Raw genomic sequence first — 120,289 nt, forward strand, 5'->3', positions numbered from 1 at the left:
ATTGACAGAAAAAAGGGGGCGGGGTATACCACAACCCTCGCCGCCCATTGGCCAGCTCCGAGTCACGTTGCCAGTTTGGAATGCAAATGAAACGAGTGGCCGGGCCCCGCCCCCTGCTCCGCGGGTCTGACGCAGCAGCAGCAGCAGCAGCTGAGCGCCTCCGGACGCTGATGGTTGTAGAAGCGCCGGAGAAACGGTGAGGGAGCGCGGCCAGCGAGAGGAGCGAGCCCCCGCGGGGACCCACGACTAACGGTGAGGCGACGGAGAAACTCACCGCTCGGTTACGGCGGTGGGCACCCGGGGGGGGAGTTGGGGGGGAGGCACGGCGCGTGTGTGTGCATGTGCATGTATGTGTGAGTGTGTGTGTGTGTGTGTGTGTCGGAACGCGTGAGGGGAGAGAAACGGTCGCACAAGCTAACGTCTCCTCCGGGGGGCCCCCCCCAGCCCCGGGCAGCGGGGGGGGAGGCTCCGGCTCCGGCTCGCTCACGCCACTCTAACGGCCCGAGTTGAGTGCGCGGAGCCTCGTGTTGGTTAACAGAGAAAAAAAGAACAGAAAAAAAAACAAACATGGTGGCGGATGAAGTGTGGCTAACAGCGCGAGCTAATGTTGTGGTTGGAATCCGCGGGGCAGCTCCGGCTGAACGTGACCGTGAGAGCGGATGAACTTTTCTGACCTCAGCCTCCCCCCCCACCCCACCCCCGGTTTCAGCTCAACTTTAGCCAGGTGCTCGCTGGAGGAACTTGGGAGCGTTTAGGTCGTGACCTTGGGGGGGGGGGAGGGATCACGAACCAGATGTTTTTACTTTTTTTGACAACTCTTGGATGGTGCTCACTTGTTTACTGTGGCCATGGCCGTCCAGAGTGACCCCTGTGTGGGCAAAGTAGTGCCACAGTCAGAACCCCCCCCCACCCTGTGTTCAGCCAGTGTGTGTGTGTGTTGGTATGTCAGTCGACTTTAGTCTTGTTTTGTAAACCGATTAACCGTTTCTGTCTTGTTTTCCAAGCAGTAGTGACAGTGTCAGCTCCTCAATTGAAGATGATTTGTTGTTGTTCTCTGTCTTCGATTATAAACATCTGTAGGTTTGTAAGCATCAATGCTTCAAGGATTTGCCAATTTATTTATTAGGCTAATTAAATAATCTGTGCCAGCAATTATTTTTATAAGTAATTCATTAAAATGGTTAAAGGGATAGTTCACCCAAAAATGTAAATTCACTCATTATCTCCTCACCACTAAGCCGATGGAGGGGTGAGGTGAAGTGTTCGAGTCCACAAAGCACTTTTGGAGTTTCAGGGGTAAACAGCGTTGCAGCCAAATCCAATAACGGTGACCAATTCTTCAAATGTATAAAACAACAACAACAAAAGAATACGTCCATACTGCTCGTGTGGTGTCATCCAAGTGTCCGTAAGCACCGACATTCAAAAACCACTTGAAACGAGGTAGTTCTGCTAAAAACATGGTGTAAACGACCTCGTTTTAAGTTGAATATGAGGGCCGGGACACCACATGATCAGTATGGAGGAATGTTATGTTGTTTTATACATTTGAAGAATTGGTCAACGTTATTGGATTTGGCTGCAACACTGTTTACCCCTAAAACTCCAACTATTGTCAGACAAAAGTCAAAACAGCACTTTGCTCGGCCACAACATACCTGTCAAGTGATGCGTATAAAACATCCTGGGCCAGATGTAATGGTGTGTAGATTATACATGAGAATCTAAAACGAATATTTACTACTTTCCAACTCTGAGAAAATATGATTGCTTTTCCACTATCTGACATTTTATTGACCATATAATTGGTTAAGATAATCAGCTGTTATCCTCCTCTTTGGTTAGTTGTATCTGGAAGTGTTTATTCTATAAAAGATCATAAAAAAGTGAGAATGCATGTTTATGCTCATGTGGAAAATGATTGAGTAACTGCATAACAAATTTCTTTTGATATTGAGGAACATGTTGACTATTTGAAAGTTTCAGCCCTGGCTCGCACCACAGGCACCAAGTGTCTTCTTTTCTTTTGAGGTTGCCCAAAATGCAAATTCTCACAAAAGGATTGGGTCAGTCAGTTCACCAGTGAAAAAAAACACACCCATAAAAAGCATTAGACGGACACTGTTTACCCTTCGCACACACTGTATGTCCCCCAATTAGGTAACTTTTTATATTTTAATGTCATGTTGAATGATTGATTAATCCAAATAAACATAGAATAATGTCTCTAATATTATTTTTTGCGAAAGTTAATGCATTTCTACACTATACTTTTCATAGTGACACCATGATGAATTATTCCACCTTGCTGCTCTGTATTAAAGGTACCAACAATTAATGGAGGGCCCTTGTTGTTCCACCATAAGCCAGCAAAGGATGTAGTAGCTGGATGGATGTCGGACAGACGTTCATGTGTTGTTACCTGTCATGCCTCGGATTCTGGAACCCTGACATGCAATCTAAAAGCAAACACGGGAACTCTTATATGCTGGCTTTTCTTGTTTCAGTGTAAGCAAGCAAAGATGACTTAATGGCGGCTCTTCTTAACACCAATATCGTGGGATGTCTGTTTAAAAGCAGCAACACACTGGGTGAAAAATAACATAGATTTTCTTATGCTCTTCTGGGGTTAATTTCAGGTTGACGCTTGTTTTAGGAGCGTCGTGAATTGGTGTCTGTTGAGAGTTATGTAAGTGTTATGAATAGGCTGATTTAAATCTGATGAGAGAGTTACAGCCACACATCATTCAAATATTTAGTTTAGACAGGTGATCATTTACATGTGAGATGGCCCCACTGCCCCCCCTCCAATCTCTACCCACTTTGTATTAACTGGCCTCCTGCATGGCCATCTATTAGACTCGATCATGATCAGCATCAGAGCTGCTTTACTCTTTACTTTAAAATTAACTCGGCAGTAATAGTTTTGTTTTTTCTTGTGCTGACTCAGCATACCAGGATACATTTTTGTTGGCAGGATACTCACCAGCTGTGCTCCCAGCTGTTCGAGGTGCCAGTTTCAGTCCCAGCAACAGCCAGCATTTCCACAGTCACACACAGGTTGTCAGTAGGCATGCATCATATCAGGAAATAATTGATTCAAAGAGAAAAGTTGTCAAGGTCAGGTTTGCTTGATTATGTTATGTTATATTTTAAGATGGTCTATTTCTGTTAAATTGTGACAACTTTGTTTTAATGGGTCAAATCAACATCCAGTTTGTGCTCTGATAAATCATTTTGATGACTGAAGGGAGCAGAAGTTACTCTTTAATGAATCAATTTTGTTGTAAGGAGAATCTATGTTTACTACCCTGGTTCAGTTTACAGTTCACTGTTTGCACTTGGTACTTTTAGCCTAAAGTCATTCTAAATAAACTTAAAAACCTAATGTTTGCATCAAGACATACTGCAAGGTCCCATTTCAGTTGTGTTCACAATTAAAGCCTTGAATAGGAAAACTGACATAGCCTCCCAATGCTCACAAGTTAGTCTTGTTTTTCTACATGATCTGCTATGTTGGTTGTTGGTTGTCTTTGATTCAAAAACTGGTGTTGGCAAAGATTGCTCTCCATTATTTGGTCATCTGTTAATAACTTAATGCCGCCACACAGACAACTTTTTTTTCACGGACTCTTGATCAATGTTTGGTCAAGTAGAGCGAGTTAAAAATGTTAAAATCATTACAAATCGGGTTCATCTAAAAGCAGGGTTTTTTATGTATCTGCACCAAGCAGCTTAATTACGAGCAAATCAAGACGGTACAGTAGGAGTCTACTGAGTAGAGGTTTAGCAGTATTACATTAACTATAAAATGCATGGATTAAACTATCCACTTATTAATATTGACAAGTGTCCAGCTGTCCCTATTATTCCACATCTCTGAAACTTAACATCATTTCAAATGCTTTGAATGTTGAGATAATCTCAAGAGAACAGCACATAATACAACATGTCAAATCAGGTCAAAGACCACTCTGCCCCAGTGATGACCTGTGAATGCATAGAAAAGAGGCTTATTGTTGATTATGTTGACTTTTGCACTTAGTGTTACAGTCTAACAATGATTTCCAAATAACAATGATTTCAATCAGGATTTGCTATTATCATAAAATGAAATAACAATTGTATTGCACATTTGATCTAGTCTATAAAAAAGTAATAAATAAATGTATATTTGCTTATATAACCATTAATCTTTCTGAGTCTCAAGTGACCCACTGAAGTGTATTTGTTTAACTTTTGATGCCTGGTTCACTGGTGGAATTGATGTACATTTTAAGATCTTTTTCCGAGAGGCCATGAAGCACTGTGTTTCTCTGTGCTGCTGCTCATCTCAGCTCATACCTGACCTATTTTTTTTTTTCTGTTGGGCCGATCGACTCCTGAGAGCGTTGCCTCAGAGACTGCTTTGAAAGAACAGTGCGAATTGAAGTGTGCTGCTAATCTGCGAGCTTTGCCAGAACAATTTAACCGTGGTATTTTTAGATCAGATGGAGGATATTTCATTTTGTCTGTCATCCCACTGCCCCTCTCTTTGCCTGTGCTTTTCTGTCCACTTCTCCCATATTTATTTTGAGAGTTGTTAAGCGTCCGGGCAATTTTTAGTTTCCTTGGAGCAATGTGCACCTAGAGGGCGAGGGTCTTACTAAATGGAGCTGAACAGAAAAAGACCAAAGGCCTCTCAGGAGAGTCAAATGAAAGTGTTTTGTATTTTCACAGCGTGAGGCTACATGTGCCGGAATGGCACACGCTTAGCACACTTAACCTGGAAAGCAGCCAGAGTGTCTTTGTACCGGTCTACTCAGCTGTAGTAGGCGAGGTCCATCTGAGCCAGATAGCTCAATTTACGGCTAGCTGAACAATCTTGTCCTGGGATCAGTGGATATCTATGTCTTACACACTCTAACAAAGGCACTGCCCTGCTTGTTATGTTTGGACAAGACCCATTGACCATCATCTGCCTCTGGGGATGACCCCCCCCCCAGCATTTCAGGAGAAGTGCTGCTTTTTAGAGCATAGGATGTGGAAACTGACTTTTACACTAGCGATTCATAAACAAGCTCTTCTTTTATTAGGAATTAGGGGAGGGCAAATGACATATCCCTTTGACTGTCAAGATTCTAGGGATGTCACGAAATGTAGAAACTCGTGAAGACACCAGTCTTACTGACTACACCAAAACTTTTGGTTGGCTCAATACCAGATGAGTGCTTAATTTGATCTTAAATGTTTTGCTGCTAGACTCATCAACCTTTCACTTATAGAAACACTGTGCATGGTTGTCTTTTTTTAAATGCTGATATATTGATGCACAATGGTGGGGGGAGGGGGGTGGCAGGAAATGTTTAGGAAAATATCTGGAGCCACTTACAGCCCAAAAATTTTAGGAAAATGTCACTTCAGTGCATGTCGGAAAGCATCTTTACAGTATCTTCATTTTCTGGGAAAAAAACATTTCAACGAGCTTGAGTGCTCTGTCCATAGAGATTTATGAGTCTGGCTGGCGAATACTATCCAATGAGCCCTCCCCCCAAAAAATAAGTGAAGACAGACATAGAAAGTATCTAATTAATTTATTCAGCTCCATAAGGGCTGAATCAACGAGGGCTGTTTCTGTACAATTCGTTCTTTTGGAACTCGTTATGCCACAGATGCATCTTTTTGTTTCATTTCAGACTTTTCAGATGAATTATAATGAGTAGGGAGAAGTTTACTGATGTATTTTCAAGCTAACTACGAGTTCATGGGCCGGCAGGGTCTTTTGATAAAGAAATCTAAAAGGAAAGCTCCTATGGTGCTTAAATCATTTATTATTACTCTCCTCCCCAGAAGAGCTTGTTAGGCATCAGTCTTCTTTGGGAAAAAAATGTTGACTTTAACTGTCCTCAAGCCTCTTGCTAGATCACCCCTGACCCCCCACTTCACTGGGACCACTCTGTTTATTCTTGTACCTCAAAGCAGTTTGGGGTCCAATGCCTTTAGATCTTGACATCCAACATCAAGCAGCTCATACCAAACAAATCAGCCCCATCTCTGTCCCCCTCCTCTGCCGCACACATGCTCTGCTCGCCAAGTGCGAGACTCGAGGCTTGCATGTCTGGCTCCACCGCCAGCTAATCTATATGCTAATGACAAGATAATAATCAATGAGGTTCACGCATGGTTGGCCCCAATCAATACCACATTGCACCAGCAAACCATTCAAATGGCTAGATTTCATACATGTAGACAGTTGGGTGGCGTGTTAATGTGGTGGGGCAGACCATAAGTATGCTATTATCCTCTGGTCTTATCTTCCATATTCCACGTAAATGCATTCATTTGTCATTAAGGAGAGGTTTGAATTCAAATGCAAAGCTATCCCATTTCACATTTATGAGGGATTTGCAATTTTCCCCTTCTATTGTTTTGCATTTCATTTTCACAACTGCTTTAATTGGTGGTTTGTCACTGTTGTGCTGTGAATTGGCGGAAATATGTCTCATAGGTTCCCATTTACTTTTAATGGTTCCCGTTTAAGCAGGGGTTCAGCAGGTTTATGGTACGTTTTGCTAAAGGTATAGTCTACCATTACCTCACATAGGTGGCAGTTACTTGGTAATGGCTGTCTTGGTGAATCAATTATTTTTCCTCAAACCTCAATGTCAGTAATGTCTCAAAATTGATTCTGATTACTGGCCTGCTAGTTAGATGGTGGGTTAGATGTTCACTTGTAGGTTATTTGTGGAAATTGTGCTTTGTGGAAATGGTTTAAAACCTTCAGTCTCCAAATTTGAGGCACTGAAATGAAAATTGAGCCTTCAATTTTCAGCTGTCCAGACCAAGAGTAGGCAAAATAAAGGATATGCCATCTCAGCGCTGTCATTTTAATGAAATGCCTCATTACCTTAGGTGTGTGGCTTTTCATAAAAAAAATAATTAAGGTGATGATTACAGTCCACCTTATGTTAGAGGGTCTATGTATCCTAAAAAAATGTCGGGCACCAGCAGAGGGGGAGGGGAGAGACGGAGTAAAATCATTACCATCATCTTCATTAGAGAGCATCCTGTTGTCCAATCAGCACGCTGCTCTGCACGGGGAATCCATAGGCACCCCGTTGGCTGTCGCTAGGATACCACATAATCAGGAGGCAGGCCGCGGCCTGGTTGGTGGAGTGGGGTGTTGATGCTGGGACGACGAGCTCGCTGTGTGTTGGGGGTAGAAAAGCGGGGCCGGGGATTTGGATACAGCACAGGAACACACTCGCACACGCTCACTCAGTCACTCAGTCAGCCAACCAGCCAGCCACTCAGTTTGGCAGACAAAGAAGAGCAACATCCTGCAGGAGGACAGCACACTCCCGGGGGATGGGGCATCATACCCCTGCATCGCGTTGGGGGGGCCGGAGGAGGTAGGAGCACCAGGGTTAGGGGGCTTTGTCTCAGCAGCAGCAGAGTACCCCATCCACACACAGGCATACATTTCTCTTAGGATCTCTTAGCTGCTAGCTGTTAAAGCCATTATCACACATCAATCGATTGGGGCAGCTGACAAATGTTTTCTTGTGGTAAATTTTGATGTGGCTCATCAGAGTTTTCCTTAATGTGAACACTGATTGAGGCTCCTGCACTTTCCTCACTGTGATCTTAGCTCTGGAGAGACAGCCAGTCTGTCTGACAGACTCTTAACAGCTCTCATCTTCCTGCAGGCTATGCAAATCCTCTAGACACGAACCTGACAGCCGGTTCCTGCGGTCCTGCAGCGCCGGCATGAGTCGATCAATATGTCCTCTTGAGAGGGATGTAAAGGGCTGAAATTGTGTTGTTATGGTTTTGACCGGGTGCTGGTGCTGCTTTGATGTGCTCTCATACACATTGGCTCTGCCACTTCTCATGGGTACCAGGTTTTCCCTGGTATCGGCTCAAAGCTTGATGTAGGGTTAAAAACCTGTGTGTGTGTGTGTGTGTGTGTGTGTGTGTGTGTGTGTGTGTGTGTGTGTGTGTGTGTGTGTGTGTGTGTGTGTGTGTGTGTGTGTGTGTGTGTGTGTGTGTGTGTGTGTGTGTGTGTGTGTGTGTGTGTGTGTGTGTGTGTGTATGGGGGTGGGGGGTTCTCCATCATACCCCGTTCACTGATGGATGAGTGACTCCTCTCAGAATGACTGGGGCTGAACTGAAGGCATTATTACCGGAGGGGATTCCCTCTCATCTACACACGCGGGGAGGCAATGGGAAGCAGACTGGGATGTAGGCTAATGAATACATACAGGCAGGCAGGCTTTGGCAGCAGCTGTGCTTTGTTTACAACCACAAACCCACTATTTCCTTATCTGGATATCCGCTTTTTCATAGAAACAAATATGTGGAAGGGAAATTTTCAAGTCATGACAAGCACTCATTGTTTTCTTGTGTTGGGATTTTTTTTAATTTATTTTTGTATTGTTGCGAAATAGATATATAGTAAATAGTATTTCCTGGTACTCATTCCTTATAATCTTGCTTCAATAATTCTAAAACGTCCTGTTTTGCATTTTGTATCATTTTCTTAATTGATATATTAATATTTACTCTAATTTAATTAAAATTAGTGTTTTCTGTTAAGAATCATTTAACGTTTTCATTTCGAGGTCATTTAGTTCATTCGGTGCCTGATTTGTTTACTTAGACATTTTAAAGCTGTTTAGGTTCTTTCAAGCTGCCATTTTAAGGAAAAGCATATGGTTTAGTGAGATTGCAGTTTGTTTCCAAGTCTGCTTTGTGGCATAAGTGGGCCATCGAGCTGTGCTTTGGCCCCTAATCCGCTCAAAAGAATAATGAGGAGGAGGAAATAGCTTAAGAGTTGCGGCATGGCAGCAGCATTGCTCCTTATTTAATTACTTCCATCACACCCTCTCTCTTTACTCCAGCCCATTTAAAACCCTCCACATACTCACCCAACCCTCGACCTTCACATGCGCTCTTTCCCCTCCAGCCATCCCCCCCCCCGATAACTTCATGTGTACACCTCTAACCTCAGGGCTAGAAATTCCATCCTCCCCGTTTTGGCCTTTCTTTTCAGCGCCGTTACCTCAGCTGTCACGCTGTTTGAATTCTCCTCCCCACACTCTCATTAATCCCTCCTTCTTCTCTACACCACCAGCATCTCAATCTGTTTCATAACTTATTATTCTTATCTTTTTTGTGAGAGCTCAGCTTCATCAAAGACTTCGGAAGTTGCCTCATATCCTTTTCACAACTTTATCTTTGCTTCTTTCTCCTCCTATACGCTTCTTCTCACTTCTCATGTTGAGCTACTCTCCGTCTCATCTGCTCTGAGAGCTCTGGACCTTGTTTCTCCCGTGCTAATGGATAGCGGAGCACCAGGGGACCAACCCTTAAAAAGGCTTTTATGGAAGGGCCTTAAATCATTGTGCTTTTTTTGTCCATGACCATGATTGACAAGAGCAAACGGATGTAGAAGTAGAGATGGCCTTTGTGATTAATGTTGTTTTATATAAACAAATTACTCTTTTGCTAAACAAATAGACTGGACTCTTAATTAGAGGATTTTGAGTAATCGTTAGGCCTATAATGTTTGGTCTGTTTTTGATATGGTTGTATTTGTAACAGCCTCTTTTGCCTTCGCATTGAGCTTTGATCAAATATGCATGTTCTCGTTTAGGTTAAAAGCTCCAGTGCTTGAGATACAGTTCAGTAATAATGTTTACTGCTGCTCTGCCGTTTTAAGCTGAATTTACTGGATATCATTAGATTCCCAAATTGCATTTTTGTGGGCTACTCTAACCGGCCTCGCTCTGCCTTGCCCCACTTTTTGTTTTTGAGAATGAAGTCAGACTCAAAGAGTAAAGTTTCTGAGTTAGTGTCTGTCATCTTAGGCTACTAGAGGAGTAGTTTATTACTGGCTCCTAAATTTAGATGTAGTTTCAGTTTTTGTCCTGTCATGCATTAAAACAACAGACTTCAGAGGAAGTAGTCGTTTCCCAGTTGAGGCTCAGGTCGAACTGCAGATTTGTGGAATGCCCCTCTTAACCTCGCTGTAGTGTTCACAGCTGTGTTCACATCTGCAGTCACATGGATTATACTGGGAATATAAGAGGTTTAAGTGTTGTGGCAAAGCTGGTTGAGGTGTCCGGGCAGACAGCACATCCATGAAGGTGTCAGGGCTGTCACCGAATTTCTGTAATTTAAGTTTGTTTAGTTTAGTTTTAGATTAAATGCATAAATATACCATGATAAATTATAGTAAAGAGCAGATTGTAAATAAAGGCTTTCAGTAATTACAATAAATATTTTTCTTTATTGATATTCCCAGAAACTGTATATTGAGCTGTTTTGCTCACTATGAGTTTAACCTTGCTTAATGTTTTGATGGAACTTAGTGCGGTGCATTTGGTTGAAGAACATTTTGGCAGGTCATATAACTGCTTATTAAAATTTGCTTAAGATGGAAAAATACTTGAAGGAACAAACTTATCTGTAGTCATGAATACATACATTTTCACTGCTCACATTTCATTAACTGATGTAATTAATTTCTTACTTGACATTTAATGTGTCACATTTTCCTTCAGTTGAGTGGTTCTTGAAATGTCGTGCACAGGGGAATTTTAGCTTCAGTTGTGTTGTGACTGAAAACAATTAATTAGGTTTGGTATAGAGAAGGAAAATAGTGTGTCCTTTTTCTCATTCCCCTCTGTCTCTCTCTCTCTCTCTTCCAGGCACAGGAGAGCCATTCAGAAGAGCCGGGGGTCAAAGGTGAGAAGAGCAGAGGGCACCATGGAGAGTGAGCCGGGGGCCCCTGCCTCCACGGCTAGCAACACCGGGACCGCTACTTCCTCCATCACCAGTTCCTCCACCACCACAGCTGCCAGCAGCAGTAGTAATACCTCCAACACTACTGCTACTACTTCTACCACTTCCGCCAGTAGTAGTATTAATAATAGCAACAGTATTAGTAACACTACCAGTAGTTCCAGTAGTAGTATGACAACAGGAAGACAGACAGTGCCTCAGATATCTGTGTACAGTGGGATACCTGACCGACAAACAGTGCAGGTGAGCTTGGCTTGAATAAAAATGTCTACAATTGGATATTGCATGTGTGTGTGTGTGTGTGTGTGTGTTTTATACAAACTCAGGCGGCATTCACATTGAGATGCACATAAAGAAGCACACTTTCCTCTGCTCTACTGCCCTCTGTTGGTGCACAAAAAACTTCCAATAGAAGTCTGTGCATTTCCTCATCAGAGCAGTTGATGAAATACGAGGCACTTCTCTCTCTGATCAATATACTGATGACGGCAGCTCAAACAAACCATCACAACACAGGATTTGTTCAAGTTGAAGGAAGGAATGCGTTCAATCCTTTAGTGCTCTTGACCCTTTGACCCTGGGATAAACCTCTGCAGAGGATTACTCTCCCTGAATAAGGTCCTCTCAACTTTTAGGGCTGATGCTTTGACAGCAGGGTTTTTGTATCATCTCACCCTCCTTTCCTTGTGCTCACCCTGCTGACAGTTAGAGGGCAAACCCTATTGACAGCAAAAAGCCTGCAGAGCTTAAGGGACTGCTGGTCATCTATGGTCAATGAGAGCTGAATGCATGTATGTGTTGCATCCCTGCTAATTGTACCCTCCTTCCAAGAGATGTGGGTCTGTATGGTCCACTGTCACCACAGACCACAGGTCAACATCCTTTCTGGTTGCTTGGCAACCAGGCAGAGGGCACTTCCAGAGGTGAAGGGTGAGGATTTATTCCCAGTGGTTTAGCTTTGTTAAACTTTGGTCAAAGAATTGTTGAGACTTTTGTTGCTGACTGTGATTGAGATTTTATGTGTGTTTGCAGCAAATACAAATTTTACACATTTTGAAACACTCCAATTGTGTTCATCTTGTCAGTCTCACACAATTACTGCAAATACACAGTGCACAATCTAATCCACAGTACAATCACAATGCATTCTGATTCAATACAGTGGTTTTCAACCATTTGTCAGTAGCTTGTTATGGTAGTGACATTAGTGCAGCAACAAATTCTGATTTTAATTATTAATTTATCTACTGATGTTTACAATTAATCATTAATTTAACTATAAATCATCAGGAAAATAATAACAAATATTAAACATAAATTCCCATTTTAAAGCTCTATGTGACAAAGGTGATGCTTAAAAGTGACCTATGTTTGTGGTGATCAATGAATTGATTGAATTGGCCAATTGTTAAATCTGTTTTGTGAAAATATATACAATAAATAAAAAACTTATGATTTATATTTTCCGAATTATCCCATAGAGTTATGTCTCATAATCAAACGCATGCAGTAATAAACTGGCCCCTCATCCTAACCCTGAGGAGGATACCCTTTTCACTTAATTGCAGCTGACAGGGTATCATGTCTCAGTCCTTAGTTAGGTTTTGCTTTTCCAAGTTTGGGCACATTCCCTTTAAATAAAAAAGCACCTTGCCTCAGAACCCTTTTTGTCTGTAGTTAAAAGCTGTATTTCTTACGAATGCCAGCTGACTGTCCCTCGCAGTAATTTAACTTCATGCTCTCTCTGCTTTGACATTTGTGGGGCCACCGGCAGATTTTATGATATTGTTGCATGTTTTATAGACTGCAGATACAACGTTATGATTTCACACAGTGTTGTACACAGCTGTGTTTGTGGGTAGTGGGAAATAGCTGGAAGCAGGCGTGTGATTTAGGAATGTAGGAAAGAGGTAACACACACACACACACACACACACAAATGTATACTTGTCACACAGTGTTTTAGATTCTGACGGCTGCATTGTTATTTCATGCAGGGCTCAGGAGGTGGAGAGGGTTGTCCACTAACCAGAAGGTCGGTGGTTCAATCCTCGCCTCGAGTCAGCATTCCAAAGTGTCATTAGGCAAGATACTGAACCCCAAATTGCCCCCGACGGCTTTACTGACAGTCTATGAATGGTGTGTGACAGAAAAAGCTCTGTATACAGAAGTATGTGTGAATGTGCTTTGAGTGGCCGATGAGACTGGAATAGCTGCTCTATGAATGCAGTTCATTTTCCTATTCATGCAGGATTTGGGACAGATGTTTGTGTATCAGTGTAGCTGAATGTCTGTCTTTTTTCGTTTTCTGTTTCTTGGCCCCCCTTTTTGTGCAGAGTGCATTACTCAAACATCTTTGTTTGTCTGTCTTCATATTCAGGTGTTTCAACAGGCGCCACACAGACAGCCCAGCACAGCAGCACAGTACCTGCAGCAGATGTACGCTGCCCAGCAGCAGCATCTGAGGCTGCAAACTGCTGCCCTCCAGCAACAGCACAGCCTCAGCACCGCTCAGCTCCAGAGCCTGGCCGCTTTACAGCAAGTCAGTAACTGACCGTGAACAAGTCATTTATGTTGGAGAGATAATCCTTAATGTTGTTGTTGACTTGGTGCAAGATATGTTTCAGGAATCGGTGTCTCACTCATTTACACCTATTTCCTGCTCTCATGTTGTAATAGGCCAGCATTGCAGCTGGACGGCAAAGCTCTTTACAGAACGGCACTTCATCTCAGCAAACAGGATCTACTCAGGCTACGGTAAGTGCACTTCTGAGTGTTGGGTCTGTCCTCTAAGAGCCTCTTAAGTTTAACTTATAGTTGTTCATTAGATTATCAAGAAACTAAGTTGATTTAGCACCAAGATACTTAAAGCAATATGGGCACCTGACTGCAGCAGCTCTGTGCATTGTGCTGTTTTGCTATTAAATTAAGTTGTGAAATGTTCTGGGTCCAATGAGTCCTTGAAATTTTGTGTATTTGACAAAAAGCACAGAACACCTTTTTGAAAATAGCAAAAATTGACATTCTATTGATATTCATACTTATAAAGACTCTTAGTGTTATTATAATAATTTGTGATGGTTGACTATTTTGTGTTGAGGTAATTGCTGAAAAGTCTTAGAAGTTCTTGAATTTGGTGTGAAAGAAAGTGTGGAAACCCTGGTACTGGTGTGATGATATACATATCTGTACATGTACAGAGGTGTGTACACTAATTATCCTGCTCATCTTCTCCCCCATTAGATCAACCTGACCACGTCCCCGGCGGCAGCTCAGCTGATCAGCCGGGCCCAGAGCATTAGTTCCACCCCCACCAGTATTTCCCAGCAGGCTGTTCTGCTGGGCAGCTCCTCCGGCCCCACACTCACGGCCAGCCAGGCACAGATGTACCTGCGAGCCCAGATGGTGAGACCTGGGGCGTAGCCACTGGCCCATTTACATAAGCGTCCATATATGCATAAACACACACACACACACATACCACTTGAATAAATAAGAATACTCCGGCTCAGATTAATTTCTCTGCAGAATAGGTGTGTGTTTTGGCATCGGCATGAATGTTATGCATGCATCTTCTGCCACAGTAATTGGTGCTTTATGTTCATCTTGCCACCAGAGTAGGTGGTCAGGATGATCTCTCCAGCCCCAGAGGGCTCATTACAAACATAGAGGAGAATTCCTTGAATATGTATGAATGCTCAGAAATCCCTTCTCGTGACCTACAGCCAAGGTCACATGTGTTACCTTGGCTGTAGGTTAAGATCCTGTTGTTTTTGAAGAATTGCTGAATGAATTCAAAGTCTTCACTTCACTCCACTGGTCTATTTTGGTGCAGCTGGTTGTCGGTAACTTGTTTGTTTCAATTTGCTGTAAATAATGCAGCTGCCAGTACAAACAGACTGTTCCTGCCTCCTCATTATAACCAAGTACACAGCATTATAGGATGTCTTTGATCATTGTGAAAGGCAGCAAAACACATTTGTCAGGTTAGATTGTCATAGCTTTTATTTATGGTGCAGGATTCCTGGGTTAAATTATTGCAGTAATTAATGTTAAATTAGAGATTTTCATTTATTTTCGTTTTTCCACACATTCACCATTTGATGTTCAAAACAGTGGAGGTATTTTATTACTTCAGTACATTCCGTTTAAAGACACTTTTTTCATAAAGAAATGTGTATTCATGTGCTGTGGCTTTTTAACCATTAATCTTAAACTATTGTAGATAAAAGAACAATCAAATCCATAAATCTTGTTTTGTTTTTTTCATTCAGTTCTCTTTTTGTCTTTTCCCTTCAGGCCCAGCAGAATAACCTGGTGCAGGTGGCCAGGAGCCTCAGCCGGGCCGTCCCTCTGTCCTCTCAGCTGATCTTCACCCCAACAGGCACCGTGACGGCTGTCCAGTCAGACGGCTCCTCACAGGCTTCCTCACAGGTATGGGATTTTTTTGTTCCTCTTTATTGTCACCAAAATTATAATTACTCTCTTAAATGTAGTGTTTATGTCCTCAACTGGAACCCGCTTGTAAATATAATCTTATATGCAGAGGTGAGCATCATAGTGGAGAATGTGAAATGGAAGTTTTAAATATTTTAACACATTTAACAGATCGAATGTATTGCACTATTGTAGTATTGTTTTTTTCTTTTAACACTATCATTATTCTGGAAGACTAATAAAATCTATTCCTTTAACCTAATATGAAAGTTGTATCCATGTTTCTACCCAGAATCAGGTCCAGAACCTCGCCATCCGTGGCCAGCAGGGGGCGGCCACGTCTTCCTCTCAGACTCAGACCATGCAGGCTCTCAGTCTGAAGCAGAGCCCTGTGCCCATCCAGCCCACCCCGCTCATCAAGAATCCTAACCAGGGCATGCAGGTCGCTGCAGGAGGGAGGACCAGCTCCTTAGACAGCTCCTCTGAGGGAGGGAAGAAGGGCGAGAGCGCAGCAGTCACAGAAGTCCGAGCCATTAACATGAGCCGCAGTGTTACGGCTGTTAGTGCTCAGCCTCTCATTGCCCCAGGTAAGAAAATCTTGTAATCCCATTACCTGAAAAGTTCAAATACTGGTAGAGTATGTACAATGGAGGCCTTGTAGCCATGAAGCAGATAACAATCACAGCTAAACCAAAAGGGCCCAGACCTCTGCAGAAAAATGGAACAGTTTTTAAGGAGTAAAAATAATAATAATAAATAGTACTGATATGGATATTAAAGTTGACACATTTGCTAGTTACAGCAGCCAAACTATGAAGATTTACTCCCTTTTATATCTTAAAAGATAGTAAAACAGACAAAACAAACAACATGAAGACATCTCTTTGGCCTGGAGGAAATTGCAATAGGCATTTTTCACTTTTCATTTCTAATTTTATAGCTCGGTCAAGTAACCCATAAAGACCTCCGGCGCCTGAATAAAAATGCACTCTACAACTTAAGCATTATTTTAAACAATCGCTCACAGATCTGACAGAATTGTCAACGGTGACAAAAACTCTCTGTCTCTAAAGCAGAAAGAGGCATGAAATGAAAAAACATTTGTTGGCTTAAACATTTGGATTTCATCATTAATTATTGCCGTTTCTTTTAACTTCATGAATATTTTTTACACACTCACACACCTAATTTGTCTGCGGTACGCCAATTCTATGAGTGTCCCAAATCAAAAAGAAACACTGATAGCTTGGTCAACTTCCTTAAAATTTGTTACACATTTATAAATCAGGTATTTCACAACATACTTTTGAAATCCTGAATATCGATAGGTTGATCAAACAAGCTGTAATCAATAGCTTGTCTCAAAATTCCCCATAAGCCAGCCCAGGTTCAGTACATCCCCTGTCAGTATTTGTCTGTGTCTCTGACGGATAGTCCACACTGGCTACACAGTAAATGATGGGTATGTTAAATTTAAACCAGCTGCCTTTTTAGAAGGTCCATGTTATTTCTGTACATACAACTACACTCAGTGTTCCATAGGAAGGTTTTTTTTGTGGGCAGATAGATTTAGCTGCCAGATTGTGTTCCAGCTGCTGCCTGCTTCTTCTTTTTTTACAACACATGTACATTTTAAACCTTTAAATAGACGTGAGGCTTCAAGCCACTGACGGATATACAGTAGAAACGTGCTCTCGTGTTTATAGTAAGCTCAGATGAGAAGACGTGTTTTTACTCTTTGCACTTTTAATAGCTTTCTCCTGGCCTGGGAGTGTGACATGTCGGGGCCTGCATCACAAACCCATTCATTCAGTAAAGGGGTGAAACCAGGCGTATTAAAGACAGTGTGTTGGGTTGCGTCTGAAACAGTGGGGCTGCTGAACTAGAAGCTGTGAAAGGCACAATGCCACGCAAGAGTCCCTCTAAACCACTTACTGTGTAATTGGAAGTTGGCAGCTGTTATTTTTTTCTCTTCCCTTGCAGTGTGAATTGTGTGGATATGCCAGCACTACAAGCTGATTAAGTCAAATTAAGTCCCGAGTGTCTGTAGGATAAGTCCCTTCAGATGCATTATCTCATCTTCCACAGGGTCCTGATAAGACACAAAATACTTTACAGTGTGGATGCTTCGTGAGCTTAAAATTATGAAGTATGAATGTACTGTATGTGGAGTGTACATGAGTGTAAACCTTATTTACACTGGAATACGCTGTTAATGCATGCCGCTGTTTTTGTTTGCCTATTCATATGCGTGTGTGCGTGCCTGTGTGTTTTTTGGAGCATGTGTCTGGAAAAGTGGCGGGGGTGGGGATTATCCGAATGTGTCGGTGCACAACTGCGTCTTGCTTTGTTGCAGTAATGGATTCACATAAAATGAAAGGGAGGATGGAAGCAGAAAGTCTGGCTGCACACTGAAAAAAATTAACATGAGTTGCCATAGCAGCAGCCCATGAGGGACAGGTGTGCACACGCGATGCTGGGGAGTTAATACACTGTGGATCAGGAAGAGCAGAAGCAACACGGCTGTCTGATGGATCCAACTTGACTGTGACTGGGTCATTATGCACTTTTACTGAAATCACCGAAAATGTGTCTCTGCAGGCCCATCACTGTCTATAGTAAATAAAACTGTGTCTTGTTCCAGCTAATGGAAGTCTGTTGTGGTTAGTGCTGGGTGATAAGTTCACACCCCGTCTCTAACCTTGGCTTTAATGACTGTAGATATAATTAGTAATCTAATTAATTAGTCTTTTAATGTTGTTACTTTTCAATGGTATTTATGTGCTTATTACTGCTGAAAAGAGCCTTTAGTGATTGTAGTAGTTTGTTATATTACTTTTGCTTTCTACCCTAAATTGGTTGTGTCAAGCTCAAATTGATTGGGTCAATTGTGGACTAAGACATTAAGAAGATCATCCTTTTTCAGTCCCACTATGGTATAACTTGCCGTGTAACAGCAGCAAAGGTAAAGTAATAAATAAGTAAGGATAGTTATAATGATGTGATGCGTAAAGATATAAGATGTGATACAGTAATTAAATTACTCCGACAGACTTGACATATTTTATTTTGCTAATTCTGTGCTTTTTCTTTTTCTCCAATGTCGTATTACTTCTTTGACTCAAGTTAAGTCTCTTCTTCTGCCTGAAGACATAATCAAACTGATAAACAGATTATATGCTGGTGAATAATTAAGGAGGCTCTTAACTTTTCATAACAAACCTTATATTAACCATATCAGTAAACAAAATATAACATCAAAACTAGTTAGTCAACTTCATCTTTTCTTTATTTGTGTTCAACGTGACTCAACAGAGACAAGTCTGGCCCGAGCTGAGACAGCAACAAAGAGGAGGTGTGATTAACGTGCTTGCTATTTTTGGTTGTCATCTCGCTATCCAATACACGACAGTTCATTTTGGAGCAATGTTTCTGTTAACAGTGAAGACTTCACAAACATTAAGAGTCTGTTGCTTTTCCTCCAATAATAGGAATTGGGCTGAATACCAACGTTTGGCCATCTGGCTTGTTGCAGTCGGTGTTTGATCACCTCCTCTTGGCAGAAACGAGCCACCTTACTATAAAAACCACAGCAGGGAACCCCCAAAAGTACCATGCTCACAGATTAAAGAGCAGGTCTGAACACGATGCCTGTGTCTTGGCAAAATTATGCAGCTTCTAGCAACGGCATCGGTTGCCAGTTTAACTTGAATATGTTGACAAAAAGAAAACCTGGAAAGACAAAACACCAAGTGCTGAAGTAACCCTTTAAGACAAAATGAAAACCCAGCCTTCAAATGTATGTACAACCTTTTCACCGAGCATATAATTGAACCTGTTTTGTCCTTGTCTGTAGTCTTTTGAAATATCCCCTCCTGTTATTTCATTTTATTCAAGGATTGAAAGGACCAGGATTGTGCAGAATACCAATGAAGTTCAACATTGGTTTTCTACCTGCTTTTATTTCTGTCTATTCTTCAGGCTCTGAACTTTTACTTCAGTTATTTGTAAAATAGGTTTTTATTTAGGAGGACCTGGCTGTTATGTTTCCATTATTCTGTCAGTGCAAGTCTCCTATTTGATTATGTATCTGATGAATTGTGTTGAAGTGAGGAGAGATGGCCTGAGGCTATTGTTTAAGGCTGGAATGTGCCTTTCTGAAATTAAGTCAAAGCAGCAGCCAGTGAGAACGTGGAACCTCAGGGATTTTCCAGGGCCTGGTGCTATGAACTCATTAGAAAGCGTATACTGTCCTCAACCTCAGAGCATTGCACAACTCTGCACCAATAGATATATATATATGCATGTTTAAGTGGGCTGGGAGGCCAAGCTGCAGATTGTATGATTGCATGTGTGTATATATATGTGTGTGGGTGTGGGGGCCCTGAGTCATTCCTGTCCTTAATCCCAAGACCTTGAGGGGGAAGAGCAGTTAAAATGAATTCCCCTGTCTTCCTCCTCCAAGACTTTTCTCTGTTCCTCATTAGGGGCTTGAGAAAGTTGTCAGGATTCATGGGATAGGCTTGTTGTATCCGGTGTGCACGGATTCAGAATTCCCCCGCATTTGCACAGACTGGAGCTGGGGAATGTAGAAACTGCCCAGTTCCTTTGTGGGCGCTGCAATTCAATTAGAAAACAAATATCGTTGTATTTTGACCCTTGACAGTTTGCCTTCGTTTGTTATTATAATTTTAGGGCCATATTTTCAACAAGATTATAATGATCTATTCAATAATTCTAGTCTTTTGTCTGTTCGTGGCTCGCATAGCTGGAGAACCGTTCATCTTATTGGCTCCTCACTTGACATGTGTATTGTTAAGACTTGCAGAGGTGACTGTGTTGGTCTGTTGGTCCAGACTGAAACATCTCAGCAACCATTGGATGAATTGTTAGCACATTTTTGACAAACATTCAAAATAGACAATCCCACTAGACTCCTCTCTACTTTGTTCTCACTGAAAATGGTGAACATGGTCAACATGAAATATTCAAACCTCATTTATGCTCAGCAGCCTCACAGAACTGTTGACATGATTTTGGACTCTTAGTCTCTGTCAGCACGCACAAGCCGACCAAACTTCATCGGATGATAAAGACCATGTAAAACAGTTAAAAGTTCTATTTGTCATCTCGGGCCATAACTGCTTATTTTCAGTGTTGATGAATTACAGAAAATTACTGAAGTATTAAATTACCAGAATTGTTGCTGATTATTTATTTAATTTATCAATCAACTAATTGTTTCAGCTATAGGCTCATCAAACTAACATTTCCAAAGTCAAGAATTTATGTGTATACCCACCCAGCTCTGAACACTGTAAATATTGTCTTCTGCGTACGCCATAGCTAACCCAATTTTCTGTTGGTGGGTTCCACTGTGTCTCGCCACGTGAAAAAGAAAACCGTTTTCAGCAGATCCTGGAGCGTTTAAGGGACTAATGACATGCAAACTCCGCTGGATTGAAACATCTACATTTTCCGCAGCAGGGCACAGACTGCGGTTAGTCTCTCGCAGGGAAACTTTGAAACCAGATGGAGCCTATCCCACACAAAACATCATGAAAAGAACAGGAGGAGGAGGAGGAGGGAGAGGATCATGGGGATTTCAGACAAATGCTGATGTACTTGGCAGTTTTCCATGCTTGGATTTATTGCAGAGGGGTTCATTAACATTACTAAACACACCTCCATGTTCATGCGGCTCATATAGCAGAAGCTACCGTATAGTTCTTCTCTGCAGGGGCCACTCATTTCTTGTTTGGATTTCAGTAACATGTCTGAGTCTGTTAGTTCTTATTGCCTCCTGGTACAGTCGTTGGAGAGGGAGGAAGCAGCAGACTGAGTGACTGGGACCCACTGACTCAACATTACCTCTATACAGACTGTGTCATAGACTGCTGGCTCCTCATGTTCGTTTCTGAGGCATTTCTAATGTTTGAGTAGCCTCGGGCTACTTCGCCAGAACACTCGCCCACTCACACATGCTCCCACAATGCAAGATTGATGTTCTGTGTCGTGGGCTCCAGGGCAGGTTATGAGCTCAGGATGTCTCTTTACCCACAACACCACTGACAGGTGATGACAGGCTGTTTTGTAACGATTTGTGAGTAATGTTCAGTCCAAAACTGTAACTGCCGCGACAATGCACCTTTCAACCAGCCCTCAATATTAGCTCCTGTCATCAGGAAGGTGAAGAGACGCCCACAAAACAGCAGACATCTCCATTTGTCATTAATTCTGAGCCTGTGACTCTGATAGACACTAGGTTCTCATGGTCTGTAGCAAGTCACAGTTCAATGCAGTAAAGATATTTCTAAACTACTTTACAGAAAACAATTATATGTGATCAAATTGCGTATCAACTTTTAAACATCAGGCCTGAAACGTTCCTTTCTTATTGATTAATCTGACAATTAGTATATGCCTTTCAACATTTGAAAACAATTTTCTGTGAACCCAGGGGGATGTCTTCAAGTTGTTTTGTCTGACCAACAGTCCAAAACCTTTTTTTTTTTAGAAAGCGGAACATATTCACGTTGTGAGAAGATAGGAAAGATGATGTTTGGCACAGTCATTACTATAATTATTCACGATTGACTTAGATTAACAAGATTACATAATAATCTGCCCTTAACCAACAGCATCTCTAGCTCTCTTTCTTGATTTATTTATTTGTTGATGCAATGCACTTATGGCAAGTGAGGCTTGAAGGCTTCAGTAATTTAGAATCAAGGAAACGCTTGTGTATGGTGGAGGCAGCAGTTCGGTGACTGAATAACTTCTATATATTGTAAGTGTCACAGTCTTTTTCGTTCCAGCGTACACCCAGATTCAGCCGCAGTCCCTGGTTCAGCAGCACAAGCAGCAGCAGCAGCAGCAGTTTGTCGTCCATCAGAGTCCAGGTTCCCAGAAGACGACGGGTCAGCTGCTGCAGACGGCCTCCATTCAGCCGTCGCAGCACCCGGTCCCTGTGCTGCCCAAACCTGCTCCACACCAGCCCTCCATGCCCAGCCAGCAGGCGACCATCTTCCACTCCACCATCAGCCCCCACACCCTCCACTCCTCCCTCAGCCACGCCAAAGCTCAGCCCGTCCAGCTCACTGCCATCAACCTTCAAATACAGCCAACAGTGAGCACACTTGAAATATGATCTTTAAGGAAAAAGCTCTTGTAACTGTAGCTTAATCAAAAGCAAAATTATTTTGTTGATTAATTTGCTTTGTTTAAAACCTTCAAATTTTAATGCAGACTAATGAAAGTAAATTCTCTAAAACAGACATTTGTATATACAGCTGAGATTCAATCCGTCTCTCACAGTAATTTACCAAACATCATCCATTCTACTTGTTTCCACGCTTGCAAAATGGATGTGATTCATGGGTTTGTCCTCCATTTGTTTCTAATGATGCATGGCTCTGTGTTCTACTTCACATCCTGACTTTTTGTGTCGTTCCCAATCTTGAATTTAATATTTTTAAAGTGGTAACCAGAAAAACAAAAACTACTGTTCCAACAACACCCACAGTATCGATGTCAATTCCAAGACACACATGTGAATAAGGGATCTTCTGAATTCCTGCTGTAAAATTTTCCCACTGGTTTGATGTTTTCCAGACCTAATGGTTTTCAGTTTTTGAGTCACTAACATTAAAAGCACTTATGGCCCCTGATGTGTCTTTCTCACGTTTTTTCCCCTCTGGCTTTTTTTCCTAATGCCAATTGAAGGCTTCTCGGCTGCTTCAGGACAGTAAAGACAAGCCCACCTCACTGGTGGTCAGAGAGACGTGTCCGACCCCCTCCGCACAACAACCGCAGCACCAACCGCAGCACCAACAGCACCAACCGCAGCACCAACCGCAACTACAGCACCAACCGCACCAACCGCAACTACAGCACCAACCGCACCTACAGCAGCAACAACCACAACAACAACTGCAGCAGCAACAGCAGCAACAACAGCAACAACTGCAACAACAACTGCTGCAACAACAACTGCAGCAGCAACAACAACAACAACAACAACAACAACAGCAGCAACCTGCACCTTTACCATCACAACCTGCCAAGCCTGTAGAGCAGCCCAAGGTCGATACCGTTACACCAGCTGTTCAGCAACAAGGTAATGATTCAGCATGATTTTCTAAGCTGCCAAATGACTCCCTGTGGAACACCTAAATGTTTTGGTTAATAAACTCTTCAAATAATTAGCCACTGGGACAATAAGTCTGGTAGCAGTTTAAAAACTGCGTTAGCCACAACTTGTCACCTTGACATGGAATCTATAACGATATCGCTGCTCTCATGGATTTGGTCAACTCTTGAAATCTTCAGTGAATAGGAAAATCAATGCTGATGTTTATGAACTGGATTTAAGCACTTGTTGTTTTAACTTTTTTATACTGATAATGGAATAATTATGCATAAAGAGTTACTTCAAAATGTTAGTGGGCACTTTTTTGGCAAACACCAGACAATCTCCTGCTGCGTTTTTCATATGTAAAAGATGAACTCCAGAAAATGTCTGGAAAATTGGGACTGGACTGTGGACTTTGTCTTTTTATATTTTAGTTCTGAACTCCAAAACTGTCTTCTTCTTCTTCTTGTGCACATTTTGTCGGCCAGATGATTTGGATAAAATGGAAAAAAAAGTTCTTTATAAGACATTTGACTTCATCGTCATCAGTTTTGCACTTTAATACTAAGACTGCAAGAGGATGATCGTGCAGCAGCTAAAGTCCTCTCGCTGAGCACATACTGAGTACTTGTGTCTCGTAAACGTTGTCGAAGATCAGTCTCTATAGTGATATTTCTCTTAACTGGTTGAAAAAATAGTACTAATGCTGTGTTCCTTGTAAAATGAAACATTCTGTAAACCACAAATTGCTGTTTATGGGCAATGAGTTGGGTGTGATGTGTGGAACACTTCTCAGCAGCAGAGCAGGAAACTATTTTGGTAATCCACTGTCTGCAGGGGCTGATGACAGCAAATCTACAAAGTTTCTGTTGGTTTGTGTTTTTACTGTAGAAAAATGTGACGTTGAAAGAGTGAGCCTCTAGAGAAAAAGTTGGTTGGTTGAGTTGGTCAAACGTCAACTGCGCTGTATGCTAACAGACATTCAGAGAAACTGTCGCTTCTCTGTAAATTCAGATGTTTGCTCCGGGAGTGACAGCTGTCAGAATGGCTCCGTTCACACAAATTAGCGTGACCCACTGAGACACAAAATATATAATATATAAAAATATAAAAAACAGCTGCAGTAAACTTTGTGAACCAGAAGTTGTTTTGCCTGTTTCATTGATGTTTCCACCTCTGAAGTGTTGTTTATTAATGCAAAGTGTCCAGAACTTACTACACCTCTGGTGGCTGGCTGCAGTACATGTTGTACACCCCACCTCCCCCATGTTCGTGGGTGGGACATGGATCAGATAAAGATGTCAACATACACATCAAATACATTTTTCTCAAATATGGTTTCTGTCAATTTAGGTTGTTCTTAATCACACTGTTTGTTCATATGGTCATTTTTCCAGTAAGTTTGGCTTTAATTTGTTAAGGACTGAAACGTCATGATTGACAGCTAAGACTGACTTCTGATTGGTCGAGCGCCTGTCTTGGCGAGACCTCGATATAGCAACTCTTCACCACAATTGCTACTGCACAGTAGCGCCCACATCCTGGATATTTTGGCTTCATTTATGTCCACCGGGAGGAAGTGGAGATTCGTCGACAGTCCGTTGATGACGGCAATACACATAACAGAAGACTTGGTGGAAGTCATGTGGTATGTGTCAGGGAAAAAGCCATTAAATTTTGGTGCAGATCCAGGATTTTTTTTCACTTTCTTAAACATTGTGAGATCATTTTCATTGATTTCTCAGAGAATGATGTGTGAATCTTTAAGGGGAAATTTCGGAGACATATTTAGGGGATTATTATGGTCCGGATCTAAATGAAAATCCAGATCTAGTGGATTAAAATGTGGCTTTATGAAGGGACTATTGAGCCTTGGCTACTCTAGTTGTAATTGTCATAAAAATCTGGATGTTTGGACTCGGGCATAAAGAATATCAGAGACCCCCCTGTGTGGGCCCCAGATGTCTGTGCTACGCCCCTGCAGTAGTGTCTTAGTTGGTCTGGCTCTTTGATGAGTGGTCATAGGTGAACTGGTTCTAGTGGCTGGGACATTAAGATTGATGGTTGGAACATGTGGTCCTGCAGCAGCAGCCTGTGGAGGCTCCGAGCTGCTGTGGGAGGAAACAGGAGGCGGATCCCGGGTCCAAGCGGCGCTGCAGCGTGAAAACCCCCGATCAGACCCAAACAGCAGCAGGTCGCTGTGTGTGTGTCCGTGGGAGCGGTGGTACAGAGACCAGCTCAGAGCAACCCGCACGTGTTCACCGGCTGAACGCAGAGGAAGTTGATGGGGTAAGGAAACTGTTCTCACTCTGCGCTGCAGGCTCTTCAGAGGACAAAGCGTGGCGGCTGTTTACTTTCGCTTTGTGGTTGTTGTCGACATGTGACGACGGATCCATGATGCGTTCACGGACCGACAGTGGGTCACTCACACATGGACAATGTGTTGTTGTGGATATGGCCAATCTAGTGTCTGCGTGTTAAATAGTTGGCTCGCATGGTTTAACGTGACGTTTAGTTTAGTACCCGATGCTTCAATGTGTGAGTATAAGAAGACAAATCACTTCTTATACAATGAATTAACAACTTAGTTCCTCGTCAAAGGTTTCCAGACATTTTACCAGTTTAATTATTATGGTTGACTGTTAGAATCAAATTATAAAGGTGAGTTAACCAGCATGTAACTTTCTCCAGTGAATAGATCATCAAATCAAACAGGGATATTCTCCATCTCGTCCTATGTTCTGATATTACCTGTTTTTAATTTAGGATCACAAATAATAATATATTTAATGCATTTTTAATGATTAATCTGCTGATTGTTTCCTTGATTAATTGTATGATCTAAAATGTGCAAAACAATACCCTTAAAATGGTCATTACAGATTCCTGACTCCCCAGGTGATGATCTTTAAATGTCATGTTTTGCCCAACAAACAGTTTAAACCCCAAATTATAGTCCGGTTATGATCCTGTGAGGAAAACTGCCAATACTCACATTTGAAAAACTGAAATGATATGATGTTTGGATTTGTTTAGTGTTGAGCAATTAACCTAAAATGTATCAAAACTGACATTTATAATCTCTAAATGACTTAAATCGTTCATTAATCATAATTAAGGTAAAAGTTTGAAATAATGGTCATATGGATTTATCGTATTGTTTTGTTGTTCAAAGAATAACTGACAATTTATCAAAAGGCTGGTAATTACACTTTTTAATTAGTTATTGATTGATTGCCAACAAACAGTCTTTATGTCATAGTCACATATATAAACATCAAATGTTTGGATTTGTGACATCTGGCTTTTTGTTTTAAAAATGACAGAAATGATAAATTGTCTAATTATCCCTGATGTCATTTCAAACTGACCTCAGCCGTGACTGTTCTTCAGAAAGGACATGCTCTTGAATATTAACCGCACAGTGTTGTATTTGTGTCTCGGTCAGGAGGGGGCTCGACCAAGAAGCCGTCCGCTGCACCTGCGACTCCACCTCCAGCCATGACCTCAGGAAATGAGAGCGAGGCGCCCTGCGTGACGGGCAGCGCGCCGCACAACGGGGAGAACAAACCGCCCCAGGCCATCGTCAAGCCCCAGGTCCTCACACATGTCATCGAAGGCTTCGTCATCCAAGAAGGCGCCGAGCCGTTCCCAGTCTTGGTAAGTACCTGATCTCCGTTCTACCAGCAGGGAAACGTGAAAAACAACCTGAAGCCACCGCGTGTCTTCAGTGTACATGCCTGCAGGGAGCTGTCAGCAGGCAAACACGGGCCTGTTACCGCTGGTAGCTCGCAGCTTGTGTTTGATTCAGTCATTAATTATAGTCAGGTAAGAACTCTGAAGATGGATGACGGTGTTTGTATAATGAGCTTCATCACAGTCTCTCAGCTACTTTACCTTAAGGCATTGAAATCCTTCTTTATTCCTCGTCGTCTCCCTTGAATATGATGTTATTTTTTATACATTGTAACTGTAGAACTGTTGACTTTTGCGTCATCGCATCTTTTTAATAGCTAAAAAAACAACAAAGTTAAACTAAACATTTTGTTCAGGTGCAGCGTAATGTTTACTGTGAGTTCTAGACTTTGGGCTCACTGCCTCCTCCTGGACATTGCATGTAAATGCTCACTCTAAACATAAAGAGCCAAACAAACAGATATAATGTACTTTGTATTTAGCAGGAAAGATCATAGCATCTGTATTTTAAAGGAAGTTATAGGACCACTAAACAGAAGTTTGGTGGTTTGATCTCCGGCTCCTCCAGTCTGCATGTCAAAGTGTCCTTGGGAAAGATACTGGACCCTCGTGGAGCCCCTGATGTCTCTACCTGCAGTGTATGAATGAATGGTGTGTGGTAGGAAACGAGCTTGGAGTTTGTACCATTGTATTCACAGTTGTAAATATTTTCTACACCAGGTGGAGCGTCTGCCCATTCTCATCGACAGCCCAAAGAAGCTGGATCATCAGCTCTCCTCCGACCCCGACAAAACTCCAGTCAGCAACGCAGCGAACACCGACTCCGAGCCGGAGGACATGAACCAGCCAGGTGAGCCAAAGAGAATCCGACAAGTACACCGGTGTGTGTGTGCATATCAGTTTATGAGCGTGCTGAAGAAACTCGGCGTGCTCTGACCTTGACAATTTTATTTGCAGTACTTTTAAGGTTGATAAATGTTCAAAATTACACTGCATCGGCAGCCCACCCATCTGTTCTTAACTCAATGTAGTTAAATGCCTGGTGGTACAGAGTCGACAAAGATCATGAGCCTCTGAGATGAATGATGATGGTGCTGTACCCACTGCTCCTCTTTGTGTCTCAGTGTAATCTCATGCTTCTGCTTCTCTTCACCTAACTGCTGCGTGGCTCTTGTCTATTCATGTGTGTCTCATGGTTATATATCGTTTCCACCTCCACAGACAAAGAACCAGAGCCGAAGCTGACGTGTGAATACTGCGGCTGGGTCGACTTTGCCTACACCTTCAAGGCCTCGAAAAGATTCTGCTCCATGGTTTGTGCAAAGAGGCAAGTCACCCTTTTTTTATATTTTGCTATTATTTAAACAATCAGCTGCTCCTTCTGTAAATGAAAACTGTAATGAGTCTTTGTGAACAGGTACAATGTGGGCTGCACGAAGCGGATAGGCCTTTTCCGTCCAGAGAGGAGTAAACCAACCAACCGCTGGCGACGGAGATCTCAGGGTCGTTCCAGTGTAGAGGCCAAGAAGCAGGTACAGAAAAACACCATAACTATCACAGCTAAATATATAAACTTGACCTAATAATAACCAGAACCCTAAATATAACTTGCTGCCTTCAAAAAGAAGTTTGAAAACCGGAGGGACCCCATGTTTGGTCCTGACAAAGTTCGTATCCCATCTAAAGTCCCGACCAGGATCTATAACAACTGTGTGTACACACACACACACACACACACACACACACACACACTCAACTCACACTCACACACTCAGTCCTTCCGCGCTGTAAAACTTCCTCATCAACACTTTACCTCCATTACATACTGCCTCTCCTGCACATTTTGTACCCTGCACTTTTCACGCCTGGTGCCTTTTAATGAATTGAATCTTCATTTGTGCCGGTGCCTGATCATCTCCCTCTGGCTTTAAAGGGTCATTAAGTGCTTTACGATCCTTGTCAACCTTTATTGGCGACCATCAAAAACGGGAAACTGTCGGCTAAGATTTTCTGCCTCGTGCGCATGTTATTTAATATTTTTTTTAGCTCTTTGACGGTACATCTACTTCTATCAGCTCTTCCCTTACCCTTAAAATACCAAAGTCTGTAACATTACACTATTTATTGCTGGAAAATATTTATTTGGCTAAAGGACAATCTTTTCAAGCCAAAATATTTCGAGTTATATAATGTCTCAAGGGGTCGGTCTAGAATATCCAGTTTGGGGGGGGGCTTTTGTCTCACGTTTGGACCAATCGGTGAGTTTTATAAGCGCCAGACAAATGAATCATTGAGGCTTTGGTATCAGTCACTCCTATCAACTCCCTGCAGGTATATAGCAGTCATGTACAGTATAAATCTTACTTATTACCCTTTAATCTTTGCTGTGACTAACACTATGTCCCGGGAGTGTTTTACTGATGAGCCGTTAACTTTCTCTAAATGTAGAACCCTGAAGTCAAACCTGAATGTTTCCCTTTTCAGAAGCTGTCCCCGTCGCCGCAGCAGACACAGGGCGGCTCTGTGTCCTCGCCTCATCCCTCGCAACCCAGTCAGGAGGAGTCCAGCCCGTGCTCGGACATGTCCAGCTACGAGGAGCCAGCGTCTCCCCTGTCGGCAGCCAGCTCGGGACCCCTGGCTCCGACCCCGGCCCCGGCTCAGGTCCCCGTTCGCCGGCAGCAGAGCAGGGCCTCGGACCAGGAGGGCGGCGCTGGGAGAGATGCACCCTCACTCTGTCAGCGGTTCTTGCCCAACGACCCCACCAGGTGGAATGTGGAGGAAGTTTATGAGTTCATTTGTTCACTGCCAGGTCAGTTTTGCGGGAAGTGCATCCAAAAAGATTTACATTCAGAATCAATCACATGTGTATTTTTGCTTATGAATCCTGTTTGACTGTGATTGACACTCGTCTGTTTTTCTTCCTCCTCTTCACGCAGGTTGTCAGGAGATCGCGGACGAGTTTCGGTCTCAGGAGATCGATGGACAGGCCCTGCTCCTGTTAAAGGAAGACCACCTCATGAGCACCATGAACATTAAACTGGGGCCTGCACTCAAGATCTTTGCACGCATCAACATGCTTAAAGACTCGTAGCAGTAAAGTGTGTGTATTGATCTCAGTGCATCTTCTGTGTGTGTGTGTGTGTGTGTGTGTGTGTGTGTGTGAGGGAGTGTGTGTGTGTGTACCTTGGCACAGGGCAGAGGATGTGTCACTGTAGCACTGACGGCACAGAGCACTGACTGCACTGTGACCTTGCCTTCTCTCCACGACTGGATTTGTGCTCTTGATTCAGAATCTCACTCTAACTGGACCCGACTCCACAAACTGCTCATGTTTAACAACCATGTGACCGTTGAAACTGGAACCGATGGTGTTTTCACCACGAGCACTTCAACACCACATCTATTTACGATGCATTAATATCTCGGACCAAAACTAACCCTTCCTCGGGCACGTCTCCCCCCTCCCTCTGTGTTCTCAGCAAGATGTCGCCTGCATTTAAACACACTACCGGAAGCACAACAAAGAAACAGCCAAAAAAACACAGTTTAGCTGCAGCCACGGTGACAGTTGTGCCAAATTATACAGGGTGGATTCTTATATACATGAGTATATGAATATACTTGATGTGGCTGATATCTGATCCAGATACAGCTCAAGGCAGGGTTGGAAAATGGTTTCTGAAACACCTTTTATCTTATTTGTTGACATTCTCTTCATGTCCTGATATCCATCAACAAACGAAGTTCTCTTCAACAAAAAATAAATGACGTCACCCCTCACAGAATTATAAAAAACACAACCAATAATTCATTCAATGCCGAATGAAATGATCGGCTGCTGTACCTGTTTGCACTGCATGGCCCCGAGTCAAGTTGGCTAGTGAGTCTCAGAAAAGTCGACTTGTAGCAGCTGTCAGACAGTTTGCTTTGATGAGAGGTGGCTGATGGGAGGAGGTGGGATGTATCAGTTCCACATTTTCAAAGTGCCGCCTGCTCTTGTTAGTTTTTCCAGACGTACCAACCCTAGCTTTAATGCAAGTGCAAATGATGCTGAACACTTCCAACAGACTTCAGGTGGTGCGGCTCACACTGGGATCAGATTTCAGCCTGGTATATAAATGCCACCAGGAGATGAGGCTCGACATAGAACAAAGAACATTGAGGTTTATGGTCAGCACCCGAAACCCAGAGGGGCCGGGGGGGCCAGGTTGTTTGGGAGGAAAAAGCCAGTTGATGGATCACCCAACTAAACCTCTTCCTGTTATCTCAAGCTGCCCATTACAAAGCTTCAGATGACTCGTTCTGCTTTCACGTGCCTTGCTGTGCATTAGCGTTCTAAGATCCGATCCCAATGCAGGCGGAATTAAGATAAGAGAAGCACTTACTGATACCAGGAGTGGACGAAGGCAGCGGCTAACAGGTCTTTATCAAATGTCTTTAACCTGATAACACGTCTGAACACAGATCACATGATAAAAGCAGGTGTAAATAGGGCAGTTAAACCCAGTGGAGACAATAAGCCTGGAAGAACAAGAGGTGATGAAGTGTACGACAAACGGTTCAGTTGTGTGTGGGTTGGGTCACACTGCAACAGTCATTGATGAATTGCGGCATTAAGACGCAGGAGTGAAATCTGGATTTATCGTGATGTTATTAGACATGTTATTCGTACAGTTTTGTAAGAGTGCGAATGAGGGAGAAGACTCTGGGCCTGATCTACTAAAGGTTTGCGCGTGTAAAAACGTGTTGATTTCACCCGCAAAAAAACATCCAAGCTGATCTACTAACGCACTGAGGATTGCGTGCAGAATAACAGGCGCTGTCCATTTAGTCCGCACAGATGGCTCTGCAGTTATTGTGGTGAGGAGGAGACGGCAGGAAGAAGACGGAGAGAACAGGTTTTTTTCTGCTCGTGTTAGCATGTTTGGATTGACAGAAGCAAAATAAATCCCTCTCTTGCCAGGGCACTGATGGGCATCAACAGATGTGCGCTACAATGGCCCGAGTGTCGCGCCTGAGCGCTCGTGCCATATTGGTCAGAGGCATCTCTTCCACTGCCCCCTTCTGATGTCCTGCCATCTTCTCTTAATTTCATTGGTGGCTCTTTTTGTTTTACCCACAGCATTTACTTTCTCGCAGATACTCTCCCATGTCATTTCTTTGAGTTATATTAATATTTCTTTGCTGTAGCTCATTTAAATACTACTGCCTCTACCATGTTTGCACCTGTTATCATTTGCGCAATTATCTTTAGTAGATCACCAGCAAAACGCCCACAAACCAAACGTGCAATCTGTTACAATGCACACGCGACTTGGCACTCTTTATTTGGATCTTAGTAGGTCAGGCCCGCTGTTTGTTAGTTTGCTCATTCTGATTCAGTAGGTGCCCCTTTGCCTCTTTCTCAGCAGCACTCCCACTGTTCTGGAATATAAAGCTTGATGCAGAGAATCGATTCAAGCAGCTTCTTTTGTGACGATCGATTTTTCTCTCATGAGGAATTTGCAAGTTTTCTCCCGTAGAATTCAAAGTGCTTACAAATGTTTGTCATAGGACACTAAGTTATCTAAAAAAACTAATCGTTGTGCTGCGTCCTGCACATCCCTGCTTTTGGCACTTATTTTCTTTTTCATTTGCTTTACAGTTATGAGTCGCATCTGTGATTCAAACGAGTTTATTTGTACATAGCAGCTCAAGTGAGGAAAGAGACTGTAACTTAGTGTGAAACTGACATTTTTTTCTAAGTTATCCTTGTTATTTTAAAACAGAAATCTATTGGTGTTTTAATATTTTGAAATATGCAAATATATAAATATGGCCCCGGAGTTGTTTTTTAATGCTTTTATTTTCTTTTTCTAATGAGAATATGATCATATCTATTTGTGTTCTGTGGCTGTGATGGAAGGTCAACTTTTTTAGATAATGCTTTGTTTAATGCCCGTATTTATCAAGATGGTTTGTTACACAACATTTTGCAATTATAAATCATTTGCAGTACATTTCTGTCTTGGGAAATTTTTTGAGTGTGAATGTAGAAAAAAACAAATGTTTGGTTTTTCTTCTTTGCGGTTTTATAGTTGCTTATGTTGATCTACAGTTTATACAAACAAGGACAAATTATTATTATTCTAAAGTATAAGTCCCACACATCTAGGTAAACCAGAGTTTTCCGATTTGAGCCATCAAATCTTGAATGTTTTTATCATTGATCAGACAAAAAAAGTAGTTTGGAATACGTAATAGTATTTAAATGAGATGTACTTGAATTTGGTCACTTACAGGGAGATTTAAGTGTCACTGCATCAAAACAAAGTTCTAAAACTTATTAAAACTACAATAACATTCTAGTAATAAAAAATCAGACCAGAAACAAAAATAGTTTCTAAGTAGAGCACATATCTCCACCGAGGTCCAACAGTTCTGTTAAGTCCAATCAAGCTGCACAAAATTACACACACTTAAACACATCAGTTCCCTAAATGTGTCTCATTTTATTTTTTTCATCATCAATTATTATGAATCTCTGAGAAATAATTGAAAATTTCCAATCTCCCAATGTAAAAGAAAGTGCAAAAAAAATTCCTGGTTTTGCCTCTTTGTCCAAACCGAGTTCAGTCGAAATCGGTGTCATAGTTTACCTGCTGACAAACAAGCAAACCAACAAACAAGCAAACCAAAGGACTGCTTGTGTATTCATTCTGATCGTTCCGAGGTGCAGTATCAAACCTGCAGAGACACATGTGGTACATATATTTGTTGTGGTTGGTGTCAGAAGGAACCAGGACTTTTTCCAGCTGTTTGTTTCATTGACACAAACACAGCAGCAGTTTTCTCTCCACTGAACCACAGAAGAAGAACAAGCAGGAACAAACAGGTTCAAATAAAACCTGAAACTTGAAAGTATCCCATAGACTGTATATAAAGTAAAAAAAATACATCTAAAACACAGTCTATGACGCATTCAGGTTATATAGGCGATACTAAGATTAGGGCAATATCAATTATCATCACAATGTAATGAAACGTACGACAATATTTAAAGGCACAACCTTCGCTCAGACTTTAAACTTAAAGTAAATGATAATGAGGCATCGATCGTGATGCTTATATTTTGTTCCTTAAATATATGATTTAGAAAATGTACAACTTTCAAAATTAGAAGTAGACTAAAGATTATATTTCATTATTGATTGATTGTTTAGTTTTTAAAACATCAGACTTGTGGAATCATGTCCAATCACAGGACTCACAACACCAATGTTTACTTTTGTCTGACCAACCGTCCAAAGACTTCCACTTTACTGAATGTGATACTATTCACATAAAATCTTCACTAAATACAACCTGACAGCAAAAAGGATTTTAAGTCACAGTTACTTAGAGCTTGAAATGGCACCATCAAAAGTTTTCTTTTGTCCCACAGACAGTAAACACCTCGTGACTATTCTGTTTGTTGTTACTTAAAACAAAGAAAAGCAGCAAACTGTCACATTTTGAAAAGATCAAAGTCAATTCATTGATCATTTTAGTAATTTTTCAAAGCTTTAATTGATTTTCTGTTCATCAAAATCATCGATCGTTCCACTGATCGTTATCGCTCTAAACAACTGAATTGCTCAACGACCAGTTTCATTAAGTTGTGTCTTATTTGTGATTCACTGTTTGAAAGGTTTAGACTTTCGCTGAAAAGGCAAATCAAAGAAGCAAGGCGGCTGACGACCTTCCCCGGCTGGATAAGCGTGACTCTCCTGCAGGTATGCAGCTTTATTATAGCACTTATTGTTTTTAAGGCACGTTCAGGGAGCATTACTGATTGAATTATAACCACGGTGGCAGTTTTAATTATCTGTGGGTGTGTGTCCTGTCTGTGGTGTCAGAGAGACTGCCCACCGCCTCATTATCCAGACTGATGGAGCTGAAGAATCGTTTATCCAACATGAGCCTCGCACACGAGATGGTGATGAACCTGAGCTGCTGCTTCGAATTCCAGGAGACTCCCACGGACAGGCAAGGCAAACTCCACCTCAGTCACGTGACCCTGGCTACTCTTGTTTTTAAAAATCAATCTGGGAGTTCAGGCTCTTCTTACCGGTGTTCCTTCCAAACGTGCTCCTCTCTGTAGTTTGGCGGGCGGAGTGAAGGATGTCTGTCAGCGGGCGTTTTGGGACGTCCTCCATGAGCAGCTGAACTCAGATCCTCCCAACTACTCTCATGCTGTCCGTAAATCCACAACTGAATTAAATTCCCTCAACAAAAGAAATTAGGTTTCAGAAAGTCTAATCCTAATTTCCTTTAAAGTCCAGAAGTCTTGAATACATTTTGCTGTATAATGTGTTTTTATATACTTGTGGGCTATTTGTGTATTAAGTAAACGTGAGGTTGTTGTAATATTGGGTCGTGTTTGCAGGAGGCTGCTTAATTATCATTTTTTACAGTGACTAAAAGTTCATCGATTTATGGGCATGCTTCAATTTCAGCAAAAACAAAATAGACAACTTTTCATGAAGAGAAAAAACAACACAATCAGTGTGTTAAACTCTGACTGAAACACAACCAAATGGAGGATATTACCCATGATCCCCGGCTTCCTGAACCAGAAGAGCTGCGGCTTTGACGAGTAAACCAAACTCTGTTTAGAATTCTTCATATTTTAAAAGTTTTCTATCTGAATATTAGAAAAGAAACGTAGTTTTAAAGACTTTTTAACTGATCTACAGTTCAGCATTACTCTTTCATTTACTGGACCTATTTCCTGTTATTTAACCTGTGACTATCAGTCACACACTCCTCACACACAAAGCAAGAAAAGACCGTGAGAATAAAAGCATCAAATTAATTTTTAAGTTCCTATTTAAGGGTCAAACTATTTCATAGTTTAAACTAATTTATTTATTTATTTTGACTGGTTAATCAATTTTCTGACACCAGGAACTATTATTACACAGGAGATATAATTGTACATAAAACATTAAGAAAATGATATGATCAGTGATAAACATAATATTATACAATCTTATCATCACTACTGGCTTTGCATCGTTTGTCAATTGTGGTTTGTTAAATTTTATTTTAAGCAGCACAGTAATGGAAGGTCCTAAAAAATGATAAAGCAAAAGCATTAAATATTGGCAGAAGCCCAACGTTGCCTCTTCGAAATCGAAATATTAAAATATTAAATGACAAAAATCCTCATCTTTAACCACAACCAATCTCTAAATTAAAATGCTGCTTATTCTGCGTGATCAGTGTTTTTCTATCTGAGCAGTTCAGATAAAATACTGTCGCAGCAGTTCCCAAACGTACTGACCTGAGGAACAGCTTGTGGTTTATGTCACCTGTTGAATTCACTGACTGGTGAATGGAGCTGGAGCAGAGACACATGGACGGTTTTTATTTCGACAGCTGCAGTGAAAATGATGCCATAAAATCTTTCTTATGTGCAGCTATAAAGCTTATAGTTAGAGCTGGTCCAGGCTTGTCTTAGACCTGCTCTTAGTTCTGCTGCTGTAGATCTAGAAGGTCGGGGGACACATGACAGACGGAGCTTCTCTTTCCAGCTTCTCCTTCCTCTTCTCAATCGTTATCACATCAAAGTAATTCATATCCCATCAATACATGTTACTGACTTGACTTCTTCCCCGGAGTCCCTTTGCCTTATCGTCCGCAGATCCAGGGCCGCGGCTGCGGCCACATCGTGGATTAGGATCTGTGGATCGCGTATCAGAGATCGTAATGGTGGATCCAGTATGGCGGATTCTGCATCGTGCTGGCTGATCGTGATAATAAAGGCGGATCCTTTATCGTGTTGGCATCAGATACTGGTAGTGGACCACGACCGAGGTGGCAGCTGATGATGGATCCTAATGGCGGCAGTGGACAATGACTGTGGACTATAGTGGCATCCGATCTTGGTGGTGGATCATCTTGGTGATGTTCTCCTTTACACTTGACATCTATTGCACTTCTGTCCGTCCTGGGAGAGGGATCCTCACATGTGGCTCTCTCTGAGGTTTCTACGTTCTTTACCTGTTAAAAGGGTGTTTTAGTAGTTTTTCCTTACTCTTGTTGAGGGTTAAGAACAGAGGATGTCACACCATGTTAAGGCCCTATGAGACAAATTGTGATTTGTGAATATGGGCTATACAAATAAAATTTGATTGATTGATTGAGCTTCTGATAATATGTTTTTTATTATTAGATAAAACTTCTTTGTAATAATCCAGAGGACACATGCTCACATTCACCTTGACGGATAAACTGAAAGTTTCTGTGCAAACTGCACATGTTTCCCATTAGAACCTCCTGCTGATGCTGCTGCCCCGACACGTCAGACTGACATCTCAGATCGACGAGTCTCTGGACACGGAGCTGATCAAGAGGGCGGCCGATCACGGAGTGCTGGACTTCCACGGGCTGATGCTTTACATCATTGAGACCATGGCGTCTATGTGTGCTCTGGTTCGAATCCCAGAGATGCAGGCACTGAGGGACCTGAAGGACCCTGTGGAGCTGCTGAGGTGACGCTCGGATTAAAACCATTTTGGCAGAATAAGCTTAAAGGAGACACATGATGCTTTTTCGGTTTCTCTTTCCTCTCGCGTGTTTTATAGGTATTTTATATGAAAGTTCGGCAAAGTTGGAAAGATCAAAGTGTAAAGGGAGCTCAGTAGTCCAGCAGAAAACACTGCTCCTGAAACATTGTGTGTCAGTTGTCCGGCAGATATCTCAATGGCTGACATTGGCATAATGAACTTCCAGCAGTAACTTTACCGGGAGGCGGGTCTTAAAGAGAAAGGCGCTAAAACCAAGTGTTTCAGACTGAGGCTGCAAAGAGGAGCTGCAGCACTGGACAGGAGAGATGTGTTTTTTCTCCACATTAGGGCATGTGAACCTTTTCAAATGATAACACAAGTTAAAATTATGAATCTGAACATGAGCATCATCTGTTTCCTTTAAGCCTGAAGATCACTGAACCCAGATGAACCTTATCAGACTTGTGTCTTGTAATAATCCCTTTGCATGTCAGTTCATCTTTGGATAAGGTCTCATGCATCTACTTTATATTTCCACTACTGATAGCGTTTACTTTGTGGGTTAAAAACCGTGTTGTTCTGTTGTCTCTTCCTCTAGTGCTGCACAAATAGAGTTTGCTTGTCTGCATGCTGGTGTAGTTTTGAGATAACACCTTCCAATAACGTTCACCCAAACACGACCCTGCTCCCTCGCTCTCCCCTCAGGAACATCCTCCGCGTCTTGGGGCTGATGATGAGCGACGACCTCAACTTCACCATCCAGTATCACCATCTCCTGCTGCAGCACGCGCAGTACGAGAGGGGCAAGTTCCAGGAGATCCTGGACAGGATGTCCGGTGAGTGTGAAGGACGTCCCTCTGGGGGGCGTTTAGACCTCTGTTCCCCCCCGGCTGCTGCGATGCGAGTGATAGATGCTAAAGGTGACTTTGTGAGCGTGGGATTCATGATCATTGGACGGCCAATCGCTGATGAACTGTGGCTGTTTTGGCTCCGATAATATTCTGTGCCAGTACAGCTGTGTAATCACAGTCGCTGGCAAAGTGACAAGCTGACAAAGTCATGTTGGCTCAACTGCTAAATATCCTTCATGACAAACTGTTAGTCGCCTGTTCCTGACTCCGTCCTCCAAGATATATATCGTCAGCAAATCCATTACTTTGGCTGATAAGTGAAATATTGGCGTATTAAAACAATTATTTTATAATCAAGTGTTTTATTGTTACTTGATTAACTGTTTCGGTCTTTAAAAAACATTTTAAAATGATCCCAGAGCCTGAGGTGAGCAAACATTCACATTGTGAAAAGCTGGAACCAGAGTTTTTCAGTGATATTTGTCCAAAAAAAAGGGCTGAAACATAATGAAATAACATTGTAATCTTTCTTCGGTTCGACTTATTTATTAATAAAGTAATAATTTCAGCTCTTAAGAAGAACAATATTCAATCATTTCCTTCGGGGGAGGCAACTGTCTCCAGACGGAGCAGAAACTCTTTGTTGCTCAGACACTTTCAATATTTTCTGTTCATGAAAACAAAGAAAACATTGATTTTACGTCTGTGTTGTTCAAATAGAAACAAACCAGAGCCTCATTTCCACCTTTAGCAAAATCTCAGAGATGCTCCAGGCCTTTCTACACGGGAGTGATTCTGTGACTCTGCAGTGTATTCATCTTCTTTATCATATGAACATTTATTGACAGTATTTATGTCTTTTTTAATAGATGTTCTGGTTGATACCATCGCTTGGCTTCAGGTTTTCTCGGTCCCGATGGCCACGTCAGCATCGCCCCCCCATCCTCAACCGGGCCTACATGCGTCTGCTCTGCTGGGAGCCGCAGGACCAGAAAGATCCTGAGGTCAGCGGCAGCCTCACACACCAGGCCTTTTTTTACTTGAATTATGATTTATTGATTATTCAGGGAGTATTAAGTCTTTCTTGACTCATATCACATCATCCCACCAAGTTTGGCGGTAATCTGTTTTACAGTTTTTACATATTCCTTTTTCTTATCAACCCAGATTGTTTTCATCTAGATAAAGTTATTTATTTTCTAATGCAGAGGCTAATTTTGCTTGAAATTCCCTCGTGATTAACCACATGCGACCCCGACACAGATCGTGCTGCTGGACAAAGGTTGCCTGGACGCTGTGGCCCTCAGGCTCCAGAAGCTGGTCCTGGAGGCGTCGGTGCTGCTGCTGACCAAAGCTCAGACCGGGGAAGCGGTTTTCCTTCTGAAGGGGTTTGCTGGTGAACTGAAGCAGACCACCGCTGCCTTGCTGGAGGACAGTCACGCCAGGTAAGAGGGGGACACGCTGATGCATGTACCGGCTGTCAAGAATAACGGGTAGCGTACGAGTAGGAAATCCAACGGAGGTGACAGGAGGCAGGAGGCCTGTCAGAACGGATCCAGCTAACCTCATTCTTTCTGTTCAAGAGAAGCCCGGGTCATGATTAGTGGATAGATGTGGAACAGCAGCTTGTGATACCAAAGGCCTGTTCACACTCAGAGCTGAGCTGCAGTAAAACTGTAGCACAGGCCATTTCTTCCTTAATCACCTTTATTAAAATGTAATTTTATTCAATCTAAACCTCCTGAGAGACCAAGATGTTATTAAGACCCAAATTTATTGACCTGTGCGAGTCCCAGAACTCTCAGCATTGCTTGTGAATTGCCTGTGACCTAATACACATCTAACGAAGCCTGCGGGTAATGTGTCTGCTTCTGGCTGCTGTAGGGACGAGGACCTGAAGGGGGCGCTTTTGGGGCTCGGGGAGAAACTTGTGCTGCAGGTGAACGACGCTGCGAGGAGCCAGGGGAGAGCGGCGCTGCCTCAGGACAACCAGGATCTGCTGAAGGGACAAATATGTGACCTGTTTAAACACAACAACCGCGTCCACACAGTCGTAGGTCAGAGCACGAGACACTGATCAGTAAGTAGCTGCAGCACCAATGGGGGGAATGCGATAACTCCTTATTTTATATTTACATTTCCATGTATTTATAGCTGGATATTAGTGGTGGTTATTTTTTAATTTCATTTCAGGAGTATTTGGGAAATGTTTTACAGATGATAGAGAATACGAACCCCTCAAAGCTCATTAAACATTTTCATTAGGAATGAATCCGACCATTAAAGGAGACATTATTATTCTGCTCATATTCAGGGTCATAATTTTAATTTCATTAAGACTTAATGTAAAAAGGTTTACAGGCTCTAATAGAAGTCACATGACTTTCCTCAGACTGTCCATCGCTGCAGCTGTTTGCTAATGATGAACAAATGTTTGTATATTTGCAACCATATGTTACATTGAAGCTTAAAGTCCTCACGTGTTAGGAGCTGGTACCAGGAGATGTTCAGCACTTTTACCTTAAAATGTATTAAATTTGATAAATTGTAAATATTGTAAATGCTCATATGTTATATAAGTGTTAATTGTTTGATCCCATGTTGAAAACTTTATTCAGGTAACCTCTGGTTGGTGGTTGTCATGCGTTCACTTTATATTTAGAAAATTCTGACATTTCAGGTTGATAGAAAAAAAACCTTCAGGGCTAAAACTACATTTTATATAGTTTTAATATCTTGGTCTGTTCTGATTTTTATTCAACAAAAGAAACATGTATTATAATGTCATTTAGCATCGGTTATCTCTGCTGCTGCTGCTGCAGAGAACTGACTCTCTCTCTCTCTCTCTCTCTCTCTCTCTCTCTCTCTCTCTCTCTCTCTCTCTCTCTCTCTCTCTCTCTCTCTCTCTCTCTCTCTCTCTCTCTCTCCCTCTCCATCAAACACAGGAAAAAGGATGAAGGGCTTCCTCTGGGCCTTGCTGCAGGCCGGTCCTGCCAAAGTGAGTCTTGACTTGCCCGCCCCCCTGGGCCTGGTGAGAGCCGAGCTCGCTGAGCTGTCGACGGTGTTTAGGAAAATCGTCCACTTCAACAAAGCGGCCTTTGGTCCCTACTTTGCACCGATCCTCCGGAAACTGCTGTTCCCACCAGGAGCGGCCGAGGCCGGAGAGACCTCGAGCCGAGTGTGACCTGAAGTGACCTGAGCTCGTGGCTTTGATGTTAATACAGAGAACGACGATGTTACAGGGAGAATCAGTTGAGAGATGTCGAAGCAACACAGTTTAATAAGTTCTCTTGGGTTCACTCTTGGGGTTTTCAAGCCTCCTCACCTTCAGCATGAGGAGCAGTACACATATGCATACAATTTTGTTATTTTGTGTGTTGCTTCCATATAAGAAAAAGTCATAAAATGCCAAAAAGTATAGTATTATATTTTGTTAAAACTATAACATTTAGAAAAAAAAAACTAAGAATAGGTCAAGTACTGAATTATTACTATGAGAGGGTGGTACAGTTTGGTGGGTGATTGTGTTCATAGGGTTTTTCGGGGCTATACCAATAAAATGTTATTGGTTGATTTTATTAGGTTTCACCTCTTTCACTGTCAACAGGAAAAACAAAGTACCAAGAAATATGTTCACAATTTGTTAATAATAATAAAGATGTTTGTGTAAGTTACCAAAGACACGATGCACTCTTTTCTTTTTCTTCTGATCTCTGTTGATTTTCTTAAAATCACAAACCAAACACAGACTTGATATTAGTGTGTTATTATTAAACAGCTGCTTATTTGTGCTTAAATCACAAATTGAATACTTTTCAATTTCTTCAGGCAGCCGGTTGATCAGTGCACGTGACGTCCAAACAAATGAAAATGCAGGTATCTTTAAGTTTAACAGTTTATTCCTGCAAGATCGGATGTGTTGTCCCTGAAGGTCACGGACAGGATGTTCATGTGATCGATTATACAACATAAGAAAGTTTCAAAGGGTGAAAAGTTGAACACTATTCAAGCGAGTCACATGAGGACATTTTTCATATTGTACAGAAATAAATACACTGGTTACCTGCCACAGTAAACAAAGCATTCGTGTTCTCTGCAGAATCTTTAGAGGAGTTGTATTAATTTGTGTTAAACCACTCTTGGGATCTGGAACCTTCTTGGAGCTTGAACATTTAAATGCATGGAAACTTAAAAACAGAAACATACGGTCTTTAACACTTCTTTTGGTTTTAAAGGTAATTCCAGGATCCTCAAATACGTTTCTAACAACATGAATAAAACAATGAATTAGTCTGCAACACCATAAAAAGATTAAACCCAATTATTACTCCAGATTGGCAGAAATATCGTATCTCCACATTTACTACGGCACGACAGAAAAACACCAATGCAGTATTTTGTTATAAAAATATAATAAGTGGAAATTATATAATACGCTCTGTCTTTCATAGAAATTAAGTAATGCTGCATTTTGTTTCGTTGGACCTTTGGAAGTTATTTGAAAATCACTTTTTTTTCATCCACTAAGTTCGAGGAGTTTGTGACGATACAGAAAATACGATACAGAATCAGACGTGTTGCTCCGAGACTTAAACACACGCAAATTTAGGCTGATGGTTTAAATTAGAAGTCGCACACACCTCACTAACCTCTGGGAAACATTGAAGGTTGTAATCGTTCAATAATTAGCAGGTTGTAATAGTTGTCTCTTTATTGTTAAACGGCTGGTTTCACGTTCTCTTTTCTGTCTTTTCTCACTCAACCAGTAAAAACAAAAAGTCATGCCGACAACAGACGTGAGAGGGATTCTTTTTGTCATTGTCTTATTTAATTTCATTAATATAATATTGCTTTGAAATTTGAGACAGAATCACATTTCCATTGAGCCACACTCTGTCCACAAACATGGGCAAAGCATCGGATGCTGGTACAGTTTTCTTTTTTCTCGTCTCTACATTTCTGTTACAGTTCCCTTCACCCCCTGCTGTGACTATCTCCCATAGACCTGAATCAATAGAAATGCTCATTAACGGTCTATATCATTAATGGTCTACGGTGCTCTAAAACATTACAGTACCTACATGATGAGATCAGAGAGTCACACGGAGGCCAGGAATTAGTCTTGACCTTTCTGGCTGACCTTTCCTGGAGACGGGAGGGACACACCTGGTCCCACTCGGCCGCTGATGTGGGACAACGGCTTGCGTCTCGTCCGTGTCGTGTTGGGATTCATATCGTGTGGTGTGTGTGGGTGTGGGGGGGGGGTCAGTGCAGGAGCAGGGGGGGATATTCAGAGTGGGATCTAAATGTCAGAGCAGCGCTGGTCGGCCCTGCATGTTTTTCGTAAGGCTTTACCTCTCATTTCCTCTCTCTCTCTCTACCTCCCTCTCTTTTCTTTCCACTGCTCTGCCCACTAAACTCAATGCACGCAGACACACTCACAGCGGCCGCTCCCCTTCAACTCACAGCTTGGTATCCGGAAACTTGAACGCTGGGGCGAGCTACACAAGGAAAACACCAATGTTAAAAGAGACTGGTACATGCACAGCCATTATCATGCCACCAAAACTTGCTGTAAATAGCTGCTGCTCATTAAAGTGTAATGCTTTTTTATATTATGCATCCATACTGGAGCAGGTTGTCTTGGTGACGCACAAAATGGGAGAACATACGTGACAGAAAATCTGTAGTTGGGGAAGGGATGACGACAGTGGAGGAGGGATGAGGATGATTTGTGTGTGAGGAGGGGGAACATAAAAAGCAGATGAGTGAGAGGAGACGAGACACTGCTACGGTACAAACGACGACTGCTCAGGCCAAGTGCATCGAGGGAGGACAGAACACACACAGAGAGGAGACACTGCCAACATGCATCGTCAGTGGAAGCTAACAGTGAACAGTCAGAACAATGGCGGCAATGGCGACGCAGCCACGGCACCGCCGCACACGAGACCGGTTACATCTTTTTTAACAGTCTCCAGCAGACACACACACCGGAGAGGAGCTCGAAAAAAAGAAACCTCGCATCTCCCGCAGCAGCACACAAACAAGGACGGTGGCCGGTGATGTAACAGTAACAGTCCCAAACTCCCATGAGGACACACAGAGAAACAAGGCACACAAGCACGCACAGCAGGTAGCGCACACAGAGTGGGGGGGAGGGGGGGGGGGGGCCCACAGATATGCGTCGACTCCACAACGAGCATTTCTGAGTCACAGTGCAGCAGAAGGAAGATTCTTCAAAATAGAAATCAAAAAAAATAAAAAAGATTGTGTCACGTCCTCAGCATCACAAATCTATTCGACACCACACCAGATTCATTTTTTTCTTAAAAACTTGGCTCCTTTTTTAATGTCGTGGAATTGAATCGTTATTTTTATTTTTTTTCCCACTGCCGTTTATTTTCAAGTGACATACTTTTGCGTGTTCTGCTTTATTCTAAATCGGTGCGAAAAACCAGCATGGATACCGCTAATGATAAGATGCTATGTTTGGGGGGAAATGTGCAAAATTGTGCTCGGGGCTGGTTGATAATACACTCCAGTTAAACTGAGGATGTTTTTTGTTTTCCGATTGCCATAATTGTGAGATGCAGAAGCAAAGTCAGTACACTCCATTATGCTTGTGTTGTGTCTTTTCCCTTTGCCTCTGGTTGTCTTAATGTCAGGATCTCCTCCACGACCCCGTCTTCTAATCGCTCACTCCCAAAGTAGTTCAGTCAAATTTCCCCCGTCTATCAAAAAGGTATCACAAAATGCACAGATTTTTTTCCTATTTGCATCGTAAGAAAAAAAAAAGAAGGTATTAAAAGGGATAGTGCCACGTTCTTCGTTTTTTTTTTTTTTTGGAACACAGTGTTTTCTTTTAAATTGACAACAAGAAGAAGAAGATGCCGTGATTTGCAGTCTCTCTCGGTGCTACCGTGACTGCTGAGAGGCACAGGGCAGAACGAGACCAGAGCGGAAAGACTCATCTGGACCAAACTGTACCAGCGAAACAACAACGTCATCCCAGCCAGTCGGAGTCAGTTCAACACAACAGCAGGAAATCAGACGCGTTGTCTCTTTTCTCTTTTTTTTTAAAGTCTCGTAGAAGCAGGGGCGGGGCGTGCAGCTGTTGGGTGGTGGTGCTCAGGGAGGTCAAGGGGCAGGAGGTGGTCGGGGCTTTAGTTGATTATAGATAACCCGATAAATCAAGTAAGGCTGTTGTCCTCGGGATAGTGTAGGAAAGTTGTCCTCCAATGTGTGTGTGTGTGTGTTTGTGTGTGTGTGTGTGTTTGTGAGGGTTCAGTTCTCAGTCCGTTTGAGTTCAGACATCAGCGATAGATTCCGTCGTGTTGTTGTTATCATGAGTATTGTACAAATGTGTAGAAAGGAAAAAAAAAAAGGTTGTTTGCTGCATGTAGCTGCTTTTTTTGGGGCTTTTTTTTGTCTTTCACTGATTATTTGTTCCGTCTTGCATTCCCATGCTAGCAAAGCAGCCTCCTCATGAGTGCCTCACAGTGGTAGATGCCTGGTAAGACAGGACAGGCTACAGATGGAGAAAGAAAAAAAAAATAATCATGTCTTGAGGCAAAACACCCAAATAAACAAGTAAAATTATCGACAAAAGTCAGTAAATTAAAAATAAAAAGTTATGCTGAAAATGTTTTTTATAATATTTTACACATTGGAAGTTTAAATCTTTAGTCTGCGAGTAAAAGGAAAACGATTAAATGCTTTCTTGCTGAGAAATAGATGCAAACACTGATAACACTCTCACGTCTGTGACATAAATATTAAACTATAGCTAGCAGCCGGCTAAGTTAGCTTCGTACAAAAGCTGAACACAGGTGAGAACTCCCCCTCTGAAAATCACACTGTATCTCTATTGTATAAAATAAATCTTAAAGATTACGAGTAAAAGTGACAAATCACCATTTTACAGGAGGTCAGTTCACAAAATGGTTTGAAACAGGCAGAACTCAGTAAAGTTCCTCTGCCCAGACACTGCTCACACTCATAGATACCAGGTCCCTAAACATGTCTGATTTCATCAAGATCCACGAATTATTCTCTGAGAAATTAACGAAATTATTGAAAAACACCCTATTTTGCAATTTTAAAGAAATTGAAAATGTTTTTCCTGGATCCGTCCACTTCCGTACCAAAATATAATGGGTTCCTCCCTGACCCATATCGCATCCTTCCACCAGGTTTCGTGGAAATCTGTTCAGTTGTATGTGTGTAGTTTTGCACATAAACGAACAAACAGGGGTCAGGGGGGAAAACATAACCTCCTTGGTGGAGGTAAAAATAAAAATGCAAACTTCGGGCGCTATCAGGGGCCTGCACACAAAGTAGCAGGAAATACTTTGGCACATAAAGAAGTTATTTGTCATCTTTACACTTTGAATTTGATACGGATTAAAGAAATGAGATGGACGGACGAGTGGACGAAGCCAGAGAAGCTGTTTCCTCACGCTTCCTTTACACTGAGCTGCTGCCTGTAGCTTTATATTTGCTGTACGGACTTGAGAGCACCATCGATATTCTCATTAACTCTCTGGAAGAAAGCAAACAAGCTTGAGCCATTGACAGACTCGCTCCTTTGGTGTGACATAAAACTTTTTACTTTGTATTTATTCAATATTAAAACTTAAGCTTGCTGGAAACTCTCAAACTTGCTAATGAGGAGTCTAGATGCAAAATAAAAAATATCAAGCTGTTTGCGAATCAATATGAATAAAAAAAAAAAAAAAGAGGAAGAAATATAAAGATGCAACCTCTGGGAGGTATCGGGGATTTGGAGGCAGATGCAAGCTGTCAGGAGGAGGAGGATGAGGAGGAAGAGGCAGTTTGGTTGAGAGAGCAGGGCCACTGTAAAATGAGATCAGTCCGAGATCCTCCGTTCCAGGGCTCCGCCATTGGCTGCAGCAGCAACAGGCGAGGAGGCTGCCGGGGGGGTAGTCGGAAAGGGGGGGGAGGCACGGGAGAGTTTGTCATGGCGGGCGGGAGGTTGGTGATGAAGGTCGCTGGGCAGGGCAAAGGAGGGTGCAGGAGTAGGCAGCCCTGAGGGGTTGCTATACCATCACAGTGAGAAGGCACGGGGCTCGCATGTACGTATGTGTGAGTGCAAGAGAGAGAGAGAGAGAGAGAGAGATGAAAAAGTGGATGCAGGGTAAGAGGAAAGTGTGTGGGGGGGCAGAGGGGGCAGCTGTGGACGGGTGGGGGTCGGCCTCAGAATATGGTGGTCTCGTACTTGGTGCTGACGGGGCGCCTGTTGGAGTCGCGCTGGTCCAAGAGCCAGGTGGTGCTGCCCAGGACTGCATGTCTGCGTCCATCTCCAGGGGTCGATCTGCCGGAGGAGGGGGAGGAAGGGAGGGAGGAGGGACGAGAGGAGGGCGTGAGACGGGCGGAGCAGTGGCGGCCATTTCTCGCCAACACTGGCGAGTCCTCAGCTCTCTCTCTCTCTCTCTCTCTCTCTCTCTCTCTCACACACACACACAAAACGTGCATGTGGATTCAGAGGCACAGTCCGGTGATCGTTGTTATCGATCACAGACAAGGTCGAGGTTCGTCAATCCACAACATGGATGATGTCTGACAGGAAATACACTCAGCAGGAAACCCAAGGCTACGACCCTCGTGTTAAAATGCTGCGTCTAAAAGCAGCACGTGCTCTACACCAGTGGCTTCTGTCATAACATGAGCAGTCACTTTACTTAGAATTACAATGTCAAAAAACCTAGAATGTTATAGTTTACACCTTCAGTTCAACATGTAGGTAGATACAGTATTCAGCAAATGATCCAACAAAGTCCACTTCAACTTCTTTTTTTATCACCACTATGGAATAAACCCCCTCACTGGCCAACAGTCCTCGTAACGACAAGGTTAAACACATCGAGAAAAAAAACCTTTTCTCCTTATTGTCTTGAACTAACTGCATCTTAAGGTGTGAAAATGAGATGATGAAGATGAGAGATGGGGAAAGTAAAGGCATGAGGAGAACGTTCATGGCTGAGGGTTTTTAAGATCCACAAGACGAGAGGGGGGGGGGCAGAAAGTGCAGCGCGGCACCCGCAGACACCGGGGGGGAACGTAATAAAAGAGGGGAGGGGAGTGGTGTGGAAGCAGATGTGTGATGATTCAAAGGTTAAATAGAGGAAAGGAAAGAGAAGGACCTGGACTCCAGGGCTAACAGAGTGCAACGGGAGGAAGGAAGGACGGTGGGTAGTACACGTGTGACAGTGACAGCAGCGGCATTCGAGCAGAGGGGCACCCTGGGAGGCAGGAGGACCAAGAAGACAAGAACAAAGACATGTTAAAGAAAACGAGAGAGAAGAGCGGGACAGAGCATTGTAAAGGCACCGGATGTTTTTAGTGACAGCGGTAGGAGAAGTTGTTTTTATTCACAGGAAAATGATTCAACTTCACATGTTGTAATTAACCATCGCTGATTGTCCAAATTATCACTTGGCAACCGTGACTAGGCACGGCAGGTGTGTGAAGCTTTGGTTTTCTCAACATGTAAAGATTGTTTTTCTTTAAACTTTTCAAAAATCTAAAAGCACAAGAAGTGAAGTGTGAGGAATGAATTATCTGCCCTAACGTTAGCTGTGATCATTAGCATGTAGACTGTTTATAAAGATGGACGACATGGAAAGTGAAGCCAAATCATTTTCATACACCCCCACCTCCTCCATGTTAGTGAATTGGACCAAATTAGGAAGTAAAAGTAGACGTTAATTATGGGTTTAATTAGTTATTTGATGCTAGAAACACCGGCCAAAATCTTCTTTAATTTTTGTACAATAGGAGGAAGTGGAGACGTCTCCTACATTTTTATATACAGTCTATTCCCCTCAGCAGTGAGTCCTTTATAAAGTTACAAGTTACATTTTCATGCACTTTCTGGGAACATGCAAGAGAGCAGACTAATCTCCATCAAACCTACGAATACCAGAGATTTATGAACATCACATTTGTCGAAGACATATTTAATTCGGTTTCATCATAACAACCATTTCTCTTGTAACGTTAAAACATACGTACATATAAACAAGTAGCAGGTAAACAGTGTTATTTAAGAATAAATATCCTGCTTAAAATAAATACACTAGGTTTAATAAGCTTTGCTATAACAAAGCTTTTTCTTTATTTCCATGCTGACTTTATCCTCTCTGTCTTTTAGCGCAATAAACTATATAATAAACTACGAATTTTAGGAACTTCTTAGTGTCGTTTAAATCTCTTCATAAAACCTTATTATTTATCGTAAAGCTTTTATGAAGGTTTGACGTAGGCTATGTTTTATTTTCGTGTACAATTTTCATTTTCTTCTCCTCTGTTTTATGAGCCGAACATCTTTCTCTTGCTTAAAAATGATAAAATGATCCACCGTCATTTCAGCAGGCAAAACTGACTTCTAGTCAAATTGTTGTTTCAAATATTACTCAATCATCTTGAGTTAGGAAATCTCCTGTAATCATCACTGTATATGGATGAACTGTATTTGATAAAAAAAAGCCAGGATTCAAAGTTTAACAGGTGTAGTGACTGTAAGTGAGGCGGGTGGAGCTTCGCCAACTGTTTGTCTGCAACACTTTCTGTCTAAACTAAGCAGATTTGGGTGCATTCGTCGAAGCGGTAATGAGCACGGAAACCTAACAAGCAGCCGCACTCATTATGCAGCTCTGTGATTACTCCATATTTTATCCTCACAGGCAGGTAGTAAACCAAAGTGATTTGTGTCCCTGCATGAGCATGTGGTCCGGGCAGCGTCGGAGCTCCCGGCTGTGCAGCTACTCTCGGGTGACAGTGATCACCGGAGGCTCATTATATGCAGCCTGAGAGGTCAATGCATCAGTGCGCGGCGCGGAGGTCTACGTGAGCGTTTACGCAACACAGTCAATCAATGGCGAGGAAGCAGCGGATGGGTCCAACCGGCGCGGCGGAGCCCTGAGAGAAGTCCCACAGGAAATCATACACCCGCCTGCGCGCAACAAATAAAACTATTCATTCATCATGTTTCGCATATATGCACAAAAGGCAAACCCCCCCCCCCCCGATCGGAGTGAGTCACTGAGTTGGGGGTTGGGCGAGAGGAAATTGGAAGTAAAGTAGTGAGTCATCACTTTCTCCCACACACACGCACACACAGTGAAGCCTCCTCTGTAGGTGGCCCACTGGTTATTCACAGGAAGAAGTCGGTCACGAGGTCCGTGCACGTTTCGTGACTTGCGATCGCACACACTCACAGATACACACTTTCATCGTGCTCCGGTGTTTGTGAGGTGGTACTCACTGCTGATCTCCGCATGCTGCTCCACGACTGGGACGCAGGACGGGTGGTTTTGGTCTCGATGACCTCTGAGACATGAGATGAAGGGGGGACGTACTGTCTCGCCCTGGACTGGATCGCCATCTGATAGGCCACCTCGAAGGCCTGTCCCAGCGTCAGGATGATCTCGTAGGTCTGTGTCTGTGTGAACAAACCAAACATGAGTCCTTCTACTTCAGCTGGTGCGGACACAACGTCCTCACAGTGGTTGTTTTTAAGTTTTAATAGGTTTTTTAATTGATTCACAGTGTATTTGCAACTAATTTGATTGGATCCTTAAACGACCTCCATATTAAACCTCTGCTTAATAATTAGTTGTTGGAAAAGCAACAAGTGGCTTTAATCATCAAAGTTTACCATATTTATAATTCTAATCACTTCTGATGCATTCAATATTTTATATATTTTACATTTCAATAACTAGAAATACCATAATTATGAATCACACAAAAAAACAATCATAGCGTAGCACAGAAAAGCTTTTCTCCTCAAATCGTTGGGATAATTACAAAAATTATCCCACAGCTCATTTTCAGAGAAAAGCAAAACACTGTTTTTTGTTGACTTGTGTTAAATACAAATGAGTGACGCATTAAACTTATAATCTGGTCTTGTGAAAACTCAAATCAAATCATTACTGCTCAGTTAAAACAGTTTCCCTGCAGGTAAACGTGGCTCTGCAGTCGCCCGTCGGTCACAGATGATTTACTGTAATCAACCTTTACAGAAGCCGAGACACAAATTACAACATAATCGGTGCCTGTACGTGGAAATGCCAAGCGTAGCGGGAGTGGAACTTCAATTAAGCCATTTGACGAGCCAATCAAAGGAAATGATGTCCATCGGATGCAGCATGCAGTTCTGACCGCAGGATTCCTGACATCCCACAAAGGACACCTGGTTTTTAGACTCAATAATGAGTTTATAAAAAGCTCATGTCTGAAGGACTTTAAAGAACCAGAGGCGAGTTCGGAGAGTGTGAACATTCGCAGAGGCTAACGTCCTATCCCGTCATGTTAAAGGAAGGGGAAAGAATCCTGGATCAGCAACATCATAGACTGTTTATAAAGATGGACGACATGACAGCTGCCCAAAAGTGAAGCCAAGTTGTTTTGATCGTTTCCTAGTGGCTGACTGCAGTTTAGGTCAAAAACTCTCCCTCCTCCATGTTAGTGGATGGGACATGGACCAAATTAAAACGTCCAAATACGTTTTTCTCCAATATGGTGTGTGTCACTGTAGGTAGTTCTTACCACACAGATGAACAAGTGCAGATTATTACGATAAGTTTGGTTCTAATTTGTTATTTGATGCTTTAAAAAACGGGGTGAAATGAGACTGACTTTGATAGCATGGCTCCATCCCCTCGTTCGCTACTCTGGTTCAAACTAACATCACCGTGCATGATTGCATCGATTATATTCTGGCTTCACTTCTGAATAGTGCGAGGAAGTGGAGACGCAGCGTCCATCTTTACAAACACTCTTTGCTTCAGGCTGATGTTTCTAACAGTGTTGACGTGTTTGCCTCACCACTTCCACGGTGCTGAAGACATGACAGAAGTGGTGGCCACTCTTCAGATCCTTGGTGATGTAAGCAAAAGTGCAGAGGTCGTCTGGGTCCTGGGCGGCGCAGGAGATGTTCCTGATCTCGTGCTCTGCGACGATGGACTGATGGAGAGACGGCAAAGGAAGTGGAGGGGAGTGACTGGAAATCAGCTGCTAATGGAGGCTGAACCTGGGGTGTGTGAGTTGTACAGATCAATAAACACAGAGACACACACACACACATACTGTCCCTTTACCTTCGTGGCTGCATCGATGAACTTGACCCCTCGGTAGGTGATGGACAGGATGACAACTGGACCCTTTCTAGAGTCTTTTGATTTCTGTAAGGGACACAATAAAAAGAAAAAGTACATGTCGTGCAAACTATTGACTGTAAATAAAGCTGGACAGCTCCTCAAAAGTGAAGCCAAATCATCTTCATCACCCCCATGTTATAAACCTTGCCTCCTCCATGTTATTGGATGGGACATAGACCAAACTAGTCTTAGATCTTTGATGCTATAAAAAATTATATAGCCTATGACACACAATGGTTCCTGCACTTCAAATTGATTGTGACGAATGGTGATTGTCAGCTAAAATCATCACTGTAAACATTTACTGTCTTTTATTAACATTCATAGTCAACAAAATGGTTTCAGTAGATTCTTAGTTATTTCCAGTGATATTCACCCTAATTTTGGCGCAGGCGTCTTGTGTGGACTCGATCCCTCGTAGATCCCTGATGATCATTGATCCTAGGTACTAGGAGAAAGAATCGAAACCACACCAGTGTTGGGTCAAACTGCTTGATGGTAAAAAAGTGTGTTATATATAGATTCATTGTGAATAGTGAAATGTAAAGAGAGTAAAACGTGACTCACCGTGGCCTCGTACCCGCAGGACTCCAGGATGAGTTTCTCGGGCTGGTGATGCCAGGCGGACACCGTGGCGTAGGTCGCAGACTGGCTCGGCGGCCGGAGGTTTATACGAGAGTCTTTGTGCCGCTCGCTCTGTCTGTCCTGCAGAGATGGAAAAAACACTGTTTGGTGATCGCAATGAAAAGAGGAAACTAAAACTAAACCTGTGACAAGAAACAAACAAATTCCTCCCGACGACCCATAGAGTATCCACATCATTTTGATCGCAACCTGGTGGCTGCCTGCAGTGTAGGTCATAAACTCTGCCTCCTCCATGTTAGTAGATTGGACATGGACCAAACTAAATAGTACACGTGAATCTTTTCTCAAAGATGGTTTCTCTCAATTTACGTAGTTCTTATCACACTGATGTTTCAGGTTTTGATTTTACTAGTAAGTTTGGTTTTTATTCATTATTTGATGCTATGAAAACAGGGCAAAACATCATGATTGACAGCTGAGACCGACGCACGATTTGGTCAAGACACCACGATCACGACTGCGCGGACTCTGGCGCACATTACGTCCAAAGTCAAGATGGCAGCACCCATTTCCAGGATATTTTGGCCTAATTTGGGTGCAGTGGGAGGAAGTGGAGACGTTTCATCTATTTATACATATACAGTCTATCGTCAGGACACAGATCCTCATCTTAAGACTTTAAAGAAAGACTGTATTCTGCATTATATTAGAACTGAACAACAGATCAAATCTGTCACGACGTCTGACTGCCGCACATTAGCACGAGGCAAAGTGAAGTGCACCTGGTCAGCACTTTAATAAAAATCATTTTCTATCTGCTTCTACAAACATAAATATTCATGCCCTGGGTTTGGCCTTGAGGTCAACGTACGCCGTGCTCAGCTCTTTCATAAATCACTTGTCAGAGTAAAATACAATGAGTACAATAATCCACTAAGCATTTTGAATTGAAGTATTGATTTTACATATATGGACCCTGGTGAGTGCCGTCGTGCAACTTTTCCCCTGCAGACGCTGCTCGGTGTTTTGTGTTCGGCCGAAGTGAAGCAGGAACCGGGCGACTGTTTGTGCGAGTGACCTTTAGAAAATGGTAGATTCTGATCACTGAGATACTCTGAGTTCATTCTCCAAGGCCCAGCATCACAGGCGAGCTGAGGGAATTCAGGGAGGCACATGAGAACTGAACTCACGTCAGGGAGAGAAGAATCGAGTGGATTAGTTCTTATGTTTAGTTGTTTGTTTTCATTATATTAAACCTTCTTTAAATTAAAGGCAGCTCTTGATTTCACTCTGGGATAAAATCCCCTAAGTGAAGCCAAATAACTCAGTGCTTCTAGTAGAAGTCATTTAATTGGAAAAGTAATAATACAATAATAATATTATCCAAATTAATGATTTGATGCCTTTTTGAAATCAAAGACTAACAAGTCATAAATAAATGATGTTTTGAAGTCTTTTATCTGATGTAATGCAAAACATAAGTTTAACTTCTAAACATCTAAAATATATGTGATAGAATATATTTGTTTTAACCATAAGAGACACTGTGGAGCTTCCTAATATTACTTTCCCCTTTTAAACAGAAGTTACTTAAGTTATAAAACTTATTGTGGGAAATCAATTAAATTGATAAGATATCCGACAGGAATGTGGCTTTTTGGCTGCTGAAGTAAATTAAATGTCAGACAAACCAAAATAATTCTTTTAAAATATATTGTTTTTAAACTCACTGCTCATTGATTCCCAACATTGACCACAACGGTCTAATAATTCATCCTCCAATATAAAAGAGACAGAACAAACAATACAGCCAAATCTATGACTAATTCATATTGTCTCAATTTATATTTTGTTAAATTACTCAACAGTCAGTTTCTCCTATTTCAATTTTCCTAATCACATTCTAATGTTGTGGTTCTTTGGCTCTGACCGATGAGATTTAACTCAACCAGGAAGTTCGTTTTGCATCCAGATCAGCTCAGTGTCTCAGTGTCTCAGCGTCCTCCTCCATGTTCCTCCTAATCGCTCACTCAGAGTGAATGAGAACGAGTTTCTTGTTGTCGATAAAGGTGAAATGAGGAACTCACTACAGAGCGCGGCCTCTCGCTGTACGACCGCAGAGACACACTACAGTCCTGGTCCGCTCCTCTCCGCCGGCGGTCCGACTCGGTCAGCGGCAGGAGCATGTCCATGGAGCGACTGGTGTAGGGGTCCATCTGACTGAGGGGGGACGTGGTCTGGGACAGGAGGTCATGAAACTGCCACACAAACACACACACAAAAGACGACAAACACAGCACAGATGAATGAGCTGACAGCGCTGTGTGCGCAGGCCGGTTTCCCCTGATCTACATCCAAGCTTAATCCTCGACAAAAGAGCCTCCTCCGTGGAGAGTCTCCATTCTTTCCAGCCCAGTTTAATCTGCCTGGGAAATCAGCCCTGAGTGTTTAACCGTTGTGAGCATAATGATATTGAAGAATCTCGTTCCAAAATTAGATTTCCGCCTCAGAAAGGAGAGGATCCATTTTCTCACAGAATGATGTTGGCGTAGAGACACAGATTTCCACGTGACGCTGGTTTAACCTCCATCTTAAGCTCTGTTCTGATTGTTGTCCAATAAGAGAGGCAGCATCCATCTCTGTGCAAGTACTTTTTTTTCTCTTGAAAGCATTTTATGGTGTAAAGCATCTCGCAGCAGCGTCACTGACTCTAAATATGGGTCACACTGAGGGCATCTGCACAACTACCCTTTTATCTAATTGGCCATCTTGAGCATATCCAGTGTATTAAGTGAATTAGCGCTGACGGTATGTTTCTGCAGTGTAGTGGTGATAAAGCGGCTCGAACACTGCTGCAGTCTGAATCACACTCTGAGCTTCAGATAGAAACACGCTACTGAGACTGTGACGTCTTCTTGTGCTTCACAGAGAGAGAGAAGATATCAAACCTGTGTCGTCTAATGAACACCGGGGTTCACAGAGTTAAACCGTTTTACTACAACACGCAACAAAATGTTATGATTATCCACCGAGGCCCTGAAGTGCAAGTCATCTCAAAACACATCGAGTAATAAGACGACTCAGCGACATCTGTTGTTTTGATTTCTCACGTTTCACCAGTCATGTAAACAAACCAGTGTATGAAAAATATCATTGAAAACCAGCTGTGCATCTTATTTCTAATGAAACTATTCATCAATCATTGTTAATGTAACCTGGATTTAGAGCTGAAACTTGTGATCATCTATATGATCGATAACAATGTGAGCACAGATAGAAAGAAAGAAAGAAAGAAAGAAAGAAAGAAAGAAAGAAAGAAAGAAAGAGAAAGATAGAGCAAAAGAAAGAAAGAGAGAAACAGAAAGAAAGATAGAGAGAAAGAAAAAATTGAAATATAGAGAGAAACATCGAAAAGAATACAGAAATATAGAGAGAAAGAAATAAAGATAGAAAGAAAGAAAGAAAGAGAGAAACAGAAAGAAAGATAGAGAGAAACAGAAAGAAAGATAGAGAGAAACAGAAAGAAAGATAGAGAGAAACATAGACAGATAGATGGAAACATAGAAAAAAGAAAGAAAGATTGAGAAAAAGAAAGAAAGAAAAGGGAGAGAAACATAGAATAAAAGAAAGAAAGAAAGAAAGAAAGAAAGAAAGAAAGAAAGAAAGAAAAGAAAGAAAAGAAACAATATATTGGTCTGAATAATGTCAGAAAACTGAAACACTTAGTTTTTTTAAGATTTTCAATTAAATTTTGTTCATCACAAAGAAAAGCAGTAAAATCTCACATCTGGAGCCGGAAACGTTTTTCCACATATTCTAAAAAGTGACAAAAACACTTACGTCTGATTAACTAGATGAACTAATACATTAAATGACTCATCATTGCAGCTCTAGTTTGGATGAGCAATTCAAAGATAACCTATTTATTCAAGGTCTGCATGTGAAGTTCACACCACATCGGATCTGAGCGATTAGAGCTCACAACACAGATCATGACAGGTCACCAGTCTCACCATGATGGGGGACAGACGACGGGACTTGCTGGGAGCTTCTTCGTAGGGTCTCTCTGCCAGTGAGGCGATGATCCTCTTCCTGTGGCCCAGGGCGCCGATTTTAATCACCTAGAAGCAAACACGACTCCGTCAATATGTCACCAAGAAGAATTTATCTCCTCTAAGCAAATACGTGTTTATCCAAAAACAAAACACAGAGTAGATGTCTCCTCCCTGGCAGCCGTCCACCGGCCGAGCGAATGACTCTTGTCAATAATTCAGCCTCAATCTGTTTTTGCCATAAGCCCAAAGTGCAGCAGCGTCTCCTTCCAGGGACACTGCATAACTCACACAACGTTCCTCATCGAACAACACAGGAGGAAGTGCGGATTTATGGGATGATGGCAGGTAAAATGCAAATAAGAGAAGAGATTTGCTGAAAACTAGGAGGCAGGATGTTTAGATGTACGTTTTTTAATTCACAGTATTTCAGCTGCTGCCACACACGGATCCCGGGTGTCTGTGTCTGAACCTTTTTGTAAATGTCTTTTCAAAGTGGTGTGGCAAGGGGAAAAGAAAACACACATAGGTTAATTTTATGCAGTGAGAGCTCATTATCTCAATACTGTATTTGCATAATTGGCTTTTAACGTCCGTACTCATCCAGTCAAGGTGGATGTCGAGTGATTGATGTCACATTTGCAATTACGCTGCTTGGTACAAAATATTCTATAACCGGCTCGTGTGGTTCTTTGTCTGAAGGCTTCGATTATTTATGCAGTGAGAGTCGCAGGCAGAGGAGGCAACTGGTTCGTGCTCTGGATTTTCCGTTGGTGCCGGGTTTTTTAAAAAATTTTCACTTATTCTCGTGCACAGAATCCCAGCGAGACCAGTATGTGCTGGAGGTGCGCGGCATAAGATCATTTAAATTGTAATAAAGAGCGTTGGGATTGTACGGCAGTGTAAACCAGCTCGTACATCATCTTGACGCTTGGTACTGTTTGTTGAAAGATGCTGAGGAGGAAGTAGGAAGTGTATTGTGAGAAGTGAGTCCTGCCAAGATGCTGGGAGGCCGTTCTGCTGCTCTGCACACGGGCGGTAACGTGCCCTGCGCTCACACCCAGCTCGCTGTGCTGCATCGCAGTCTGCTGGACCCCATCCCTCAAACACTGCATATACAGCACAGTGCGTTTGGCTGCCGCTCTCCTGCAGCTGCTGATGCAACTGCAGCTGGTTTCAGTCTCTGCATCGATCAAGCCAGACACACCAGGGACTGAAGGGGAAACATACTGAGAAACATGCTCAGGTCACGTGTTTGCATCGTCTGGCTGCCTGTCGTCACTCCAACAAGCTGCTTCCTACTTGACAGGTGGTCTCCACTGAAACTAACGGGGGAATTCAAGAGAAGCTGACAAGTTCAGACTCCAGTGTTATGTTGAGTCAATAATTATCACAACATAAGTGTCATCGATGGCAATATTACGGTGGAGTATTCGGGCCATGTTGAAGAAAAATAAATTTGGAGATTTCGAGAATAAAGTGATCATTTTAGACACTGTGTCATGTTAGAGGGGGAATATTAAAAGACCAATTCGTCACCTGTGTAAAAATGAGGAAAGTGGAACATCTTGTGAAGTTACACATTAGTTTAAAGTATCAGGACTTTGAAAAGATTGGGAAAGAAACTGTCTGATCTGAAGAAAGAAAACCACGGAGTTGAAGGAAATTGTGTCCTGAGAATATGATTGGCAGCTGTCGACTGCGAGGTCGTCTTTAGTCTGTGAACTATTCAGAGGGTTTCAGAGTTTCAAAATGAGATTGGAAAAGTCGTGATATTACGAGTTGCTTCTATATCACGACTTTCACCTTAAAATAAATAATAATGTGACATTTATCGTGATAATTATTGATATTGTCTGATATATATTGATATAATTTAACTTATGACCCAGCCCTGAGGTGAATGAAGTCAAATAAATCAATCCAGCCATTATCTATACCGCAAATCGCCTGAGGGTGACCGCGGGTCTGGAGCCAGTCCCAGCTGACATTGCGGGGGCGGGTACAACCTGGACAGGTCGCCAGCCAATCACAGGGCTGATGTAAAGAGACAAACAACCATCTATGGGCAGTCTGCATGTCTCTGGACTGTGGGAGGAAGCCACTCAGACACGGGGAGAACATACAAACTCCACACAGACAGACCCTGGTCAGCTCTCCGGTTCAAACCCAGAAACTTCTTGCTGTGAGTCGACTTATATAAAATACAGATTTCTATAAAGAAGCTCAGTAGCTGTCATCAATTTTAACTTGAGACTCATACAAACAAAACAGTGTCGACTTACAACAGCATCACGACAGGCTTTCGACAAGTTCAACCAAAGTTTTATTTTTCTCTCTGAGGTTGAAAAACAATTTGGCGTTTCAAAAGAAATTAATGATTAGAGAAAATGTAGCCGAGGATAATATGATTTTTTCATCTTCTCTGTCGTGTTATCCGTCAGATTTATCCTCCGCCGCTGTCGTCTAAACACAAACACTGACAAACTAACTCGACACAAGTTCAACTGATGAATTACATTTAATAACTACTCAATGTTATTTCCACAATGATTCAACCAAATTCCCTGTTATCACTCAGCACAATGCCTTTGACTTTACATGAGATCGGTTCTGTTTCCACTAATCACTGTGTTTCTGCCACAGATCCACAAGGAAACCAGTTTGTCAGAGGGGTTGAGACCATCAGCACTCGTGAGTCTTTGTCAAGACATCACACACTGAACAATGATCGGCTCAACCATCATCTGGAAGAGCCCAGAATGAGAAGAATATGATCAGTGATTCGAGTCGTTGAATTCTTACATTGACGATCTCCAGCTCCCACAGGTTCTTCACACACTCCAGCGTGCGGTAGCCGCTTGAAAGGAAGTTGGGCAGATATTCATGCAGACCAAGGCCGTCCAGCCAGGAGGCGAGAGACGTGCTGCCATCACAGCCCAGAGCTTTTACCTGCAGAGTGGAGGAGGACACGTGGAACACAGTGAGGACTGTACCTTAAAAAACATGGTGGTTTTCCAGTTGTACTAACATGCAATTAACAATTCCTATAAGCAGGTATGGACACAGGAGTCCTTCCCTGGACCTCAGGATGCTCTGACACGTCTTTGAGGTTTTATGCATTGTTATAAACCTGATAGAAAAATTCATGGTTCCCAGAGTATAAATCCTACTGACTTCCTCTCGTGCCACCAGCAGTTTGGCAGTTTTTGTTTTTCGTTAAATATGTTGACAAGTACTGGACGGATTTGGAACTGGAAATTTGCTCCAGATATTCAAATCACATAGAGGATAGAATCACTTCGGTGATCTCTGAACATTAAACTTATTTTACATCAGGTATCAAGTCCAACCCCCCCTGCTAGGTGACCCGGTTCTCTCCATGAGGAATTTGTACACCCCCCCTTCATACCTGTGTGGTTGACTGGCAACACCAAACTGTTTGTAGTTGTGATTATGGGGTGGAATCGTTGTCTGTCTCTATATGTCGGCCCTGGCAACGTGTCCAGGGTGCACCTATAAGATTAGCCTCCTTTCAACCCTCAAGGATGAGCAGTATCATTAATAGATGGATAGAAACTATAAATGTTTTCCATCTATCCATCCATCCATCCATCCATCCATCCATCCATCTATCCATGCATTATCTATACCACTTATCGGGGAGCTGGAGTCAATCCCTGCTGACGTTGGGTGAGAGGCGGAGTGCACCCGACATAAGTCACCAGGTCTGACAGAGATTTATTTCACATTTCTCCATGGGGGAGGTATGTGCTGTACTGAGTGTTATTCTAGTTGATTGACTTGTTTGCACCTAAATCCATAGTATCTGAGGTAAAAGGCCAGTTTTTCCATTTCAACGTCTTTTGCTATTTAATCTCCGATGAAGCAGAAATCAAGTGATCATTGTGTCAATGCACGATTACGAAAAACGTATTCTCTCTTTGTATTTGTTTGCGTCTTTGCTATTTTTCAGTCACGTTCCTCTCTCGGTGCCGAGGTCACGAACCTTGGGCAAGTTGCGCGCCGCGTGGAGGATCTTCTTTCTGTGTCCTGGGTCGGTGATCCCAACGTCTCTGAGGTCCTGGTCCTCCATCACGTTACCTCCCTGCATGTGCACAAACACAAGAGACAAAGTGCAAATAAACACACACAGGCGCACGCACAGGCGCACGCACAGCCACACGCTAACACATCATCACATACAATCAAGCACACGCAGATGCATGCACAGACACAAGGTACAACACGGACATACAGCAGCACAATACAAGCTAGTACATCAGTTGTTTAGTGCACGATAAATCTCACACACACACACAAACTCTATATTTGCATATAAAAGACACAGCACTGACAAATGGCGATGAGATCATAGGTCAATACAAGTGTCATGACATATTGTACAATGACAGCTTCCAGGGAGAACACAAACACACAAACACACACACACACACACACACACACACATCTCTGACACAAGCAGGGACAGCAGAGTGGGAGGACAATGAAGTCAAATGAATTGTGCATGCCAAGAGTAATCAATCTGATCTGGTGCGACTCAAAGAGAACAAAGCCTTCGTGGCTGCAGCAGCTTCCTCACAGTCACTTCGCTGCTGTGTCTCATTGAGGAGAAACTCCACCGTCCAACAAGGAATACAAATATTTCACTATAGTTCGAAACAATTCCTCAATTAAGGAAACAGAAAGAACAATAATCGTGTTTCCTCTCCGTCTAATCTGGAGCAGATTCTCGTCTGTCTCGTGTTTCTGTTCGTGTTCTCGGCTCCAGTTGCTTTGTCATCTTCAGTCAAGTTTACAGGCGCGAGTAAAAGACACAAGGAGAACCTTGAATATGTGGAGCTAAGCGTTTTTCCCCAGTGGAGTGCTGCAGATTAAATCTTCCTGGCCAAGAATGTTAAAATGTTCTGTAGTCTTTACTCAGTGTGCTCTCGCTGGATTGGCTTCAGAGCACAATGCAGCAGTGTTCGCGGGGCCTGTATCAGGGCGCAGTGGAGAGATTACTCACTGATCACTAGAATAAAAGGTCAAAATGAAGCTGGGAGGACCGAAATAGATTCCCCTCACTTCTATTAACACAGTTTGAAGTTCGACGACGCCTCGGGAGACTCCGCAAACTTATTATTTCATGCTGCATTGGAAACATGTGACGGAAATGTATGGTTGAGTTCCTTACATAGTTTATGAGCTCTGGTAGTTTGATCTGATCGGATACGACTTGCAGACGCAGCCATGGTAGAAGTCCTTCATCTCGCTAAATGCACTCGGTTAATGTAACAGTGAATTGGAATTTCCGTGCCCCAGAGAGGAGATGTTTTGAAAATTCTAATTTTGTCACGGTTTCACGAGTCGGCAGCCGCAACGGTAATCTGGCAAAGAAAAGATAAAAATACCTATTTCACGTGCTACAATATGTACGTTCACTACCACATCATCACGTTTGAGTGAGCGGGGGCTGGGGGGAGTCTGATGCAAAATTAATGCAGCAGGGATGTAAATGCATGATGGAGCATTTCTTAGATGTTTTGCAGTCGACGACTTGGCTCGTCGCCACATTAGTTTGGTCGTCGGTGCAACAAAGCGTGACGCCGAGAGAGAAAAAACAAAGACCAGAAATCATTTTGAATCTTTGACTGTAAACGAAACGTGTAGGCCGCCAAGGCCACGAGAACGAAAAAGCCACGGGCGGCCCAATTCCGGCAGCATGCAGAGACGCGCAAAATGATAATCATCGTGTAAAAATTATGAGAATGGGCACACAGCTCTTCATAATTTATGATCCCTCAAAAGCTGCATCTCAGAGCAATCGTCGCATGCAAGGGAGCCGACTCGTGTGAGCGCCCGCTCTCTGCTCGGGTAGACGGGCCAGAGGAAAGTTTCCAAAGCAGCGCTGTAGATCTTCAGCTGGTGACAGCGGCGGTTCAGTCGAGCCAGTACGAGATCTCTGCCACTGCAGAATTAAATGGTGGATAGTTCTCATCCTCCTCTGGACGAGGAGGTGAAGAATCGAATTAGTGTTTACGCTGTTTTTATTTGCTTTAATGTGCATCTAAGACTCACGCACACATCTTCTTCTGCCTTTCCTTGTGTCGTTTTTATTACATAAACGCACTCAAACATGACACTGACTGGGAGACGAGCCACAGTACACCGCCCTCTACTGGCTCAGCCGTCTATTCTTTGCAGCGAATCCCACAAATAAGTTCTTGTGCTGGAGTTCGGTCAGATTGATCACATCTGAAGTGAGCGTGACAGAATCTAAAAGGGCACAATATTAAACATTCACAATGTCTGCCTGACTACTCTGACCTTTCCCTTTTGTTTGCAACCTCCACAATCCTTGTAAATATCCAAGGGTAATTTGCCCTGTGAGCCTCATGATTTATCTCCTTGATCCATCAAGTCCGGCTGACACATTAGCCGTGGCATGAAAATGAGCATCAGAATGCCAAATGACCCGCAGTCCTCATCACGCCGCTGCCCCGCAAATCCTCTTCAACATACAGTAGAATCTCAGAGCCGAATTGTACTGACAGGAAGGATGATTTGTTTGCTCTTAGATAACTATTCGCTAGTGTCGGCCAATACAACTGCGTGTATGCATAAAGTAAGATCATAAAAATGTGTCAGGCAGTAAAGACTTCAGGTCCATTTAGAGATATGTATATTCTTTAAATCTTTCTTTCTTTTTTTTTATGTGGGTCTTCACTTTTGTTTTATATGTGTCATATCAGAAGAAGATGTATGTTTTAGTAAATTTGGTTTGTCTTGTAATCTCAAAAGGAATGAACCAAATGCATTGACGTGATGCAGGAATAAAACATATATGCGTGTTTGTCTATTTGGTTTGTTGTTGTGAACTATGTTATAAAGCTTTATAGGATTTTTCTCATCAATTTAATTAGTAAGTACTTTTTTCTAACACATTTAATTAACTTTAGGTTAAAGAAACAATCTCATTTGCTCTGATTATAAACAATTTCCCATTTTCGTTATCTATGGCACAATATAATAAAAGAAAGTGAATGTTTTTGTATCCAGGTGAACTGGTGGTCAAAGCACAGACCATTTACTATGAAAGGTAAAGGATGATGGGTTCAGTTTTAGCTCAGGTCCTTTGTTGAGTAACTTTCTTCACCTCCCTCTCTCCTTGTTTCCTTCACCTATGTAATGCCAACTTATGAATAAAGGCATAATATATACTTTGCTTTATTCTGGAGAATTTATTTTTAATTCGTCATATCTAAAATTAAGCTTCAAAGCATTTTTACAGTTAATAATAAAGCAAAAAACATGAACAAAGAACTTGACCATGAAATTTAGAACACAGGAACTTTTCTGTTCTCTGGTGAAAACACTATTGTTGCTATCTGTGTTACTGTGCCGCAGCATTTTATTACCTAATGCTGGATATATACACAACAATAGTAATAACCTAACATCTGCTTGTGAGTCTCCCTGGATCAATCCAGTTCTAATCCATATCACAAACTGTTGCCTCTTTACTACGTCTACACACTATGACTGTGTATTTTACTTCTTCACGCTTGGCGTCACCTCATAACCAAATCACAGACTAAAGATGTTTACCTGTTCAGCCCAGTAGGAGTGATCACATGCTCGTGAGGCCGTCCATCATGTATTTATCTCATTCTTCAACCAGCACGCCTCAACTGAACCACTTAGTGAATTCAACATCCTTCCCTCGGAGCTCACTGCCCTCACTTAACTGAGCTCAGCTGTGACAAACCGGTGTAACATATAGCCCATAGTGCTAACGCAGCGCTGCGGTCTGACAAATGTCCGAGTGCGCCCTTTGGGGGCGAGTTATTTACAGTGTGCAGCACATGTTTTTTTTCAGAGTAACATGTCTGCGGGATTGGAAACATAATGGTGTTTTCAACAATCACCGTCCAACGCAGTATCGGGTTGCCACGCAATGTTCTTGTCGGGAAACATGATAACGCTTTTAGTCGTTATCGCACACAAGCTTTGAGCTGCAGTTAAATGAAGTTATCAATATGTAATCTGACCGGGGGAGTTTAAAAAATGAAAAAACATTTGTGCAAACTGTGTCGATGACTTCCAGAGGCAGTAATCTTTACAGTCCCCGTATGGGTTTGGATAATGCACTTACTTCTGACATAATAAATCTGTCACCAAAATAAACGTCTGCATGCCAACGTGTGGTCAGAATCCAAACACAATGATTACACGGGATATAAATATCGTGTTAAAAACATGCTGCTGCAACGGAATCACACATTGTGCAGTTTGTGCAAGATTGTCTCAAAAAGCAGCACGAGCAGAGCACAAAGCATGATGGGTAGCAGATTAAGGGAGATTTGGCGAGCAACCATGCAAAGTCTATTTAGAATAGACTACAGTGTGTTAAGATAAGGGATTGTTTGTGTAGTGTAAGCCTTAAGATTAGGGTTAGGGTTAGGGTTAGGGTTAGCTGAATGTCTCTAGCTCAAGTCAAGTATCTGTAAAGCAGAGAATCCAGTATAAGGGAAGGAGATGACTGTAATAACTGGTACAGTAGATGAGATAGCATGATTGGGAATGCTGGGAAAAAAAGTTAATGGGTTTCGGTTGTCATTTGTCTTGCCATTGATGACAGCCCATGTTCTTTAAAGGGATTCAGTGAGGGGTCATAAATCTTAGCAGGGTCATGCATCGCACAGAGGTGAAGGGGAGTTATGAGGGGGGGAAGAGGGGGGAGGAAGACAAGGGGTTCAAGGGTGAGTGTGACATAGGGAGGGAGAGGGGGGTTGGGGGGGTTGGAGGAAGTGAGAGACGAGCAGAGCGGTGACATAAAAAGACAAACGCAGCAACGTTGACAGGGGCAGAGGCAGAGTGATGTAGAGTGGACCCGACCCCTGTGGATGACGTGCCGCAGGTGACTCACCATGAATCGCAGGTCGTCAAAGCCATTGACCAGGAACTTGCTCTCGTACTGCGGCAGCCCCACGTGCTCCAGCCACTCTCCCACCGGCTGGTCCAGGGCTCTACCGCAGGCCCCATCTGCCGAGAGAGGGAAGCGCTTCAGCAGTGAGAAGCCGTTCAGCCGGTAGCAGCGGCACTCAGAGGACGACACATGGCATTGCCACATCATCCTCGGCCAGCAGAGGCAGAGCCGAGTGCAGCAGCACAAGGTGGGGTGGGGGGGAGACAGGGTCCAGGCCGGGGGTGAGGGGGCTCCCACGGTACAGGCGGGGGCCCGGCTAAACTCAAACACGGGAGGAGGATGGGAAGTGCTGCGGGGCCCAGCTCAAGCCCTGCAGGGGGACTGACTAGGCTAATACACACACTCGGCTGTTACTGTGACTGACTGGAGATGTCAGGCGAGGGTGGAGGTAGTGCAGGGGAGGAAGCCCATCTGAAGCTTGGTACTGTTAGTTATGTTGGACTGAGCCACTACGGCATCTTCCAACAAACAGGGTTCACTAAACATTCCTTTAGTGAGCAGATGAGCGAGAGTAAGAACAAGTGTCTGGCTAGTCCAAAAACATGACAATACTGAACACCGCAAGTCAGGGAGGGGGGGGTAAAAATATTAGGCTGAGGGAAAATGGAAATTATTTATCACTACATCAGACATTTTCATACATCACACATTATTTACTCTGCTTAAAACTATCCCCCGTCATTTTCTCTAAAATCACTCCATCAGGGTGTAACACAGAAATATTTCAGTTCCCCCAAAATGAATTTGTCAGGGTTTTCACCACATACTTGTAAAGCTCTGGCTGAGTCCCATGGCTTCATTGGTCAACCTCTTTGAGAGCTAGGACACGGCTCATACAATGAAGGTAGCAGCATTCTATAAAGTACTGTTGAGGTACTCGTGTTATTTATCGTCAAGGGACAGCATTTGTTTTAAATCATGTTTACTCCACAGTCACTAGAGTCAGGTAGACATATTGTAAATCCTGCAACCGAGACAGAGAGAAACGTTGGCTTTGGGATTTCCACAGTGTGTCGATTCCAAACTCCTCAATTCATGGTCAAATCCAAGTATAGATTCCTTGATAAAGCTCCGGGAAAGCTGAGTGCCAGTGGGAAAAGGCTTGGTGTCCTTGTTGCTCCCTGTGCTGCCCAGCATTCACACTCTTCCGCAGGCGCCGCCAGGAAACGTGCCTCTCATCTCTCAGAGCAGTAAATCCAGAGGATCAGATCCATCAAACGGCAGGTGAGCCTCTTGACTCTGTAGCGAGGATGACTGCGGGAGGACCACAGTGCGGGTTAAAGCCAGCTCCTCTACCCGAGGCAAGCGCCAACCTCCCCCACTCCAACTCACGCCCCAGCCCACCTGGTTCTTCTCCTCGCTGGGTGCTGCTAGCAGCCTCTGTGCTCAGGGCAGAGGTTTGCTGCATCCCCTGCCTGTCTGAGACATGCAGGCAGATGCAGTCACGGCAGCTGCTCCTGGCTCACACACGCTAACCCCCCCTCACTGCTCACAGGGCATAACGTCCTGACGCCGGCTCGACTTCTACACAGGAGACCACGATCTGATCTGCCTCAACCTCAGCGACTGCCGCCGCGTCCTTCCCACGTCCACGACAGCCGACAGACTCAGTGATCATCCCCCCTTCTCATCTGAGCAAATCTCTTCAAGCTCCTCTTTTCAACTCCCCCCCCCTTCCTCTCTCTCGTCTCTCTCTCTCTGCTTTCTGTCTCTCCCTCTCGATCTCATAGCCCCATTCCCATACGCTGTGTGATCGCACTGCAGGGCTGCCGTATGCTGCCTGATGAAGTGGGGTGCTTGCTCCACGTAACCACCTCTCCCTCACTCTCCCACTATCTCAGCTCCCCTCCCTCTGCCTCGCACTCTCCCTCACTCTGTCTCGCTCCTCGCCTCTCGCTCTCAAACGCAGATTCAGAACACAGTCTCTGTCTCCTGCCTCATCGTCTGTCTCTCTACCCCTTCCCCCTTCTCTCCTGGTCCCCTCTCGAATGCACTCATACTCTCTGTCTGTCTTTAACTCCCCCGTCGCCACCACCTAAAAACCCCTGATACCCCTCCTCGAATGGAAGGAGAGGTGGTGCATTGATTAGAATTGCACAGAGGCACTCTGTACCTGGCAGTGGAGACAGGACACCACCATCAGAGACAAGGAGCAAGCCCAAAAACCACACTCCTTTTCTGCAAAGAACGTAAATGGATGACGGGGACCCATCGTGTTCTGCAGGAGGAATTTCATCCTCTTTCTTTTTGGGCTAACATGGGGTATTGAAACAAAGCCTCCGCTTATTAGCAGATGGCTTTACTTCATTTACATCTTACTTTGATGATAGGACGAGGGGGGGCAGCATTGGTTCAAGTCGGTAGAAGTCTCTAATGCACGAGGAGAGGAAGAGGACAGGAGAGGAAGAGGAGAGGAAGAGGAGAGGACAGGAGAGGAAGAGGAGAGGAAGAGGAGAGGAAGAGGAGAGGAGAGGAGAGGAGAGGAGACACACTTCAGGTCCATCTCCACCTCATCCAGTCATACAGCATGACAGAAAAGAGGCAAATTCCATTATGCCCTGTACTTCCAGATGCTCGTGTCACATCAACCATTTTTAGAGCTCAGCTGAGGCCACTTACGGGAAATGCAAGTGCGATGATTAAAAAACTCAAGATACTTTTTGGGGGACTAAAAAGACCATTTGACTCTGAAAGAACTGGTACTTCAGCACCCACCTATGTTGGGGCTGCTTATCTGGGTACGGCTGTAGGCAGGAGCATAATTATGCAGGTTTTCAAGCTGCTCGCAATCACCTCACACATTCCCAAACGGGTTGCCAGGCCGATCGGTGAGGCCGTCAGGGGCGAGGCGAAGCGATGCCAACAGAGGGAGGCAGAGTGAAGGGCTATTGATTGGACCTCCTACGTAATTGGCCGCCTGCTCCCGCGTTTGCTGTGTGGAGCTAACGATCAGGTAAAAGGCCAGGTCAGGTCTCCCCGTGACCCGTCAGTCATCGGCCAGGGCCTGCTCTCATCATCCGTGAGCAGGAGGAGGAGCTGCTGTCAGATTCGGTCTGGCCGAGGAGAAGAGTGACGGAGAGACGGAGCGAGAGGGAGAGAAAATGAGCGGAAGACAGATAAGAGGCAGAAGAGGACTAATGGAGGAGGAGGCGATGAAACATACGGGTGAGATAAAATTCACCATCTTATCTCGAGGAAGTAAGGAGGATTGAAGTGGACTAATTATGATTCACTCCAAGATCCCACAACTCCTCCTCCTCCTCCTGCTGCTGCTCTTCTCTTCCCTACTGGGCCTCAAACCAAAGTCAGCCCTTACACCACAATATCCAGACAAAGACTGTTAAAAATACCAGCCACCTTATCCAATTACCTCCATACATTTGGGACAGCAAAACCTCCCACAGTCGTAGGACCTAATTACTGACTGACAAGAGTATCCACTGCTCCTCCCTGGGGGGAAACTGGGTCACTGTCTTATCCCGTGTTAAACAGGCCGAGCCATCAAATCTATCCAAGTGGGTTTCTGCACCTTTTGAGCACTGAGGTCTAGACTAGACCCCGAGGAGCAGCCATCAGCAGCACCTATTTACAGAGGAAGAGGTAGAGGTTGTGCCTGGAGAAAGCCGAGCCTCTTTATCGGAGCAGGAGGAATGAACAAGCTCCTTGTCGACACACACAAGCGCAGGAGAAAATGAGCCGCAAAGCTGAATTAATTCAGGGGAAACTGAAGGCGGATTCTTTCCCTTTGAACGTCAATGTGTGCCTGTACACAAACCGGAGCCGATGCCTCCTGCGTGCTGTTAGCTGAGCTCTCTCGCCGCTCCCTCTCTCTTTTTAAGCTCATTTACTCAGCGCTCTGTTAGTGCACAATCGAGGTGCTCGTGATGGGCACACAACACAAACAATCTCATCCTCTAACGTGCAAAACGGCACAAAAATGAGGGGCTGGGGGGTTTTTTTCACAGCCACAAAAATCTGATGTTCAGACATAAAGATGAATTCATTGGCTTCCTGGTTGGAGTGGGACAGCACAGAAGGGAACGGTGCATGGAATGGTTTTCACACTTATATATCTAAATAAAATAAACTAAATAAAGGTTGGATGAAGAGCGACCATTTAGTTTTTCATATTTGTGTAAACCCTCCTTCTCTGCCTCCTCTCCTGCTTATTTCTCTTCAGTAAATTGTTGAGAAAAAGAAGCAGAAGCTCTTTACCAACGTGCGCAGACAACAAAAGCAGCCTCCGGAGCTACTTATGCAGAATCTTCCTGTGAAATCTGCGAGCGGCTGCATGACTCAGCTGAATCTGGGACACTTTCCCGTGTGCCGCTCCTCAAACGAGGTCTATAAATAGCACACACCTGTACGTGAAACACACAAACAAACAAACACCATATTTCCCTTTATGTAATCACACACAACCTCGGGTCTTAATTGTCAGCATAGTAATTAATCTAAGAATGCGTGAGTGTGCTTGAAGTCAAGTTACAATTAACACCATGGAAACCAGCTTTGCTCCCGGGTCGCTCAGTTAATATGTATCGTAAAATAATGTTAACGATTATAAATGATTTTTGTTATGATTTGAAGCAGCCTGGAAGGAACTGATGTAAATTAACATGATGACGTGAGAGATGTTAAAGCAAAGTTAATTTACAAGTTGATTTAATTAACTTTGTTCAGAAGTTTGAATGATCGGCTCCTTCTTTTTTATTTTGTGAGGAACATTTTGTTTCTAAACGGTTCCGTATAAATTCACTTTTATTATGGTGATAATTAAATTGGGGAATGGCCGCTGTTATCTTGACACTAAAGACGTCAACTTTCTTCTCGCCACTCATCTACGTTTCTCCTTCATTAGTGAAGTCAAATTCTAACATATGAAATCAGGAAGAGAGTTGATGGAATGTGTAGATTCCCTCAACGTTTTCTGTGCTCAGCACTTAAATTAATTGGTTGCTTGGGTCAAACTAAACTCGCTTGCATACACATCCACTGTCAGACTTTTATAATGGGCTGACAGGAAGACGATATGTAAGGTTAAACTTAATTATCTCATAATGACAGTTTTAATTCTTCTAATTCCAATGACGTTTCTTTGCTATTTCTCAGCATCCTCGCTTTATTCAAATTTATCACATTTTACCAGTTCCGCTGGCTCTTACACCTCGCTGTGGTCAGCAGCTGTGTGGTCAGTGAAGCACACTGCGCCAAATTATTGAGAACTTTATTCAAATACATCTTGTGCAGTGCTGGGCAGACCCAGAAAAAGGCTGTTACACAACCGTGTATGATGAAACGTCCTTATGGCGGAGGATCTAATGGAGGTGGGTTTACACTGTATCACCTCAGGAGTGTTATCTAAACACACTGAGCTGATGCCAGCTGGCTTCTTCCTCTGCACTGCCGGAAGGACTCCTGGTGAAGCGTACTATCAGCTCCGTCCCTATAGAGGTTTACATTAACTCGAGAAAACAGGAAAATATGAAAACGAGGGGAATTTAGAATTACGTTTGCCATTAGCAATGATGTGTCAAAGAAATAACAGCCTGAATCTGTGTGACGTATGAGGACAACAACGCTACAGTCCATGTGTTTGAATAAGACTTAATAAGACATAAATGTATTCAGGTACAAGGTGTAAAACGTTCGCTGCCAATGTTACATACAATTCCTATTCAATAAAATATATGGGACTATCATCAATGCAGCATCAAGGCAATTAGGAGCTTTATAAATGGTTAATGACTTAATTCCCCAAACCCCAAATTTGTTGTGTTGCGTTAACAAACTAATAAATTACGTACCACAAGTTCAGATCTCTGGAAAAAACTAGAATTACCACCCTACTGTTGTATGGCTCTACCAAACACTATATATGTATAAAACATTCCAGACTCATATAAGGTCACTGAAACCTTTAACCACTGAAATCTAATCAATGAATCTTTATGTCCAAGTGACAACTGGTCAAAATTTGAAGAAATTCCCTGAACGTAGATCTAAGATTTCTTGAAAACATGATCTGTGAGGTCACTGTGACCTTGAACTTTGACGGCCGACCACAAAAATCGAATCAGTTAAATTGTGAGTCCAAGTGAACACTTGTGCAAAATTTGAACAAATTCCCTTGAGGTGTTCCTGAGATATGGTGTTCACAAAGCAAACAAATCTTATCAGTTCATCATTGAATTCAACTGAATGTTGAAATGTGAAGAGATTTCCTCAAGGTTTTCATGAGATAAAACGGGACGGAGAACTGACGGACAACCCGAATACATAATAACTCCGTCCAATGTCTGTTGCCGATCCAGCAGCAGTAAGTCAGTAGACCGAACTGCGCAAATTGAAATCAATCATCGTGAAAATAGAAAAAGATGTGATGCATTACCTGAGCTCTGTGTGGGCTGTTTGCTCTTGGACGTTTCTATGCCTGCTCCAATCAGGTTCATGATCTTCTCGATCTGTAGAACAGCATAAGAATGAAACATGAAATATCAACATTGATTATTCTCACAGAACAAAGAATGAAAAAGATTTCCCGCGTTGAAATTCTTTTCAATTTGACAAACGCGCATGAAAACTCGTATCCAACCCTCCTCCATTCTCACCAGAGCCAAAACTGTTATAAAAGAATAACACTGCAGTAATGGCACTGGGTGAGGAATTACAGCAGAGAGCTGCTGCTGGGAGTGTTGGGACGGAGGTGGTCTGCTTTGCAATGATGGATTACAAGTAACAGCCCGACGTGGACAGCAATCCAATGACTAACCCCGGCACTCAGCGAAAAACACAGCAGGCTGATAAGATGAATTACAATCGGGAAGCTTTTGAAAAGTCCAAATTGTGGAGGCCTGCAGGAGAGACCCAGGTCCCGGCTCACACCCAGTGAGATTCAGATCTGTTAGGGAGCATTCGATTGCCCTCTCAGACCTGTATTATTTAAGCCTCACGGAATAAAGAAACAGCTTTCTGCAAGGTTAAGTGAGCAGAATGCTGCATGCGGGAGATTACACAGCAACTCGCAGAAGAGTTGTTTAGGGGCTCAGAGCCAGAAATGTTTATTTAAGTAGTCTCTGACTTTCCAGGAGACACGAAATACATTTCCATGTTGTTTATTTTCATTTGTTTATTGTGCTGGATAACTGAATAGCAGCTCCAGATAAGAAACGGGGCTTTTGGTGCCAGATGCAGGATGTGTATATCAAGAGAAGAAACAGAAAATATAATCAGATAAGTTATGAATATTGTTAATCTTTTTTGTTTTGCACCGATACACTGGATCAGTATCCGCCTCAATACTAGGGTTAGTGTTTGATAGTATTTTTTTAATCATAATTCACTCATCAAATCCTAATCCTTTGTTCAACAATCATCATTTGCGGATAATTAAAATAATTTATAACTTCGATGGCAGCAGTTGAGAAGCCAGAAATGATTTTTAATCACAGCTACGAACTTATCATTCCCTGTAGCTACAACCTTCAATTCGACATGAACAACAAGTTAATATAAAATATTAACTGTAGATTATTTGATTCTACTGACACACATTTGATATATTTTACATAAACCCTGCCTCCTCTATGTTAGTGAACGGGACATGGACCAAATTGAAAAGTAAAAAATAAACGTGACATTTTTTTTCTCCGAAGATAGGGTTAGGGTTAGTACTCATGCTTCTAGTAAGTTTAGTTTAAATTATTTATTTGATGCTATAAAAAGTTCAGACTCCGGCTCCAAATGACGTCAAAAGCACAAGATGGCGGCCCCCATATCTGGGATACTTCACTTTCATACAACGAGAGGAAGTGGAGATGCGTTGTCCATCTTTATATAAAGTCTATGATCGGAACCAATCCTATAACCAATACTGACGTTATAAAGCAGACGAGGTATCGCCCATGACATGGCCAACATTTTACTTCTTTACACAAGAATCAAAATCAGTAGAGAAACATTTGAATCAGTTCATCCCGATCCGACGCCTCAGTTGATTAGAAACAACCGTGTTGAAATGAATCATTTACAGCAGTTCTGTCTCTGTTCGCTCTTACACAAGGATTAAATTCCCCTGATCCCATTCTGCCCAAAGGAAATAGACATTTCATTTAAACTGACATTTCCTTCAAGCACCCAATGTCATACATCTTCAATATATATATACACACAGTAGTACATTTATTAGTCATGATATTCCATCTCAAGGAAACAGTCTGGGGAAAATTATACGTGCGACACGTTTGAATATAAATCAGGCTCATCGCAGGTAAAACGTAAGCAACTTGTCTCCAGAGCGATGCCGCGCTCCTTCATGCTTCAAGGACAACAGGCCCCCGTGCACTGAACAAATGTAGCCTTCACCCCACTATAAAGAGAGCAGACTCTACATATTAATGCTATTTGATATTCTTTGGCTGTTGCAGGAGGGGCGTGACCCCCACGTGCATGTTTTGACACCTTTGAACAAGGCAATTAGTGGGATGGGGGTCACCCGCAAATTTACGTGCAACCTTTCTGCAAACCAGGCTGCTGGGGGAACTAAATTTAGAATCACCAGAGGAGTGTGTTCACAATGAGCAATGGGAATTTTGTGAGCTTGAAAAGCTGATTCTGCTTTCAATGGTGACACCAGAGACACAGCCAGGCTTATTTGATGTAATATTTAGTGTTTGAAAAAGCCCTATGCACTTTGCTCGTGGCATCAACACTGTAGAAAAGCCTTGATTCATTTGGAAGTCAGGCACGTGGGACGCATGGCATATGCCTCTAGCAATGCAGACCTCACATTACTCTTTGAATTAACCCAGTTACATTCTATATCTCACACACAGACACACACACACACGCACACACAGACACACACACTCACGCACGCCAGGACAGCATTACATCTAAGCTTAAGTGCACCTTTATTAAAACCTGTCACCAAAATGCTTCTTCTGAGGAAACCAGCTTCATCACAGTTAAAGTGCGGAAATATTTCATAACATCCTGCACATGCAGCCTCATTCACTTGCATATCACCGGCTAGAGGTTTGGCAATGAGCATGAATCTATTACCTAAAGGGTTCTCCAGGTTACAGTGCAGCTTTTACAACCTTCCGCCAACTCCCATGAATCAAACAGTTATTCTAAACTCTTAGCAACTTAAAATGTAATTGATAAAATACTGCGTTATACATTTTAGGGATTCCGCACACAGCAGATTGTCTCTCTACAGTGAACTGTGGACATGTCCTGCACACTGATGGGCCACCACTCGTATTTTTTTACCTCTGGACATTTACACTTCCAAATTAGCTGCAGAGATATTTAACATAGATTAACATAACTTTGAGTTTAAAAATAAGAAAGTTACTGTAATTAAACCACACCAACTACTTGTATATAATTTAGTTTATTTATGTATATAATTCTGTGTTATTATTCTGGGTCTTACACAATATGTCCTTGTGCACTGTGTTGCACAATGTTCTGTTCTGCAGCTGCTGTAGCACTTTGGCCCAAGACAAATTTTCCCCGGGGGGGACAATAAAGATATATTTGATTTGATATTGTCATAATGCCATTTCAAAATGACATCATCATGACATCATTATTAAATGATGGGGATGGGGGGAAATCAGTATCCAACTGTATGATCAAATGTTATTTATAAGCTTTATATCAGGTCTATCGTCCTATGAGATGCAAAAATAATTTTATTTTTTACATAATTTTCTGACTTCTTCTTGTTGGCCTTTGACCCATCAGCTCCAAAAGTTAATCATCTGAATCAATCCACCAATCCGTGCATATGCTGTCGAGTTATTTCCTGTTCAGGGTACAAATAATAACACCTACATGATTTTTAGGCCTTAGTTTATGATGCTGTTAAGTAGCTCTATGTACTAGGAGCTGTTTCTAATATCGATTAGAAACAGCCCTTATTGAAAAAATACATCACTGCACTTGAGCGTGCGCTGACATGACATCATGTAAATTTAAATTATGATCAGGAAATTGAGTTACGCATCGACTTGTCCTAATTGGACATGTTTTAAACAGGAACAGGTCTGGTTACCTTGACCTGAAGTCCACTCATCAGTGGGAGTTAATTTGACACAAAATGTGTTTCTGAGGGAACGTCTGGGATCACGAGGGAAATAATCAACTGGATCTATTCACACTGAAGTGTAATGGATGAAGCAGTTATTATGCACATGGGACTCGGGGCAGTTATCATTAAATCAGTGGAGTCTGAGTGATGGCTTCCTGAAGAGATTTACATGTTAATGCAGGTGGATCTGCTCTTCACTTCCTGCACATGCTGCAAAAAACATGATCTATTTTATTTCATCATTTCAAGTTCAAGTCTGTGAAAGGGGAAGGTGAAATCACTCTGCCTGGTTCTGAAGTGTTATTAATTGACTGTCCTTGGTACCAGTGTCATTCTGCATCCTCTCGAGTTCATCGTCACTTATTCTGCATTCTTTGGAAACAAGTAGTTTGCTTTCTTTAGAGGATTATAAACTTTTAAAATCTAAGTTCTAAGATCTAAGACTCATCTGCAGATAGCTCTTATAGAAGAGATAGAATTTATGAGGTTAGGATGAGAGTCCTTGGCCGTCAGTTGATTTCACTCTATTGGTACATACACCCTTCGCATTTATTTAAGGTCGTAAGAAAATCTGGCCTCTTCCAACATCCTGAGACAAAAAAGCCTGTATAAAAATGTTAAATATTATTTACTTATATAATAATAGTTTACTCGTATAATCCTTGTGATTCAATAAACGTTGCATATAAATTGTATCTGGTTAATTTCTGTTTAAATACTTCCGGGTGTGGGGCGCCGGCCAAATGAATGTGAATGGTGGTCCTGAAAGTTTTGGCAACCATGTGACCTGAGTCTGCTTTTTAATTTGTTGTTGCAGATTTTCCTTGGGCACTCCCACCTTTATTTACAGCCAATAGGTACTGATTTACATTTTTTTTTAAAAATCTAATGTGATTGGTTGACCCTCGTTGCCGTCTCAGGTGCGTCAGACGTCACTGAGTTACGTCGGCCGCGAGCTGACCGGTAAACACACGGTGACTATAAATGGAACTACGGTAAAATACGGTGACTTCTTTACAAAACACCTCATCATCAATTTTACATCTTCTCCTGCTCTTGTTATGAGAAACAGAGGAGACTCAGTTTGGAGAAAAGTCTTTTACTGCTTCACCTGAAACATCTCTCTGAAAACTGCAAACAGCCTGAAAGTCGCCACAGTCACATTGAAGCTACACTTCTGATGCAGGCTACAGGACTGACATATTGTGTTGTTTGCATCTTTTCCTCTGGGAATCAATGTACAACAGATCGTTGAGTTAATCCAGTGATTTTCAACATCTCACACTTTGCTTGTTACTTTATAGAAGGCCCCATGTTGGCCTGGAATGTGCCAGTGTCTCCCTGAGTCAGTCAACCTGACAGAGTTCCTCTGCACTCATTATTATTATACCTACAGTCATTACATGCATCACCGCCCCCTGAAAAATAAACAGAATATATAGATATGACTCTGTTTCAAGAGAGACAATCAGAATGACTCAATTATTGTAAAGCAGGAAATGGAATATTTTAATGTAATCAGAATTAATCAGAATATTTCCCAAGCTGCTACATAAGCCGAGGCACATAGATAGAGGGTAAAGACAACTTAGTGGCAACAATCTGCAAACAGCAACTTGTTTCTATGGACTTAAGTACTCGTGTGGTTTTTACTTTCTTTAACATGGTATAGTAGAGTATTATATTGGTGGAGGTATGTGCTCTTCGATTGTCCTTCTACTTACCTCTAGAAAGAAGATTATGTTTTTAACCCTGTCCATTGGTTTGTTTGTTTGTTAGCTGCATCTCACGAAATATGCTTGACAGATTTTTATGAAATTTGGTGGAAGGATGAGTACGAACTCTTATTTCTAACGTATTATTCTATCTTGGGTACTAAGATCGTCATATTTACTTATAGGAAAACCTATGTTACTTGTGAAATTCAATTATTTCATTTAGTTTGACTGATAAATTGGCCTGCCAGATATATACAGGCTGTTATTAGCTTTACATAGATTTACCACGACCAGTATTCCGTATAAGTAATGTAAAAGACCCAAATAAGAGATCAAGATGGTGTCTACATAATTGAATTGTAGAATAATTTCATTGATCAGTTAGTGAGATGATCAATTCCAGCAAGCAGTATCAGCTAAAGTGATTTACAGCACTTCATCCTGTATTCCAACTCTGTCATGATGAATCTCTGTCAATAACGAAGTTCAATAAATTAGCAAATGTGGTACAAATGGTCGTGTTTCCCATATTGACCATGCTTATCTAAACTTTTTTACAGACTTTATCATCCTCGTGCTGTGACTTTGGAGCACCACTGCACATTCACAATGAAGAAAGAAAACTTTTTTCACCCTGTCAACCTATGAGCTGCTTCTCAGTTTCATTAGCGGTTGCTCTGAATCAACTTAACGATGAAAGATTTATCGGAACTAGTGTAAATACATGACAGACATGGAGTTCTCTCATTTTGTCACTTTTCCCGAGAGAGAAACCTCGAAACCTAGTTTGTAAAGTACGGAACTGGGACACGAGACGTGTCTTTTGAGGGATGTGCAAGTTCAATAATTTCTGCCCTGTAGTAATAGAACGACTATGTCTTATTCATTCAGCTTGCATAGTAATCACAACATGCACTTTCTTGTCCAGTCCTCAACATATTACCTCATAGAGACAGTGGAGAGAGAGTACAGTATTGTCTATGAGTCAATAATGGCCTGCGAGCCCAAAACAGAGCAGATAATGGAAATGATAGCTGAATATAATAAAGGAAACTAAAAGGCTGCCTGCTCGACTGGCGCTGGTCTGGAAACCGGATTACTGCCTAAGTATCATTGTCAATAAAGACAGATGGGCCAGCAGCTCCACACCACAAGACCTAAATCACATAATTCCACCCGGCAGAGCTCACGATTAGGGCTGTTTTTCATCGTTGTGACAGTTTTTAAAACCATTCGAAAATAAAATAAAAACACTCAGAGAACGGCGACAGTAGAGTCAGGACGGCCTGCACAGTCTGTAGAGTGCATCATATACTGTTACTGCTTTTCATGAGGATTCCTGAACCCAGCTCGACAGGCAGCGTGCTGGAATTGCGAGTTAACGTCAGATCACGTCAGATTATCATAAATTTAATTCCTCTGTGTCTATTTTTTTTTTCACCTGTATGAAAGAGGAATTCAGCTCTTTATGTGACTGAAGGATGAGGAGGAATTTTACATTTTAAAAGCTTCATATCGACTTCATTTGACAATATTCTGCATGAGGAACTGAAATTAATCAACTGTTTCTGTCACTTTTGAGCAAAAAATGTAAGAATGCCAAATACTTTCTGTAAAACATGGAATAGTTTTACCTTGGTAGTTTTCTGTGGAGAGAATATTCACAACATCTGCAACAACAAACTAAAACATGATTAAGGACGACCACAACTTTCCATTGAAACATAATAAAAATGTTGACACCCACTTATAGTGTGAAATATGACCTATTTTCTATGTGATCAAACTTCTAAAATGCAGAGTTTAAGTTGTTATAATGCAAATGAGCCATAACAGAACTTCTCCTAAAAAAAAATTATGATTTAAATGAGAAGATATCTGACAGTTACTCTGATATGGACACGATTCAAGTATCTACATTTGATACCCAGCCCCAGACGTTATTTTATTAGACATTCACCCCCCCTTTCTCTTGATGCCTTTAGTTGATCAAACCCACCACAACTAGTCCTGCTCCATTTGATGCAGAAACTCCATTGACACATCAAAACATGCGGCTCAATCAGGAGATGCTGGGAATCACATTTCTCAGAGTCATGTCAGGAGATTTCCGAAATATTCAATGTTTAGTTTGCAGCTTTTCTGGGGAGCTGATACGAACAGAGTCGGAGAAGCTGTACAACAGATCTGAAAATTGTCTGCATAACTTTCCCTCACTGCCACAAACTCTTCACATATCATATTTTGCCAGAGCGTAGCCTGAACAAATTTGTCTTCCGCAAAATGAAAGTATTTAAGCAAACAGACTTATACATTTTCCTCCGCGAGCCTCAGACTGCAATACAAATGAAAGAACATGATTTTTCAGAGAAAACCAGAAAACTCTATTCTCCACATTTTTGACACCACGAACCCAAAATGACACAGATGTGTTCAGGAGCGTCTTGCAGCGCGCGAAGCGTTAAAACTCTGGTGATAACCGTTACAGACCCAAACTGAATAGCAGGAGTTGAAGACCGAGCACTGAACCAAATCTCACTAAAGTCTGCGTCTCGGGGAGGAAGAAGCTGGCGGCGTCGCCATGGCAACCGGAGCTGGAGTCGACTGCAGACAGCTGATGGACGTTTAGTCATTAACGGCTTCTCTGCTCTGAGCTGTTTACACACATGCGACGGGCGTTTCTGGCACAACACACATGGATTTACGCACATTTCAGTAGTTTCCACTGGAAAAACTGTTTCTGTGCCATTTCAGTCGGTCGTCAGTCTGCAGCTAATTTCAGCCGGTGGGAGGAAAAACACACACGCTTGGATTTTTCAAAAATAAAAATCTCCAAAACGGTCACACAGGCTGAACAGAGACAGACACAAATATGTGAAGAGACAGATGGACAACATGCTCATAATATAAGGTACACAACACAGATTCCTTTATAAACTAGGATCAGTTGAACACATATCACTGCAAATTAAGCTGCACCAACATTCACACACAAATATCAGACCTCTAAATGTGCCTGATTTTCTCATTAATATATGTGAATGATTCCCTTGGAAATTGGTGAACATTTAAAACAAATTAAATCTCTCAACAAAAAACATTCTCGCAGTCGTCACAATGGATCGGCACCAAAATTGAACAGGGTCTTTCTTGGTCCGTGTCGCAACCTTCCATCAAGTTTTGTAGAAATCCATTCAGTAGTTTTTGTGTAATACTAGTGACAAACAAACCAATGAACAGGGGTAAAAACATCTTTGTGAAGGTAAAACCAACAACACAGTTTATCGTGAGCTTTCAAACACTCCGCAGCTGTTCACCTTCAACTTTGCCATAGACAGAGAATGACAGTAGAAGCAACCACCACAACTACTGGAGGATTTAGTTTGTGTGAGTAATAAATGTCACAACTAGAATGACAATCCCTGGAGCCCACACCTCCACCAAGGTCCAACATGCCCTTGATAAGACCACATATACAGTCACTAGATCTGGATTATTAAACACGTCTGATCCATGATTTATTCCCTGAGATATCAAGGAAAATGTGGAACGTAGTTTTTGCATCATCCTGCTAATGAACAAGCAAATATAGACAAAAACATAAACTCCTTGGCAGAGGTAAAAGATTATTGCTGAATGTAATCACTCACCCTTAAAATTTCGAATATAAATGTTATTGGTTGCCATTATGTTTCCTGCAAAATGCAATTTCCAAATGCAAAGTAGTTCTTAGTAAAAGCCGGTTCGAGGAACCTGCTACGATTGTGATGCACAGACTTAAGTCAACAAAAATCTGTTCACTAGATAAAACAATACAATCATTGTAATTTCATGACAGCAGGAATCCACCTCAGCTTTCCCCTTTGATTTGGCACCCGAGCGGTTCCGCACTGATCCGGTCCTGGCACGTGTGAAGTGACGGCACAAACAGCAAAGTGGAGGCAGAGTGGGGTCGCTGGTGTTACACCTGGTGGGAGACGCTCCAGGCGTGTGACAGGTGAAACAGGCCAGTGCCTCCCCCCCTTCACCCTGCCCCCACCAGCAACATCACCACTGCTCTCATATTCATGTACCACATCTGTCTAAGCAGATCTCAGGATGTGTTCACTCTGCCGTAGCTCTCTATATGAATTATGAACCAGCTGGCACGTACTTTAAAATTGTCCCTTTTTTTATCAACTGGAACCACCAACACGAAAATGTTCTTTCTCTTCTTCAATTAAACGAATAGATGCGGAAAACTAATTTAGTTTTTTTTTAAATCCTGTCAGGAGCTTTGCTGCATCTTTTTTCCACACTATCAATTTCAAAGTTATTCTATTAAAGATGTGCATGAGCCACATGCCTTTAAAACAACTGATGAAGACGTAGCATTATAATAGTATTAATAGTTTGATGAGGGGGTCCCGGTCTGAAAGTGAAGATGCACACTGGCTGCACTTTGAAAGCTTGCATGTGTAATGACCTCTGGAATACATCTGGGAACTTTAGAGTACTCACACGAAAGAAACCGCTCAAGCATCCGTAACATGCGGTTGTGTTAACCTTTGCCTTTTGAGTATTGAACAGCTGTAGAGAAGACGTCAATCAACCTTAATCATGTATGCCATTTCTATTCTTAGTAACACGTGCAACGCTTACTGAAAGGCAGGATTCTTACGTAATGAGGTTATTTGCGGTATTGCTCTTAAAGGGAAAGTAAGAATTCACCTTAAATTAAATAAACATACTGAAGGAAGAACAACCACATGGTAGAGGACACCCTCCGAGATTAGGTGAGACAGCAGGACTCAGTGTCGCCTCCTACAGGGCTGAGAGTGAATGTTTTGTCTTTAGGGTTTTTACATAGACTGTTTATAAAGATAAACATGACAGCTTCGCAAAGTAAAGCCAAATCATCTTGATTGTCCCGTGGTGGCTGTCTGCAGTGTAGGTCTAAAACCCTGCCTCCTCCATGTTAGCAGATGGGACATGGACCAAAACTAAAAAGTCAAAGTACATGGTTTCTGTCAGATTACATTAGTTCCCTTCACACTGCTGTATGTTCAAGTGATAATTTTCCCGCCAAGTTTGGCTTTATTTCCTTATTTGGTGCAATAAAACTGGGCTGAGATGTCATGATTGACAGCTACGTGTATATATCGCAGACCTGCACCATAATCACTACTGCGCTGACTTCATCAACAGGAGGAAGAGGAGACTCATCATCCATCTTTATTTTACGGTCTATGGGGTTTTTCCATTGTGCATTTCTAGTTTATTTACGTTTTATTTAGGAGTAATGAAACCCTCAGACTGCTTAATGTATAGACACCTTACCTTTGCATGCTCGTTGTTGAGATGGTCATAAAGACATCAAATTCACATTATTCATATTGTTTGTAACAAAAATATTGAAAAATGTCCTAATGTTCCACCAACATTTTGAGTAATCCTGCTAACAAATAAACAAATGAATAGATGCGGATGAAAACATAACCTCCTTTGTGCAGATAAAAGCCCAGTCTCTCTCTTTGTCTCAGTAAAATTACAAAAAGAAAACTAAGTGCTTTTCTCTACAACAGAAACCAAACAATGATCAGCAGTTACATAAGCTTCCACAAATACCACAATTTAAAATATATATACTGTGATGTTCAAAGGTTAAACTTCAACTCATAACTTCCCTTTTCTCATATTTGAATGTCATTGTATGTTGGCTTTCTGTGTGTGTGTGTGTCTGTGTGGGTCTGTGTGCATGCGACAACACAATCGTGTTTGTACGTGACTTAAAGCCAGCCTCCCCCTGAGCCTCCCTCTGTCTCTTTAATGTTGATGCTGTTGGCTGATCATCTCATGCGATATATACACACAGGCCGGAGTTGGGTTTTGGCTCCTGCCCGGACACACCCCCATCTCCCCGACCCAAACAAATCCCTTGAAATCTGCAAGAGAAACAGACACTCGGGAGCAGCTGCAAAACAGGATGCCCTTGAGAACAGGACACTCCACCCAAAATGGCCTGAAAAAACATTTGTGTCAGAGGGCGGAGGGGGAGCAGAGAGCAGGGGCTGTCCAGCGAGGGATGACAAAGGGGAGGGCGCATTACAGCCAAGTTAAAGTTCAAGAAGTCTGTTTATAACTGAGTGACACCAAAGGAGCCTGATGTAATGATCAAAAAGGTAAATTACAAATACAGTATGTCCGTCCTATTTGTGTGACCAGTACAGGACTCTGATGAAGACCATGGCTGCTCCTCGACACCTGAGAAACATCTTTACTTCCCAAGGTGCCCAGACACCTGTCGTAAGTGGAATTGATGAAGTCGAAATCCCCAAACTATCCACTTGTACCAGCTCCTCAGACATGAATACTTGCTGCTGGTTTCCCTGTCCTCTATCTATTGATAATGATCATTGGTTGCAGCCCTACTTCTGCAGACCACAGGATGGTAAACCCCTTTTAGTTGATATTCTTCTTCCTCTAAATTTCTAACTTTTTAATTCCCTCAAAATTCAAGTTGCAATAGTTCTGATGTAAGTTGAACCTGGGACTTCCGGGACCTCTGCAGGACTGGGGCCCTCTAATCGGTTATCAAGCCTTGGTGAAGACGCTAAGATGAGTCATAGACAAGTCAAAGCTTTGAAACATAGTCCACACAAGTTTGAAATTAAGTCAAGATACAATCCAAGAAACAATCTCCCCATTGAATTGTCATTCTCACAGTGAGAATCAACTTGGACAAATTCAACCAGTCAGTAAAGTCCTTTAGAAAAGTGCTAAAAGCCATTGTCATGATTTTACATAAAGTGCTGAGGTCATGAGTCCAGATTCCTCCGGATAAAACCACACAGAACAGCCGCCAACCAACTTCAGTAAGAGTTTCTTAGAATTAAACTTTTCAAATATATTTTCTGTTCATATTTTGGGATATTTAGGCTAAACCTTTAAATAAAATTGAATAACAAGCATGTATGTCCAATATTATTACAAATCTCCTCTGGATGTCTAGTAACCACTGGTATTCCCAGATTAAGCTATGGCCCTGGAAATAAAAGGTTGTGGTAATATTGAATCAAATCACAGTTAAAAAAATGAGACTATAATAAGATAATAGATACGATAACAGATGTATGTCGTAAGCTGTAAGGAGTGGGAGCCATCACATAAAAATGCATTAATTCAAATGCATAAATTCAGAGTGAGAAGTTGCTTAAAAGTAGGAATTCCACAAAGAAACAAAGCAGAACCAATGGGACTTTCACTGCCTATTTCCAGCCATGACGTCATGATATCACAATTATTGCATAACGCCTGTAAGTCTGATCCTATAACTGTTACAATTGTGATAGGGATTGAGCATTGAGCGGGAAGTTTCCAAAATGTTCCAGTGTGCTGCGGACACTGGAAAAGATGCATAATTCTGTCTCTGAGCTGTATGCAGCTATTTCAGCCATTGTCCCCACAGGTTGCAACTGTTTAATTGCTTTTGGAAGTTGTGGCAAGAAATGATTATTCAATTCAAGGGGTCTCTGCAGCGCTTCGGGGTGTGTGCTGCATTGATGCTCCAAAGTGCTCAAAAAATCACAAGTTATGGCTTTTGGGGATAAAGGGGGGGGTGGACATTTCTCACAGTGTGGCTGTGAGAGTAGATGGCGCAAGACGGAGCAAAGGAGCCAGAGGAGTGCAGGAGGAGACAGTGGAAGCGTGGGTCGGCCCCTGAGACATGTACTGAGTGGATGTGGAATGACAGCACAAGCCCAATTAGTCTTGGATGCCAGGGCTGCTACAGGGAGGTCGGTGCAAGTGATCAAGCCATTCATGCATTCAAGCACTCGCCCGCAGGCAGTCTCCGCCGACAGCCTGGGTAAAGTTACTCTATCCCTGCTTCTGCTGGACTCCTGATCGCTCTCATGCTGCTACCTCCCCTCTTCCTTGCTTCCTTCCTTCCTTCCTTCCCTCTCCCCCTTCCCCTGAAATGTGTTGCCTCACCCACTCCCTTTTTTTTTTTCTTATTTCACGCTAATCCTCAGTTGCTCTCTTCTTTTCCCACACATTCACATGCACTAGCGCACTCTCTCTTAAGGACTTGAAAACCCCGTCCATGCCTCCACAGCAAAAGCACCACTCCCTCCGCCCCCTACACCCTCCCACTTGTTTCCCATCCCCGGAGTGTGAGTATTACCTCATCCCACTCGGAGGCAAAGGAAGGCATGCGCTCCATGGACGGCCGCCCTGAGCTGCAATTAGACACCGACCCACTGCGGCCAGCCAGACCTCCATCCTCTTCTCCGAGCGGTGACGCCAACAAGTCAGAGTCTGACTTGGACAAGCTTCGAATCAGCCCCAGGTCTGCAGGTCTGACTTTGACCGACACGGCTGATGCAGGCTCACTTCTTGAGTCCTTGTTGTCAGCCTTTGGATTTTGGATCAACTTGGCAGGATTAGCATCCGGCGTGCTCTGTGCCATAGTTTGTGGAGCTGCCAAGTGCAGCTTGGGGGTCTTCAGTATCCTGCAGCACTCTGACTTGTTTAGTTAAGTCCAAAGATTGATTCAGGGTCTTTGTTGAGCTTTGAAACTTCTGCTGGAAGAAAGCCAATCAATGGTGGAGCTGAAAAACACAGAATGATAAAAATATAAGTTCTGTAGGCTGAGGGAATTCGCCTTTAATCCAAGTGACTCAAACTCATGCTCTTGTTTGCAGGGAAAGGGAGCATATACTAAGTGAGCGACTTGTTGTGCGGTCATCAAGGTCCACCCACTAGTCGTATCCTGTTGCCCTCCTCTTAGTGACTGGCTGTCCCAAAGAGTCCCCCTCCTTTATCCTCTGGGGTGTGACTTTTCTCTTTTGACTCTCCTACACTTACTTTTCTCCTTAGTTCAGCATGGAACTCCTGAATGAGAATATCCCCAGTGGAATCTAAAAATAAGACGCCAGGATTAAATGAAGTAAGAAGCACGGATCCATGAGCATTTACATGAGATAAACCGCTCAGAAACACACATCTGTAGTACTTTAAGATAAAGCCTTATGTCTGACTCAATCAAGTGAAATCAACAAATTCTCCCTGCAAAATCATCAAAAACTCGTCGCTGCCTCCTCTTACCTGCAGACTTATTCAGTCCCCGGTTCTTTCCTGGCTCCGTGTGCTTGTGTCCATCCTGTTCTGAGGTTGTTTCCAGACTCTTTGGGCGGGTCAGCTCTATCCCATAGTGAGGATCAGGGGACGGGAGGATCCCAAAGCCTGGCCTTATTCCGACTGACAGCTGGGGTAATCAGGTTACTGAAGCACTGGGTGGCTGCTCCATTTTCGAGGCAGGAGAGACGGGATTCCTCCTTTTTGCCGTCTGAGGGTGTGTTCGTGCAGGAGACCGGGGTTACTGAGTTGAGCTTTGTTTTGTTGTTGCAGGGCAGACATGGTGGCGGTAGCACTTCAAGTGTTAGTTGAGCCGGCGTTCTATCAACTCTGTCTTGAGGTCTGAAATTATCTTGACCCCAACTTTATCAATGGCCTGGAGCATTTAGTTGACGTCCCTCTTGGATGCGTCATCCATTTTCCTTCTGAGAATCCTGCCTGAGCAGAAGATTCATCTCTAATAGACTCTCATGCAGATATTTTATCGTCACAAATCCAGTCAAGGCTAAAGTGGTGACACTTCACGGTGGCGAAACATTGCTTGTGATGCCAAAATCATCAGAGCACATTGATTTTCTCCACTTTTCCGAGATATATTTGAATGATATCATTTGCCAAACCATCAGTGCTATTAAGTGTTTGTACTGAGCTCTCTGACTTGGGTTGTATAAGAGATATATGAACCTCTTGGGATCTGCAGAGGTTTGAGAAAAATGAAGATGGGAAGTGTTGATGATATGGGAAGAATATAGAAAAGATCTCAAACCCTTTATGCTATTCATGGCTCTTCTCAAAGGGGTCGGGTGCTGACAAAAGGATCCCTTGTGAGACATCCTTAGTATTCACAGGCAACCGTGGCCCTGCACAGCGCGTCTCCGTGCCCTCAATCAGCCGAGCTCCCTGCATGCTCACCTCTTCCCTATGGGCAGCGCTGGTATGTGCATGACAGAAAAGATAACATCCCTTCGCTCGCCAAGGAGGGCTCACACAGGAACTGCTTGGCTGGCAACGACAAAAGCCACAACTAATTAAGCGTGTACGATTGCACATCCAGTGATCGCTGTGACTGTGATGGGGATGAAGCAGTTTAAAGATATCCACAGCTTCTGTGCCATTTTAAACTACAGAGGCTGTGCATTTCAACATGTTTCAAGATAATGATGTCTTCACGGCATATTAGAGCGACTAAAATAAAACATGCATCCCCTCCTTCAGCTGGCTGGCTGCTGAGCCCCGGGCGAGAGACAGTAGTGACTCATGAACACTCGTCTCTAACAAAGACATGCACACTGTGCAAGTCACAGGGAGGCTGCGCGCACAGGGCTGCAGTGTTTTCATGCACAGTGTATTCACATCCATACAAATGTGTATGAGTTGTGTGCTTGCTAAATTGTTTGTGCTTCCTAACATGCCTTTTCAGGATTCTTGTGTGTGTTTGTGACACTCTTTACTCTACGTGTCCCCAGGTCCACAATTGACATTTTTAATAACACTGCGCAACTTCTAACACCACTTCTCTTACAGCTCAATCCAATTAATCATTATCCTTCTCCGCAATTTGGTGCCCTGCAGTTCCCACCTGATGAGCCGGCATTATGCAAGAATGAGACCACTGGGTAAAGATCTAATAAAGTTAATCAACCAAGGGAAATTACCTTGAGATAGGTTTTCTGGCTTCAACCTGATCTGAAAATTACCACAAAACTCCTGGAGTCGACAGACTGGAATGGCTCATATCGTTCATGCTCTGAGATCCCATCGCACTGTGTTGGGCTGGTTCTCCTTCGAGTCTGAGAGGACATTAACCCCGAAGAATGCTCTCATACTAACCTTTGAGGTCATCTGTTCCCAGAGGCAGCGGCGATGCCAATCATCCAATGTATCAATTTCAGAGCCCTGAAATGTGGGAATTCATAATGTTCATCAATGCACAAGCGGAAAAAATCCCAGAAATAATAATGCAGAAGATGCTTTTTACGTTATTTTACGGATTTTTACGTTTAACTCGAAACAAATTCAGTATCCAGACAGTAAAAGTGATATTATTTCTATCAGGTTGGAAGCTATTGATCACAGGTGTCTCTTTGAACATTGCTTCATTCTATAAGAAAGTTGAGAGGAAAGTTAAAGGGGTTGAAATAAGTCACTTCAGCAGAGACAACAGCAGAACTGCCTGCTGTTAGCTAAGGATGCTCAAAGATGCGACTCCTGTGAAAGCTTCCCAACAGACACGGACGGAGCCGACCTCTCTGCAGGGAAACGCGAGGGCGAGTGTGCACGGCTGAGTGAAGCTGTAGCGCTGGATATCCATCAGTGTTAGAGAGGGGGAGAGGAAAAGTGACAGTGGAGGGTTGGTGGTTGGTAATCTCACTGGGGGTTGCACCAAATTAGCTCTTACCAATATCTGTAGGTTATTGGAAATTTGACATGAGGTCACGACTGGTGCAGAAGGGTATGATGGTATTTTTTAGCCACGCCAGCATCATTTCTGTCAGTCTGCGGTTTCCAGTGAAATGTCTTGCCAACCACTGCACAAAAAAGTATCTTGGCACATATTTATGTCCCCCCCCCCCTGAGGATGACTTGTAACTTTTGCGATCCTCTATCTAGCGCCATCATGAGGTGAAGCGTTTTCATTTGGTTGATGGAAACTACTTTGCAAAACCACTGGCTTTTCCCATCGGCCTCAGCTGAACTTCTTTCAGACATGCACTGAAGTCCAGTTGCTCCAGTCAGGAACGTTTCCTTGCAGCCAAATTCACCCTGATATTAATGAATAAGTGTTATTCCCCCTTTTTGTGTGTAACGGAGCTGATCATCAAGTATTTAGGTCCCTTTAGTTCTGAGTGTAGAGGTCAAGTGAGTTTTGCTTTTGTTTCATAGCTTCTGAGTTTATTTTTGATCCTTTGACCTTTTGTCCTTATTTTCCAAATCCATCTGTATTTCCTCAAACTTTTCAGCTCAGTCCCTCCCACTTGTCTAGTTGCAATTCTCCCATGGAGGGAAAGGATAGAAATATTAATTGAAAAAAAACGGCCATGGCAGCTTTGTTGAGCAGTGTCTTTATCACAAAAGACAGTTTTCTAAAACGAGGAGGCTTTAGGAGGTGGGCACCTCAACCTCTAACTGCAGGAGCAGTCACACATCGACTGAAGCGGAGCGAGGAACCTTCAATGTGAAGGTTTGTGGATAAACAGGCTGTGATCTGAATCTGAGGGCTTGAAAAAATGGTGATAGTCTGTAGATGCCTTCCAACAAGATGCTTTGTATATTTGACACGTGTTAAAATGTAAAAAAGGGAGCAGTGGGACACTCTAGTATTGTTGCTGTTAAATCTTGGTTATCGGAGGCGTATATTCCATCCTTTTCAAAAGAAAATCTTTTTTGTGTTTTTGCGGCCTTGTCTGATAAGGGAAAGCTCATTCTTTTCTATCACGCTGGCGGCATCGTGTTCCACAACAACTGCTGCCGGCCACATAAGGATGAAGATAAATTCACCAGATAAAATCAGCATGCTGGAAAGATCCGAATCAAAAGTGCAGCGTGGAAACTGAACTGTGGTTCCTTTGGTTTTTTTTTATGTAAGATGAGAAATGATGGCATGTGTAGATGCAGTTTGTGTATTTCGCATGTTTGTTTATGTGTGCACATGTAGTGTATGTGTGCATGTGGGGGGGGTAACTGTTTGTGTTGGAGCCGGAGCTTCCTGTGTTGGGTTGAAGCTCTCTGTGGTGCTTTCAGTGAAAACAATGGCACAGCTCCATGTTTCTGTTTTTCCCATTGTGTGGTGGACGGATTTAACACATTCCTTTTTCTTTCTTTTTTTTTACTGCAGTTGGCCCAGAATTGCAAAAATGTCAAGTTCAATGTAATAACACCAACCCACCAACACATGAAATGAAAGGTGCATGAAGGCGGAATACATTTAAATTCAGAGGACAAAGGGAATAAGTGAGCTGAAGATGCAGAGGAGAGCAGGTAGCGCGAGGACGAGGAGGCAGGGCAATCAATCCACAGATAATGCTGATGGTTCACAGCCGGGTCACTTTCGGCGTAGCACCTCCATAATAGCTGCCCTTGACAAGCGCCATATCCAGAGAGTCCTGGAGATCTCTGTCTTAATGATAGCAATGATGTTGGCGGCCATGAATCAATCAGACATGCTCAATATATTCGGCCGAGAGTCGGGAACTTTACTCCCGGAGGTGGTGGCGGAAGACAATCCACTTTCATGATGTGATGGTTTAAATGGCACTTCTGAAGGACAACAGTTAAAGGAAAATCCAGCGTTTGCACAGATTCCAGGTATAAAATACGTCATGTAACTCTCCCTGTTGCAAAAACCCTGCCCACCGTCCGTTATGTGCCAACGTTTACTGCCTTCTTCTTTAGTCACGTAGCCAAAGGCTTTTAGCCTTTTTAACTTTTAGATGTCAAAGAATTTTAGAGACTCTAAGAATCTTTTCCCTTTTTAAAAATACATTCTGCCCTTGACTCTATATCGGGGACATTCTTAGAAGCAATTTGACTTGTTGCTTGAGTAAAAGGAAAGACAGCACTCTGGTGTTCTGTCCGAGCCCGACTGCTTTACGACTACATCAGATTTAAAAGGTGACATCAGAGGAGATTTTTGTTCTGGCCTGGATTCACCTGATCGCTCTGGTTTTTTATCTCCATGAAGGGGATCCATTGGTTGATTTGTTTGTTTTTCAGTAGGATTACGCTAAAACTACTGATCAGATTTCCACAAAACTTTATGGAAGGATGGGAAATGGCGGATCCAGGATTTTCTTTTCACTTACTTTAACATTGCAAGATTTTTTTGGGACATTTTCACAAATTTTTCTGGGAATAATTCATGGATTTTAATGAAAAAAAGAATCAGGCGCATTTAGAGGGCTGATATCTATGAGTGTGTGAAATTTGGTGTAGCTTGATTGGATTTATGGGAACTGTTGGACCTTTGGGGCGGTGGTTAGCACTGTTGCCTCACATCTAGAAGGTTCCCAGCCAGAATCCCAGTTCAGCTCTTTCTGTGTGGAGTTTGCATGTTTTCCTCGTGTCTCCATGGATTTGCTCTGCCTAATCCGGCTTCCTCCCACATGCAGATTGGGGTTTTGTCGATTTGGAGATTTGGTCTAAATTGACTGTAGCTGGGAATGGTAGTTTGTTTCTGTATGTTGGCTCCAATCAGAGCCAAGGTTGTTGGGCCTTGGTTGAAGTGTTCTTATGTTTTGCGCAAATGAAATATGTTGTTTCTTTATCTTGTAAAGTTCAGTGAGTAATAACTGTGACTCTGGAAATGAAGAAATTCTCAGAGAAGCATGACTTCAACAATGTTACCCCTCTAATGTCAATAAAAAGTCAATGATTTCTCAGAAAATTAATAAAGAGTCCATGGGAATGTTTGGGGTTTTGTTTTAATCACTTGAAGAGTTCGATAGCAGAAAGCTGACTAACTAAAATATGTGACAAAATAAGAAGGAGGCAGAGAAAGTACAAAAGCAAACAGGAGTAAGCAGTCAGTGTGTGAGCTGATAAAGACGTGCAGGTTCTGCTCATTTCTAACAAGAGCTGAGTCCTTGTATTAAACACCATCACATGCAAGAATGAGATGGAAACAGATGATGGGTTTTTCAATTCCACGTTGGGCACTTATTGACTGGCAGAAGAGAATAACAGAGATTTCTGTGGAGGAGATAAGCAGAGAGGCAGGTGATTGCAAAGTTTTTCTCGGGAGAAACAATTTGGGATCGAGTTGAGGCTGCTTCGCATACGCACGGAAAAGTTGGGATTTGCGTAACCTCTCTGTTTTTTTGCGTGCAATCTTTCACGATCATTACAGATAAAACTGCAAATTGTCAACCTTCATTCTGGATTCATCAGGTTCTGAAAAGAGTTGGACTGAACAGTGTTGAGATTGGGCATGAAGGAAAGAGAAAGCACGAGGTGTGAGGCTCCGTCTTTCTTTGAAAACGTGTCTTATTCTGTTGAATCTCATGCACATGGTAATGACGCTCCGGAAAAGGTGCAGCGTCAGCGTCCAGACTCACAAATGAAGAAGAAGAAATTAGCATGTTCACATCGGCTATAATGAGATTTTCTTGGTTGGCACCTCTGAGGTCCGGTGCCCCAGGCAATCACCTGCTTAGCCCACCCTGTTGCAACGCCCCTGCGTATTGGCAAAGTTGTGCTGAAAAAAGATACCAAACATTGGCACGGTAAACATTTCTAATGTGGTGTATAAAAGCCAAATCAAAACCACTAAAAACAGACTCCTAAAGGATTTACACAACAGCGAGGAGGCTTCATGACAACAGAAAAATATACAGTATCAACAGTACGGAGGGAAATTAACCCTTCTCAGGTATAAGTGTACAATATAAATACTCTGTGTGGGTGTGAGAATGACGAATACGGGTAAAGTAACAGACACGGGGGTGTGTGTGTGTGTGTAAAAAGTCACCGCACGCCTCTGGTGCATGTGCGGTCATGTAGCAGCGGTGAGTGTTTAGTGCGTGGTGGGAGTCAGTGATGCAGAGGCGGCTCTGCTGCAGGACACAGAAAGTTCAGTCCATGTGGAGCAGTTTCCTTTACTGTGCTGCTCGGCTAATTTTGTTAGCTGAAGCAGGAATTTATAGGGTTTCATAGGCCTCATAATGACTCATGCTAGATTTAAAAGAGTGTTTCTAGCTTTAGTGGCTCAGCAGTTGTGAAAGAGTCGTATTTAATTTACTGAAACAACGAGTTAACCTTCAAGGAGAAAGGAGAAACTGTGTGTAGCAGAAGACAAAACTGGGTCAGAGCATAATAATCCAGTGCAGATTAGTAAAGACAAACTAGGAAGGTTCAGGTAAAACAGTGCATCAGTTACAGGACAGGCAGGAATCTGCAACCACTATGATATGCATGTGTGGATAAGAACCATATGTCTGAGGTGGTGAGGACCCTGATAAAAAATTCAAATCTGAGTCCTTTACTTTGAGGTGAGGTTACATGAAACATTGATGGAGTCAAGTTATTCCAAATTTAGAATTGGGGGGGGAAAAAGAAAAAGAGAGGATATACAGAGAACACGAGAGGAGAACATCACTTTCTGTTCCCACTTAGATTGCATAACATTCAGATCATTCTTCAAAGTAAAATATTTTTAGATGGATTTTAATTTATTTTATTTCAGCGATATTCATGCTCAATGTCACATGAAATCATTGGTTATTTGTGGCCACGTATGACGAAACTTCTATTTACGACTATTACAATAATAAGGATAATGGATGATGTTAGCGTAATGAGGCCGTTATTGATTCTATTTCCCTCGTTCTTTCACGCTGGTGTTTGATTAAAACACTTTAAGCTTCATTTCTTGTATGAAAGTATTTCTGAATTATGATTATTATTATTAAATTATGATTGTCACAGATTTTCTTGTTCATATTTGAATGATTCTTTAAAAAACAATAAACGATATTGACTGGACAAAACAATTTGAAACAATCTCCCCTCAAGGTTTATCCAGTCGCTGGTCTTGAGCTCTGGATTAACGATCTTCAACAGCGGATGGATTTTGTCCAGTTGTGCTGGAATTGCAGAAGCTCGAATTTGCATTTTCATTCATTCCCTTATCTTCACAGTTGAGCCACAGAAACCTGCAGAGGAGGACGCTGGGATGTGGAAGAAGAACCAGGACGACCGCTGCTGCCTCTGAAGTCAAGAATGTCCTGGACACCTACAGGTGTTTTAAGGAACTTAAACTCAAATATTATTTTGGTGTAAATCCTCAACACTTGTTTTAAAACATGACAGAATTCAATTTCTCACTTTTAGTTAAATTACTTTTTTGAATATTGACCAGTTGCAGGTATAATTTCTTCTTATTCTGTCCTTTAGTAAATGTTAGACCTTCCTACAATACTGCCACAAACTGAATATTAGTAAAAATACAGTATAAAAGTAGTTTTAAAATCCATGAAAGTTTAATGTAACACAACAAGCCTTAAATCTTATTTCACACCAACAGTTCCGACCGTGCCAGTAAATAGTTGTGTAAATTCTTTGCCCGTCCTTTTGACTTTATGAAACTCGGCTGTGAAATGCAAAACACTTTGGATGCAAATGCTGACAGATGAATATTTAACACGGTTATTTATAAAACATGGCACTGCACAACGCGGCGGAGGAGCAGGTGAAGGAGAATCACTGTCAGTGTCCGCAGAGCGTACAGCTGGCCGGTGGCAGGCCGCCACGGGGCCGGCTAAAGACGATTTGTACTTAAGTAGGACGGCTAACAATGTTATGCGCGCTCGAAACGTTCACCCAGTGGCAGCGAGTGACGAACCCTTTACAGTCACATTTAGACCTTCAGCTGACGGCGTGACGCACAGGCCGTTTGTCGTGATTGAACCTTTGCACCGCAGCGTAGTAAAGCTAACTACTCATCATCTCAGCATTGTGCCGGCAGTAAATCAATCCTGGGGGGAGTAGGAATAATAACTCCCATCTCTCTTCCTGGCTGCATAAAAGGCCCAACTAATCAAATTAGCCTTGATTAAACCAGATTAGATGCCATTTGTTTGCTAACTGGGCAAGAGTCCTGCATCTCAGTGGAACAGAATAATTCATTTGTGCTGTAGAGTAAAGACCTCGAGGTGAGACAGTCATAGACTTTAAGTCAAACAAAATACTTTTATAAATGTGAAGATAAGTCTTTCGACGTCTCCAGATGTGTTTAGTGCGAGATTCACTGTAAGCTCTGCTCCGTTTCCTTGGATACGGTGGTGTGCGACATCTGTATCAGCCTGCAGGCCCATGGGAGCCCCTGCTGGCCAACACCACCGTTTGAAACAAGCACATTCAAGACTGTCTCCCCGAGGCCAAGGGAAATGGATATTGATCTGGAGCCATGACTAAATGGATTAAATTACAGAGCAGTGTAGCAGGGGCGCATCTTGGAGGGAGGAGGAGCGGAGCTAGAACATAGATGGAGGGGGAGAGACAAAAGGGAGCAGGAAAGGGAGAGATAGGAGGTATTGAAAAAGTCCAACTAAAATCTTTGCCTTACAAACAGCTCGCTCTCATTCTTTGGATCAATAGTCCATCCCCCAGCATGCCCTGCTCCCGAGCATCCTCCTGGTCTTCACGCAGTCATGGGCCAATTGGCTTCAGAGGAATCGCCAGTCAGGGGATTATCATTTTTCATTCAACCAAGGCTGTTGAGTGTTAAGAATGCCAAATGCATGCTGGGAGCAGTGGACGATGCATCATCAGGAATACACCACCCAAAACGATCATCCATCAGAGAAGCACAAATCGGGGCGGATCTAGCCGGTTGTCAATCGCGGTCAAACCTGTTCGGTCTCAGCAGATAATGAATCAGCAGTCGGCCTTAAGCCTCGCTCCTCCTCGGCCTTGTCGACGGGTCTGGGGGCAGCAGTGCAGAGAAAAGCCTCTGAGTGTTGATATTCGGGACATTAATGCGTTCACTTGTCTGACAGGAATATCAAGGAGGTGAGCATGAAGTGCACTGTTCAAAGAGAGTAAGTCAAGTCAATTTCAAGGGAACAAATCTTCAACTAGAATGGGACTCGGTAGAGCACGTCCCTCCGCCGAGACCCAACAGTCGACTTCAATTCATTCAGACCGCACCAAACTCTACCCTCATAGAAATCAGTCACGAAAATATGACATTTTTCATCAGAGTTATTCCCAGGGACATTGGTGAAGTAGTAAAAAAAATGCCCTTTCTTGCAATATTAATAAAAGTTATAAGAAATGTCCTTTTTCGAGATCAAACCGCAACTTTTTTGTCTTGACCCGTGTCCCATCCTTCCACCAAGTCTTGTGGAAACCCACGCGTAACCGTGCTGACAAACAAACCACCAAACAAATCCTGCTTTCAGACATGCACTGAACTCTGGACACTCTCCTGATCTTCTGAATTCAAATGTCCAGACAATGTCCAAAACTTTTCCTGCCAGTCCGCAGAGTAAAAACTCTGGAGAATGTCCGGTGAGCCCCTGTGATAATTAGGATAATCTCCAGATCAGTCGTTGCGAGCAAGTGGGTCATTGATGACGTTTCTGACACGCGACGGACTAAACACGGAAAAAAATAAAAGCAATATCTCAGGATTCAAAAGGCATCATACACGTTGAAGACGCTGAAGAAGATGTCAACTTGGAAAGACAACGAGATTCAACAGCTTTTTGGGGATAAGGGCAGAAGCTGATGTTGATAAACTGGTGATTTCCACTTCAACACCTGCATAGATCTGCCTATCCAGATACCACCATCATATTATAGACACAGAATTATAAACAGCTCACTTCAGCTCTACAGCGACTCAGTTTTCCTACTTTAACTTGGTTTGGATTATTTTATTTTTGATCAGAGAGGAAAACCATGGGATTCACCTGAGACACGTGTACGATTCTGTGCAAGAAAAATAACTTTAAGGCCTTTAGATGTTTAGATTCTCATCCTGCATGCGGATCCGTCAGGGACGCGTCTGATCATGTCCCCAACTTATTCTGCAGCATGAAACAACGACCCCAAACATGCAGCCCCGAGTCTTAACGAACTGTCTTCAGTGCTGAAAACAGATGGTTGCACGGCCCCCACAGAGCCCTGTACTCAACATCGTGGTGTCAGTCTGGGATTACATGAAGAGACAGAAGACACTGAGACAGACGAAATCCACAGAGTTCTCAGAGAAACTTGGAACAACATGAAAAACTGTGCACAAGTGAACGGGGGATAATTGGCGTTTCGAAGGTAAAGGGAGGTCACACAGTCTATTGATCGGATTTTAATACTTTCTTTTGATTGCTCTCCCTCATTTAACTTTACTCACATGAGAACAAATAATTAAGAAACACTGAGAATCTCACACCCATACATGTTGGTAGGTATTTGCTGATAAGATATATATAGACAGTAACTAAAGATGGATGATTCGTCTCCACTTCCTCCCACTATCCAGAAATAAAGCTAAAATATCCCAGATACAAAACCCCACCATCTTGAGCCAATGACGTCCTTTGGAGTCAGAGTCTGCGCAGTTCAACCAATCAGGAGTCAGTCTCAGCTGTCAATCATGAGGTTTTTACTATGTTTTTCAGCATCAAATAACCAATTAAAACCAAACTTACCAGATGCCTTAAAATAACAGATGCCATGTTTGAGAAAAATGTATTTGATGTGTACTTTGACTGTTTAGTTGGACCCTTGTCCCGTCCACTAACCTGGAGGAGAGGAGCAGGATTCATGACCTCTATGAAGCCGGCAGGTGACAATCGAAACACTTTGGCTTCACTTTTATTGTGTCGGCCATCTTTAAATACAGTCTGTGTAGTTTATGTCTTTAGTGTAAAGAAGGTTATGTGTTTCTGCTTGAATTTATATATGAAACTACTACTGTATCTCAATGGAACCATCCTGGTTAAATTAATAGATTTTTATATAATAGGTTGTGACATTTTATAGTGAGTAAGAGTGTTGAGTGACATTGAGTGAACATGAAAAAATGATTTCCCCTCATTTTACAAGTGAAAAACACAAGTTCACAAACAGTCTGAAACTGAAATCCCAGATAAATAGTCAATAACTCATCAGGTCTCATCTACTTCTATTGAAAGAACCTTATTACTTGGTTTGTGGGCTGTTCCTTATTCTTCAAATTGATGTTTTATACCCAAAAAATATAACTTTTGTCTTTTTAAAGTGCAGATCATAGTAATAACACTATGAGGAGAATGTGGTTTTCTCCAAAAGGTCACTTCTCTTGATACAGTTGGAAAAAAACAATTGAAGTGAACAATAGCTTTTCCCTCCTATGACCTTAATTATAACATATTCGTCAGGATCAGGGCTTATTTCCTCAACTCCTGCACCTCTAATCATAACCCCCCACCCCACCCCACACACACACACACACACACACACTCCACTTCATTCCCCTCGGGGCAGCGCTCCACGTCACAGGGAGATTGAATATACACACTGGTATCTGCCCAACATGTGCATAAAATGTGCATTAAATTGCTGTTATTCTGGTCCCGGTGATGTGCAGAGTGGAGGTTTATGGGACAGTTAATGGAGAGCGGCCATCAGATTCCCTGTAATCCACCAAAGTCTCTCTGAAGATTACAATTTACAACATGCATGACTGACAGATACCTAAAGTTTATCTGATGTGCTGCATCAGCTCGGGTCGTCTCTGCAGCTCTTTCCCTCCGGTCTGCAACTATATAAATTGGCAAACACGGTGTGAAGCATATGGCTGCTGCACCCAACAAGTTTGTTTTATCTCTTATACGTGGCCTAGAAATTTCTTAAACCATAAAGCCACAAAAATGTCCTCTGGGGGTGTGAGATACAAAGAAATTTGACAGTGCATGGAAGCACATAATCACACATCATTCCACTGTCCTGGGTTGCAATTTGCAGAGCACCGTGACTCTCTAGCGCCATCTGTTGAGAGGTTTTCCTAATTATACAGGCAGATGTTTGTGGTGGATGCAGAAGTTTATAATCCAGCTCCGGGAGAGAAACAGTGAATTATTTCAAGGCACCGTCAACACAAATGTCAGCTGAGATAACGATTCACCGTCAGCCACAGATTCTTATGTAACAGCTGTAATTCCTCACATCACGCCTGACCAAATGAGCTAATGAGGGTCCGGTCAACCCTCTCATTTGCAGAGTGAAACAATATTTTTCCAACATCCATCTGTTTTATCCGCCTGTAACGTCCCGGCTGCGGTGAGGGGGGTGATGCTGAAAGGCTACAGCCTGTCCAGATCGCCAGGCTGTCACCGGGCGAACGTGCTCGACAAACACATTCACACCTTTAAGCAGCCAGAGCATGTCAGATTCACTTAGGAAGACGCCAAGTGGCAGCGTGGGGGTTCATACAGAGGCATTTTTACTGTCCAGTCAGTGATGACCTCAAATGACTAAATTTAGGAAGCTTGAATTCAACAACTCTGATTACAAGGCAGGAGTAGACATTTTCTTTTGTATAAATACGACATTCTACCCGATTAACATAGGAGTACGTTTTGTGGCGTCACAATTTTAAATACGACGGCTTGAAATTAGCCTGAAAACAACCTTGTGAGGAGCTGTTAAAAGATTGAAAAATAGTGAAAATAACCAAATTGCACACACATTTAAATATCAGTCCTGTAAATATGTCCCATCAAGATCCATGAGTTATTCCCAGGGGAAAAAAACAAGTCCATGTCACAATGTTTAGGAAAGATTAAATCAATTCCTGGATCCCTACCAAAATTTTATGAATTCTTTCTTGTCCCATGTTCCATTGTTCAACCAAGTTTAGTGGAAATACGTTAGGTAGTTTTGCGTAATCCTGCTGAAAAACATTATATACAAAGTAAAATACGCAGGTTTGAAATCACTGTTTTATTTCTCGATGCAATGAAATACAACAAAAACATGTAAAACCTAAAACAAAGCAAAAAGACAAATAAAAAAATTGTATCAAAAACGCAGCGTAGCAGAGTGACAGGAGGTCATTTGGTCTTGATACTAACACGGGGGACGATGTTTTATTAAAGTACATTTTTAAAAAGGGGATCTGGAATTATTTGAGGTGGATATCAATAAATACCAAGATTCAAGCAGAAAAATAAAGTAATTATACAAAAAACGAATAATTACTTCAGGGACTTCAGCTTCGAAGGATGGAGAAAATGGACATTTGAAAATTAAAAAGTCGTATCGACAAAAAACCCAGATGTTAAACCAAGTGTCCTCGCTAGGCCGCGCGTCTGTTCGTGGCAACAAAGAACGGAGGAGATCCACTCGCTCTTATCTGTCTGGGCGCATCATGCCCGGCCTGACTGGCATCATCATCGGTCGAGGGTGACGCATCATGTGAGGTGGTCCTGGCATCATCTGCATGGGTCCTCCCATCGGCGGCCTCATGCCTCCTGAAAGTGACAAGGAGCAACCGCATTTCTTAATTAGATCTGAAGTGTGAAATTCATTACAATTTTATTTAGTGTGACAGTAAATGAAGCACAAGGAAATATCTTCCTCTTTTGGCTTTCTAAAAACTGTGAAAACTCACATTTGATTAGCCAAAGTTTCCAGTGACTTACTTTGATTACGGATTAATCTGTCAATTGTTTAGTTATAGTTTATTATATTGCTAATAAAATAAAATCTTAGGGTAAGGTCAAAAGAGCCAACAGCACAACATTTAATTTACCTCTTTAGTATTAGTTTTATTTTTTTAACTAAGAAATAAAAACTGAAAACCTTCAGATTTTGAGCATCAGGAACTAGAAGTAATCCCAAATTGTTTCTGCAATTATTTCATATCATTTTCATATCCTCCCAGTACATGGTGCTGTAGTATTTCTTTCACGAAACCAAAAATATCAGAAGTCACCACTTCAGCACCTGATATATAAATGTTCATGAAAAGATTCTGAATGCTTCTCAGAGGAAGAAGAAGAAGCTCGTCTTACCTGGTCCACCAGGCATCATCCCGTGTGGTGGAGGCCCCATCATGGGCATCATAGGAGGACCTCCCATAGGGGGTGTGGGCAGCATGCCTGGGCGTGGAGGACCACCTGTTTTACAAGACAACAAGTGTTAGTGCTCAGTCGATGCTCAGACAATGTAGTAAGTACCTGAATTAGATCAGATTCACATGTGATCTAATTGTGATCACAGTGATTTTGAATTGGCCTCTCAGACTCTCAGATGTGAATGGAGCAGTTGAGATATTGGCTGTGACTCAGGCTCGATAAACATGTTGTGTACGGCTCCGGGATTTAAACCAGGGCCCTGCCTTCCCCTCGTGACAAAGCATGTGTCAATGTTTACAACTTGGATGAGAGGATGAAGCAGAACCCTCCTTCTGGTCATAAAAAGGAAAAGAAAACACAATGAAAGAGAATCACAGAAACAGTGATCAGGTAAACCCGTGTTCGCTCCTCTCTGTGTTTGATGTCAGCAAATAATTTAAGTCCTGTTGCAACAGATCTTTTCTGTGCTGAGGCGTTTTCAGCTGCTCCAACAAATCAAACACAATAAACCTTTGTGTTGCACCATCACAGTCAGGCTCAAAGTTACAGAGCAGCCCTGCAAGTGGTTGGCAAGCAAAGCAAAGACCGGCCCAGGAGACACACTGCCCAGATTGATTAGTGAGACGCTAACATTACTGTGTTGTTTTTATTTGTGTAAAGTGTAAACTTAATTTTAATGGAGTGTAATCACCAAATACAGTGTTACTACAATTTATGTTCCACAACCCAGACTCGTCAGGTTTCATTTTACAACCAGGCTGTAGAATGAAAATATGTTCCATTATATCCAGTGGTTTGAAAGCTTAATTCAATTTGAATTTATGAGTATGAATTAAACTATGAAAATAATAGGTTCTGTGTTACAGTAAATAAAATAAGACCATAGGCTGACTCACCTGGAGGAGGAGGACCACCAGGAAACGGCGTGGGAGGAATCTTTCCTTGTTGAAACGCAGCCGCTGTTGGAAGAAAAAATAAAAAAACATTAGAAAACATATTTCATGTACAACACACAATTTTCACATTGCTCTTTAGGAATTAAATTATCCCTGTTTGGTGCTCAAACAACACAATGTGAAGATGGGGTCTTTAATGAGGTCAAAAATAAAGTGTGTGGTCCAAAATCTGTTATGGTGACTGTCCACTACAATATTGAGTTTGCTATATTATACAACACTGATGAGAAGAAACTGTTTTTAGCATGATGGAAAAGTGTGTTTGAAGTATTTAGACATAAGAAACTGTCTGATAGAGATGAAGGGAGCAGCAATGACACTTGAAATGGAGGAGTTATTGCCAGTAATGGTAGAATATGTGACTTTAAGTCCTTATTTATGAAGATTTAAGTCTGTAAAACAACACATCACACCACACTGGACAACACTACTCTCCAGCATCAAACTGGCTTTGCAGCTCTTACGTGGATTAGTGGTTTGTAATCTCAGAGGGCCCCCCCCCCCAAGTAAGACAGTATACACAGTACACTGTTAAAGCATGGAGCTTGGATACCCCACACACATGCATAAGTATGGTTTGAGTGGGCCGTGAAACGGGATTTACTCCAACATGAAATTTATTGCCTACATCTAAACATAGCACTAAATATGGAAAAGGGCAGCATGATGAGCCGTGCTTAGAGGAAGCGTGCGAACAGGACTACAGGAATCAGCAGTATGTGGCATGTGTGACTGCCACTAGAGGTCACTTTCATATTAAGATTGTCTCGCAGCACCCATGAGCTCAGTATCCCAAATGATCGACTGCTTCAAAACTCGTGTAAAGGACCTAAAGATTCCCTCCATGTTTTGTGTTTTAACCTCAACAACACATTTTAGGCATCCGGATTATTTAGAATATTTTCCCTTTCAGATGTCCTGGAGAACAGATGCATCTTCTGGATGAGCAAACACCTTGGATTCACTCGGATAACGGAGACAATAGTTTGCTTACTTGTTTTATCGATCAGACTCTGAGCCTGCTCCTCCATCCACTTCTGGTAATAATCTTTGACATTTTCTTTGTGTTTTCGGCCGCTGCAGTGGGTTTTCCTCACCGATGGCTGGAGGGGAAACGGAAAACAGATTAATGGCTTTTTAACCGCAGGAGAACAGTGGATGAAGTGATTTATGCTTTTTCGAAAATTTCATTTGGAACACACAAACCCAACTTACCGAATCGTGTGTGAGGTAGGTGTCACAGTAATCACAATAAAACCTGTGGAAAGTTTAAAAATAAGAAATTAAAATGAGATTCTGATTTTATTCATATTCAGATTAAATGGGCTTTAAATACATACACATTTTAAACCCATTGAATAAGCCTGGCTTGGTGAAATGATTAGTAAAACACTCCCTTAAAAATAAGATGCATGTATTGCACAAAATGTTCTACAAGACAATTCATGGCCTGGTTTAGAGAAAAGCAAAAAAACAATCTTCCAAGAATCTGTATTTCATTTTAGCTGTATCTAATATTTTCTAACCTTTCCATCTTCCCTTCTTTAAATTTATCTGAAAATTTGTTTAAAAACGTGATAATCGATTTGTTCAGTGTAAAAAATCCTAACTACAACTTTCTTACTTTCCCAGTTACTTATTTTATTGTGATGCTGCAGCTGCTTGGAAGATCAACGTGACGACCACAGCTACAACATTCATCTAGGAGCAAAGTTAAAGGTGATGTCGTTTTGTAACTTACTCCAACTTTAATGGTCAATAGTTCATTAATGATTCAACTGCATATCACTTTCTCCATTCATTAATAAAACGACAGATATGTTTTTATTTCTCCCTGAGGCTAATATCTTCAAATGCCATCTACGACGAACAAAGACATAAAATCCAATGTGAGATGTTGATTAATTTTCTGTTTATGGACTAATTGTTGCAGCTCTAGTCCAAATAATGTCGCATTTCAGTCAAAACCACGTGAAGTACCTGAAACCAGTTCTGACAAGACTAATGGGAGTGTATGGTTCTATTTAGTGCATGTCGGATATCTAAGGTTTGGGAGTTAGTGTCTCGTGTACTGTGGATATAAGATGTAAATTGTAAATAGCAAAGAGAGGTCGTTTGAAGTTGACCTTTATGAATGAATATAATGAGATGTGTCTGAGGAAAACCATGCAACCCTGTGACACAGAGAACAAGAAGGAATGTGTCTATTATGAAGCTTAAAGTATGATTATGATCAGCTGATGTATTTGCTTTGGTAATGACGGCGAATTGAAGTGTTTCCATAATCGTGAGAGTCAGTTTGCAGTTTAATAAGAACACACAGCGAAAACCAATGCAGCCTATAGTACAACTTTCCTGCAAAAAATGTTTACCTTTCTAATGTTTCTAATGTATAGTTTTTGGTTGACACCGTTGTGGAGGTGTTGATTCAACTTTATGGTCATTTCAGAAGCTGTAGTTTGTAGTTTACTGACGTGTGATTCTACTATTTTGTTCTCTCCATTCATTCATCAGTTCAACAGCATCACATGGTTGAATCAACGCCTCTTAAACAGTTTGAACCCAGAAGTGAACAGTATAACTTAACATATGCATATATAAGATTAACTGCAGAGCTGTGGTACTACGCTGTATTGTGTCTTTAACCAAGTTTACCTAATAAAACTACCAGTTGAGCCGGGTGTAGTTGCTGGAAGACGAATGAAGACCGTGTGATGGGCTCGGTAAACTCCAGGAACATGCGACTAAATCGACGTTAATCGTCGGTTGTTTTCTCATCTGCACGAGTGTTGATTCTCTATAAGCGAGTCTAGTAAATAACAGGCGCCGTGAATTTCGTGTTTGAGGAGTAAAACATCTCGGTGCTTGTGGTTTGTTGGTTCGCTGGTAAATCGAGGTTCGCTCCAGCACATAGCCGCAGCCCGAACAAAGCAAGAAACAAAACGGGTCTGTTTGGTTAGTTTATCAAAATCTCTTTCATCCAGATTCTGTATTTAACACAAGTACTAACACGCGTTGAAATGAGCAGAGAGTGTAAACCAGAGGTTGATGACACAGAGATAAAACAACGTCTGTACTTACTTCGGCATGTTTCAGAATAAGCTCCGTCGAGAGCGCGGCGCCGGTGTGTTACGGATAAATGCTCCGGCCGGATATGAGCTCTACAAACACTCCGTTCCGCCTGGAGGTCTTGTAGGCTTGATTACAGCGTGTGACCAAGATGTTTATGTTTGTTTTGGACAAACCAAAATACATTTAGATTTTTTTTTTAAGATTTTAACACTAAAGCCCAATAATTGTTCAATTAAAGATAGTGTTTGGAAGTTTATCACGAAGGACACGAGCAGCGGAAGTTGCTCTCCAGTCGTTTTCATCCCCGTGAAGTAGCACAAATACTCTCACACACAAATGTATATAAAAAATATCCAAAACTTTATTCATTAGAAATATATTTTAAAAAGTCTATTGACACTCTTTGCCTTCTGTACTCTCTCATTCATACAGCTTGTTTTAAATGGGCCAATATAAAGTGGATTCAACAAGTCCAATTATTTCATGTACAATTAAAACCAATTTAGTTACAAACAATATCTTATAAACACTGTATAAAAATGTGAATATAGGCTATAGATAGTATATAATAGTAAAGATTGTTACAATATTTATTATCAGTCTATCTAAAGACATGCCATATGAAGACAAAGACACAAAAGAACCAACAGTGATGTAAAAGGATTACAAAAAGATACAAAATGACCATAAAGAGATGAAAAATAACAGCAAAATGACCCAAGAGATGCCAAATAAATGCAAAAAGATACAAAATGGCAACAGGGGGATACAAATGACTACAAAAGACTCAAAGCAACTACAAGAAGACACAAGATGACCACAAATACATGACAAATGAATACAAAACCATACTGAATTACCATAGAGAGATGTTGAACATGCAAAATAACCAAGGAAGAGGCAAGAGGACCTGCGGGACCCAGAAAATTTGCACGCAGAGATGCCAGATGACTACAAAAAAGATAATAAATGAGGATTCAAGGATGCAAAATGTCCACAGAGAGATGCTACATGGCTACAAAAGATGCAATATGACCAATGAGATGAAAAATGACGACAAAATGACCTCAGAGTCATGAAGGGTGACGGTAAGAAAAAGATGCAGCACGGTCACAAAAACGTCTTGAGCAGACTGAAGCCCAGCTGCAGACAAACCCAGCCCACGGAGCTGGGGCAGAACTGCGCACAGACTCGTCATTCGTCGTCACTCGGGTCTTTTCTACACGTCGGTGACCTCATCTACTATGTTTCATGCACAAATACAATCTTCCCACATGAAACCTGCACAGACTGAGGCGCTGGGCTGGAACGGAGCAGCTCGGCTCGGCTCTAATTGACGGCCCAATGAGAAGCGGGCTGCAAATAGCAACAGATGACGTGGACGCCCACCGTGTGATTGGCGAAGGGTGACGCGCGGGCTGCGGCGGCGTCAGACACCGTCCCCCCGCTGGTGCCATGCGCACTGCCGCTTGTTGTTGTGGAGCTGGCTGTTATGGCCGGACGAGGCCTCGGACCGAACTGAGAGAGGCATCCCCCGCCTCTCGTCCTCATCTTCCCTCCCCGTCCCAGCGCTACCTCCCCGGCCCCACGCACCGCGGGTCTCCGCCGCGGGACACCCCTCGCCCATGGAGGGCACCGACATGGACGTGGACGCGGAGCTCATGCAGAAGTTCAGCTGCATGGGCACCACGGACAAGGACGTCCTCATCTCGGAGTTCCAGAGGCTGCTGGGCTTCCAGCTCAACCCCGCCGGCTGCGCCTTCTTCCTGGACATGACGAACTGGTGAGTGCGGGGATGCGAGGGCCCCGAGTTGTCGGGCAGAAGCCGCCGCGGCGGCAGCGGCAGCGCGACGCTTTGATTAGCTTGTTAGCATGCGTGTGAATGCTAAAAGGCAAAAAAATAACAATGGAGGCGGACACACGAGTTGAGGAGCCAGGGAGGAGGAATGGCAGGTAGCTCCTCGCCCGTCGCTTCGTGGCCACACGGAAGTGGAAGTTTCGTTTGTGTACTCGGGTGGACTGAATGTTTAACAAAAACACAAAAGAGGGAGCTAGCGAACCAGCGCGCGGGCTAATGCAGGCGCAGGGAACCCTCCGCGTAGATTATCAGCCATGTTACATAATCGTGCTCGGAGCCAGTTTAAACCTCGGTGGGAGACTCGACTCCCTTCACGCTGCTCCGCTGACGTAACCAGTCGTGATCGGCGGCTATCAGCTGCTTGACAACAAGTGGTCACGGTGGTCACTGTGGTCCCCCGATCAGCCGATAACCAGCTGATGGATGATCGATACCCAGATTCAAAGGGAGAAATCCACTCAACCACCAATTTCACCATAGTTCAGTGTTTTTTTCCGTTTGGAGCGCGATGAGGTGAAGATGACATCACCTGGTATCAGTTTTGGTTTGATTCCGGGAAATCACAGTCGATCAAATCAATCAATCAATTAATCAACATTACCAATGGCTTTGATGTTTAGCCTTTGATGAAACTGTTGCAGAGAGGTGTAATGTAATTGTAATGTACGTCTGTGATTAACTCAATGTATTTGCTGAAGTAATGATGGAGAATTGGGAGTATTTCCGTAATCGTGTACAGACATTACATCTGAAATAATAGTTCAAAAACAACGCAGCCTTTACCTCAACATCCAGGGTCCGTTTACAGTTTATTAAGTAGGTACACAGGTACAAGTATTACAGTCTAGTACAACTCCTCTGCAATAAATTCCACCTTTCTAATGGTTAAATGTTTAGTTTTTGTCGGAGCTGTTGCAGAGAGGTGTACATTCAACCTTATGGTTATTTGACAAGATGTAGTTTGTGGTTCACTGACACTCTCCGTTCTCTGCGATTTTCCGTATGTGAGAACGCAAGCGTACGAATCAGTTCCTCCTGACATGATTTTTCCTCCCTGGGAAAATGTCTGAAAAACGTCAGATTGAGCCCCACATGAGAATACAGTAGGAAAATGTCTGGAGTATTCACAGCGACTAAGTGGGCACGTTGATGGTGTTTCAAACATGCGTCAGATGTGACTCTCAATATAAAAACAAGAATACCATTATCTCAGGATGAAAAAGAGTTGCCGTACACATTGGGAAGATAATGACGATTTTGTTTTTTCAGTGTAATTTCTACGTCATGTCCTGCCTCCTACACGCTCTACCCAAGATCTCACCTGAATTTACAGTATATTTTCCTGTTTTTGTGAATTCACCTGACCCAGACACTCTCCTACTACTTTCTACATATGTAGCAATGTCCGGACCCAATTTTCCAGAAATGTCTAGGAGTTAATGTCTGAAATTGACTTCAGTTTGACCTTTGATGCATCTTTTAATGGAGCTAAAAATGATTGACTTGAGTGTCATTCATAAACTAAATAAATTTTTAATCGAATCCTTTTTCACGCAGCCACTTCCATCCCTTTGGTGTGTACAACCGAGTGCAGCTCTGTAAATGCCTTCGGGGAGAGCCTGACCTAAAGTGTGCGGTCCTTGGACTTTAGAAGAACCATGCACCCATTGGTTTTCAGATGTGATTGGACAACACTGAGCTCAAACTAGTTTTTCTGCTGAAAGGTCAAGATATTCTGGCTTTAGATGCATCTCTGTTTTGTCCGTTCTTTTTTTTTAATAGGGCTCTTGCGTGTCCACCAACTTTGTGAAGCTCCCTTGTAAATATCTGGCATTTGCTTTATGAAACAGTATCGCTGCTCTTGATCCCTGAGGGGATTCATAAACATGTTTTTAAAATGGTCATAACAGTTTCCCACAGCCCAAGATGACGAATTTGAATTTGTTGTTTTATCCAACAAACGGACCCAAAATTAACAGTATTCTGTTAACAATCATATAAAAAAATAATGATAAATAATTATATTTTAGATGCTGGAACAAGTATTTTCCCCTAAAAATGTGTCAATGAAAGAGATGAGAAGTATTTACAGTATATTGTCTGAGGAGTTTCTCTATTGTTCAGTATCTGTTGAGCCGTTGTCTAATTTGTCTTTTCGTGCTTTGTTTCAAGAGACTCACAAAATACTACATGGCCATATAATACATTTATTTAATATAATTATATTCTCGGGTGTATTTTCTCTTTAACTGTCAGTGTCAGACGAGACGACTGTCATAGTTGATTATGCTGTTCAGTAGTTTGTGAGGAAACAAATCAGAAAGACGACATCAGCTGTACAGAGCAGAGTTCATCCGCCTGACTCCGCAAGTATCCGGTCAAAGTGACCAGGATTACTTTGGTAATGTCAACTCTTGATAACACGTTTTCCCTTTCTGTTAACACAGGAACCTTCAGGCGGCTATCGGTGCATATTATGACTTTGAAAGTCCCAATGTGAACACACCATCCATGTCCTTTGTCGAAGATGTGACAATTGGAGAAGGAGAGTCCGTTCCTCCAGATACACCGTTCACAAAGACCTGGAGGATACAGAACACAGGTATGGATTATATTACATGCACACTCTCTAGCTCTGTGCACTGTAGTGTCGTATCAACCGTGACGGGGTGTTGTTGTCGAGCTGTGTTTTAATTGCACCTATCTCTGTGTGTGACAGGTGCAGAGGCGTGGCCGCCTGGGGTTTGTCTCAAGTACATTGGTGGGGATCAGTTTGGGCACGTAAACACAGTTATGGTGAAGTCTCTAGACCCCCAGGAAATATCAGATGTTAGTGTGCAGATGCGAAGTCCCACAACTCCTGGCATGTACCAGGGTCAGTGGAGGATGTGTACAGCCACTGGGTTATTCTATGGAGGTAAGAAATCAGCAATGATTTGTTTAATTTCTTATCAGCTACTGTGATTCCCTTTTATTTTCCTTCTTCTATTCATCTGTGAATACATTTTATTTACAATTTCATCAAAATTCCTCTGGGCCCAATGTGAAGTCCCAAAATGTATTCTTATGTGTAACTAACTAAACCCAAAATATACAATATATCATCTTGTGTCCATCATGTAGTAAGCCCGTGCTGCTTGTCTTCACAGATGTAATCTGGGTGATCCTTAGCGTAGAAGTTGGAGGTCTCCTTGGCGTCACCCAGCAGCTGTCCTCCTTTGAGACAGAGTTCAACACCCAACCCCAACGGAACGTGCAGGGAGACTTCAACCCCTTCGCCTCGCCGCAGAAGAACAAGCACGACGCCACCGACAACAGTTTCAGAGAACCCGGTGGGGTGTGGGAACGCACACCGGAGCCAATCCAGCAAGATCAAAACGGACTGTCTCATAATGCTGTAAATAGGGCCTCAAATGGACTCCAAACCAATCTTTCTGTTGTGACTTATGGTCAGGTATGTATTCAACACATTTTAGATTTCATACTCCATAAAACTACTCTCCACTTCCCTGTCCTATGACAGTAGGACATGGAATGTTCCTATGGCAGCTTGCAAACTAAAATACAAGCTTCCATTCCCAGTATGTGTCTCCCCTGGCTGCTCTGATACATTGTGTGCTTCCTTCAGGGCTGACCCCGTACAATTGACTTTGGCCTTTTAAAAACATTATCTGTTTGGCTTGGAGCAGAATGAGCAAAACCAGAGAGCACTGACATGCACATGCCCAGTGTACGTCGATGTGTTAGAACCAGCGGTCGTCTGGATCAGCAAGTTTACATCAAGAGGCGACACACTTTAACACTGTGTCCGAAATTTTAGAAATCAAACATGTTTAGTAATGTCATGTAATTAGTAAGGTCCAGACAAGCTACCGAACTTTGGTGATACCTAACTTCATCCAGGGACAATTTCTACTCCTCTAACTATTCTGTTTCAGAAATTATGGCTCTAGAACAAATAGAATCCCTGTTAACTTCAGCTCCATGTTATGATTGTTGCTAATGTATAATATAGGCTCTCTTTGTCCAAGTCTGTCTTAAAACAATAGTCAGGTGCCCATATGAACACTGAAGGGTTTACTCCTCATGCTAACAATGGTTTGAATGAAATCTGCTCTCTCGTCAGTTCCAATTTAAGTGTGTTTACTAATCAAATTGGAATCTTGAATCAAAGTTTGCGTGTTTTTAGTATAAATATCATATTTTAACGTCCCTCCACATTGAAATAAGGAAGGAAAGACGGCCTGGGGAACGAAAAAGGGGAATATACTAAAAACACAGCAATCTCATTTTACCTCAGAGGGCTGAAGCCTCATATTAGCGTCCTATATTTTCCATTACCATCTCTTTATCGCTTTCACCAGTTTTGTTTTCTGACGTGCAATTATCGTTTTAGTCAAATGATGCTGCTCGTGTGGTTATTGACTTAAACTCTTGTTAAAATCGTGCACTATGACCAACAGAAACGTTTTGCCACTGTTCTCTGCATTGCTTCTTTATTGGGATATGCATCAGTCCTCTGTTAAGGTAAAGTCCTCCGCCACTGCACCGACTTGTCGGCGTAACAACTTGTCAACTCGATTAAATCACCCGAATCAGTCAGGTGTGGCCACATTATTGTTATACTCTCCATGGTGGATAAACTGGTCTGTTGAGAAGCACTTAACCTCCGTCAGCCAGTCCAGCCAGTCGGATAAATCATTCATTCTAAAGGACAATGACAGAGCTGCCTCAAAGTAACAAAGGATTGACACTGCCCAGAAACTGAGGAGCTGCCTTCAGACACACACTGAACTCTGGGCATTGTATTAGGGAGAAAGCAATTGCCGGTCAGTTGCTCCGGACATTTTCTAGAACTTTACCAGCCAGCTCCCAAGTAAAGTGTCTGGAAAATACTCAAAAGAGTTGTCATACACGTAGAAGACATGGACGAAGATTTTAACTTGGAAAGACATTGATATTTGAGAGTTTTTGGCGATAAGGGCCGATGTAGGTGTTGATGGCTCTAGAACAACCCCTCTCCTGAATGTTTCGGACATTTTCCTGTTGTTCTGAACGCGTCTGACCCTGAGAATCTCCTGCCGCGTTCTTCATTTGAACGGCACATTCGGAAAAACGTCTAGAGTCTGGAGTTCACATCTGAAAATATAAGGGTTAGAGTACTGTAATTAAAAAGCTTTTTAATTTATAAGCTAATACCTGTTTTTCCAATTTTTTCCAGGGTATTCACGGACCCTTTCCCTTTGGACAGAGCTAGAATAACAGAAAGACCCCCCCTCTATGATGGATGATGAGCTGAACACCTTGGGAGTCCTTAATTTAAAGGAGTTGGAGGGGGGGGAGTGGACAGTTGTTTTATATTGACTCATGACAACCCTCTCCCCTGTCCATGGCCCTTTTCCACAGAAACACAAATTACAGTGAGGTGATGGATTGCATCTGCGACAGTGAAACATCCCCACCCGACATCAACACCTGGATTCGCATGTGTGAATGCTTCATTTTATTCTAAAAACCCTTAAAGATAGATACACACAACTATTTTTATTTACACTGTAAAACACAGCTAATTAAAGGGAAAATCTACCTTAAACAACCTACGTACAGTTCTGGTTTCCCCATGTCCCTTCAGGGTTCCTACACAGATCTGAACATGTTGGGGAAGTTGTTGGCGCACGGTACAAAACTTGATTTTGAGGCCTTTGTGGGAGAATTGTGATCTTTTACTCACCACACGAGTGGTTTTTAATAGAAGTGTGTGTGTGTGTGTGTGTGTGTGTGTGTGGAGTATTGCCGGTCTTCTCTCGACGACAGCCTTACACAAGTTTCACACACAAACCCGGGGATTAATGTGGGACGTTAAGCAGCTGGTGTGACAACGAGTATGACCTCACACACCAGCCGCATGGAAATGCCTGAGTTCAAGAAAGACCACAACAGAAAAGCTCTAGATAAATCTATGTGCTTTTGAAGCATCTCCTTACAGTATATACATGTCTTACAAGCTCTCACATCATTGGACTAAAAATGGATGATTTGGCTGTGTGAAGGTAGATAATGTGCCAGTATATCTATAAAATGTGGGTTTAATCACCTTGAGCAAGTAGCTGACTTCATGGAAGAACAACTTAGATGCTGATTTGATCGCCATGGCAATGGTGACCCTGACATGACGGGCCTCAACATCTGTTGTGTTGTGAACGAGTTGCCGCTGGAATTTGACACCTTCAGGTCCAATAATCTAATATAAGTTTACAGGGGGTTTATTTTCTTTAATCAGTGTCTCAAAGGTTCAAATAAGTTGTGATCTAGTCCAGAATGAGATGATAAATTAGCACATTGTCAAACGTTGAGGTTGCATGTTCTGCTGTCATGTTTCAAGTATTTTTGTAGTTTAATGGATGTCACCACCAATATCCGACTATGTATTTTATTTATGGCTCAGAAGTTACGGTTGTAACTGGTGTTCATCCTTAAACAAGTAGGTCCTTGAACCCTGGTTGCTTCATTCTGTAAGAATAATCTTTTACATTATTCTGAAGCATTTATCACCCAAACATTTCACCATTTGCCCTTTTTTTGTTTTTTTTGAGAAAAACTTGCTATCAAATCCAAAACAACACAGCAGTGCCAGTCTTTCCTGTGACTTCTACAACACTGAGCAGCTCATCTCTGTGGTTATTAGAAGTAAAAAAGAAATCCATACTCATCAATGTCACAGCGCTCAGCCGCTAATTCCATACATGACATTTTAAGCATGTAAAGACGAGGGCAAACTCCTAAAATCATTGCAAAGAAATATATGGACGATCCCTGTGTAGGAACCCAATCTCTTCCAAAGATAAAGTCCAGACAACCAAGACACTAATCTGTGCTGTCATACAACAACTCAGTCTGCTGCTCCATTCAGACTGCATGGGACAGTGTGTGTGTTTTTGTTTGTTTGTTTGTGTGTTTGTTTTGTTTTTTTAAGGGTGGGTTTTTTGCTTTAAATAGATAGCTGAAGTGCAAAAGGATGCAAGCGAGTTTGAGCCTGTGAGATGTGAGAAAGCTGAAAAAGCCATCTAAGTCCATTTTGCCTGGTGAGTGACTGTGTTTTCTGATGTCTACGGTATGTGTACTAGATATGTGCGTGTGTGTGCATGTATGTTAATGGTTTCTCTTTGGATTTAACTGACATTAAATGGTGTATACTACTTGGGCAAAGGAAGACGTGTCTATTCACACATACATGGAAATTGAGAGAGCTTTTACTAGGTGTGTACCTCTGAAGTATTTGAATTGTTCTGCATCGTTTGGATGAACCGACTCACTTATTGCTGATGTTATTTATTTGCTGTCACGTTGTGCATTGTAGGTGCAAAAAAAGAAGAAAAAAAAGTCCCATTTACAACCAGCAGGTGGTGCTAAAAATCAAACGACCAACTTGTCTGTGAGGATTCTAATTCATCCAGGGCGTGGGCAAACCGAAGCCCTGTTCACACCGTCAGAGATCTGATCACAAGTGGTCGGCTCTAAATCCCTCTGTTCACACCGGGCATTGCAATGTGTCCTCACGCGCCCCACACCCCCTCTGAATGTGGATTGAGTGTATTCAGGATGCATGTGGGTGCAGTCAGACCTGTACTTAGTGCTCATTGTGAAACAGGTCAGAGGACGTCAGCTGAGGAGGAGGAAAGATGCTGGTCATAGTGATCAGATCTAGAGTTGGATTCAGGGGCATTTTGGTGCCCTTACTTGTGATCAGATCACTGAGGATGGATGTTTGCAACAGGTCTGAACAGGGTCCGAGACATATTGAATCAAAGGCAACTGGAATCGGTTGACAGACGTTTCACCGCTCAACAAAGATACTCTTTCATTTCTGACTTTAACAACAGTCATTAGAACAATTGAAGTCCCCCTGAGGCCAAGTGGGAATGGCTGTTAAATCTCCCCAGGAAGGGATGAAAGGACACTACTGCAGGTCAGGGATTAAGTGATGTTCACCAACTCCTCTCTACTTTGATGTTGATGGCCTCCTTCCTTCCATGTTCAAACTACCTTTCCTCCCTGTCTGCACATTGTTGCCATCGGAGGAGCATCCCATAGCCATTATAACTGCAGCTTCTTGACCTGAGGAGTTGACCCTCCATGCGTTTCTCTGAGTATTAGGCCTGTGCCCTCCTCACTACATACTGGAGATTGGTTATCTGAGTGTGCCATCTTTTATAGGCACCAGTTGTTTGTTTTCATGTGTAAACACGCGTGCACAAAAACTGGTGCATTCAAAATGACGGTCATTTACATTTGGCCTCAGCTGACGAGACACCAGCAGCTTTGATATCGACTCCCTGGAGGTTAAACACTTGGTTTTTTTCCATCAGTCAGTCAGAACTGAAGAAGCCCGAGAGCTCAAAGGTCTTTAAGCGTCTACAACCAGGTCCAGTTGCCCTTCGATTCAACTTTTCACGGGTGACCAACATTTACTTGACATGCTGAGAACATTGAGAAGAAAAGGTGACAAGCTGTAGTTGGACTGTAGTAAGACAATTTTAATATGAAAATTAAGGGTTTGCATCAGCATTATAAGCACTGATGTTTTCTTATTGCTATTTGCACAAAGCTCTCCACCACTAATGCTAATGAGGGAGAAAGTGGGTTTTTTTGGCTTATTGTTGGGACCTTTCCGGAAAGTTTGATTGGTGAGTTCAAACATAATTCTTCATTATTTCCCATCCATTGGCTTCTTTATTTAGGTTTGACTGTCCCACCAGAATTTTTACTTCAGCTTTGCTGTATGTTGCTTATGTTAGACAATTAATCTCATCATGTATTTTGGCTTGAAAATAAAATGGAAAAAGTTGTTGATAGACTTAATAACTTTTTTATTTCCTGAAGGGATCTTTCATTCAAACGGAATGACTTGTAATTTTTTTTTATGCATTTAAAGTTATCAAATTTTCTCCCAGTTGTAATTATGAACATCTAATTGTAATTCTCTATATTGAGAGTTCATTGCCTTTATGATCGTGTACACGTGTTTGTATAATTCACCAGCATTCTGTGTTGCATCTGTCTGTGACTGTGTTGAGTTGGCGGAGAGTCCTCCTCCCAAACAGTATACACTGTTCTGGATTGCTTCGTTGAGTCATGTCACTTTTTTTTTTTTGTGTACGTGTGTGTGTGGGGGCTTTCCTCTTGTGATCTTGCTTGTGTGCATTTCTGTGTGCGTGTGGGTGTGAAAGAGAGAGTGACGGATGGTGAGGAAATTTGAATATTGCTGGATTCATTCTCTAGTTTTAGTTAGTGACGATGTATGGACTTGAGAAGGGTGGCATGGTGAGTGGATAAGATGAAAAGTTTACATAGTCCTGAAATAGCACATTTTATCTGAAGAGAAAATGTCAAAATAAAGCTTTTTTTCCCCCCCTGTATCTATAATTAAGCATTTGTATGATTAAATTAACACTGAAACAATGACCAAGTTGTGTTTTCTGTAATACGAGCTGTGTTTACACCAGACTCTTCAAACATCATCGAATTGAAAAGCTTCAGTTTCAATAAAACCTGTGCAACCAGTTCTTTGGCCCTCTGCCCATCTGCAGGTATGAAAAGTAACAGATTGTACCACTTTAAGACACCTGGAAATCAGAATTAAAATGCAGCGTTAGGCCAAGGTACAGTAACAAAGCTGTAGGGACGACAAAGGGGGCAATGCTGTTAGTCCACCAAGTTTTAATTTGTTCTTTCGGTTATCTAATGTCTACACATGGATATTCACAGCACAGATGATATAGGTGATACCCTGAATTTACCTTGAGTATCACAATAATGTTCACGTTTGTGAACTTTCGTTCGTCCCTGGAAAGACAAATGGATTTCCCTGAATTCTAAACCATAACGACAAGTCAAGGCTAAAGATCTTAACAGCACATTTGCATTTGTTGCTCGTCTCCATTACAACCCATGTGACGACCTGAACTGTCAGTTTTCTCTGAGTCTGAGATATCGTGGATACCATCTAAACAAGCAGTGTCAGGTATAGTGCTGGTGGGAACCCAGTGGGTGTAGAACCATTTCCACACAGTGAAAGTATTACAACTGCAAGACCAAACAAATAACGCTTAAGGCCAGTTTTCCAAGGAAAACACGTAATTTCCTTGGCAGCTCAATGCTGTAAATCACTGAGAAGCACTGATCCATGTCCTCTACTAAAATGTGAAATAAATAAGTAATTCTCAAAATATACCATTTTAAACTGAATTGAAATGAAGTTTTTTTTATACTTTTACCATTTTAAATTCAGGTAACTCTCATGAGGAAAAAACCTGCACGTGTGTGCGTGTGCTCGATGCCCATGTGCATGCAGGTGGGACGCACTGAGGAAATTATTGGAATGGGCCTTGTGCAGACATCGTGTGACAGGGTAACAGAACAAATATTGACTCAGTGTGGATTCTGCAGAGCTCCTATCACATCAGTGATCACTTAGAAATTGAGTAGGTTTGTTTTAACTACGCATCATCTCTGCCAAAGTCCAACAGACATTTGTAGTTCGACTGTAAAAGTGAAGGAATGAAAAAGAAAGGTGTCACAGATGGGACAGTGTGGAAAAGTACGATCGACATTGATGAGGAGAAGCATTGTAGTGCTTTTATAACTGCTTTACTTCAATGACTTAAATGTGTGGAGAACATTAATGCATGTCTGGGCAAAGAAGTCACATGCTACAGGTTTTTCATCCATATGATTTCTCTTTAAGAACTGGTTGCAGTGAGACTGGAGGGAAAAGGCTCGAGGCAAACTGAAGTGTTTAATTTAAAAATCTCTTCCTCCGATGCTTATCTGACGATATTCAAATGAGCCTCTCCATTCTGTTTTTCCCCCAGCAACGCACACCGTGAACACCACTCGCCAAATAGATGCAGCACGACACAGAGGAGACGGTTTTATTGATCAAAATCACCACTCAAGTTCAAATATTCAATTGTTTTAGAAGATGTAACCACTCAATACCTTCATAATAACAATAGATCAAATGTTCAACATTAAAATAGAGAGGCCTATCCATTTCAAGTCCCAACAGGCAGAAAACGTTGCTTCACACCGCAACAGACTTTACTCTGGATTGGATTCAAATGATATCAAAACCAGTTCTGAAATCTTTGGCAGACAGGTGTGAATGCTGTGTTCTGCCAGTTTCAGTTCAAGCTTTGAAACATGATAATTATCTGCATTTTACTCCAGAGGAGAAGAATAATCTCCTGCATGGGTTTGATTCACCTGCCGAGACAGACTTTAATATACAACTTTTTGCCCTGAAGTGCAGACGTCCCTCCCTCCTCTTCAGGTGTGTCCTGGAAATGGTAATAAAATTATTATTTAAGTGATAAAAGATTGTCCAATAAAAATGATCAATAAATAATACAAAGAAATGTATTATTTGATAGCTTAATGAGAAATAATAGGATTTACGAATAAAAGAAAAAGTAAAAAGGTTGCATTAAATAGTTTGTCTACAAAAAAGAACATGAAAGAGTCAATAAGTGTATAATGGCAAAACACATTCATGACTTCACAAATACATAATGGAATTCACAAATCTGTAATAACAAAAAACAGTAGTTTGAAAGAGCAGTGACAAATATTGAGTTTAATTGTGTCTGAACAGTGAGTCTGAATTTGTCCCTATGTTGATTCATCGGAAAAATGTGCTTATAATGCAGTTGCGTTTGCCATGTAACATAAATGATCTTGTGACACATCCCTGTAAAAAGCGTTTCCCTCGTGTTGCTTGTCATTTACGACACCTGCAGCATTTCCCTTAATCTAATCAATTCGAATGCTCCAAGGCAGCAGGAACTCTATCAACCAGATGGTGTATGAAAACACACATCTGCTTCCTGTCTGTGCCTCATGACCTCTCCGACACACTGCACCGTTTTTGCATTATACCGAATAAGGAAATGAATATTTGAACTTGAGTGGTGATTTTGATCAATAAAACCGTCTCCTCTGTGTCGTGCTGCATCTATTTGGCGAGTGGTGTTCACGGTGTGCGTTGCTGGGGGAAAAACAGAATGGAGAGGCTCATTTGAATGTTGTCAGATAAGCATCGGAGGAAGAGATTTTTAAATTAAACACTCCAGTTTGCCTCGAGCCTTTTCCCTCCAGTCTCACTGCAACCAGTTCTTAAAGAGAAATCATATGGATGAAAAACCTGTAGCATGTGACTTCTTTGCCCAGACATGCATTAATGTTCTCAAGTCATTGAAGTAAAGCAGTTATAAAAGCACTATAATGCTTCCCCTCATCAATGTCGATCGTACTTTTCCACACTGTCCCGTCTGTGACACCTTTCTTTTTCATTCCTTCACTTTTACAGTCGAACTACAAATGTCTGTTGGACTTTGGCAGAGATGATGCGCAGTTAAAACAAACCTACTCAATTTCTAAGTGATCACTGATGTGATAGGAGCTCTGCAGAATCCACACTGAGTCAATATTTGTTCTGTTACCCTGTCACACGATGTCTGCACAAGGCCCATTCCAATAATTTCCTCAGTCTGTCCCACCTGCATGCACATGGGCATCGAGCACACGCACACACGTGCAGGTTTTTTCCTTATGAGAGTTACCTGAATTTAAAATGGTAAAAATATCAAAA

The 120,289-nt window shown here is 42.3% G+C and overlaps 5 protein-coding genes across 14 annotated transcripts; 3 read left to right on the forward strand and 2 right to left on the reverse strand.

Moving 5' to 3' along the window:
- Positions 1-9,406: 9,406 nt before the first annotated feature.
- phc2b (polyhomeotic homolog 2b (Drosophila)) lies at positions 9,407-33,054 on the forward strand. The gene is made up of 15 exons (XM_047339304.1): positions 9,407-9,429; positions 10,695-11,031; positions 13,169-13,330; positions 13,468-13,545; positions 14,032-14,193; positions 15,088-15,222; positions 15,518-15,812; positions 22,044-22,354; positions 22,951-23,344; positions 26,808-27,019; positions 27,776-27,905; positions 28,277-28,382; positions 28,473-28,587; positions 29,540-29,864; positions 29,992-33,054. Exons 1-15 carry the CDS (start codon positions 9,407-9,409, stop codon positions 30,144-30,146), a joined length of 2,940 nt encoding a protein of 979 aa, XP_047195260.1. The 3' UTR covers positions 30,147-33,054.
- On the forward strand, positions 32,052-42,086 carry LOC118104643 (T-complex protein 11 X-linked protein 2). The gene is given in 10 exon segments (XM_047339305.1): positions 32,052-32,090; positions 34,731-34,809; positions 34,933-35,062; positions 35,178-35,275; positions 37,320-37,572; positions 38,293-38,521; positions 39,368-39,442; positions 39,702-39,883; positions 40,323-40,495; positions 41,384-42,086. Coding segments are annotated over 10 exon segments (1,497 nt in total). The 3' UTR covers positions 41,623-42,086.
- Positions 42,087-42,319: 233 nt separating this feature from the next.
- anks1ab (ankyrin repeat and sterile alpha motif domain containing 1Ab) lies at positions 42,320-87,256 on the reverse strand. Of its 10 annotated transcripts, XM_047339352.1 has the most exons (17): positions 87,164-87,241; positions 86,924-86,976; positions 86,241-86,667; positions 72,648-72,720; positions 66,197-66,312; positions 61,274-61,372; positions 60,070-60,216; positions 57,226-57,333; positions 55,300-55,470; positions 53,195-53,332; positions 53,004-53,075; positions 52,568-52,651; positions 52,296-52,433; positions 50,728-50,904; positions 48,605-48,720; positions 47,680-47,775; positions 42,320-43,939 (listed from the first exon to the last, which is right to left on the reverse strand). In XM_047339352.1, the coding sequence occupies exons 3-17, from the start codon at positions 86,523-86,525 to the stop codon at positions 43,858-43,860; spliced, it is 1,902 nt and encodes a 633-aa protein (XP_047195308.1). In that variant the 5' UTR covers positions 86,526-86,667; positions 86,924-86,976; positions 87,164-87,241; the 3' UTR covers positions 42,320-43,857. The 10 variants fall into 10 exon arrangements, with proteins under 10 accessions (XP_047195308.1, XP_035007901.2, XP_035007900.2 ...); XM_035152010.2 differs by lacking the exon at positions 86,924-86,976 and having other exon boundaries at positions 87,164-87,256; XM_035152009.2 differs by lacking the exons at positions 86,924-86,976; positions 87,164-87,241 and having other exon boundaries at positions 42,320-45,969; positions 86,241-86,814.
- A 13,347-nt stretch (positions 87,257-100,603) lies between these two features.
- Positions 100,604-105,875, reverse strand: snrpc (small nuclear ribonucleoprotein polypeptide C). Its single transcript, XM_035151287.2, has 6 exons — positions 105,792-105,875; positions 103,926-103,968; positions 103,705-103,813; positions 102,651-102,713; positions 101,692-101,796; positions 100,604-101,148 (listed from the first exon to the last, which is right to left on the reverse strand). The coding sequence occupies exons 1-6, from the start codon at positions 105,797-105,799 to the stop codon at positions 101,027-101,029; spliced, it is 450 nt and encodes a 149-aa protein (XP_035007178.1). The 5' UTR covers positions 105,800-105,875; the 3' UTR covers positions 100,604-101,026.
- A 1,310-nt stretch (positions 105,876-107,185) lies between these two features.
- ilrun (inflammation and lipid regulator with UBA-like and NBR1-like domains) lies at positions 107,186-117,102 on the forward strand. The gene is made up of 5 exons (XM_035151286.2): positions 107,186-107,565; positions 110,088-110,242; positions 110,360-110,557; positions 110,790-111,094; positions 112,862-117,102. The coding sequence occupies exons 1-5, from the start codon at positions 107,408-107,410 to the stop codon at positions 112,895-112,897; spliced, it is 852 nt and encodes a 283-aa protein (XP_035007177.1). The 5' UTR covers positions 107,186-107,407; the 3' UTR covers positions 112,898-117,102.
- The last annotated feature ends 3,187 nt before the right edge of the window (positions 117,103-120,289 follow it).

The sequence above is a fragment of the Hippoglossus stenolepis genome, chromosome 3 (genome assembly GCF_022539355.2).
Source record: "Hippoglossus stenolepis isolate QCI-W04-F060 chromosome 3, HSTE1.2, whole genome shotgun sequence".
NCBI classification, from domain to species: Eukaryota; Metazoa; Chordata; class Actinopteri; order Pleuronectiformes; family Pleuronectidae; genus Hippoglossus; species Hippoglossus stenolepis.

Coding starts and splice junctions, on each gene's coding strand:
- snrpc (XM_035151287.2), bottom strand. Junction 103,814..103,925: donor CCTACCTCACACACGATTCG/GTAAGTTGGGTT, acceptor TTTCCCCTCCAG/CCATCGGTGAGGAAAACCCA. Junction 102,714..103,704: donor GAGTCTGATCGATAAAACAA/GTAAGCAAACTA, acceptor TTCTTCCAACAG/CGGCTGCGTTTCAACAAGGA.
- ilrun (XM_035151286.2), top strand. CDS start 107,408: ATGGAGGGCACCGACATGGACGTGGACGCGGAGCTCATGCAGAAGTTC. Junction 107,566..110,087: donor TTCCTGGACATGACGAACTG/GTGAGTGCGGGG, acceptor CTGTTAACACAG/GAACCTTCAGGCGGCTATCG. Junction 110,243..110,359: donor CTGGAGGATACAGAACACAG/GTATGGATTATA, acceptor TGTGTGTGACAG/GTGCAGAGGCGTGGCCGCCT.
- anks1ab (XM_035152010.2), bottom strand. CDS start 86,525: ATGGCACAGAGCACGCCGGATGCTAATCCTGCCAAGTTGATCCAAAAT. Junction 55,471..57,225: donor GTCGTCTGTCCCCCATCATG/GTGAGACTGGTG, acceptor TTTGTGTGGCAG/TTTCATGACCTCCTGTCCCA. Junction 47,776..48,604: donor CTGTTAGCCCTGGAGTCCAG/GTCCTTCTCTTT, acceptor CTCCTCCGGCAG/ATCGACCCCTGGAGATGGAC.
- phc2b (XM_047339304.1), top strand. CDS start 9,407: ATGATTGACAAGAGCAAACGGAT. Junction 22,355..22,950: donor ACCTTCAAATACAGCCAACA/GTGAGCACACTT, acceptor TGCCAATTGAAG/GCTTCTCGGCTGCTTCAGGA. Junction 28,588..29,539: donor GTGTAGAGGCCAAGAAGCAG/GTACAGAAAAAC, acceptor TTCCCTTTTCAG/AAGCTGTCCCCGTCGCCGCA.